The sequence below is a fragment of the Cervus elaphus genome, chromosome 32 (assembly GCF_910594005.1).
Source record: "Cervus elaphus chromosome 32, mCerEla1.1, whole genome shotgun sequence".
Taxonomy (NCBI): Eukaryota; Metazoa; Chordata; class Mammalia; order Artiodactyla; family Cervidae; genus Cervus; species Cervus elaphus.
Genome location: NC_057846.1, coordinates 46,837,988 through 46,982,166, shown reverse-complemented (window position 1 = coordinate 46,982,166; position 144,179 = coordinate 46,837,988). Strand labels below are relative to the sequence as shown.

The 144,179-nt window shown below is 42.3% G+C and overlaps 3 protein-coding genes across 6 annotated transcripts in view; 1 reads left to right on the top strand and 2 right to left on the bottom strand.

The window, feature by feature from the left end:
- Positions 1-19,342, bottom strand: part of TOP2B (DNA topoisomerase II beta) — a 61,193-nt gene extending 41,851 nt beyond the window's left edge. The window contains exons 1-4 of one of the 3 annotated variants that reach the window (XM_043893859.1): positions 19,102-19,342; positions 5,508-5,678; positions 4,477-4,567; positions 3,112-3,175 (exon numbers count right to left, since the gene is read on the bottom strand). In XM_043893859.1, coding sequence (XP_043749794.1) covers positions 3,112-3,175; positions 4,477-4,567; positions 5,508-5,678; positions 19,102-19,161 — 386 coding nt within the window. In that variant the 5' untranslated portion in view covers positions 19,162-19,342. The remainder of the gene's footprint in view (positions 1-3,111; positions 3,176-4,476; positions 4,568-5,507; positions 5,679-19,101) is intronic. The other 2 variants (XM_043893856.1, XM_043893857.1) reach the window with 2 other exon arrangements.
- Positions 19,343-73,130: 53,788 nt separating this feature from the next.
- On the bottom strand, positions 73,131-128,395 carry NGLY1 (N-glycanase 1). 2 transcript variants are annotated; one of them, XM_043893538.1, is made up of 12 exons: positions 128,204-128,392; positions 120,289-120,403; positions 114,356-114,601; positions 99,551-99,716; positions 93,378-93,600; positions 90,192-90,313; positions 88,865-89,010; positions 87,003-87,113; positions 85,190-85,354; positions 80,442-80,627; positions 74,419-74,596; positions 73,131-74,048 (listed from the first exon to the last, which is right to left on the bottom strand). In XM_043893538.1, the coding sequence occupies exons 1-12, from the start codon at positions 128,341-128,343 to the stop codon at positions 73,873-73,875; spliced, it is 1,974 nt and encodes a 657-aa protein (XP_043749473.1). In that variant the 5' UTR covers positions 128,344-128,392; the 3' UTR covers positions 73,131-73,872. The 2 variants fall into 2 exon arrangements, with proteins under 2 accessions (XP_043749473.1, XP_043749474.1); XM_043893539.1 differs by lacking the exon at positions 74,419-74,596 and having other exon boundaries at positions 128,204-128,395.
- A 9,345-nt stretch (positions 128,396-137,740) lies between these two features.
- Positions 137,741-141,133, top strand: OXSM (3-oxoacyl-ACP synthase, mitochondrial). The gene is made up of 3 exons (XM_043893887.1): positions 137,741-137,810; positions 138,358-139,476; positions 140,695-141,133. Exons 2-3 carry the CDS (start codon positions 138,497-138,499, stop codon positions 141,095-141,097), a joined length of 1,383 nt encoding a protein of 460 aa, XP_043749822.1. The 5' UTR covers positions 137,741-137,810; positions 138,358-138,496; the 3' UTR covers positions 141,098-141,133.
- Positions 141,134-144,179: the final 3,046 nt, after the last annotated feature.

The following is a 144,179-nucleotide window of genomic DNA, read 5'->3' as shown; positions in this document are numbered from 1 at the left end:
CTAAGAACAGAACTAGCCACTCCCTTTAAATATATTCTTCATAACAATGATGGACTTACCACAGCTTTCATAACACTGTTTTTTGCTCCAGGACACAGCAGTAATTCCATGTTTTCTATGAAATCAAGATTAGCAGTCCTCTATTGCATGTTCAAGGCCCTTATGCATACCCCTACTTACAGTCAAACTGAACTACTATTCTCTAACATCCATCATATTTTCCTTTAAGTCAGTTTTATTACTTGTCCATATTCAGTCTCAATTCTTTATTTCTTCATCGGCTTTCCTTTGCCTGCAAAATTCTTTTCTTCTCTGTCTAGCTAAATTTTACCTTAACTTCAAGAATCAATTTACAACTTCTGTCCTCCCAGCCTAAAACAATGTTTTCCAACATTCCTTATATTAAAACTTGCCCCCCCCCAAAAAAAATCTAAATTATTTACTAGGGACCTCAGGACATAATCATCTTCCCTGGTGGCTCAGAGGTTAAAGCGTCTGCCTCCAATGCAGGAGACCCGGGTTCTATCCCTGGGTTGGGAAGATCTTCTAGAGAAGGAAATGGCAACCCACTCCAGTATTCTTGCCAGGAGAATCCCATGGACAGAGAAGCCTGCTAGGCTACAGTTCACAGGGGTCGCAAAGAGTTGGACACAATTGAGCAACTTCACTTTCACTTTTCAGGACATAATTAGGTTAGCTCATGTGTGGGTAAATGCTCTTAACAGAATATACAGCTAAATATTTAAGTATGTAACAGTTCAACTTAGCTACTGTACCTTACCTTGTGTGTCCCATATCCAGAGGTCAAGAGTGAAGCCTTGAAAACGAGGGCCCTGTATTGCATTATTTTTTTAAATATCGAAATAGTTCCTAGCTTGAGTTTAAAATGTGTAACTTATTAAATATCTTTTTTTTTAACACAAGACACTTCATGGAGTTTAAAACTAATAGAGAACAATTCTGAAGGAAATAAAGAAAGATAATGGATGGAAAATTACAGATCTTAAACATCTCAGAATGACACTAAAGTCAATATATTCATGAAAAAATCTTTAAAATCTTTTCATCCTACTTAGTATATATAGTACTATAATTAAAATAAGGCACTTTGTAAATTCATCATCTTCACAGTTTCAAAAAAATAAGATGATACCTCATACATTTTTTTTCCCTCATACATTCTATAAGCCTATATGAGTATGAAACTGAAACTTTCTATCAAAGTCACCTCTCTATTAAAAAATTTCAGTTAAGCTAGAGAAATAATTAGAACTCTGGTTATTGTGCTTTTCACATTTGTTGGTTTTTAATCAAATTGATGCTAGCAAGTAAGCTGTTTCAATACTAACCATTACACTATACTATCTAATGGGTTTTAAACTCCCCTGTAAGAAGTTGCTTTAAATTCTCTAGCTTCTTAGAACTGCTGTCCAAATTCTACACAGCATCCCTTGCTGACCTATTCCTCTATCTTTTACAACGATGGCTTTGTACTTAAATTTTATCTCCACATCACAGAGTACTATTGAAAGAGTAATAATAATAAGAGCTAAGCTAGACAGTGCATTCTCTACATTTGATCCATTAACTATTAAAATTTAACCTTTCTTTTACACAGAGTTCATGAACACACATGCACAAAGAAAAATAAAATCTGCTATACACAGATGTTTAAAAAGAATGAAAAACAGAAAGAGCAGTAATAAAGACACTAGTTACATAGAATTACTTTGTCCAGAATCTGGAATAAAGTAAAGCTTGTCACTATGAGCCACTATTTGGTCTACAAAACTATTTTATAGCTCACTTCTTAATCACTTTGCTATAATGGGATTCTATGTAAGCTGTTTTTTAACTGCACATTGCTGGATCAATGTGGCCAAGATAATTAAGATAAAAGAATCAAATAATTGTAACCAGGTTCATCAGGAATGTAGTTTTAAGAAGGCCTTCTTCCTTAGTTTTCAGTCAGTTCTGATTTTTTAAAAAGCATGAAGATATTAAACATTCAACCTCTATTACTCTGTACTACTCTCCTAAAACATAATCATTTTTAACTGAATAAATTTCCTAACTATGGAAGAAAAGAAATCTTGACAGCTAAAATTTCCTTAAAACTATCTTAAATGTCTGCATAAGTTGTAACTTTTAAGTGTCCATCATACCATACCACTTACTTTTAAGTATGCATCTTACCATTTAAATTCTCAGTATAGTGTATTCATTATAGAAATGATGCAAGTAAAAAAATAAGAAAGGAAGACAAAGAAAATCAAGAACTTCAATAGTATAGTTATGTAGTAATATTTTCATATAAGATATAGTCAACTTCATTGTATAACCAAATATAAATTATATTTTTATTATATCATTTATCTTAACTATGCCCTCTGAAATTAGATTATTGACAATACAGTTGTAACTGAATTATTAAACTTTCATGTTAAGGAAAAAAATCTTAAAATCATGCTAACCTACTAATGAAATTACAAGGGATAAATATAATGTAGTATCTTACAAAAGGCATACTGGTGAAAATAGCATAAATGTAAAAACTATATTTCAAACTTAGAACTTTATTATTTTCACACCCCCCTCAGTCCTCCAAAAAAAAGAAATCACCATAGTGATTACCTGAACACCCGGTACCTATTCTACACTACCAGCAGTTCTCAGTCTACAAATGATGTTATAAATAACGGAAAAGCCTAAATGCTGGTTATGAAAGAATAAATTTAATCCATAATGTAACTGGAATAATACTAATGATAGTGCACCTGGCCTTGAGTACCAAAGCAAAAGGAAGAAACACCCAGTGATTATTCCGGCAGCTAAAACAGCGTCCACAGCACCAGAGAGGGAGAAAAATGGTCTCCGAGAGCTCCCATAAGAAAAGTACCTTGGAGGAAAAGACTCAACGACAGAGGAAACTAAGAGGACAGCATTCTGGCTAAAAGAGGTAAGAATAACAGGGTCTCAAGCAATAGGAAACTAACTGTATGAATTATTCATTTGAGACATGTTCGTAAGCTGGGACTACCTGAATAAAACAGCTTAGCATAAAAAATTAAACTTGAAAAAAAAAAAAAATTAAACTTGAAATATACTTACGGATCAATAGAAACTTTAATACAGGTCATGTTCTTATCCCTCTGTTTATTATCAGCTGCATTAACTACAAAAATACTTTGGTGAGTAATATATAAAAAGTTAGACAGACATACATGACATAAACAAACATGGCTGCAAGTGCGTCACTACTTAATGTAAGTATTTACATATGGTGATAGTCAAAGAAAATAATTACTGGTAACTTCTATTACAAAACCTTACTTTCCAAATAATATTTTTAAATTTTTTTATGTCACACTAAATTACTATTATGTCTTCTACAAAACAAGGTGTGGGGTAGGTGGGGGGATGATTTTGTGATATATGAAAACAAACATCTGCAGTTTACAATCCCCTATTCAGGCCTAAAAGTTAAAAATTGGGTTTAATTATATTTTATCTTGGTAACAACTACTTTCTCTTGATCGCCTTCAATAAACTACTGATTTTATAGATAGAATGAGCTGAAACCAGTTGGTTTTGAATTAGAAAGGCACTCTTTAGCATCCACAGAAATCAAAATGCTAAATCCTATGAACTACAACTGATAATATTTGCATACATTAACCATGGCTTCAGTAAAATTTGAACACTGAGCTAGGTGTAAAACTGAACTTCAATCACAGAAGGCATATGTTCCTGATAAACACTGTATAACCTAAAAGTAAAACTGGCATAGTTGTGAGATGAGCAAAAAGTACAAAACTTACAAAACTAAGTAACCAGTTTTACTCTCCTTTCTTTTTCCCAAAGACGGAAAGAAGCTTCAAGAGACCCACACAACCCTGGCAGGAAACCCAGTGGCACTAATGCATCTGTGTGGCTAAAAACATTCCCAAAGTCTTGAGTACTCCCCAGGAGTCAATTACACATCAACACTTTATTGTGACTGAATTAACTGCGTGATTTGGAAAGCAGAGGTATTTGAAACAAGGGTTGTTAAACCTGGTTACCAACAGAAATACCTAATGTGTTGGTTAGAAACACAATTTTATGCATCTCACCCAAAACTAACTGAATCTGCAAAGATCAGGCCCTGGAATCTATCTTTAACATGCCCTCCCTGGCAACTGGGATGCAATCAACCCCAAGACAACTGCACTCACAGGACCACACACTAATCTTGGGGTTACTGACCAAATACAATACACGCATTTTACAGATGAACAAACCAAAACACAAAGATATAATGTCCAGAAATATGAACATATTACAGCATGTAACAGATTTTCTGAAGAATATTTATACTCAACATAACAACCTGAGATATACCTCTAAAATTTATAAGTTTGGCTTTACATATACAGGAACATTATAAATGATATCAATAGAAACAAATGTATTAAATCTTAAACAAGTACTCACCCAAAATTTCATCAAAGATCTTGTATAAACCCGGCACAAAGGTAACCTCTCTGCAATTCATGCCTGCATCTTCATCATATACCCACATGAGCTGCATTGAGAGAAAAATTCAAAAGAATTTATGGAGTATAGTTTTACAAAACATAAACCCGTATTTGTCATTTACACTGTAAATACTTAGGTCTTCAAAGTAGAAAAACGTATTACTTCATCACAAGTAACCTTACTGAATCCATATTCAATTTAAATAGCCCATAAATTGAGAAATTGTTTTATATCAAGTCTGTATTCTACTCATAAAAATCAGCTTTAATGTAAAGCACCAAAAATTGTTAATAACTATTTAAATATGGAACTGGCCAGTAAGTTCATTCAGGTTTTTCCCCAAGATGTTATGAAACCTAAATGAACTTTTTGGCCAACCTGATAAAACAGGGAAAAAACCAAATCATATTTACTTTACACTTTGCTTCACGTGTTATATTTTCCAATAAATAAACAGCATAGAGTAAAATAACATGAATGCAGCATAATGTTAGAGTCAAAGACACCTAGTTATGAATCCCAGCTCTCACTAGTTGAGGGATCTGAACAAGTCACTTAAAAAAAAAAAAAAATTTAAACTTCAGTGTCTTCATTTATAGAATGGAAAAAACAGTGCCTGCTCCCCAAAATTGCTAGAATCAAATAAGACTTTAAGTGTAAGCCAAGTAAGTATTAAACAATAGTCAATGTGTACATATAAATTCTATAATTTAAAATAAACCACGGCCAGAACTTAAGAACTTTTAAGAAGTTCATAAAGCACCATTTTACTATACACTTCCCTATACTCTATACTTCTCAGTTTTTATCTCCTAGTTTTATAATCCCTAGTAGGAAATGAAGACATTTCTGCCTCTTAGATCGCTCTCCCTACTTTGCGTTATTACCAGACACATGAAATTATGTATTCACAAACCATATAATCACAAAAATGTTATTCAGTAGATACAGATATACATCTAATTTCAGTAAAATTTAATAACTACCTGTGTCAATGGCTCCACTGACCCAATGTACGTGTCAGGACGAAGGAGAATGTGTTCGAGCTGTGTCTTTTTCTGGTACACTCTCTCGACAGACAGTTTCTTTGAAGAATCATTTCTGTGTACGATTTCTGACTCTTCCTTTTTTGCAGCATTGTTCTGATCAAAAAGAGTCTAAAATTAACCAAAAAATCAAATTTAAATAACCTATCAAAGGGTAAACTAAAATGTATATGGACACATGACATTATTTTGTTGTTAAAGAGAAAATCTATCTTTCAGGCTCATTTTTATTAAGTTTTATTAAAAAAAATCAACCCTGAATATTCGTTAGAAGGTCTGATGGTGAAGCTCTAATACTTAGCCATCTGATCAAAGAGTCGACTCACTAGAAAAGACGCTGATGCTGGGAAAGATTGAGAGCCAGAGGAGAACGGGGTGACAAAGAATGAGATGGTTGGATAGAATCACTGACTCAATGGACATGAGTTTGAGCAAACTCTGGGAGATAGTGAAGGACAGGGAAACCTGGTACGCTGCAGTCCATGGTGTTGCCAAGAGTCAGACATAACTTAGCAACTAAACAACAAAAAACACAGGTCTATTTACTGACAGTTTAGTTCTTTTTGTAATATAGTGTGAAACTGCAGTTTTGACTGAACCCAGAAAGTAGGTCAACACAGACACCAGAACTGCTAGAACAGCCAACAACTATTCAATCAAGAAATAAATATTTCCCAATTCTATAAGATACCAGATTAATGTTTTAAGTCCTCAAAACTTTCCCTGGGAAGAAGGACTTCCCTGGTGGTCCAGTGGTTAAGAATTCACTTGCCAATGTAGGGGACACGGGTTCAATCCCTGGTCCAGGAAGATCCCACATCCCGCAGAGCAACTAATTCCAGTGCTCCACAAGAGAAGCCACTGCAGTGCGAAGCCCGTGCACTGCACCTAGAGAGCAGCAGGGGCTCTCTGCAACTAAAGGAAGCCTGCGCACATCAGGCGAGACCCAGCGCCGCCAGAAGTTAGGTAATTTTTAAACACTTTCCACAGAATGTCCATTCTTATCAGGTTATAGGTGGGCAAGGACTGAACCTGGCTGACTGCAGGGGTCCCAAAAGCTCCCAGATACAAGTTCCCCGCCATTAAGCTACTGAAGACTACAGTAAAGAGGGGGCAGAAATAGTAACCTATGTAGTTAGTGTACGTATACTCTTCTTTGCCAATTCCATGGAGGCAGAAGTTGTAATTCTAATTCTTAACAGCAGATAAGGATTCCAAACAAAAATTTTTGCAGGCTGCAGATTTCCCTGTTTTTTAAATAGCAGCAAGGAAAACATCTTTCTACTTCTGGAACTCCCTAATGCTGACAAATTAGATATCTCACTAACAGAGAGTTATTATGATGGCCTATCCTTTTTTTGAGTCCCAAAGTAACTCAAACATAAGACACAATGAGATATTTTCATAGGTCTTTGAATTTTGGTAGAAATGAAATAGAAGACAAACAATGGGAGATGGAGAGATTTTGTGCATTTCAACAAGCAAGCAACACACCACTTCAATTTGAGACTTAAACATATCCATACCATCATCTTTAAAGTTATTATTTTTAAAAAGCATGCCAAATGTACATTTAAAAATCAAAATACATGACCTCTGAGTAGACTAAACCTGAGCAAGCTTTTAACAAACAAAACCTATGGAAATCCAAGTATCAATTATAATCTTCCAATGCCATAAATTTTACATAAAATTAAAGAGATTTTCTTACATATTCTTTGATTTATATGGTTACCCATTAACGCTGCTCAGAGTCAATTAAAAATAGCTTTGGACATAAGAAAAATAATTATTTCATAAAGTCTTCATATTCTGTTTCTATCAAGTTAGTTGGATGATGAACTAGGAGGCCAGAAAAATGAACTATATTTTTTAAATGTCAGTCTCCAAATTTCTAATGATGTTCCTCACTTTTTGAGATAATTCACAGAAATTAACTTAACAATAAAAACATAACTGATTTTTAATGGGTCCTCAATAGTTAGAAAAAATATAATTACTAAGATCACATTCTTTAAGTGCTTAAGAATAATAAATACCATGCATTCAAAGGTGGATAACAGTAACCTCTTACCATTAACTTAGAACTGTATGCAATTTTGGCATAAAGTTATATGGAACTTATAATAACCATGCAAGTAAAGGCTTTCCTATCTCAGGTTACTCATCCAAAACAAATCCCACCACAAAGAAAACATTTGTAAGATTATAGACTCTCACAAAGGCCCACGGTTACCTAATCTGGGCTCTGCATTTGGCCCTGATAACACTGAGATACAGCCCAGAGGGTCACAAAGAGTCAGACATGACTGAAGCAACTTAGCATGCATGCATACATGCAAAGTGGCACACAGGTATGGAAAACAGGGTGAAAACCTACCTCACTCCTCCTCCCAAGTGGGTACATGAGAATAGGGAATGTTTGGTTTGCACCTACTAGATCCCTATCAATTTCAAAAAGTTGTCATTTTTGCTAGAATAAACTCTCAAAAGCCAGAGACTATGCAAAAAGCAGTCAGCTTTGTCAGATTACTATTCGTAATTTTCTGGAGGAATAATACATAAATATCAAAAAATAAGTGTGATGATATACTTAAAGCATTTTATGCCAAAATATTTCTTCCTAAGTATCATACGACACATGTTGAGGAAAGGAAAAAAGGTATCATTCTATCTAAAGTAGTGAAAAGCATTAAAGAATAAACATTATCTACAGAATATCACAATAAAACAGATGGCTTGTAGATACTTCAAATCAATTCACAATGAAGATTTTAAATAATTTCAAAACTTCATGTAAAGCTTTAAACCTGACTATTTCATTGAGTAAACACTTTTAATTGCCTATACCAAAAAATAGGTATATTATAAATTTCTCTTACTATAACTTTTATATGAAATTGTACATAATCAAGTATGTTTAAATCAGTAGCTTATTAAAACTATACTGTTTAGGGTTTCCTTGATGGCTCAGTGGTAGAGAATCCGCCTGCCAGTGCAGGGTTTGACCCCTGGTCTGGGAAGCTCCCACATGCCATGGAATACAACCAAGCCTGCGAGCCACAACTCCTGAGCCCTTATGCCCTAGAGGTTGCGCTCAGCAATAAGAGAAGCTACCACAATGAGAAGCTCGCACACACCACAACTAGAGAAAATCCTGCACAGCCATAAATAGTTTTTAAAGAAAACTATAGTGTTCAGAGAATAAAGTTATAAAAGCATATTTAAAAAAATGTGAGTCCATTTTCATCAGAAAAAAAATCACACACAATATATACATGTCTAGAGAAATTATGAAATATACCCAACAGAATAGCCAGAAAAATTACAAGTGAGTAGTAGAAATGCTTTTCATTTTCTCTTCTGATAGACATTCTCTAATGTTCTACAGTGAACATATATTAAAGCGTTTTAAAAGCTTATTAATTTATGTATATGAAAACATAATTAAGCTAGAGTAACACTGAAGTAACACTGTTTCCTAGAGGCACTGTTTGTCCTCCTTACTACTTCTGCAGCCCCCACTTTCTCACTAGAATCTAGGTAAAAAGGTAAGAGAAACCAGAACAAACAGGCCAAGGGGTCCTGGCAGGGGGCTCCTGGCAGAAGTCCATACCGCGGGTGGACGTATCTATACCTTCCTACCCTCAACAAGCGGCAGCCTGCACTGCTCACCGACTCCAGGCAGTAAACCCAGGAGGCTCTCCCCTGAGAAGTCTATCAGCTTTTCTGAAAGATGCCTGGATTAACGATCTCTAGCAGCTCCTGTATGTTATTAGAAAGTTGCCCCCTAAATATTGTCCAAGCCACTAAAAATCAAAATCTGGGGGGAAAGGAAGAAAGGGTAACTCTACACCCTTCAATGGGATGACCTCATCCCTTGAACCAACAGATGTAAATACAACATCCTTAGCCTGAGAACAGAGAAAGTAAATGAAAAAAGTTCACTGATCACTTTCCCCACAGTAACTATAACCATTATCTCAAGCTCTTAAAGAGAAAGTCACTCTGAATAGAAATTCAGTTTAAACACTGTTGTTGATAATATTCAGAAAAAAGATTAAGAAATTAGCTTCAACAGAAATAGTCCAGCAAACTCACGTCTGCATGTTTATAAAAAGCACTCTCAATCCCTCACATGAAAGGAGAATGATACACAGTCGATACCTCTGCATGCAGAGACGCTTCATGCATGCGTCCCACTCTCTGTGACCCCGTGGACTGTAGCCTGCCAGGCTCCTCTGTCCAGGGGATTCTCCAGGCAAGAGTACTGGAGTGGGTTTCCATGCCCTCCTCCAAGGGGATCTTTCAGACCCAGGGATCAAACATCTCTTACATCTCCTGCATTGGCAGGCAGATTCTTTACCACTGTGCCACGTGGGAAGCCCCTTCAATACCTATAGGCTAAGAGAATTATGCTTATTTTCAACATTGAAAACAAGGGGTCTTCTGATTAAAAAATGATTCAACTTTTTCTTATCCTGTATGCTCACAGTATTTGTACTATGTAAAAGTATTATTTGTTTTATAATATGTTGTACTGTAGTAACTGCACTAAGTATTTCATGTTGAATACAAATTAACGGTATGCCCTCAAAAATAATCAACTACCAAGAGCATTCTGAATAAATTTTCATTACGGTTTGATAAAATTGAAATCTTAGGAGTTAAGTTTATCTGTAATTTATTTTATTGTCTTTGTGTGGACAAGTCAAACTATTTATAGCAGTAAATAATGGAATCTAAGCACTCAGGGCAACATTTTCACTCCCACATATAACTAAAGACAATGAAAATGCAAACTAAACCCATGTTAAAACATTCTCCATATATCTACAATTTTGATTTGTGATTAATCATTTGTGATTTATACATATGATGATATATGACTTTTTCTAAAGTTCAAAAGCTGACTGCCATGTTAGACAATGCACTAATGCACTGAGAATTCTTAAATTATAACAAAAATGTCAAAATATATTAAAATCTATTTTAAAATATTAATCTATTTTATAGCGTTTTTGCCATAATGCTAACTTCTAATAAAAGAATATAGATTTAATAATAGTCAAAGATGCAACCTTTATCAAGAACATTTCTCAAGTACTAGAAAAGAAAAAATTTCAATAAAACAAACTCCTAATTTCAGAAAGTATGTACGAAGATCATTCTGTAAAAAGAAAGATTCTTCCATTTACAGAGTGGTCACCTGATGCACAGCAATTTGGGGCAATCACTCAATTTGTTTTTCTGTGGGAGAAAGAACTGCTGCCAAAGAGGGGAAAGGAGATGGTTTGCCAGTTGGTGCAAAAAAAGGAACTGAGCCACTCCTTCACACAACAGGCAGAGAAATCTCACCATCACCAAGCCAACAGGAGGTGGACCAGCAAAAGCTTAGCAACAAGCCTCTTCTATCTTCTACAAAGACTCCCTCTGAGTCCACGGTACAATTTCATAATATTGCCTTCTCTTCTCTCCCTCAAGGCTGCCATGCTTTGATATTCATTTTATCACCCATATAATCCTCATCCATATAACCAGGGCCATGCTATCTACCCACCATTAATAAAAACAAAAATCACAATGTGTCTCCAGATATGCCCTCCCAAACCAAGGGACAGGAGAGAAGTTAGAAGATGAGGGATACTTTAATATCATAAGAAATGCTTAAATGTCCACAGTGAAAATAAAAAATACTTTCTCTAAAAAGAATCCAAATCAAAAAGAAGTAAAATTGTCACTAATTGAAGACAAAATGATATTATGTAGAGAAAACCCTAAAGACTCCACCATACAATTATTAGAACGAACGAACGAACAAATTTAGGAAAGCTGCCGGATACAAAATCAAAAATCCACTGTGTTTCTGTAAACTAACAGTGAACTGTCAAAAACCGAGAAAACAATTCCATTTATAATGGCAACAACAAAAATTAAAATACCAGGAAAAAATATACAATATAATATATAACATATTATATATATATATGCTCTATGTAGGAGTGTGGAGTCTTAACCACTGGATGGCCAGGGAAGTCCATACCCAGGAATAAATTTATACAAGAAGGTAAAAGACCTCAATATTGAAAACTATAAGACACTGATTAAAGAAGTTGAAGACAAAAATAAATGGCAAGAAATTCTATGTTCATGGATAAGAAGAATTAATATTGCTAAAATGTCCAATTTCCCAAGGCAATCTTGCAGATTCAATGTAATTCGTATCAGCATTTCAACACTTTTCACAGAAATAGAATAAATAATCTTAAAATGTATATGGAACCACAAAACTGAACTGCCCAAGCAATCTTGAAAAAGAACAAAGCTGGAGCATCACACTCCCAAATTTAAAACTTTATTATAGGGACTTCTTGGGGCTTCTCTAGTGGCTCAGTTGGTAAAGAATCTGCCTGCAATGCAGGAGACCTGGGTTCGATCCCTGGGTCGGGAAGATCCCCTGGAGAAGGAAATGGAAACCCACTCCAGTATTCTTGCCTGGAGAATCCCATGGCCAGAGGAGCCGGGCAGGCTACAGTCCATGGGGTTGCAAAGAGTCGGACACGGCTGAGCGACTAACTTTCACTTTTCCCTGGCAGTCCAGTGGTTATGACTGCACTGCCGATGCAGGAGAACTAAGATCCCACATATGCCACGGCGCAGGCAAAAAAGGAAACAAAAACTAACTATATCACTATTTACAAAGTAATACAGTAATCAAAACAGTATGGTAATAGCATTAAAAAGAAAAAGACATACGGATCAGTGGAACAGAACAGACCCCAGAAATAAACCCATGCCTGCTGCTGCTGCTAAGTCACGTCAGTCGTGTCCGACTCTGTGCGACCCCATAGACGGCAGCCCACCAGGCTCCCATCCCTGGGATTCTCCAGGCAAGAACACAGGAGTGGGTTGCCATTTCCTTCTCCAGTGCCTGAAAGTGAGAAGTGAAAGTGAAGTCGCTCACTCGTGTCCGACTGTTAGCGACCCCATGGACTGTAGCCCACCAGGTTCCTCCGTCCATGGGATTTCCTAGGCAAGAGTACTGGAGTGGGGCGCCACTGCCTTCTCCAAACCCATGCCTATATGGTCAATTACTTTACGACAAAGTTGGCAGGAATACACACTGGAAAAAGGACAATCTCTCCAATAAGTGGTGTTGAGGGGCTTCCCTGGTGGCTCAGTGGTAAGGAATCTGCCTGCCAGTGCAGGAGACAAGGGTTTGATCCCTGACCTGGGAAGATCCCACAGGCCACAGAGCAAGCCAGCCCGTGAGCCACAACTCTGAGCCTGCGCTCCAGAGCCTGGGAGCCACAACTACTGCAGCCCGAGGCACCCCGGGGCCCAGGCTCCACACAAGAGAGGCCGCCACAGGAGAAGCCACACACAGCAACGCGAGAGGAGGCCCTGCTCACAGCAACGAAGACCCAGTGCAGCCAAAAATAAAATTACAAATAAGTGGTGTTGAGAAAAAAAAAAGGACAACCACATGCAAAAAATTAAACTGGACCCCTATCTTACACCATACAGAAAACTAACACAAGATGATTAAAGACTTGAACGTAAGACCTGAAACCATAAAAGTCCTAGAGGAAAACCAGGAGTACACGCTGTGACATCAGTCTTGGCAATGGTTTTCTTACTTGACCCCCAAAGCAAAAATAAACATGCAAGACTACAACAAACTACAAAGCTCCACACAGCAAAGGAAAGCCATCGAACTTGAAAGGCACACTACCAAGTGGGAGAAAATATCTGTAAACCACATACCTGATAAAGAGTTAATATTCAAAATATATGAAGAATTCATACAACTCAAGGGCAAAAGATAGATTCATTAAAAACTGGGCAGCGGATATAAATAGACATTTTTCCAAAGACGACAAACGGCCAACAGGTATGTGAAAGGTGTTCAACATCTCTAATCTCAGGAAAATGCAAATCAAAACCACAGTGAGATACCACTTCACACCTGTCAGAATGGTTAATATTGAAATAACAAGTATTGGCAGAATGTGGAGAAAAGGACCCCTGTGTACATTCATGTACATTCTGTACACTGGTGTAGTCACTATCTAAAATAATGTGAAAGTCCCTGAGAAAATTTAAAATAGAATTATCATGTGATCCAGCAACTCCACTCCCGGGTATTTACATGAGGAAAATGAAAACACTAATTTGAAAGGCTATATGAACGCCCAGGTTCACTGCAGCATTGTTTACAAAAGCTAAGACAAGGAAGCAACATAAATGTCCATCAATGAATGAATGGATAAAGAAAATGTGGTATTTCTATACAGTGGAATATTATTCAGTCATAAAGAGAATGAAATCTTGCCATTTGGAACAACATGGGTAGATTTAAAGAGGATTCACATTTAGTGAAATAAGTCAGAGAGAGAAAGACAAAAACACTGTACGATCTTATTTATATTTGGAATCTAAAGCAAAACAAAAAGCAATCTATCTATTTATTCATAGATACAGAGAACAAATTAATGGTTGTCAGAGTTGAGGGCGGGGAGGGGAATAGGTGAAGGTGGTCAAAAAGTACAAACTTCCAGTTATAAAGTAACTAAGTCCTGGGATGTAATGTACAGAAAGGCAACTATAGTTAACAGTACCATGTTGTATAGTTAATGCTTCTGTGTTGTTAAGAGTAGGTTTTTAAAATTTCATCACAAGGAAAAAAATATGTAACTATGTATGGTGATATTAACTAGACTTATTGTGGTGATCATTTTGCAATACAAAAATCTTCTGACTCAAAAATGAAAATATTAATCACTGGATATTTTTAAATATAAAGAAGGGGGATACCAGTGTCTGTGTGTGCACACGTGTGCACACACATGGACACTCATCTAAGAGTTTACTGTGTGCAAAGCATTGTGGGAATTAAATGAATACTCTCAAGCCTCATAAAAGTTCCAGGAAGTAGACACTACTACTACTGATTCCCTTTTTACAGCAAGGAAACTGAGGTTTGAAGAATTTAAGCTAACAAAGTTAGTATGGAAAAGCTGAGTTATGAAACCAGGTGATATGATTTTGTAGCCCACATTCTTAAAAGGCATCATGCTTACAATGCTATTCAAAATACATATACCTTGAAAAGGAAGTGTACTCCCTAGTCTTTCATGTGAAAGTAAAAGAAAGGTTATTAGAAAGAGGTATACACATATTCCTCAGGAGGCTTTTCTCCTTTTACCTTGTGATATCACCATATCAAAGACAAACTGCTTTGGTTGTAACTTTTTAAGCAGGGGAGTGTGTAAAGGATGGTTAAGAACAAAGTGAAAGTGAAGTGAAAGTCGCTCAGTCGCCTCAGACTCTTTGCGACCCCATGGACTGTATAGTCCATGGAATTCTCTAGCCCCGAATACTGGAGTGGGTAAGCCTTTCCCTTCTCCAGGGTATCTTCCCAACCCAGGGATCAAACCCAGGTCTCCCGCATTGCGGGCAGATTCTTTCTTTATCAGCTGAGCCACCAGGGAAACCCAAGAACACCTGAATGGGTAGCCTATCCCTTCTCCAGCAGATCTTCCTGACCCAGGAATTGAACCAGGGTCTCCTGCATTGCAGACAGATTCTTTACCAACTGAGCTACCAGGAAGCCCACAGGGCTGGTTTAAACCCCACCTTTGCCTTAGCCATGTAATTCACACTTTGTTACCTAATTTGTAAACTCCTGTTTCCATCCCTGGAAATGGCTATAATTTTACTGATCTCCCCTCTTTTTTAAAACTGGGTCCTATTTATACTAAGATTTTTAAAAATACAGAAGAGGTTTTTTTTTATTTTTAACATACTTAGTAAAATGCAACTGTTGCTACCAGTATTTAATGTATCTGAAACTATTGGTGGACACACTTCTATTCAGAAAAGTTAGAACACTCTATAAAAACTGTTTCTAAATACTGCAATTAGTTACTTGAGAATGTATCTAAAGAACATTGAACCTAATCACTTGTCCTAAGAGCAGAAGACTTTTCAGGAAGTCAGTATGTCAACTATATAATTGGTTAACTAAGTTAACCAATAATAACTAAGTTTGGACTAAGTATCCAGCTTATTGCTAAAAACTATAAAGGATACATGGTCTCTAACTTTAAGAGCTGATAATCTAATTGTTAAAACAAAAGTATCACACCGTGAAAGTTACATTTAAAAGAACATTTATGTTTTATGATCCATAAGGGTAAGAAAACTTTGGTGAGACTCTGAGCTAGCCTTGAAGTGTTATTTAGACTGGTAAAAGGAAGAGGAAAAGGCAGCCCTGTTGGAAGACAAGAACCCAAAGTGACAGAAACAAGTGTGATGCCCAGGGGACATGTGAAGAGGGAACTCTAACTATGAGGAAGATGTGGAATCAATGTCAATTGGAACATAGTTTATAAAAAAAATTGACTTGAAAGTCTGGTTGAGGAGTTTAGACTTATAAAAATAAGCCACTAAAGCAAAAATTTTAATACAAATATTTAAACAGCATTTATATACACAGTCAAGTTTCCTAAACTAGAAATATTCATGGTCAAAAAATTTTATATCTCATTCAATTTTACTTTTAAAGAACTCCATAGTTAATGGTAATTTTATACTTCAGAAACTTACATTTTAGAAATACTGAAATATTTACAAATAAAGTGGATTTGCTTTGCTTCAAATAATGAGAAAGGGAAGGGTGAGTGACCTTGAGCTGATGACCACTGAAGCTTGATGATAGTGTCTCTGCATCATTCTGACCATCATAATTGTATAGGCCTAATATTTTCTATTATAATGTTTTTTTTAATTTACCAAATTAGAGTAGGACTGGGAAAAGGTGAATATTAATAAAGAGATTAACTATATTCTAATATTTCCATACATTTATTTTTACAACCACTTAAACATGATAAAAGACTGACTGAATGAAATAGATTATTAGTCTACAAATCAAACTTTACAAACTAAAACTTAATTCAAGAAATTCTGTTTGCTTCAGAGAAGCCTTCACAGCTGTTGTCAATTTTTATTCAAAATAGTTATACTATAGTACTTGTATTTTTCACTTTTTAATTTAAAAAAAACTTAAGATACTGCAAATCAAGCATAAACCCAGTGCACTATTAAAAGAAGTTAATAATTTTAAACCACTGTGCTTTGTGGTTTCAGACACTGAAATGTAAACTTTTGAGAAGTGACAACATTAACACTACCTGGTGGCACACATGCCAACACTTGGCCATTACCACACCCCCAGCTCCCTAAAAAGAAGGAAAATATCAGGGACTAATTCCATTTTTATTTCTTCCCATTACCCACAAAGAGGTAGCAATATAACATGTTTCAATAAAGCAAGCAAAATTAACTGTCTTCAGAAATAGATGACCTCCGCAACAAATCCCTAACCCTCGCAAAGGAATAAAATTCTTTCACTCTGGCTCAAAAATATTCTGTGTGAAAACAACTTTACCCTTCTTAATGTATGCTTCTTGAGCTTCACTGACAAAGGCAAACATTTATTAAGCCCAGCAATGTGCTACATATATTGTCTCATTTAATTATCAATGCAATCTTACTTTACAGATGAAGAAATAGGTTTAGAAAGATTAGGCCCCTTTCGCAAAGTCGCAGTGACTGTTAGAGACAGGATCCAAATCTACCTCAATCTGACAAAGTCCATGCTCACAACCACTTCCCTATATTGCCCCCAATAAAATTAAACTATGGCCTATGGTCGATGATGTGTATTACAGACATAAAGATGCCCACAAAACCCAACTTAAATTTAAAGCAAGCATCAAATCTTAAAGTGAACTTATGGAGTGATTACCTTTTTAATAAAGTTCTAATTCAACAGGAGGATATAATTTATAAAGAGTAAGTGATTTTTACTTTAATTTTACTCTATTTCCCTTAATAGTTTTTATAATGAGAAAATATTTAATCAGTAAGTCAATTATAGTTTCAAATGAATTTTTCTGATTTTGAATGATATCCTCTAAGTTTCATCAAACTTTTCATATGGATGAAAATTTTCTATTGAGCGTGAAAGAAAAAGTAGTCATTTAATCATCTACAAAATTAACTAACAGTAAACAAACTACTGCTTTTAACTATTAAAGCTAACCAATTCAATCTTGGAGCAAAATATTTACCATTACAGAGAATCAGCTGTTCTCAGAGGAAACACTGATCAGGCCTCCACAGTTCCAAACAGTGAATGAGAACCATCTGGCTAACCTAGAAGTGTTGTTATTTTCGAAAGTTGTTTGATTTTAGTAAGAAGGGTAAAAGGCCCCCAACCCCCATGTTCACAGGGACGGCTAACTTATTATCAACACTTTCTCCTTCCTGGCTCTAGTCTATTCATGCATACTATACATTACTGAAGTAACATACAAAATTCGGAGAGATCCAGCGATGACAGTCTGCACCTTGGCATGCAAACATAAATATGTAGTTTCCTGTTATCAGTAACATCCTTTATGACAAGGAATGCTTGTCAATATAACAGAACTGCTATTCAACTCACCTAACCCTTACCCAAACAAGCAAACAAAATATACGAAAAACTTTCTTTAAAAAAAAAAAAAGCCAATACGAGTTTCCTTAGGTGTTTTAAAAAACGGAAGGTCCATCGAAAAAGTCCCTGGGAAAAAGTAACGCTTTTTACTTTTCTCCTGGATACACAGCCAGTTGGCTGAGCTGGGCAGTGTGTATAGGAAGTGACCCTGGTCTGAACTCGGTGCTGAGCAAGTGAAATGCGGGTGAATTATCGATCCGCCGTGGGAATCGGATCCCTCTAAGGTCTTCCCTCTACTACTTTGCCAGCAAGAACTGAGCGCCGCCGCAAGCCTTCAACTCCAGGTCGAACCACTCGGGTCACCTCTCCAACACTCCCCGCGCAGCCCCCACCCCGTCTGGCCTGCGATGCTGACACAGGTAAGCGCTTCTTTCAATAATCCCGCTGTGACAGATGGACGCCCTACAGTGTAACATTCACTGCTGCGGACGGCATCCCGAATGCGCTTTCCACCCGGCGAGCCTCTCGGGACCGAAGGGTACTCCCCAGAGCCGAGTGCCCCGGCCAAACCCGTTCTCCTCCGAGAGGAGGGCGTCAGACGCGGTACAGCGTTTACAACACAGACACACGCGCGGGCGCGCGCGCACACACTCGCGGCCGGGCGCCTCTCCGGAGGCTCTCAGGACACGGACACACACGCACCACTGCCACCCCCGGCCCCCAGGCCCCCAGCCCCGGGGAGGAGCAGAGACGGGGCTCCAGGCGCTGCTGACGGACGGCTAGTCGCCCCAAGTTTCAGGTGCGCGTTGCGCGCTCGAACCTCCACCGAGGCAGAGAAGAAAGAAAGCGGCGGACAGGGGTTCGGCTGGCAGCCGCCCCGACGGGGCGCGCTCCGGGGGGCCGGGTTTCCCTGTCCTCCCACCCTCCTCCCGCCGGGCGGGGACCCTCCTCCCCGCCACCCCCGGCGCCGCGGGCGGGGAACAATACCGCGGCCCGGACCCCCGCCCGCCCCGCCGCCCCACTCACCACCCAGGTCAGCGCCCCGTGGCCGCCGGCTCCCGCGCCGCCGCCGCCCGCCTTGGCCATGGCGCGCCTCCTCCGCTCCGGGCCCGAGACCGCCGCTCCGCCGCCCGCCGGCCACCCGGCCGCCCGCTCCGCTCCGCACCGACCGCGCGCCCGCCGCGCTCCTAGCGGCGCCGCCCCCCGCGCCCCATCGCCAAGCCCGGGGCGGATGCCCGGCCGAGCCCGCTGAGGAGGCCGCGCCGCCCGCCGCCCTCAAACTCGAGGCGCGCGGCCGCGGCGCCCGGGCCTAGCGCGGCCCTGAGGCGGCGGCGCCGGAGCAGGAAGCGCCGAAGCCGGCGGTGGGCGGCGGCGCGGCCTCCTCCCCGCCGGGCCGAGGGCCCGAGTGCGGGCGGCGAGCGCGGCCGGCAGTCGGGCGTCCGGACGCGGCGGCAGCGCCGGGGACGCGACGGCGCTCTGTCTCTTCTCAGGCTCCGCGGAGGCCGCCCCTCGGGGAGCTGGAGCGAGGTTGCTGCTGAAGCCGAAGCTGCGTGTGTCGGCCGCGTCGCAGCCCGACTTCCTCACAGCCCCTCGCCGAGACGGACAATAAGCGGAGCCGCCGCGGCCGCGGTCGCCTCCCTCCAGTCCGGCATAACACCGCACACACACTCGCACCCAGGGAGGGCTGGGGAAGGCCGGCGGGGAGAGGGCGGGCGAGCAGCCTGCCCCGCTGTCACTCACGCCGCGGCGCCCAATCGGGGCCCTGTCGCCAAGCCTCTCGGCCTATCCCAAAATTCCAAGCCCCCCCGGAGGGGCGGGACCCGAGGGGGGGGAAACGTCATTGCGGGTAGCAACCGAAGGGAAGACTTGGGGTTTTTGTTATGTGTGTGTGTGTGGTGTCTCTGAGGGGTTTTTCCGTTTGAAGGCTGCGCAGGGGCTGCTGTCAGGGGTCACCTGAGGGCGGCGGAGGATAAGGGTTGACTTGGCCTCGGCTCGGTTTTGAATCCTCCAAGCTTGCCGTTTCCGCCAGACCAGCGGGCGAAGCGGGGTGCTCCTCGGCCCGGGACCGCGGGCGGGGGCCGGAAGAAGCCGGGGGCGTCCCGAAGGGAAAGTATTTTTAAAGAGCGGTTGTGACCGCGGGCGGGACGTTGCAGAGCGCTGGTGCGAGGAGGGGCCCCGAGGCCCCGGTGAGCGCCGCCGTGAGAGGAGCCTCGGCTCAGACCTGCCCCTCCTCCATCTCTCTCTCTCTCTCTCTCCCCCCCCTCCCCTCACCCCTAAAGGGGCCCGGTCCGTTTGGAGAAAAAACCCGCTCTGAAGGAACTTAGATGATAAAGGGGCGCGCCGAGAACGTTCCAGGGAAAGAGGCCGGGCGGCGTGAGGGTTCGCCTCGTCGGTGACCTTCCCTCTCCTCCAAACAATGAGAGCATGTCTGTCACTTCTGAGCCTCTTCTGTGCACAGCCATGCCTCCTCCTGTCTTTTAAGAGGGAGCACGCTAACCTTTTCAATGTCCCAGCGCACGACCGAGGGACCGTGTCACTGACCTTAAAGCTTTCTAAGAAAATCACCCACACATAGCTTGCACCTCAGCCTGGCCGACGAAAATGGCTTGACTTTTTCGGTTCTGCTCTTGGGGAGAAATCCATGCCACCCTGTGCCAGGCTGTGCCACGGGTTCAAGATAAACCCCGGGCCTTGGTTTCAAGTCGTTTATAACCTGGCTCCTGAGACAAGCTAAAAGGGAGCTAACCATCAACCAACATGAGTACTTGAGGGCGCGACGTGCCACCAAGTAGCCAGGACAAGAGAGCTTTTTGAAAGGGTGAAAACCTTATTGCTGCCTGTGGAAATGGTGTGTTTTCTGAACTTCCAACTGTGTGTTTCCCCTCGAGGGGAAACAAAAATGTCTCGGGTCACAGCTTTCAACTGACTTCAGAATCTAAAGAGGTGGAGAACTCTGAAAGGTGGAAATAATTTAAACATAGTTGTTGTTAATTAGCTCTCTAGCGACCATGTAATTTTGGCATATCTGGGACTTTAGTCCAGAACAGTGAAGCCTTTCTTTACCTTGAACTTGAGGTGCCAGCTTGTAAATCAGACCAGGGTCTAGTCTGGGCTGAACCTGATCAGCTAAGTATCCCTGCTTGTTATTTTACCTTCATGGACCTCTCTGCTTGCACCTCCTTAAATTGAGGATTTTTGCTCTGTATTTACTGTGTTTTTACTTCTTCAAAATACACATATATTCTACAGGTTTGAAAAGGGGTAAATAATTAAGGGCTCTGAGGTTTTTTAATAAAGATATATGCATTAAATAGAAGCCAAGCTATAAAATTTATACTCATATCTTTTTCTTAAATGTCAGTTTTCAAAGCTCTTCAATCTCAAATTTTCAAATGAATAAAATCATATATTCAAAAGCCAGATGGGTTAATGGAAATTCATGTTCATCTTTTCACTTGCTTCGTATGCGAGGCACTAAAGCCTTTAGGCTTCTAAGCATGAAGACCCTCTAGTAAATGTAGCTTGACCTTCTAGTAAATGTAGCAAGATTATTCTCTTGAAAATACTGACTTACCTAAAAGAATCACAAATAAAGGAGCTGTTGAATAGAAATGCAAATCAACAGTTTAAAGCAGAGCTTCACAATAAATGGGGAAAAGTAACTAGATCACAAGCTTCTCAGCTCCTGAAGGCACAATGACCTGTTTAACCTCAGACAGCCAACAACATGTATTTATGATAAAAGTGATTGTATTGAACTTCAGTGCAGCATTCCCTTCTGGGACTTTGTCAAATAACTTCCATTTACTGAGTAATCATAGCAATAATTGACATATTAAAAAGTTTCTATGAGAGATCATAGGCAAAACATTATCTGACATAAATTGTACCAATGTTTTCTTAGGTCAGACTCCCAAGGCAATAGACATGAAAATAAGCAAATGAGACCCAATCAAACTTACAAGCTTTTGCACAGCAAAGGAAACCATAAAAACAAAACAAAACAAAAACAAGAATAAAACCAAAGAGACAACCTACAAAATGGAAGAAAATATTTGCAAACAAAGCAACTGACAAGGGCTTCATTTCCAAAATGTAAAAACTGCTCAAATTCCTCAACAACAACAAAAAACTCAATCTAAAAATGGATAGAAGACCTTAGTAGACACTTCTGCAAAGAAGAAATAAAACTAGCCAATAAGCACATGAAAAAATGCTCAACATTGCTAATTATTAGAAAAGTGCAAATCAAAGCTACAATGAGCTACCACTTCACACAGGTCAGAATGGCCGTCATTAAAAACTCTACAAATAACAAATGCTGGAGAGGATGTGGAGAAAAGGAAATCCTCTTACATTGTTGGTGGGAATGTAAATTGGTACAACCACTAGAGAGAACAGTATGGCGCTTCCTTAAAAAACTAAAAATAGAATGACCATATGACTTAGCAATCCTACTCTTGGGCATGTGAAAGTCTGACTCTTTGTGACCCCATGGACTATACAGTCCATGGAATTCTCTAGGCCAGAATACTGGAGTGGTACACCTTTCCCTTCTCCAGGGGACTGTCCCAACCCAGGGATTAAACCCAGGTCTTCAGCATTGCAGGCAGATTCTTTACCAGCTGAGCCACAGAGGAAGCCCACTCATGGACATATATCCAGACAAAACTAATTCAAAAAGATACATGCATCCCTAATGTTCAAGCAGCACTATTTACAGTAGCCAAGACATGGAAACAACCAAAATGTCCATTGACAAAGGAATGGATAAAGACGTGGTGAAAAAAATGAAAGTCCTAGTTGCTCAGTTGTGTCCTTCTGTTTGTGACACCATGGACTGTGGTCACAGAACCCACCAGGCTCCTCTGTCCATGGAATTCTCCAGGGAAGAATACGGGAGTGGGCTGCCATTTCATTCTCCAGGGCATCTTCCCCATCCAGAGATCGAACCTGGGTCTCCTGCATTGCCTGCAAATTCTTTACCATGTGAGCCACCAAAGGTGTGGTACACATATACAATGGAATATCACCGGCCATAAAAAAGAATGAAATAATGCATGCACAGCAACACTGACGGTCCTTGTCATATTGAGTGAAATAAGTCAGACCGAGAAAGAGAAATATATCATTTATACGTGGAATCTAAAATATGACACAAATGAGCTTATCTATGAAACAGAAACAGACTCACAGAGAACAAGCTTGTGGTTGCCAAGGGGGAGGGGGTTGGGGAAGTGATGGAATGGGATTAGCAGACATAAGCTGTTACATATAGAATGGATAAACAAGGTCCTACTGTATAGCACTGGGAACCATATCTAGTATCCTATGTTAAACCATAATGGAAAAGAATATTAAAAAGAATGTATATATGTATATCACTGCTATAGAGCAGAAATTAACACAACATTGTAAATCAACCACACTTCAATTTAAAAAGTTTCTATGTCCAGCTTTGTCTCATTTGTAATACTACTTTTTATTCATGTGTTTATTAAAGACTTACTTTCCACCTCATACCTAGTAAGATGAAATGAAAAATTGTACAAATCAAAGTCAGTACCAGTAACTGTCAAAATAAAGTCCTTTATTTAATCAAGCTTTCTGAGTAGCTTCCGTAATCTAACTACTTTAAAATTTTTAGTCTTAGATCTTATGTTTCCCTATTATAGCAATAAAAAAATTAGTGCCTATTATATGTTAGGTACTCAGGACCTTGTAATACAAAAAGGTTATGAGGATGTAGTCTTGGCCTTGAGTTTACACCTTTTGTAATATATTGACAGTTTTGAGATCAATTTCAAAGAAACAATTTATGTGCATTCATTTGCTAGTCAATAGACAGTTTACCTGATGTGTCACACCTTTCATTGTGCTTATACACAACAGGTTTGTTCGTCAATAAATAAAATAGTTTTACTCAGAAGAGAGTAACTCAAAAAAAAAAAAAAGAAGAGAGTAACTCAAAACTATACTTCTAGATACATCGCAAAATGTCAATAATAGAGTTTCCACTCAAACCATATCTTGTTCCAACGCTGAGGTCCAGCTGGGAGGTGAGGGGAGAGGTGCTCATCTTGCACTCAGTTACATTTAAATAAGTTAATATTTGAATTCAAAATTCTGTGTCTGCAACGTTACCTCTCCCTTCCTCTCATCATATTAGCTTTTATAAACCAATAACATATACAAGAACTGGACAAAAAAGATCTTCACGACCCAGATGATCACGATGGGGTGCTCACTCACCTGGAGCCAGACATCCTGGAATGTGAAGTCAAGTGGGCCTTAGGAAGCATCACTATGAACAAAGCTAGTGGGGGTGATGGAATTCCAGCTGAGCTATTTCAAATCCTGAAAGATGCTGCTGGGAAAGTGCTCCACTCAATATGTCAGCAAATTTGGAAAACTGAGCAGTGGCCACAGGACTGGAAAAGGTCAGTTTTCATTCCAATCCCAAAGAAAGGTAATCCCAAAGAATGCTCAAACTACTGCACAATTGCACTCATCTCACACGCTAGTAAAGTAATGCTCAAAATTCTCCAAGCCAGGCTTCAGCAATATGTGAACTGTGAGCTTCCAGATGTTCAAGCTGGTTTTAGAAAAGGCAGAGGAACCAGAGATCAAATTGCAAACATCCACTGGATCATTGAAAAAGCAAGAGAGTTCCAGAAAAACATCTATTTCTGCTTTATTGACTATCCCAAAGCCTTTGACTGTGTGGATCACAATAAACTGTGGAAAATTCTTCAAGAGATGGGAATACCAGACCACCTAACCTGACTCTTAAGAAACCTGTATGCAGGTCAGGAAGCAACAGTTACAACTGGACATGGAACAACACACTGGTTCCAAATAGGAAAAGGGGCACATCAAGGCTGTATATTGTCACCCTGCTTATTTAACTTATATGCAGAGTACATCATGAGAAACACTGGGCTGGATGAAGTGCAAGCTGGAATCAAGATTGCTGGGAGAAATATCAATAACCTTAGATATGCAGATGACACCACCCTTATGGCAGAAAGTGAAGATAAACTAAAAAGCCTCTCAATGAAAGTGAAAGAGTAGAGTGAAAAAGTTGGCTTAAAGCTCAACATTCAGAAAACTAAGATCATGGCATCCGGTCCCATCACTTCTTGGCAAATAGATGAGGAAACAGTGGCTGACTTTATTTGTTTGGGCTCCAAAATCACTGCAGATGGTGATTGCAGCCATGAAATTAAAAGACACTTACTCCTTGGAAGGAAAGTTATGACCAACCTAGACAGCATATTAAAAAGCAGAGACATTGCATCAGGTGGCCAAAGTAAAGAGCTAACTCATTTGAAAAGATGCTGAAGCCGGGAAAGATTGAGGGTGGGAGGAGAAGGGGATGACAGAAGATGATTTGGTTGGATGGCATCACTGACTCACTGGACATGGGTTTGGGTGGACTCCGGGAGTTGGTGATGAATAGGGAGTTCATGGGGTCACAAAGAGTCAGACACGACTGAGCATCTGAACTGAACATATACAAAGTTGCTGGGCAAAGACTAAGAAAAATTCAGTAAACTCAATAAAGGGTTTTCCAGATAATGACTATTGTTTTCAACGTAATTTGTTATATCTCTTGAGAAGTATATGCTCATGTTAAGGAAGAAAGCTACCGTCAATGTAGCTATTTGTGTTTTAGCATTTCTATCCTAAATATTGTAAAATTATTAATTCTGAGACTTTAATTGCTCCAAGTATTTCCTAAGCATATTTTTATTTTTAAAAAGATACTTAGGCACCAAAGATAACAGGTGTTTATTGATGGTGGAAGACATTAATGACCACCACATTCCTGAGTATTACCACCATTGCAAAGTCAGATAAAGGCTAACGGTCTTCGATTTCTACCTATAATATTTCTGGGAGGTTCATTTTGTCTGACCTTTTGCTTTGAAGAAGTTTATTTTGATTGGTTTTGGCCAAACCAAGCTTTGCTGATCCTCTGGCAATAGATGTCTTTAATTACTTGTACAGACAGACTGGACATTTTCACTTATTTTAGATGGTATAGACCAGACCTCTTAACTACTCTAAATGGTATAATATGAAAAATATAATTCGCATGTGATTAGCATATCATGTAAAAGGCTGTACTTGGGCTTTGAAAGGGAATAACATTAGGTTCAGGCTTTCAAAACAGCATTTTGTTCTCAGCAAACCCCGTCTTCGTTGTTGTTCAGTTGCTAAGTCATGTCCAACTATTTTGCAACCCCATAGACTGTAGCCTACCAGGTTCCTCTGTCCATAGTGTTTCCCAGGCAAGAATACTGGAATGAGTTACCATTTCCTTCTCTGGGGGATCTTCCCAACCCAGGGATTGAACCCACATCTCCTGCTTGGCAGGCGGTTTCTTTACCATTGAGCCACCACAGAAGCCCAAACTCTGTCTTGGAGAAGGCATCATTCACCTGACCTTCACCCGCAGAACATGATGTGATCCTAGCATGTGTATCACTATGTTGTATTGACACTAGAAATCTCTGCAGAATCAAATTCAGTGACTTAGTAAGGTTCTAAGATTCAGATCTAAAGAAATAAGATAGCAGTGGCTTTCCTGAATCAACTATTTGCATTTCAGAAGAGCTAGGAACTCTAAAGCTGGAGTTGTCAAGTTCTAAAGTATATTTTTTAATGTATAGGATATATTTTAAAATATTCTATAGTATTTTTTTTTTAATGTAATGGAGGTAGTGCGGGCAGCCAGGGGTCAGGGAATGTGAGAAACTTCTACACCAGAAGAATCTAAGATGGAAAATTGTCAAAAGTTAGAGGGGTTTCAGAACAGAAACAATGGAACAGAACAATGAAGATACCCATAGGTTACCTAAGGGAATAATTAAAAGTCAGAACTTTGAAAACTTTCCACCTTTTAGTGTACCAGTTAACAAAAAGCAACTGTTTCCTATTTCTAAAACAATTAAGCCCAGATTAACCCAGATATCTTATGTAACTGATACTTTTGTCTAATATCTTTCTTCTTCTCTTTGAGAGTGCTATTTGAATGTGGAAAAATCCCAAAGCAAACCCAAGAATGCTAACTCTTTAAGGAATATATTTCTGGGTTAAACGTTGTTTGGGAAAACTGAAAGACCAGTCTGATCAGTAAATGGTACACTACACAGAGCTACCCAATCCTAGAAAGCCTGGCACATGGTAGGTATTCAATAAACAACTTCTCAAAGAATGAATTTGAGGCATATCAAAAAGTTCCTCAAAGCAAAACATCTCACCCACCTTACAATGATGCTGACACTTGGCCTGGATCCTTAAGTCTTGTTTCTTTAAGTGTTCTTGGTTGAATACCAGAGAGGAGAAAGTTGCTTACACTTTATCAGTTAGGGGGCCTGGGTTCCATCCCTGGTCAGGGAACTAGACCCCACATGGAGCAACTCTGAATTCACAGGATGCAACTAGGGATCTCACATGCCACAATGGAAACAGGATTCCAGGAGCCACAGCTCAGACCCAGTGCAGCCAAATAAACAAAAATGTTTTCTAAAAATACTGATTAAAGCATTGCTCTTCTTTAGGAATGAAAAACGGGATGGTATGAAGAGGGAAAGAAATGAGATTGTGGAACCAGAAAAAAGAACTGGGGGTGGGGGCAGAAGACCCACCGAAGCTGAGTGGAGAAAGTGAGTATGTTCTGCCTTTGGACGGTCAGCTATAGCCCAGCCAATGCTCATGATTCATTTTATGAAGAAGGAAGACCCCATCTATCAAGAACCCTGTTATCTGTTTAGGACAGTACTGGGCAGGCACTTTCACACATATTTGTTAACTTTCAACAACCCTAAGAGAATTATTAGCATTCCTATTTCACAGTCGAGGAAATTAAATGTCATAGAAAGTCACAGAGCTGAATAAATGATGGAACTGAAATTCAGACCCAAGTCTCTCTTGATCCAAACCACACTCTTTGGTCACACTGCCAAGTTGGCTAACATACTTGGCAATAGAGCCTATTTGGCAATGCGTTAGGAAGCTGGCAATACTGGTGAATAAACCTGGCCCTTGGTAAAACCCTTCAGTTGTTACATTTTATTGTTGAACTGTGGTGACAAGCATCTACAATTTGTGTGACTGATGAGCACTTCTTTTGCAAACTAGCCTGATTCTGCTTTATCCCACCTTGTTACAAAGTAAGTCGGTTTTGGCATCAGTCCAAAGAATCAAAGAACACCTGAGATCTTGGACCTGTGAGTCCTGGGACATCTCTCCATCTACATGATTTTAAACCTTATCACAGAAATCCAGTCTTGTAATCATAGAAGACTCTCAAATAGTTAACTTTCAGATGTAGAGAGGGAAAATATAGAAGTGCCAAGGGACTGGACTCGGATTCACAGTCTGGAGAACTTCAAATTCATTTAGTGAAAGATACTTTAAGGAACATTAAAAATTCTCAAGAGTGTTCAGTCATCCAGGGAAGACTTGTTTATGGACACTCCATCTATGATAAGGATAAATTACAAAAAGGCAAACAGGATTTCCCTGGTGGTCCAGTGGATAAGAACCCACCTGCCAATGCAGGGGAGACAAGTTTGATCCCTGGTCCAGTAAGATTCCACATGCCTTGGAGCAACTAAGCTCATGAGCCACAAGTACTGAGACCGAGTATTGCAACTACGAAAGCCTGCGTGCCTTGAGCTCCACAACGAGAAGCCACCGCCGTGGGCAGCCAGTGCACCATAAACTAGAGAGCAGACCCCACCCCAACTGGGGGAGCCCATGCATGGCAGTGAAGACCCAGCTCAACCAAAAACTATTAAAAAAAAAAAAAGCAAATAGTTCTTATGTATTACATTTTTTTTTCATCTCCCATTCCAGCACTTTGCAAGTGTTTGTCATAAACTAGCTCCTTGAGTCATTCGTGGATATTTTGGAAACTGTAAACCCCAGCCATGCACACTGCCGTGTGGTACCCATGCATGCGAGATTCGTCAGATACATGAGCCCCTTAGGTCTCTGAGCAACCCTGCTGGGAACAAAGGCAAGCTTATTTAGCCTTGAAGCTATTTACAGAGACTCCTAGTAACATTGTTGAATTTTTGTTTCAATGAAAATATTTTCGGAAATGCAGTTACTTTTTATATTATTTCTGTTATTGTAACATGTTCATTTTACAAGTTTAGAAAGTATAAAGTATTAAAGCAAATGACAAAATGACCCCACAATTCCATCACTATTAACAGTTAGGTGACAATCATTCATTCCTTTTGTGAATACTCAGAAACATACTTTCATACTTTTTTTTTTTTTAAAGGGGACAACAATAAGTGCTAGTGAGTTCTTTAAAACTTAAAAAGGAGTTCCATCCCATCAGATGGGCTAACATTAAAATATCAACTGTTGGTGAGGATATGGAACAACAAAAAGTCTCATATATTGTAAGTAGTGTATAGCTTAGCAAAACTGCTTTGGAAAAGTTGACTACCCAACTGTATCTACCAAAGCTAAACATTATATGGAATATGAATAATGGAAAATTCTACTCCTAGTTATATACAGATAGAAATGCATACACACACAAGAATGTACAAAGCAATACTATCTGTAGTAGCCCTGAACCAGATACAACCAATGGTATACTGGATCTATCATACGTGCGCATGATGGAAAACAGTCCAGAAATAATAATGATCACTGCTTCACCCACCAGAAATGTGTCACAAATGGATATTAAGCTAAAGAAGCCAAACAAAGAACACATACTGTTTGATTCCCTTTATATAAAAATTAGCAACAGGCAACACTAACCTGTGATGTTAGAAGTCAGGATGTGGTCGCCTATAGGAGGATTCTGGGTGCTGATAATTTCTATTTTTTGAACTAGAAGGTGAGTACATGATTATGTTCATTTTGAAAGTTCATCCCAGTGTGCACATTTTAATTTTATACTTTGCTAAAGGAAGTTTAATTAAAAAGTTTACTTTAGGGAATTCCCTGGCTGCCCAGTGGTTAGGACTTGGCACCTTCACAGCCAAGGGCTTGGTTCAGTTTCTGGTTGAGGAACTAAAATCCTGCAAGCTGCACCACAAAAAAATAAATAAAATTTACAAATACTGTATCACCAACACTTGATAGAAATAAGGATGAGAGTATATGGGAAAGACAGGTTCACTGATTTAGAAGATTTGTATCCTGAGCATGAGTACCCTTACCAATTTATTTCATGTTTTCCTTTATTATGTGTGCCTCAAAAATGATGTAAGGTTGAACAGTTCTTTCAGTAAGCACAAAAGGAAATTTCTGTGATAAAAAAAATGAATTTGCTGCCACATGTAAAGCTCTGGAAAATCAATAATGAAATCTTTTAATTACCATATTCACTTCTTAAACTCCCTCAATTTTCAAGAAATATAGAATTGTCCTAATAAACAATAATTTTAACTGTTATTGGCTTACTATATATTGGCACTGTACTAACATTTTACTTTCATTATCTACTTTAATTCTTGCAGGAACAGTATGAGTTAGGAATTTTCCAAATTATAAAGGTAGTAGCTTCTAGCTATAAAAATCTAGTAAAAAGTGTGTCCAGTAAGAAATACAGACACTCCTTAACATGTCATTCCCCAATAGATATCAGTGATTAACACATTGGTATTTGTCCTTCCAGCTCTTTCGTATGTATGTGGAAACGTGTGTGCATAGAACAGAGGCAGTGATTAAGAGATCATAGTATAAATAAATACATCCCTTTGGGTGGCTTTACTTGCTTGGTGACCCCTGGAAATCCTTCTGTGTCTGTCTGTGCATAGACCTCTTGGGTTTTTTAAATAGCTACAGAGATTATTTAACCATTCACTGTAAGCAGGCACTCAACCAGGAGCACTACAGACTTTTTGGATTGGGTAATTTTTTTTTTTTTTTACTGAATCACAAAGCATATGGGATCTTAGTTCCCTGAAATTTGCTCAGTCGTGTCCGACTCTTTGCGACCCCATGGACTATACAGTCCATGGAATTCTCCAGGCCAGAATACTGGAGTGGGTAGCCTTTCCCTTCTCCAGGGGATCTTCCCAACCCAGGGATCAAACCCAGGTCTCCCTCATTGCAGGCGGATTCTTTACCAGCCAAGCCACCAGGGAAGCCCCTTAGTTCCCTGCAACAGGGCTCAAACCCGCACCCCCTGCATTGGAAGCATGGAGTCTTAACCACTGGACCACCAGGGAAGTCCCTGGAGTGGATGATTCTTTACAGATCCGTCCTGCCCCCCATCTTCTGAGCCAGTCCACACCATCTGGGGGTATTTCTCCCAGGGTCACTCTCACTTCCCTAGATGACCCCATGCCCCAGGGCTGCTCTCACCTTTTGAGCCAGACTGCATTCTGTCTACGGAATGTGTACCTCTCTAAATAAACCCACCTCTCTTCCCTATCACTTTTGTTTTTCACTGAATTCTTTCTGGGATGAGACACAAGGCACCTGAGCTGCATTAAGGCCTGAGACCAGGTGTGTGATTTTAGTTAAAAAGACAGAGGGTTCAAGTCCGACCTGAGCCATGCAGTTTCAGCTCCACCCTAGAAACAGCCTTCTGACGCTGGTTTCACAACGAGCTCCCTCCCAGCACTGCCTCACTTTGGATGTGACTCCCCATACTCTGGCGTGGGCAGAGGGGCCCAGAGCGGGGATGGCAGGTGGGTAAGAAAGGCATGGATTTCAACAGTCCTTCTATACCCGAGCCAGAACCCATGGGGTCTTCCTGGGACAGACCCCCTCCCCTCTGTCCTCTGCTGCAGCTCCTCCCTGAAGAAGCTGGATAACAGTATCCGATGCCCATTCCTGAGTTGTTTTACAGATGCTCAAACTCCCACCAGGTGGAAGATGTTTAATTACTTGATGACCACAAGCACAGAGCCCCCAGGTCTCCTACAGCCCGAGGATTGATGATGTTCACCCCTGTGACACCCTGCAACCCCCTTTCCCTCATCTGGTCTTTAAACCCCCATCCCTTTTTCTAACTTTTTATTTTATACTGGAGTATAGCCTATTAAGTGCCTCCCCTGCCCCCTGCCTCCAGTTCAGATGGTAAAGAGTCCACCTGCATCACAGGAGACCTGGGTTTGATCTCTGAATTGGGAAGATCCCCTGGAGGAGGGCATGGCAACCCACTCCAGTATTCTCGCCTGGAGGAGCCCCATCGGCAGAGGAGCCTGGTGGGCTACAGCCCACGGGGTCGCAAAGAGTCGGACACAACTGCGCAACAGCACAGCCTATACACTATGTTGTAATAGTTTTAGGTGCACAGCAAAGGGATTCAGCCATACATGTGCGTGTATCCATTCTTCCCAACTTCTCGCCCATACAGGCTGCCATCCATTGTATTAAGTCACTGAGATACAGCAAGGTTAAGTAGAAGAGTCAAGGTCATAGAGCTGCTAAGTAAAAACCCTTCCCTGAAACCCACGGGTGAGTTTGGGCTTTTTGAACACCAGCTGTCCCAGATTACTTGTATGGCCAGCAAACAAATACTACACTTTCCTTCACCAGTAAATAAAAACATAAAAATAAACAAAAAACAAAGACCTGTCCCATGCATCGTGGAATGTTTACCAGCATTCCCAGCCTCCACCCACTGGAAGCCAGTAACAAACCACCTCTCCCCCACCCACCCACTCACCCACATCATGACAAAACAAACAAAATGTCTCCAGACATATTGTCTGCTGGGAGACAAAACTCCTTCCCTCCCACCACCAGTGAGAACCTCTGGTATAGGATATTCACGTTGTTATTTTCAACGATGTGAAAGGGATTCACCAAACAACTTGGTGGGATTTATTATAAACTACCTTTTACAGGATGGAAAAACCAAGGCTAGGAAGGTTGGTTGCCTGAAGTCCCACTGCTCTAAGTAGTAAAGGGGTGATAGGAACCCAGTCTATTCCTGTCACCAGAGTTTGTGGTTTTAATCTTCAGCTCTACTGTAAGTTGACTATCCAGAGGTTGTTTTAGAAGCCACTCTAAAGGAGATTGTCTGAACAGTATCACTAACTGTTGAGAGTAAAATAAATGTAAAAGCAGTCTTAGTTCTCACAAACATCTTTCAGTTTTTTCAAACAAAACCAGGAGTCAAAATTCTTCCAGCTTTCTAAAAGGTGCCCGTAGCAGAACAAGTCATCGGCAATAAACATTTAAACAGGAAACCTCATGAATTTTATAAAGAGCTGAGGTTAGTATCACCACAGTTAATATATCCAACGATGATGAAGTGCCCTGAAAGCTAAGCAAGTTTATGCTGGCAGCAGATCCAAGGTCAGGGTCCCAGACCTGTCCTCATGCAGTGAGTGCAGACACATATAAAGCTCCTACCTCACAGAGCAGCAAACCGCTAGTCCCCAGAGCTGGGCCGACATCTCAGAACCCCGAGCAACTGAAAACAAGGCGGATCAAGCAACAGAGGGAGAGCGAGACAAATTCAGAATTAATCTGTTAATTAACAGCTGTTCATGTTGACTGAGTATTGCAGTCAGCTGTTCTTTCCTTCCATTCCACAAATACTTAAGCCCCTCCTAGGTGTCAGATGGGGCACCAGGTGCTACAGATACAGGAGTAAACCAGAGCATGAAGCATGCCTTGAGTTAAGCATGGGAAAGACGTTCGATAACTAGTTGCTTAAATAACCAATCAGTGGTGAACATAGCCAGGTAGGGGGATGGGAGAGGCTGCCTTAAAAACATGTTGACCCTTCTCAGTATTATAAAACAGCCTAAATGGGGGAAGAATTTGAGAAAGAATCGGTACATGCGTAACTGAATCACTTTGCTGTATGCCCGAAATACAACACTGCCAATCAACTATACTCCAATACAAAATAAACAGTTTAAAAAACATGCTGAGCTCTGAGAATGGACTATGAATGAACACTCAAGACCGGCCAGGGCCCAAGTGGACCCGTACTGATGCTGGCTCATGGGACAGCTGAGGAAATGGGAGAAGATAAACAGCACCAGGATTAGACAAAGCCAGGAACATGGGGTCACATCATGGATTTTACTCTCTGCTCCGATACAGTCCAAGGTGGGAGGGAATCAATGGAGGTTTTGTAAGCAGTGGAGTCTCATGATTACATTTGGAGTTTTCTAAGTCTTTTTTTGTTCAAATATTATTACATTTATCTTACTCTTACAGAAAAGGAAATCAGAGCCCAAATCTCATCTCTAAGATTAGGCTCACCTGCCTACTATAACATATTCTATCCCCCCTAGAAAAATAAGATAGAGCGGGTCAGGATTGTTGTTTTCCTCTTTTTAACAAGTAATGGCTCCTTCACAGCAGTGACCTTAAAATTTCCCCCTTACTGGGGATTTTTGGACCTCTGGCAAAACAATGAACCAAGCCCTCGAAAGCTTAACAGACAATATGCTGCTATTGATTCTCTTCTGTTTTTTTTACTTTTCATACCTGTAAAATGAAAATATTCCTTCTGATGAATTACTTGATGGAAGAATAATACGATGAACAAATATTGATTGCTATTAGAGTTCTAAGAACAAAAAAATCCTCAGTGATTCTAAGTCCAGGCAAGCACCAGGTATGAGATGTCATTTTAAAATCTGCCCTCCTAAACACACTATCTGGAAAGCCAATGCTTTCTTATTTTACTGGTGATCAAGTAGTCTCCACAGCATCTGAGCTGACCCTTTCCAGAGAGTCAAAAATCAAATTCTTAAAAAAGTAAATACAAAACTACCATCTGATCCAGCAATCCCACTCCTGGGCTCGTATCTGTGCTAAGTCACTTCAGTCATGTCCAACTCTTTGTGACCCCACAGACTAGCCTGGCAGACTCCTCTGTCCATGGGATTTTCCAGGCAAGAACACTGGAGTAGGCTGCCAATTCCTCCTCCAGGGGATCTTCCCAGGAATATGAACCCACCTTTCATGTCTCCTGCACTGGCAGGCGGGTTCTTTACCACTAGCACCACCTGGGAAGCCTGGTCATATATCAGGACAAAATTATATATCAAAAAAGACACACGTACCTTAATGTCCATTGTGACATTATTTGCAATAGCCAAGACATGGAAGCAACCTAGATGTCAGATTGTCACCTGACAACCACAGGATGACCGCTTCACTTCATAATACAGAGGAGTAAAAACCTGAAACGTTTTGCCCATTACCCTGGTGATACATTTCTCTCAGGAACTTATCACACATTTCTTGCTCTTTAATTACGTTATCTCTCATCTTCACTTGGTCATGTTACATCTCGTTTGTTCAATGAGCTGCAGGAACTAACCGTGAAGAATGTTTTTCACAGCTGTTTTTAATTCCCTGGCCTCAATGTTACAGGTTTTGTTGGTTAAATCATTTTGTTGCAAAGTATAATTTCTCGGGGTGCCTGGTTTCTTCATCTGTAAAATGCAAAGAATTTGGATTTGATACTCCTTCTGAGTATTTCCATCCTTTCTTTTAGTCCTCCCATTATTCAAATGTAAGAGTAATTTGAGAAATAGGACCAGTGAGTTGCATTTACCCCTTCATAGTTTTACAGAATCTTTTTTTCTGTAACTTGATACCAAACGTTGCATACTTTGTCCACACTGTTGGTTTTTGAAAAAATGAATACAACCAGGCTTCTTTCAGCAGCATTGGATGAGAGCATCCATTGTTTGCCAGTAGAGCTCAAAAATCAAATATTCTAGTTAAACAGCAGAGGGACATGTGACTAGATCCATTTTGTGCTTGGTTTTGGTAATGTCAAAGATGAGTTATGCCAGCAAATGCTGGAGAGGGCATGTGTGGACAAAAGGGAACCCTCCTACACGGTTGGTGGGACTGTAAATTGGTACAATCACTATGGAGGACAGTACAGAGGTTTGTTAAAAAAACTAAATCAAGAGCCACTGTATGACCCCACTCCTGGGCGTGTATCTGGACAAAACTATAATTTGAAAAGGTACATGCACCTTAATGTTCACTGCAGCACTATTTATAAAAGCCAAGACAAGGGAGCAACCTAAGTGACCATCCACAGAGAAACAGATACAGAAGATATGATACACACACCACCCATCATGGATCACAGCCTTGTCGTGCTGAAGGGGCTTGCATAACTCAATGAAGCTGTGAGCCATGCCGTGAAGGGCTACCCAAGACGGATGGGTCATAGTGGAGAATGCTGACAAAACATGGTCCACAGGAGGAAGGAATGGCAAATCACACCAGTATTCCTGCCTCAAGAACCCAGGAACAGTGTGATAAGGCAGAGATGACACTGGAAGATGAGCCCTCCCCCCGCCCAGGTCGGAAGGTGTCCAATATGCAGAGGGCACTTACTAACAGCTCCAGAAAGGATGAAGCAGCTGGGCCTAAGTAGAAATGATGACCAGTTGTGGGTGTGTCTGGTGGTGAAAGTCAAGTCTAATGCAGTCAAGAACAATATTGCATAGGAACCTGGAATGTTAGGTCCATGAAGCAAGGTAAATTGGACATGGTCAAGCAGGAGACCATGAAGACCTAGAAGGCCTCCTAAAACTAACACCAGAAAAAAGATGTTCTGTTCATCATTGGGGATTGCAATGCTGAAGTAGGAAGTCAAGAGATACCTGGAGTAGCAGTCAAGTTTGGCTTTGGAAAACAAAATGAAGCAGGGCAAAGGCTAACTGAATTTTGTCAAGAGAATGCACTGGTCATAGTAAATACCCTTTTCCAACAACACAAGAGACAACTTTACACATAGACATCACCAAATGGCCAATACCAAAATCATATTGATTACATTCTTTGCAGCCAAAGATGGAGAAGCTCTATATAGTCAGCAAAATAAATAAATAAATACAGACCTGGAGCTGACTGTGGCTCAGATCATCAGCTTCTCATTGCAAAATTTAGGCTTAAACTAAAGAAAGTGGCAAAAACCACTAGGCCTGCCAGGCATGACTTAAATCAAATCCCCTATGAATATGAAGTGGAGGTAACAAATAGATTCGAGGGACTAGAACTTGTAAACAGTGTGCCTGAAGAACTATGGACAGAGGTCCGTAATATTGTACAAGAGGCAGCAAACAAAACCATCCCAAAGGGAAAAAAAAGAGCAAGAAGTCAAAGTGGGTTATCTGAGGAGGCCTTACAAACAGCTGAAGAAAGAAGAGAAGCAAAAAGCAAGGGAGAGAGGGAAAGGTATATCCAACTAAATGCAGATTTCCAAAGAACGGCCTGGAGAGACGAGAAGGCCTTCTAAAACGAACAGTGTATAAGACTAGAAGAAAACAACAGAAGGGAAAGACTGGAGCTCTCTTCAGGAAAACTGGAGATATCAAGGGAACATTTTGCCCAAAGATGGGCACAATAAAGGACATAAACAGGAGAGACCTAGTAGATGCTGAAGAGAGCAAGGAGAGCTGGAAAGAACTGCACAAAAAAGATCTAAATGAACCAGATGATGATGGTGTGCTCAGCCAGCCAGAGCCAGACATTCTGGAGAGTGAAGTCAAGTGGGCCTGAGGAAGCACTGCTGTTAATAAAGCTAGTGGATTCTATGAAATTCCAGTAGAACTACTCAAATCCCTAAAGGATGATGCCGTCAAGGTGTTGCATTGACTATGTCAGCAAATCTGGAAGAGCCAGCAGTGGCCACAGGACTGGAAAGAGTCAATCCCCATCCCAATTCCCAAGAAGGGGAGTACTAAAGAATGTGCTAACCATTGGACAATTGCACTCACCTCTCATGCTAGTAAGGTCATGTTTAAAATCTTGCATGCTAGGCTTCAGCATTATGCAAACCAAGAACTTCCGATGTACAAGCTGGGTTTAGAAAAGGAAGAGGAACTAGAGATCAAATTGCCAGCATTCACTGGCTCATACAGAAAGCTAAGGAATTTCAGAAAAACATCTACCTCTGTTTCATCGACTACCTCAAAGCCTTTGATTTTGTGGATCATAAACTGTGGAAAGCTCTTAAAGAGATGGGAATACCAGACCATCTTAACTGTTTCCTCAGAAACTTGTATGTGGGTCAAGAAGTGACCATTAAGAACCCTGTATGGAACAACTGATTGGTTCAAGATTGAGAAAGAAGTACGACAGGGCTGTCTGCTGTCACCCTGTTTGTTTAATCTATACACTGAGCACATCATGAGAATTGCTGGGCTGGGTGAGTTACAAGCAGGAGAAACATCGACAACCTCAGATAAGCAGATGATACCACTCTAAAAGTGAAGAGGAGCTTCGCTTTTTGATGAGGGTGAAGGAGGAGAGTGAAAGAGCCAGCTTAAAACTAAATATTAAAAAAAAAAATTAAGATCATGCTATCTGACCCCATTACTCCATGGCAAATAGAGGGGGGAAGTACTGACAGATTTCCCTCTTCTTGTCTCTAAAGTCACTGCAGATGGTGACTGCAGCCATGAAATCAGAAGACATTTGCTTCTTGGCAAGAAAGCTATGACAAACCTAGACAGTGCATTGAAAAGCAGACAAAGGTCCAACAAACCATGCCAACAAAGGTCAGTATAGTCAAGGTTATGGCCTTTCCAGTGGTCATGTATGGTTGGGAGAGCTGGACCATAAAGAAGGCAGAGAGCCGAAGAATTGATGCCTTTGTACTGTGGTGCTGGAGAAGACTCCTGAGAGTTCCTTGGGCTGCAAGGAGATCAAACTAGTCAACCTTAAGGAAATCAACTCTGAATATTCAGTGACGCTAAAGCTGAAACTCCAGTATTTTGGTCATCTGATGCAAACAACTGACTCATTGAAAAAGTCCCTGATCCTGGGAAAGACTGAAAGCAGAAGGAGAAGAGGGCATCAGAGGATGACATGGTTGGATGGCATCACCGATGCAATGGACATGAACTCGGGCAAACTTCGGGAGATGGTGAGGGACAGAGAAGCCTGGTGTTCTGCAGTCCATGGGGTCACAAAGAGTCAAACATGACTGGGCAACTGAACAGCAAACAGGAGATGGCAAGAGTGAACATCAACATCTTAGGAATCAGTGAACTAAAATGGATGGGAATGGGAAAATTTAATTCAGATGACCATTATATCTACTACTGTGGGCAAGAATCCTTTAGAAGAAATGGAGTAGCCCTCATCATCAACAAAAGAGTTTGAGATGCAGTCTCAAAAACAGAATGATTGCTGTTCATTTCCAAGGCAAATCATTCAGCATCACAACAATCCAAGTCTATGCTACAACTGCTAATGCTGAATAAGCTGAAGTTGAACATTTCTATGAAGACCTACAAGACCGTCTAGAACTAACACACACACACACTTCTTTTTCATCATAGGGGATTGGAATGCAAAAGTAGGAAGTCAAGAGATACCCAAAACAACAGTCAAGTTTGGCCTTGGAGTACAAAACGAAGCAAGGCAAAGGCTAACAGCATTCTTCCAAGAGAATGCACTGGTCACAGCAAACACGGTTTTCCAACAGCACAAGAGACTGACTTTATACGTGGACATCACCAAATGGTCAATACTAAAATCACAGTGGTCATATTCTTTGCAGCCAAAGATGGAGAAGCTCTATACAGTCATCAAAAATAAGACCTGGAGCTGACTATGGCTCAGCTCATCAGCTCTTTATTGCAAAATTCAGGCTTAAATTGAAGAAAGTAGAGAAAAGCACTAGTCCATTCAGGTATGACCTAAATCAAATTCCTTATGGTTATACAGTGGAGCTGACAAATAGATTCAAGGGATTAGATCTGGTAGACAGTGCCTTAAGAACTATGGATGGAGTTTCATGACATTGTACAGGAAACAGTGACCAAAATCATCCCAAAGGAAAAGAAATGCAAGAAGGCAAAGTGGTTGTCTGAGGAGTCTTTACACAGCTGAGGAAAGAAGAGAAGCAAAAAGCAGTGGAGAAAGGGAAAGACATACCTAACTGAATGCAGAGTTCCAAAAAATAGAAAGGAGAGATAAGAAAGCCTTCTTCAATGAATAGTGCAAAGAAGTAGAGGAAAAAAATAGAATGGGAAAGACTAGAAATGACATCATAAAAACTGGAGATACCAAGGGAATATTTCATGCAAGGATGGGCACAATAAAGAACAGAAATGGTGAGGACCTAACAGAAACAGAAGAGATTAAGAAGAGGTGGCACGATTACACAAAACTATACAAAAAAGCTTCAGGTCTCTGAACTCTAAACTCCAACCCTCCATCATGGCTCAGACAGTAAAGCGTCTGCCTACAATGTGGGAGACCCGGGTTTGGTCCCTGGATTGGGAAGATCCCCTGGAGAAGGAATTGGCAACCCACTCCAGTATTCTTGCCTAGAAAATCCCATGAACAGAGGAGCCTGGTAGGCTACAGTCCATAGGGTTGCAAAGAGTCAGACACGACTGAGCGACTTCACTCACTTATACAAAAAAGGTCTTAATGACTCAGATAACCACAATGGTGATCACTCACCTAGAGCCTAACATCTTGGAGTCTGAAGTCAAGTGGGCCTTAGGTAGCATTACTATAAACAAAGGTAGTGGAGGTGATGAATTCCAGCTAAGCTATTTAAAATCCTAAAAGATGATGCTATGAAGTGCCACACTCAAAATGTCAGCAAATTTGGAAAACTCAGCAGTGACCACAGGACTGGCAAAGGACAGTTTTCTTTCCAATGCCACAGAACGTACAAACTATCATCCAGTTGTGCTCATTTCACATGCTAGCAACGTAAGGATCAAAATCCTTCAAGCCAGGCTTCAGCTATAGGTTCTCAGTGAATCGAGACCTTCCAGATGTACAAGCTGGATGTAGAAAAGGCAGAGGAACCAGAAATCAAATTGCCAACATTCATTGGATCATAGAAAAAACAAGGGAATTCCAGAAAAACATTTACTTCTGCTTCACTGACTACCCTAAAGCCTTTGACTGTGTGGATCATGACAAACTGTGGATAATTCTTAAAGAGATGGGAATACCAGACCACTTAACCTGTCTGAGAAACCTGTATGCAGGTCAGGAAGCAACAGGTAGAACCAGACATGGAATAACTGACAGTTTAAGGAGTATATCATATCAAGGCTGCATATTGTCACCCTGCTTATTTAACGTATATGCAGAGTACATCATGAGAAATGCTGGGCTGGATGACCCACCAGCTGGAATCAAGATTGGCAGGAGAAATAACAACCTCAGATATGAAGATGATACCACTCTAATGACAGAAAATGAAGAGGAACTAAAGAGCCTCTTGATGAAGGTGAAAGAGGAGAGTGAAAAAGCTGGCTTAAAACTCAACATTCAGAAAACTAAGATCATGGCATCTGGTCCTATCACTTCATGGCAAATAGATGGGAAAAAAATAGAAACAGTGACAGGTTTTATTTTCTTGGGCTCCAAAATCACCTTGGATGTTGACAGCAGTCATGAAATTGGAAGATCCTTGCTCCTTGGAAGGAAAGCTATGAAAAACCTAGACAGCACATTAAAAAGCAAAGACATCACTTTGCTGACAAAGGTCTGTATAGTCAAAGCTATGGTTTTTCCAGTAGTCATGTATGGATGTGAGAGTTGGACCTTAAAGAAGGCTGAGCACCCAATTCCAGAAAAATATATGACCCAAACAAAAAATGGGCCAAAGAACTAAACAGACATTTCTCCAAAGACGACATACAGATGGCTAACAAACACATGAAAAGATGCTCAACATCACTCATTATCAGAGAAATGCAAATCAAAACCACAATGAGGTACCATTACACGCCAGTCAGGATGGGTGCTATCCAAAAGTCTACAAGCAATAAATGCTGGAGAGGGTGTGGAGAAAAGGGAACCTTCTTACACTGTTGGTGGGAATGCAAACTAGTACAGTCGCTATGGAGAACAGTGTGGAGATTTCTTAAAAAGCTGGAAATAGAACTGCCATATGACCCAGCAATCCCACTTCTGGGCATACACACCGAGGAAACCAGATCTGAAAGAGACACGTGCACCCCAATGTTCATCGCAGCACTGTTTATAATAGCCAGGACATGGAAGCAACCTAGATGTCCATCAGCAGACGAATGGATAAGGAAGCTGTGGTACATACACACCATGGGATATTACTCAGCCATTAAAAAGAATACATTTGAATCAGTTCTAATGAGATGGATGAAACTGGAGCCCATTTTACAGAGTGAAGTAAGCCAGAAAGATAAAGACCAATAATAAATACCCAAAAGTGGTGCCTTCCTTCTCCAGAAAGTTAACTGGTGATTCAGAGCCCAGTAACAGAGGTATAATGGAATTAGTCATCAGGCTAACATAATAAAACCAGAAGCATCAGGAAAGGGTCATCTGTTCAACAGAATTCCATACTTTCTCACTGCCCTCCATGACAAAGTTGCAAAATTTAACTGGAAACAGTGCTTTTCGGTCCATATTTAGAGAAGACAGAAAAACTGCCGAATATCACTGGTACAGGTCACTTGACTAGATGATACTTTACATGATATTGTTTGAATGTTTGTGTTCCCCCCAAACATCATACTAAAATCCTAATGCCCAATGTGATGGTATTAGGAGATGGGGCCTTGAGGAAGTTTTTAGCCCAAAGGCCTACCCTCAGAGATTAACGCCCTTATTTAAAAAAAGGCCTGACAAACATGAATACAGTACAGCCTTGCCTTTGAAGAAATCACAAACCAGGGGAGAACAATCTGTAACACTAATTATAATGTTAAAATTATATATTTATTAATAGAAGAAAATATACAAGTTTTCTTGTACCATCCATTGGTGCAGTATATTAGGCACTTGAAATTATGGAAGAAAACAGTAAGTACAAGGAAAATGAGATTGAGTAGTTATTTCCAAGGTGACTTGATGCTGCTCAGAAATGAGCTAGATGCTAGGGGAAATGAAGAAAGCAGGGAGGGGGAGGGCAACGGGAAGCCTGACACAGAGGTCTCCCTGGCCCTTTAGACCACTCGAAGACTCAGTAATCCCAAAGAGGGTCAGCTAGACGCTAAGTTGGCAGTCCCATCATACTGGACTTACCAGCTTACAGAATTAAGAGACCAATTTTGTTTGTTTGTAAGTCACCCAGTCTCTGGCATTTTGTTACAGCAGCTCAGACAGACTAAGACATTACTTTTCCAGAAAGTTGGTTTTGTCAGGACAGACATATATCAGAGAGGAGGAGGGAATGAATTGGAGGGAAAGAAGATGGGAAAAAATGTTGGTGGAACCCTTCGGGTAAGTTGCCTGGTTCAAAGCTGGCCTGCAGGGCTTCCCTGGTGGCTCAGGGTGGAGAATCTGCCTGCCGATGCAGGAGGCACGGGTTCAATCCCTGATGCAGGAAGATCCCACATGCTGCAGAGCAACTAAGCCCGTGTGCGCGCCACACTGCTGAGCCTGTGCTCTCGAGCCCACGAGCTGCAACTCCGGAGTCCACGCGCCCGAGAGCCCGTGCTCCACACAACAAGAGGCCACCGCAGTGAGAAGCCCGCACACCAACAAAGGCCCAGCACAGCCAAAATAAAGAAAGAAAATTTACAGGCAAGGACGGTAACAAAGCTGGCCTGCAGCCAGCTTGGAGTGTAGTTCAGGTCGATGGAGTGCTTGGGTCCACTCTCTTGAAGCAAGGCCGTCAACTTGTTCCAGGAATTCAGTCCCCAGTGTTCCTTCAAATCAGACACAAATCTGAAGGGTACAGGTAAAGCATACGCAAAATGGAATATAAACATATATAGCCTTACATTAGAGAACAAAGCCATTTTACATTTGAGTTATGTATGTACTATACTATGCATTTTGTAAAGCGATATAGCTCTTAAGACCATTTTTTAAATGATAAAACTGAGATTCAGTTTTACATATGTTCACTATCACTCAGGTAACACACACAGAGCTAAGATTCTGAAACGAGCATGTCCAACTCCCAGGCCCCGTTGTCTTTACTCCTTACCTTCCTGAACTCAAAACTGTGTATGCTTATTCATCTAATAGCTCTCCAAAGCTTACTCATCTAATAGTTCCCCAAGACCCCTTTCTCCAGTCTTGAATACCCTATCCTTATCATTATACAGGATTATGAACATTTATGATACTTAATCCAAGGGGGAAACAATTCAACAAAAGACAGTATATTACTGGGCAAATTTAAATATCACTTTCAAAAAGAACTATTTTCGCTGGCACTAGCAGTACATTTTATAATATTATGACCAACCATGACAACGTCTACTCTAGGCAAAATTATGAAATAGCATAACTTTGTTTTTCAAGACACTGGCCACATAAATTATTGTCTCATCGCATCCTAAGAAGGGTCTGAAAATCATTCAGGATTAAGTACTTCAAAATAGACAAAAGACTTTGCTTCCTTAGGATTTAAAACTTCTGCCTGATTTCTCAGATTATTCTATATGTTCACAGGGATCATGAAACTTTCAGACAGGAAACATCTTCAAGACTGCTTGACATGGAATACTTTTTCTCTACATAGAGTCTCAAGCAATCTGTCTTAGGAAACGCTAGCTCACAGAAGACCAGCCACGTTTTCCCTGCAATAGCTGAATTTTCCTCTATGTGTCCCTAATGAGTAAGAACTATAATGAACGAGCCAACAATGAACTTAACAATTCCATTTACAATAGCATCAAAAATAAAATATTTTGGAATAAATTTAACCAAAGAAGTACCAAATATACTCTGAACACTACAAGACATTGTCAAAAGAAATCAAATAAGATCTAAATAAATGGAAACTCATCTCATATTCAAGGATTAAAAGACAATAGTTTAAAATGACAATAATTCACAAATTGATCTACAGTTTAATGCAATCCTTAGCAGAATCCCAGCTGGCTTCTTTGTAGAAACTGACAAGCTGATCCTAAAATTCATATAAAACTGAAAGGACTTAAAACAGCTAAAATGATCTTGAAATAGAAGAACAAAGTTGGAAGACCCCCAAATTCCCAACTTAAAAACTTATTACAAAAGCAACGCTCATCAAGATAACGTGGAACTAGCGTAAGGATAAACATATTGGTCAGTGGGATACAGTTGAAAATCCAGACATAAATCCTGTCAGTTGATTTTTCAATAAGGGTACCAAGATCATTTAATAGGGAAAGAGTAGCCTTGTCAACAAATGGTGCCGAAACACTGGATAACCACATGCAAAAGACTGGAGGTGGACCCTTACTTTACACCATGTACAAAAATTAAATAGTGGATCAAAGAGCTACATGCAGAGTCAAAACTATCAACTATTAGAGAAAAACATAAGGGTAAATATTCACAGCCTTGAATTTGGAATGAATTCTGAAACACCAAAAGCTTGAGCATTAACAAAAAAAGATGAATTAGACTTCATCAAAATTAACAACTCTTGTGCAACAAGATACTATCAAGACAGTGAAAAGACAAGCCACAGAAGAGGAAAAAAAATTTGCAAATCAGATCTGATAAGGGACTTGTTGCCAGAAGAACTTTTATGATTTCAATAAAAAAGCTGATTTTAAGGAGGGCAAAAAAATTTTCTGGATTGACATTTTTCTGAAGACTAGACAAACGGCCAATAAGCACATGAAAAGATACTCATTATCAGTCATTAGGGAAAGGCAAACCAAAACCACAGTACCACTTCACATCCAGGAAGATGACTGTGAAAGCCAGAATACAGATGACCGTGCTGGCAGAATACTGAGAAATCGGAATCCTCATACTCAGCTATAGGAACATAAAATGGTGCAGTCACTTTTTGGAAAACCATCTGACAGTTTCTCAATATTTAAACAGAATTACCATTTGACTTTGCAATTCCACTCCTAATCATATACCCAATAGAACTGAAAATGTACATCCACACAAAAACTTGCATATGAATGTTCACAGCGGCAGTTTATAATATGCAAAAGGTGGAAACTATGTCCATCAATTGATAAATGAATAATCAAGTTATATCTAGAATTGGAATTTGACCATGAAAGGAATGAACTACTAATACATGCTGCAACACGGAGAAACTCTTAAAATATTACGCTAAGTAAAAGAAGCCAGTCACAAAAGTTCACATATTCTGTGACTCCCCTTAAATGAAATATCCAGAAGGATACTGTAATAGAAAGTTGATTAGTGATTAGCTGGGGAAAGAGAGATGGAAGGGCAGGTGGGTGACAGCTAAAGGAGCATCACGTTTCTTTCTGAAGTTCCCAATGAAGATGAAAATGTTCCACAATTGATTATGGCAAAGGTTGCAAACTCTGAGTCACTTTTTATGTACTGAAATGAGTTTCACGATCCATGACTGTGTGTGTCCTTAGTTGCTCAGCCACATCTGACTCTTTGCTACCCCATGGACTATAGCCTGCCAGTCTCTTCTGTTTGTGGGATTGTCCAGGCAAGAATACTGGAGTGGGTTGCCCTGCCCTTCTCCAGGGGATCTTCCTAACCCAGGGATCAAACCCAGGTGTCCCACATTGCAGGTGGATTCTTTACAGTCTGAGCCGCCAGGGAAGCCCGATGGTATATGACTATATCTCAAGAAAGCTTTTCCCCCCAAATAATCTATAGCACATATACTCAAGATGTGGTTAGCGGAACTGTGCTTTCCATGAACTGTCTTTGGTTAGTCCATGAAGAGTCGAGCGTACACCAAAATATGAGATTGTAGCAAGACTTTCCTCATAAGGAAAGTGTGCATTGATTATACAGCGTGAGTTTATCTCCTGAACAGGCTCCTTTGAGTAGCTCTGATCTACAGCCCCTCACACTTGAAACAGAATAATGATCTCCAGTGTCTTGGGTGATTACATCCCCTGAGACTTAAGTGAGGAGGGGTAGTGATTCTGTGAGCGGGGCTACCCTTAAGTTTCTGAACTGGGAGGTGGATCACGAGGGCCATGGAGGGGGGAAGAGACCCTTGAGGGAGGGGCCAGAGTGGGAGCAGGGATGGGGTATGGAAGGGTCAGCAAAGGGGGAAATGGGGACAGAAATGGAAAGATACTGTGAGAGGGAAAGCGGAACAAGAACCCCGGAGCTAAGGCAGCAGCAGTTAACACTTACCCAAGTTTAGCACCTTGAAGAAGCACAGGGAGACCTTAAAGATGCTGGCATCAACCTGCTACCCCTCATCCTGCTTGGGACACAAGACGACTGAGAGTCGGGAATCTATACCACAAGCACCCCAGAGATTTCCAGCCATGTTGAAACAGTGAACCAGAGGAAGAAGCCGAAAATAAATGCATGTGGCAGCATAGGAATAATCTCTGGGATTTTGTGGCACCTGTAGTAGTCACAAGAGGACCTTGAAGAAGCCAAGTCTTCTTTTTCCCCTTACAAGAGAAACCTGTGTTTAAACATTTTGCAGTATCAGCTTTTTGAGTTATTCTTACTCTAATTAAAAATCAGGGCTTTAAACAAATTTCTAATTCAAACATTAAAAGTAGAAGGTAGCAATAAAAGATGTTAGGATGTAATAATAAAATCCAGTAAAAGCTATAGCTTAAATGATTTTTAGCTTCTCTCGCTTTCAAGTTTTAGAGGTGTACTTCATCAATAATGTGTTACAATTAAAACCATTTCAGTTAAGTTAAAATTGGCTTAGAGTGGGGGGCGGGGGAAGCTACCAGTTAGGGCTCAAGTGTAAAAGCAGCTACAAACATAGGGAGCCTAGACCTTAAATAATCAGCCAATCTACAAGTACTGATTGAACACCAACCACATAAGCATCATTGAACAGCACTAGGGAAAAGAAAACAAATGTAAAACATCGTCCTTGGCTCCAAGGATACAAAAAAATATGGAGACAAGGTATTTAATAATAAATGAGAATCCTTTCTTCATTCAACAAACATTCACCAAGTACCTATTGGGATAAAGATTGGTGAGTAAGAGAATAGTTATTTTGTATATTGCTCTTTATGCTTTTGTGTGTGCTTGAAAGTTTATGATACACGATTTTAAAGGAGTAATTAAAAATGGTCAGTTTTAGTTTGGTTGGTAACAACTGCTAATATTGGTTTCAGGTTTTGAAAAAGACCTAGCAATCAAGGCAGAGTTAGGATTAATACTAATTGGAAATCACACCTTCAAATTGATCCTAAAGCAGAAAAATCTGGTAACTGCTTTTTGTTTTGAATTACTTGGACTTGGCTCAGATGGTAAAGAATACGCCTGCAACGTGGGAGACCTGGGCTCAATCCCTGAACTGGGAAGATCCCCTGGAGGAGGGCATGGCAACCCATTCCAATATTCTGCCTGGAGAATCCCCATGGACAGAGGAACCTGGTGGGCTACAGTCCATGGGTCACAAAGAGTTGGACATGGCTGAGCGACTAAGCAAGCACCTTTCCTTTCAAGGTGCCTTTAGTACAAGTTCTTAATTTTTTTCATCCTGGTACTTAATTAACCATACTGCCTGGTGTTGCTTGTAAGACACCTACACACACATGTGTATCTTAGTCTCTGATTAGAGATGAGGGGAGGGGCCCTACTTTAGCTTCTGTATTACCATCATGCACTACCAAGTCCTAATAACTGTTAATAATGAATCCTCCAAATATAAGAGATCTTGATATAAAATAGTATAACTGGGAATGTAAATCTGTGCTGCCACTATGGAAAACAGTATGGAGGTCCCTCAGAAAAGTAAAAGGAGAGTTGCCCTAATGTTCCAGCAATCCCACTTCTGGGCATATCACTGGGGAAAAAAAGTATCATTAGAAAAGACACATGTACAAAAGTCACGACATGAAAGCAACCTAAGTGTCTGTGGACAGAGGGATGGATGAAGGAGATGTGGTACATATATGTATAATGAAATATTACTCAGCCACAAAAAGAACAAAATAATGCCATGTGCAGCAACATGGACAGCCCTGGAGATGTTCACACTAAGTGAAGGCAGTCAGAGAAAGACAAACACCACATGATATCACTTTTACGTGGAATCTAAAATATGACAGAAATGAACCTATCACAGACTTGTGACTGCCAGAGGGAGGCAGGGGAGGGAGGGGAGGGCTGGGAGGTTAGGATTAGCAGATGCAAATTATTCTAGAGAATGGATCGACAGCAAGGTCCTATTGTGTAACACTGGGAACAAAGTTCAGTCTCCTGGGCTAAATCATAACAGAAAATATAGAAAAGAACATATATATGTGTTTAACTAAGTCACTTTGCTGCACAGCAGAAATTTGAAACATTGTAAATCAGCTGTATATCAATAAAAAATAATTTAAAATACAGTATAATTGGACACTGTAATTCTTAAGACTATGGGCTGGCCACATACTTCAGTGTTTTACCAGAGTTGTGTTTCTAGGCATGTGGGTGATGCCCTATTCCAAAGAAAAATAACTGTGAAATAATGTAAAGATGATGCTAACAGATTTTCCTGATAAAGAATGATTACAGTCATGGATCATTTAAGTCCATGTGCTTGCCCAGAAGAAAAGTATTTCAATACTTGTTTTTTTTGTTTGTTTTTATTGTTGGCCTCCCCAGGGCTTGCAGCGTCTTAGCTCCCAAACCAGAGATAGAAACCGGCTACCTCAGAGACAGCCCCGAGTCCCACCCACTGGATGGCCAGGGAATTCCCTCGGCATGTTGACCAGCCAAGCCCACTGTGCCATGCAGGGCTGTATGCCTGTTAGCTCAGTTCAGCTCAGTCGTGTCCGCCTCTGCGACCCCAGGAACCGCAGCACACCAGGCCTCCCTGTCCATCACCAACTCCCGGAGTTTACCCAAACCCATGTCCACTGAGTCGGTGATGCCATCCAACTATCTCATCCTCTGTCGTCCGCTTCTCCTCCTGCCCTCAATCTTTCCCAGCATCAGGGTATACATGTTAATCCCAAAGTAAAATCTCGGCCCAGTCGACATTTAAAATCCGGAACGAGGATAACAGGAAAAAGAAGAGACGTTTAATTACGTAGAAATTACGTAAAGAGGGTAAGAACGTTAATGCCCTTGGCTAACTCGTATGTGCTTAGAAGGCACTGTAGACGGCTGGCATTTTTCCTTCCCCGTTTCGCGTGTACCGGCCCCGGGGAGATGCACTTACACCCCGGCGCCCAGGACCCGGTCCGGTCCAGCGAGCACAGGTCCGCTGCGCACTCACCTCGGATTCTGGCTCCGCGGCGCTCACCGTTCAGGCACCTCCTTCCATGGTGTTCGCATCCTTCTCCAGCGTCTCCAGGCCGAAGCGCGTCGCCTCGGCCTGGCCTTCCAGCCGCCTCAGCCTCCCTTCCCCTGCCCTTCTGTCGGAGCCCACATGGCGACCCTCAGGCCCCCGCGCCCCACGCTCTGACGCAGGACGGGCCGCTGGATGCGGGCGAAGAACATCGCCAATACCTTCCACGGGAGGCCCGCCGCCTCGGCCTCACGCAGATCTCCTGGGCCTGCAGACCTCAGGCTCGATGAGTCCGAATTCACAGCTTTTAGCAAGATCCCCAGGTGATCTCCCTGCCCCGGGAAATTGGCGGCCAAACACGAAACACCGGGGCTGCTCCGAGACTCGCGGTCTTGGCTCGTTGCGGCAGTGAATGCACTCAACGTGGAACGATCCAGAGAAGACTAGCCTGTCCCCCGCCGCCGGGGCAAGGATGACACCCAGATTGCTGACGTGTTCTGTATAAAATAAATAAGTTTTTTTTTTTTTTTTTTAAAAAAGAAGAAGAAAAGAAACGTGATCTCCAGTCCTAGGTGGCCTTGACCACTGCTGGGCACCCATGTCACCCCTTCCCCAAAGCTGACCTTCTGTTTGGAATCCATCCCCGACGTCTGGCCTCTCGCCAGCCAGAGAGCGTCCCTTCTGCCTTGATTTGGTGGTGATGCGGCTGCTGGGGGCCGAAGGCGCCGGTCCTTCGCCGCCGCCCCGGCCCAGGTCCCGTCAGGGCCGGCTCTCCTCTGCCCCTGCCCGCCCCCTGTGCCAGCCGCAGAGCGCGCGGCTTCCCCTCGGGGCCTCATCTGTGCCCCCGAGTCTGCATCCACCTCCCGGTCTCGCTCCATCAGCAGACACCTTTCACCTCCCGTCTCACTGAAGGCTGCTGTTCCTGCCTCAGCTCAGTCCTCCACCACCGGCTTCTCTGGTCTCAGGCTCGCCTCGGCCCTCAGCTCGCCGCCGCCCGGCTTCGCCCTTCCGGGCACGAGGGAGCCCGGTCCAAGGACCCAGCCTCACCCGCAGCGCCGGCCGGTCTGTCCTGCACCCAGGGCTCCCCTGCCGGCGGCCGCCGGGCTCCCCTCGCGCAGCCGGGTGGTTTTGCCCTCAGTCACTACCCCTGCTGAGCCCCCTTCGCGAGTCTGTTCCATCACCCGCGCCTCAGGGCTGGTGTCCCCGAGACGCAGGCCTGGCTCTGGCCTCCTCTGACTCCTCACTCCCTGACGGCGCCCCAACCACCCACCCCAACTCCCAAATGCCAAAGACTCCCCGTCTGTCCCCCAGGCCTCCCCCTGGAACCTGCAGTGTTCAGTTGCTTGTGTCTGGCTCCTCTTTGATGGAACTGAGACACCTCTATGTCTGCAAGTCTCAGACACATTGCTTTTCTTCATTCAGTAATGGTTTGTTGGGCGAGGGGCGGGGGAGGGGGAAATTGGGGGGGTTGGGATTGACATTTACACACTGCTATATATAAAAGAGGTAACTGATGAGGACTTACTGCGGAGCCCAGGGAGCTCTCCTCAATACTCTGCAATGTGGTTGCTTACTCACTAAGCCGTTTCCGACTCTTCTGTGGCCCCATGGACTGTAGCCTGCCAGGCTCCTCTTCCATGGGGTTCTCCAGGCAAGAACACTGGAGTGGGTTGCCATTTCCTTCTCCAGGGGATCTTTCTGTCGCAGGGATCAAACCTGAGTCTCCTGCAACAGCAAGTGAATTCGTATTCTTATGACTGAACCACCAGGGGAGACTATGCTATAATGACCTACATGGGAAAAGAATCTAGAAAAGAGTGGATATATGTATATGTATAACTGATTCTTGTTTCTAAACACCTGAAGCTAGCACAACATTATAAATCAACTATACTCCAATAAAAGTTAAGAAACAAAAGGAAAAAGATGGTTTATTGAGCATCTGCTGCTGCTGCTAAGTCACTTTAGTCATGTCCGACTCTGTGCAAACCCATGGACGGCAGCCCATCAGGCTTCCCCGTCCCTGGGATTCTCCAGGCAAGAACATTGGAGTGGGTTGCCATTTCCTTCTCCAATGCAGGAAAGTGAAAAGTGAAAGTGAAGCATCTACCATGGGCCAATTCTGGGTGCTGATGATACCGCAATAGTTAGGTATCCCCTCCCCCTGCATCTGATGTTCACCTGAGGAGGACGGATTGTCAACCTTAGGTGGTGGCAGGGGCATGAGAGGGCTTCCCAGGAGGCGCTAGTGGTAAAGACTCTGCCTGCCAATGCAGGAGACATAAGAGACGCAGGTTCAATCCCTGGGTTGGGAAGATCCCCTGGAGGAGGGCATGGCCACCCACTCCAGTCTTCTTGCCTGGAGAACCCCATGGAGAGAGGAGCCTGGGGGGCTGCAGTCCGTGGATGGGGTCTCACAGAGTTGGATACAACTGAAGCGACTTCGCACACATAACATGCAGGGGCTTTAGAACCAGAAAGGCAGGTAAGGGAAAGAAAGGGGCCCTGAGCCAAGGAAGTGGGAGCAGGAGTGCCCTTGACTTTGGGGAGGTCAGGGAAGGTCCCACCGATGAGCCGGCATTTGAGTAGAAGCCTAAATAAAGCGAGGCCGAGAGTGCTGGGAGGACAGAGGCAGACTGCGGGAAGGCGGAGGTTCCCCGCGGCCCGGAACCAGGCCGGGGCGAGCTGGAGAAGCGGCTCGGCCGGAGCGCGGGTCCTGCAGGCTGAGGGGGCGCCGCAGGCCCACCCCGGGCGGTGGAGCCGCCGGAGTCTCCGGCGCCAGTGGCCTGCTCTGACTTGACGGGCCTCCAGCCCAGCCACCCTCCCCCGCTGCCCCACGGCCCGTTCCCCTTCTCGGTGGAAGGCCCTTCCCTCGTCCTGACTCTGACACACCCCTCCGCTCCTTAGGGTTCATAGACCCCCCAGGATACAACGCTCCAGTTTCACATACACCATTATTCTGAGTAAGGGGGCCTGGCAACTAGGAGCTCGCAGCCAATAATCCTGAAGTTATTAACTTAAAATTAAGTTTTCACATCCAACAAGTAATAAAAGTACTTCAAATCAAAGCATCGCTCTTAAAAACAAAACTACAGCGTGAATCACCCATAGGTGTGCATATACCCCCTCTGACAGAAAACGACAAAATTCTGTAAAGCAATTATCCTTCAATTAAAAAATAAATTAAAAATAAAAAAAACAACACCCACCTCCCCAAACTACAGGAATTCGTAAAATCAGAATCACGAGGTCTTAAAGATATGGTCTGTCTGTGCTGTAGAAACATATTTATCCCAAGCATGACTTTCCTGAGTGTTTCACTAGAGATCCAAGATGACTTTACATGGAATACAGGAATCATTATTTAACAGCAGAGGAAACTGAAGCCGGGAAAACAGTCACCTGGTTCAGATCACACGGCTCAGAGGCACTCAAGCTCCCTCCTGGCTCCTTGTTCTTTCTACTTGAACAAATCCCTGCAGAGCAGCCAAACCTCAACATGGGCACCTTAATTTTTTGACCATTTTTGTTGGTTGAAGAAGTAAAACCCAAATCATCATGTTCTTTTTCAGAAAGCCAAGGGGGCCAGGCTGTCAACGGCTCCTGGAACCTTCCCCACAACTCAATCCTTCCCAACAGCTCAGCCCTGCGGGTAAGATTTAATCACTCCTAATCCCGTAGTTCTTTCCTGGCCAAAAAGTGTTGGAACTGTTAGTCGATCAGTCGTGTCCGACTCTGTGACGCTGTGGACTGTAGCCCACCAGGGTCCTCTGTCCATTGCATTCTCCAGGCAAGAATACTGGAGTGGGTTGCCAACCCAGGGATCTTCCCAACGCAGGGATCAAACCCATATTTGCATTGCACGCAGATTTTTTTTACCGTCTGAGCCACCAGGGAAGCTGAGGCGTATGATTTTTTCCTATGCAATGTGACATTGGCTTTATATTGATCCCAAAGGAAATCTACAGCCTTCTTTGTAGCCCCTTTCAAAAGTTATACGTTGAGATAATGCTCTAAATGCAAATTCCTCCCACGGAAGGAGGGGTGGGCAGTGCACAGACATTTAGAAGGAACGCAGATTCCCCAGGGAAACTGGTTATTCAAGAAATCTTTACAATCTTGCGGTGCATGTAAAGACAATAGCACAACCTGTCTTTATTTATCTAAGGAGCTCTTCATGTTCAATGCCCATATCTGGCATCATTGCTGACACCATGAATGAATGAACGTGTCCCATCCTGAAGTCTTGACCTTCTGCACAGAGCTACTGAGATCACCAGGTTACTGAAGAGCAAAGCAGACAGAGCCCGCCTTCTGATGCACTAGGCTCTGATTAGCTCTGGATGAGAAGGGCCTCGAGGCAAAAGACGCCAGGTTCTTGGCTTTTGATTTCTTCTCGCCCCCCGCCCCCGCCCCCCCCCCCCCCCCCCCCCCCCCCCGCCCCAAGGACCTTAAGGTCTTGACAGTCATCAAAGGAGTTGGAGATTTAAGAGAGATATAGGTGAACTCTACCTGGGACATCTAAGTGAGTCTTCGCACTAAATGGGAGGAGATGGGGCTGGAAGTCAGGACAGAGGTCTGGCCTGCAGGCCCAGCTCTGCGGCATGCCGGCACAGGTTTGCTGGGTGCAGCCGGGCAGCACGGGCCCAGGCCGAGTGTGCCAGGCCAGACGAGGCTGCAGAGCAGGCCGCCCGCCTGACTCGCCACACGCAGGGGTGCGGGGGGCACTGGACCACCGAGTGATGAGGGTAGCAGAGTGAGTGAGGCAGGAACCGAAATGCCGCAGCCCAGAGGCTCGGCCAGGCGGGAAGGAAAGCAATGCCTGGAGCAGCTGAGGGGCCTGGACAAAAGGAAGACGTCCAAGGACTTAGCCTCAATCCCGTCCCTTAACATCCTTCCCCAAACTTGCCATTTCATGGGCCAAGGCTCTAACCTCTGCTGTTTCAGTTCCTTTCATATCATGTCTTGCACAAAACCTAGGAGTTGCAAGACACACATTTCTGGCAGCAGAAACAAGCAGGGACCCCACCCCCCTCTCCCATAAACTTGACATTCTTTTTCCAGCTGCATGCCAGACCAACAGTAAGCACACTATATGACTCCCCTAGGACAAGCAGGAATGTGAAAATAGAACAGGGCTGAAATCTATTAAGATTCATATCCATAGAAGTTTTATGAAGCTAACAAAGGACTTGAGAAAAGGAAAAAAAAAAAACAAAAACGAAAACTAATTGTAGCACAACCCCCAGTCTGTAAATGGCTTAGAGGTTGAATCAAAGTGCTTTGAGTTAATTAGAATTTCCTCTTTGGGCAAGAGAACACAGTTTCACAAAGCTAATAGCTGTTTAGATATTGGAAGAGAAACCTAGCAATATATTATGCTTTGGAGGAAAGTAATAAAACCCACTCATGAAATGAATCTTGAAAACCTCAATACCTCAATTTATTTCATCAGAGGCTCTCTTCTTAAAATGTTGTGAACACTGCAGGAGAGAGAAAAGAACGTGAAGCTGTACATCTGCTCTTGAAACCTGAACATCCGTTCGAATGTGTCTGTGTTTGTTTTGGCCTCGCCCTATAGCTCTCCAAAACTGGGATGAGAGTTTTTCTTGCCTGTGTGTTTTTAAGTTTGAAACACTTGTAGATCAACTAAACTTCAATTTAAAAAGATGTTTAAAAAGAAAAAAAGTTAAAAAGCCTTTTTAAAGAGAACAATAGAATGTTACTGAATTGTAGAAAGTTAGACAGTTTAACTTCTGGTGCTTCAAGAGGTACCCAACTGACAGTTTGTTAGTTGTCAACTAGTATGTAGTCAACAACACAAATACTCAAATCTGCATGATGCTGACTCTCTGGAATTCCCAGCACCTCTCTGCCTTGTAACAAGAAATCGCTCCTGTTTTCTGAGACCTTCCAGGATACCTGAGTGCTGGTTAAAGGGAGTGCAAAGCTCCGAATGTTTGTGCCCCACCCCCAGATTAATTTGTTGAAACCTTAATGTCTGATGTGATGGTTTCAGTGGGCAGGGCTGTTGGGAGATGCTTCAGCCTCCAGGGTGGAGCACTTATAGCAGGGATTAGGGACTCCTGAAAGAGGCTCCAGAGAGCTCCCCGTGAGGACACCACCCGATGCCTGCAGCCCAGAAAAGGGGCCCTCTCCTGGCCCAGCTGCACCGACTTCCAGCCTCCAGGGCTGTGAGCAATAACTTGTTTACAAGCCACCCGCTTCATGGTACTGATGTTTTGTTATAGAGGCAAATGGACAAAGACGGGGAGGGAGCCCTACTTGTTCCAAAGGGACAGTTGCGATCTTGGAGAAGGAGGCTTAGAGGGTGTGTGGTGTGGGGGGAGGGGCTGGGGAGGAGGCCTTGTGGCCATATGCCCACTGTTGGCACACACTCCGCACGTGTTTCCGTAACTAGAATGGACTAACTCTAGTTTCCACTTTGCTGTTAACCCATTGTGTGACTTCAGGCAGGTGATTCTGCTCGACCTTCAGTTTCTGCATCTGTGAAGTGGGGCTGACCCCTGAGGGAGCCCCCAAGGACACGCTGATGAACTCGGAAGCTCTGGAGACATGAAAAGAGGAGTAAAAGTTGTCTCTGTTTTGCTTTTTCTCAAATACTGGCAGGTGCCTGGCTTTCAGGTCAAGAACACTGCCAGTATTTCCAGTGGCTTTCCTTTAATCAACAAGCTCCTTTAGCTTGTAAAACCACAAGCTTCTTCCCCCAAAGGCTAATTCCCTCATGAGATTTTTTTAAAAGTTGGTCTGAAACAGCTTTGTATCTTGGAATTGAACCTTAATTTAAGAAGAAAATCTTGTTCACTTTGGTTTTAAAATTAGATGGGATTTCTAGGCTGATCCACAAAATCTCATTTTAATGCATAGCAGAAGTAACTACCTTCCTACTATTAATTCTAAGTTCTGACAACTGCTACTGCTAATCTATTACTGTAGTAATTGAAAACTTACCATGCGTCTGCCTACAATGAGGGAGACACGGGTTCAATCCCTGGGTTGGGAAGATCTGGAGAAGGAAATGGCAACCCACTCCAGTATTCTTGCCTGGAAAATCCCATGGACGGGTGGAACCTGGTAGGCTATAGTCCATGGGGTCGCAAAGAGTTGGACACGACTGAGTGACTTCACTTTCTTTCACTTTATGTCTCAAGTGTTATGCTTTGCATTTTACATATATTCCCCTTAAGCTTTATAACAACTCAGGGAGAGATAGCGTTCTTCCCACACACATGTAAAACGAGTCTCTGAAAGGTTAAGGGACTTTATCCAGCTAAGAAATAATAGACCAAATTTTAACCAGGTTTGGCTTTTTTTCCACAAGTCCTTGGCATTTCCACTATAACTGATTGTTCAAATCAGACTTATGGAACACAAGCCAACAGTAAACTAAAATCTGTGTTTTTGAATATCAGAAGCATTAATTCATTAAAAAAAAAAAAAAAAAACAAACACTTGCATTTTCCCCAAAAGTCTCTATAAAATATGCCTCAAATTGCCACACTTAAGCCTTGTCATTATATGGTACAGACTGAATCAAATCTACAATATATACTCATTTGACATTTCCTAATTCAAATAACAAAACCTTCATAATACTAAATTGATGTTCAAAAAGCCCTCAGAAACCCGCCCCCGCCCGCTGTGCGCGCGCTGGCCGGGCAGCATGGCGGCGGCGGCGGGCGCCAAAAAAAAAAAAAAAAAAGAAAAAAAAAAAAAAAAAGCCCTCAGAAGGAAACAGTGCTCCCACATAAAAATAATCCTTTGATTTTTATTTATTTTTAATCCTTTGATTTTTAAAATAATGCTCAGCATCAGACATACAAAGGAAGTGCCTGCATTTTTCACCTTTTTTTGTCATATATTCCTGCTGATTTCCACTTCAGCTGGGACTGACTCGTAGGTCGTCGTTGGGTCTTTTCAGACCCTGCTACAAGTGTTGTCTTGGGCTGAAGAGTAAGTAATTTCTAGTATTATCACACTGGCTGCAGGCAAGATTGTCAAGAAGTTTTGGCTTGGAGCCCTCTGCACATAGAATCACTCTCTGAAGTTGCAGTCTACACAACAGCAATTTATAGTAGCAACCTCATTGCAGCACATTGAGAGAAATGTTAAATTTAGCTTATTGGCAAGAATAGCCTACCACAGCTGAAGAGCCATACAGGTTTTAAATAACTTTGAAACATAAGAGAACTTCCCACATTTCTTCTCAGTCTGCTTGGAACACGGGCAACTTGACCCCCAGCACACAATTAGGAAGTGTAGAGTGCAGTCAGGGGAGCTAAAAGAACTTCCAGCTATGACCCAGAGAAATATGCAGATTGCAGTCAGTCATTCAGGAGCTAATTATCCACATTCATCCAAAGCCGCCAGAGGAGACCTAGCGAATCTACCTTGTTTGCCTTATTTTCAGTCACTTATCAGCAAGTTGTGGAGTTTCAGGAGTACCTATAAAAATTAAGCCCAGAGAGCAAAGCAAACTCTCCTATCAGCTGATACTTTGGGCTCTAAGACATAGCTCTGCTAAAGAACTGAGATAAATGAGAAGAGATGATATACCAGAATCACCCCCGGAACAGTTTTAACCAACTCATTGGTTTTGTTCAATCTGTGAATTTGGGTTACATGTATCATTTTGGGCTCTGTGATTTATCTGAAGTTCTTAGAAACCTGGTTGAAAGTTATGATGTCACAACTTTTACAAATCCAAGATGGGGGAATGCAGAAGAAGAGAAAGCACTTGCAACGCAAATGGAAACACTGAACACTTCATGTAAAACTTCTTTTTGATGTAAAATCATTCAACTCCACTTGGTCAATGAATTTAGGTAATTTATAAACACTTACGCAGAAGCCGAAACCCCTAATGCTATAATTCTGTTTAGAGATGGTCTTATTCATGAGCAGCTCACAGAAGATTGGCAGGTTGGCTGGATCTAAAAATAAAAGAATGGGAAGAAGGGTTGTGCGCACATAGAGATGGAGAAAATAATGAAGCTGATTTGCAAGTGAGGATTATGAAAATCAGTGTCTTCAACTTAAGACACACATTGTGAATGATGCAAGTTTTCGTGATGTGAAAGTTAGACTGTGACTTCAAATTACTCCACAAGATAGACATGTCCTTAAAACTTTCATCTCCTTAGTTTATTTCACTATCAGCAGTTGTTTTTACAATGCCTCACTTAATAGTTGTAAGTAAAATAAACCTAAAAGAAGTGCAGTTCCACAGTTACGAGTTCAAGTTTAGTGAATCACATGTTTAAGCTAAAACAAAACTGAAACCTCACATTCACCAATCATCGAGTTCCTGCAACAGTTCTTAACAATGTACTGTGTGCCAGGAATTAAATCTGTGGGGAATCAAGGGCTGACCCGATGGAATGAATAATTTAGAAAGATCACATATTGTGTTAGCAGCGATGTACAGAATATCTTAGAAAAGGGAGACCAGAGGCACAAAAACCAATGAGGAAGGGATGAGTGCCTGGGTCCTGGTGTGGGAAGACAAAGAAATGAGTGGGAGAAAGACATATTTTAAAGGAATAATCAACAAGGAAGACCTGAAAAGTTTCATGATAAAGTGGCATTATTGGTAGAAAAAGGAACCACCCAGGGATGAGGAGTTGGATTTGGGATTGGGACAGAATACCTTCAGTTTAAGATGATGGTGGCTCTAACTCAGGGGTCCCCAGCCCCTGGGTCATGGACGGGTACTGGTCTGTGGGCTGCACAGCAGGAGGCATGCAGTGGGCAGACCAGCAGAGCTTCATCTGTGCTTATAGCTGCTCCCCATTGCGGGTGTTCCTGCCTGAGCCCTGCCTCCTGTCAGAACAGGGGCAGCATTAGATTTTCATAGGAGTAGGAACCCACTGTGAGCTGCACATTATGACAAGTTATATAATTATTTTATTATACACCACCATGTAATAGTAATAAAGTGCACAATAAAAGTAACGTGTTTGAATCATCCTGAAACCATCCCCCTACCCCAGTTTACAGAAAACTTTTCTTCCATGAAATAGGTCCGTGGTGCGTAAAAAGCTGGGGACTGCTGCTCTAAATGATTGTTGGACTGACTTGATTAACTGAGAACCTGTAGTACGTGGAATTGCTTCCCAATTTATGCCTTTGTTAGTTTTGAAAGAAGCAATCTATGAGGCACACTTTTCCACATTTACCTTCCATTAATGGATGCAGGAAGGACTGATGTTGAAGCTGAAACTCCAAAACTTTGGCCACCTGATGTGAAGAGCTGACTCATTGGAAAAGACCCTGATGGTGGAAAGATTGAAGGTGAGAGGAGAAGGGAATGACAGAGGATGAGATGGTTGGATGGCATCACCAGCTCGATGGACATGGGTTTGGGTGGACTCCAGGAGGTGGTGATGGACAGGGAGGCCTGGTGTGCTGTGATTCATGGGGTCACAAAGAGTCGGACACGACTGAGCAACTGAACTGAACTGAATGAATGCAGGTCAGGGAGAACACCTGTTACAGAAAGCTGAGAGGTATCTTTGAAACCTTACTTTCTTCTACAATGAATACTGGCTCAGTTCAGTTGCTCAGTGGTGTCTGACTCTTTGCAACCCCATGGACTGCAACACGCCAGGCTTCCCTGTCCATCACCAACTCCCAGAGCTTGCTCAGACTCATGTCCATCAAGTCAGTGATGCCATCCAACCATCTCATCCTCTGTCATCCCCTTCTCTTCCTGCTTTCAATCTTTCCCATCATCAGGGGCTTTTCCAATGAGTCAGTTCTTCACATGAGGTGGCCAAGTATTGGAGTTTCAGCTTCAGCATCAGTCCTTCCAATGAATATTCAGGACTGATCTCCTTTAGGATGGACTGTTTGGATCTCCTTGCAGTCCAAGGGACTCTCAAGAGTCTCTCCAACACCACAGTTCAAAAGAATCAATTCTTCAGCGCTCAGCTTTCTTTATAGTCCAACTCTCACAGCCATATGTGACTACTGGAAAAACCATAGCTTTGACTAGACAGACCTTTGTTGGCAAATACTGTCTACATCTTGCCAATTGACAGTCAATAGAGTCAAACTTTGCCCCTGTGGGCAGCTTGTCAGGAGACTGGGGCTACGCCTCTCTTGCCTACTGCTAAGTTAGTCACAGGCTGCTGTTCTCTTTAAAGTAGATCACAGAAGCCAGTGTATTTAGCTCACTGTGGACCTTGGAATTCTAAGAATGGGCACATCCACGTCTATGCTTCGTTGCCCACAGCTCCAGGACCACCTGGCCTGTACTCAACCATCAGCCTCCATTTTATTTTATGGTGTTTGTTTTCTTTAAAGTTTTTATGGTCTTTTAAGGAATGTTTTTGATTTTAAATTAATTATTATTATTAAATTTCTTGGCTGTGCCACATGTCTCGTGGGATCTTAGTTTCCTGACGTGGGATTGAGCTCATGTCCTCGGCAGTGAAAGAGTTGATTTCTAACCACTGGACCACCAGGGAATCCCTCATCCTCTGTTTTAATCTCACATCCTCTTCAGAATGACTGGTGTCCTATAATGCCAACTGTATCACCCGCACATCGTGGAAGTCCTTTCCAGTTGTGAGCACGTTCAGTTCATCTTTATGTTACATGAGAATAAGCAAGGAAATTGCATTTTGTTTTTTAAGTACAGGATAAGGAAGTAGGAAACCAGATAGGGAAATGGTTTGCTTGATGTCCCATGTGTTTAGATAGTTAATAAATTTGAGATTTGAATTTAAAGAGCATATCTGTAGCAATGACACAAACCACAAAATCTGGCTGATTTAATTTATATTAGAGTAAATCAGAAAGGTCTTTATAAAACCCAGGCTGAAGTATTTTCTCCTCCAAAAGTATTAGTCCTGTGCAGAGGAGCCGAACAGGTTCTTGACACTATCCTGCCACCTCAGTTCCCACTATCACACGCCATGTAGAGGAGGGAGGGGGGAATTCAGTGCTTTGTGTTGGTCACGATGAATTGGTTCCATCACTAAGATGTTACTAAAAGTGTGGGAAATTAGACTGAATCTGCATCCTTTCAGGGCCTGTTCCAGGTATCTTGATCTTTAGGGGGAAATATTGGCTAAGAGCTGTCTTTTCTTTGTTATGTACCTCTTTCTCTTAAAAAACCCTGACAAGAATCAAAACCAAACAACAAACTAATCAGACCATTAAATCTAACAAGAGATTGGTGTGCTTCAAATGACAACGACTTTGCACCGTTGATTACTATGCAATCATAAAAATTAGTGAAAGGAGCTGCTTCGGTGGCTCAGCGGTAAAGACTCCTCCTGCTGATGCAGGAGACGCAGGTTCAATCTTTGGTCAGGGAAGATCCCACATGCTGTGGAGCAACTAAGCCCCTGTGCCACAGCTACTGAGCTTGTGTTTGCAACATCTGCAAGAAGAGAAGCCACCACCACGAGAATCCCGTGCACTGCAAATAGAGAGTAGCCCCCTCTTGCCCCAACCAGAGAAAAGCCTGCAATAAAATGATTATAAATTGAAAAACACCTTATGATTCACAAACATTTACATTAAAAAAAGGATGTATAGTGAAATTCTAATTTTGAAAAAAAAGATAACATGAACTTTACAATGTGTGTCCTTATGCGTGAAAAGACAAATATCAAAATCTAAAATGTGATCATCTCTGAGCAATGGGATCACAGGTGAGTTTTGCTTATCTGTATTTTAATTTTTTTTCTATAGGGAACATATAAGAAAAAGTTTTAAGAAAAAAATCCCCAATTTTAATTGCTTTCAATTAAATAATACTGCATTCTGCTACATTTCTGCAATATTACTCATTTTCTTGCTACATTTCTGAAAATAGGAACTGCGAATTTACAAAAGATTACAAACATGAAGCCAAATTATGAAGGAGAGGAGAAAGGTGTGTAAGTGGGAGTGGCCAAGGCCAAAATTTAGGAAGAAGACACAGCTTGGCCAGGCCTGGCTCTCTAGGGAGAGAGCAGACCAGTGACACTGGCTACTAGCATGCCCTGGGTCCTCGTATACCCAAGGGCTATGCCGATACTTTACATGTAATACCCCCAATTCTCACCACATTCTTGAGATGCTGGAATTGTCTCTATGTGCCACACAATAAAACAGACTTGGGAGGAACTTACTTAAACCTATATGACTATGTGATCAGGTGGCTGCACTGGGGCTGACAAGGTATTAGTGTTCAGTTCAGTTCAATCGCTCAGTCGTGTCCGATTCTTTGTGACCCCCATGGACCACAGCATGCCACGCCCCTCTGTCCATCACCAACTCCCGGAGTTGACTCAAACTTGTCTATCGAATTGGTGATATCATCCAGCCATCTCATCCTCTGTCGTCCCCTTCTCCTCTGGCCTTCAATCTTTCCCAGCATCAGGGTCTTTTCCAAGGAGTCAGTTCTTCATATCAGGTGGCCAAAGTATTGGAGTTTCAGCATCAGTCCTTCCAATGAATGTTCAGGACTGATCTCCTTTAGGATGGACTGTTTGGATCTCCTTGCAGTCCAAGGGACTCTCAAGAGTCTCTCCAACACCACAGTTCAAAAGCATCAATTCTTTGATGCTTGGCTTTCTTTATAGTTCAACTCTCACATCCATACATGACTACTGGAAAATAGTGAGACCAAAGCAAAGGTGCAGATTTGGTCCAAGTAAAGATGGAGAGATGCTGACAAGTGCTGTTGTGCTACAGTTTCCTCATCAACATGTACTCCTGTACCACTCAGCCAACGGCCGGTCCATCCACACATGGGGGCCGCGGTTAACATCACTCACACGATACATGGGGGAGTGAAGTCTTTTGTATGAAGAAAAAGTGTGTTGGGCTTATCCCAAGGACACACAGATGCAGGGGATGTTTGTGGCCAGCTCAAGGAATTGTGCAAAATCAGTTACTCACTGCTTACAGTCAGAGATGGTCATAGACAGTAGTGTGTCCTCTCTGTAACCATCACCTGTCAGATGCAGGTGAGGGGAGGCAGGACAGACAGACCCAACTGTCGGTCATTCTGTTTGGCGGCTGGGGAGGCAGCTTGGTTCATTACAGGCAAGTCACTCTTGGTGCATCAGACTCACTTTGTGTATTGGTAACATAATATTTTTTTGTTGAAATTTATCACTACTTAAAAATCTGTCTGCATATCCCTATCTAAAGGTGTGTGTGTATCTTGCTTAAAAGCTATCTCCCTATCCAAAATACAAATGCCACGTGGCCTGAGAGTGCTGTCTTGTTGCTATATTTCCCGTACCTGAAATAATTCCTGGTACAGACTAGGCTGGGTCTGAGGAGGGCAAATGGTGTGGCTGCCCAGAAAGGAACCTCTGTGGCTGGAGGTGGGGATCTCAGACGTTCCTGAGGTGTCAGCACAAAGTCCAACCTTGGGAGTCAGCTATGTCCAGACTGATCAGTGAGACTACAAGATGTGCGCCGTTCTATAACAGGGCTTCCCTGGCAGTCCAGTGGCAGACAGTCCACCTGGCAATGCAGGGCACATCAGTTTGATCCCTGATCTGGGAAGATCCCACAGGCTGCAGGGCAACTAAGCCCTGTCACCACAACTACTGAGCCTGTGCTCTAGAGCCTGGGAACTGCAACTGCTGAGCCCATGTCCTGCAACTATTGAAGTCTTCGAGTCCTCGAGCCCGTAGCTCCACAAGAGAGGCCACCGCAATGAGAAGCCCATGCACTGCAGTTAGAGCTGCCTTCACACTAGCAGCTGCAGCTAGAGAGAAGCCCACAGAGCAGCAAAGACCCAGCATGGCCAAAAATAAATAAACAAAAGGGGAATGGTGAAATTAGAAAGAGGACTAAAAATGCAGCTTGGGTAAAGGATCTTTTTGGTAAAAGAGAACTAAAAGATGGATAAGCATTGACCACCACAAAAAAAAAAAAAAAAAAGTTTTAGGATGTGGTATGTGTCACTAGCTGCCAAACCGTCCCAGTGATTATTTCAACCACAGATTTTAATTTACATAATAATAATTCCAGCACTGGTTGAACTGATTAGGGTAACAGAAAACCAATGTGGATTATGCTGATGGATCCAAACAGAAAAAGAACCAGAATGTGGGTTGAGAGAGAGAGTCCCTGGTGATGGAGAGGATGAGAAGATACCCATGTATGGAAACTAGTAAAGATACAGAAGAGCACAGAAGCAGACCTTCAATGAATCCACAGCACAGTGAGTGCAAACTGTGTATGTGTCCTGGGGCAAAACTGCTAAATATACTCTCAGAGCAGCAGTTCCCTGGAGAGGCTGGAACAACCCTCTTGGGGTTCCTTTCACTCTGGAGTTTATCTGCTTATTCTTTGCTGACTGACTCCACTCCTTCTGGGTGTTGGGGTAACAAGAAAGAACAGCACATAGTTCCTGGAATTAAGGGGCTGGCAGAACAGCAGAGAGGTGGAGGACACACTGCAGTGAGTCCAAAGTGAAACAGGATGCAAAGAAGTAGCCTCAGTTAATCTAGAACACCAGTTTTTTTTCTTTTTCTCTCTTTTCCCCCCTCTACCATTGGAGGTAAACTTGGTCTGCTCTAAGAATTGAGAGAACCAGAAAAAAAAATTCCTTTCCTATTAAATTTTTAAAAATGAACATAATGACACAAATGATAATGATGCTAGTACATAATAATGCAAGGGAAAGAACAAAAGAATCTCACAACAGTAAAATCTTGGTAAAAACAAGAATGAGACAGGTTAGCCATAGCTGAGGCTTCCAAACACTGGACACTGGGTAAGGAATTGCTAACTCGCTGTGTGGTCCTGGACCAACATTTCAGCCTCCCTGATCTTCAATTTCCTCATAAAAATGAGAGAATTAGGCTAGCACAGAAGTTATAAAATGTTTGTCCATTTAAGAATCATGGACTTTTTTGGCTTCCTTTTGTCAAAGATAAGGCATCCATAGGTGCATGGATTTATATTTTCTGTTTTTTTCCATTGACCTATATTCCTGTCTTTGTGCCAGAACAATATTATTTTGATGACTGTAGCTTAGTAGTATAGTCTGAAGTCAGGAAGGTTGATTTCTCCAATCTTTCTCACGATTGCTTTGGCTATTCGAGGTCTTTTGTGTTTCCATACACATTGTGAAATTATTTGTTCTAGTTCTGTGAAAGATACCATTGCTAGGGATTGCTTTGAATCTAAAGATCGTTTTGGGTAGTACACTCATTTTCACTATATTGATGCTTCCAATCCAAGAACATGGTATATTTCTCCATCTATTTGTGTCATCTTTTATTTCTTTCATCAGTGTTTTATAGTTTCCTATATATAGGTCTTTTGTTTCTTTGTGTAAATTTATTCCTAAGTTATTTTATTCTTTTCATTGCAATGGTGAATGGGATTGTTCCCTTAATTTCTCTTTCTGATTTTTCATTGTTAGTGTATAGGAATGCAAGGGACTTCTGTGTATTGATTTTATATCCTGAAACTTTACTATATTCATTGATTAGCTCTAGTAATTTTCTGGTGACATTTTTAGGGTTTTCTATGTAGAGGATCATGTAATCTGCAAACAGTGAGAATTTTACTTCTTCCTTTCCAATCTGGATTCCTTTTATTTCTTTTTCTTCTCTGATTGCTGTGGCTAGGACTTCCAAAACTATATTGAATATTAGTTGAGAGTGGGCACTCTTGTCTTATTTTTAATGGAAATAAAAGCAAAAATAAACAAATGGGACATAATTAAACTTAAAATCTTTTGCACAATGAAGGAAACTATAAGGTGAAAAGACAGCCTTCAGAATGGGAGAAAACAATAGCAAATGAAACAACTGACAAAGAATTAATCTCCAAAAATATACAAGCAGCTCATGTAACTCAATACCAGAATAATGAACAACCCAATCAAAAAGTGGACAAAGGACCTAAACAGACATTTCTTCAAAGACATACAGATGGCTAATAAACACATGAAAAGATGCTCAACATCACTCATTATTAGAGAAATGCAAATCAAAACCACAATGAGGTAGGTATCTATCATCTCACACCAGTCAGAATGGCCATCATCAAAAAGTCTACAAACAATAAATGCTGGAGAGGGTGTGGAGAAAAGGGAACACTTTTACACTGTTGGTGGGAATGCAAACCATTACAGCCATTTTGGAGAACAGTGTGGAGATTCCTTAAAAAACTGGGGATAGAACTCCCATACAACCCAGCAATCCCACTGCTGCACATACACCCCAAGGAAACCAGAATTGAAAGAGACATGTGTACCCCAATGTTTATTGCAGCACTGTTTACAGTAGCTAGGACATGAAAGCAACCTAGCTGTCCAATGGCAGATGAATGGATAAGGAAGATGTGGTACATATACACAATGGAATATTACTCAACTATGAAAAGGAACACATTTGAGTCCGTTCAAATGAGGTAGATGAAACTGGAGCCTATTATACAGAGTGAAGTAAGTCAGAAAGAGAAAGACAAATACTGTGTATTAATGCATATTAATATAGAAAGATGGTACCGACGATCCTACATGAAGGAGACACAGACGTAACGAACAGACTTTTGGACTCAGTGGGAGAAGACGAGGGTAGGATGATTTGAGAGAATAGCATTGAAACATGTATATTACCATATGTGAAATACATGACCAGTGCATGTTCAATGCATGAAACAGGGCACCCAAAGCTGGTGCTCTGGGACAATCCAGAGGGATGGGGTGAGGAGGGAGGTGGGAGGGGGTCCAGGATGGGGGACACATGTATACTGGTGGCTGATTCATATTGATGTGTGGCAAAAACCATCACAATATTGTAATTATCCTCCAGTTCAAATAAGTTCAATTAAAAAAAAAAGAATCAGGGACTTATTAATAAACCAAATTCTCTGGGCTTAACCCTAGGGTTTTGACTTACTATCTCCTGCACAAGGCCCAGGAATCTGCATTTAAGGGAACCCCTCAGATGGTGGAAGATACCCTCACTCTGGGGAACACAGCCTGAAAGATCCTGTGTTCTGTGTGAGGCGTCACCAGTGCAAAAGGGAAATAGCAGAAGTATTAACTATGCAACTAACTTGCCATTTCTTTTCTTCCTGTTTCCATTTATATGTTCCCATTGTAATACATCACAAACAGTTTAAATTAGGAATTATTTCATAAACAGTATAATTTAATCTGTATGTAATTCCTTCTTCAGTGAAATCAAAATTATATTTTCAGAAGACGAGGCTGAAAGGCAACACTGCATTCCCACTAAGAAAAATAATTAGCTTATATTCACAAAGCAAAAAGAAAAGTTTCCCTCAAATATTGCTTTATGAATTATGATGTGGAGAGTCTGAGAAATCTAATGTAGGCAACTTCCATTCTCTTACTGAGCACGTGTATTAAAAGTAGTGATGGTTTCCTGTTGGTTAGCAAGCACGCTGGTTAGCAAGTTGATGGCCTGTTGGTTAGCAAGCCATTCCTGTGGCTCCTGGGGGTGTAGGGCTAGGTGGGAGTGCCCCATGGACCAGCGGGAGGAGGGCGGGACAGGGCAGCACCTGTCCCAGCTGGCTGGCAGGTTAGAGAGCACAGCCACCTCTGGACACCTCAGCACAGACGCCCCTTCCCACCAGGCGTGGACAAGGAAAACTGGTACTCAGGTTTGCACCACCCCTTTGGGGCAACTCCTCTGCCACCCGGCATTTTCAGGATAATAGTGTTTTGTTAATGAAAAAAATACCTTAACTTCCCTCTAGTGGCAAAGATATGTGAATTGATTGTGCGACCGTTTGGTATGGACACTCCTCATCCTGAGAAACGATTTGCATCCAGTTGAAATTACTGTATACATTTCCTCAGCTGGCCTCTTTTTAATTCAACTATTTTGTGATTCATTTTACAAAGTTTCCCTGCCATCCTTCTCCCTTGGCATTTAATCTGTTTCAAATTTAAGTTTACGAGGACTACAAGAGCTTTGATGGTTCCATATTTATTAAGTGAAGATCAAAGGTCTTCTTTGCTTTTTTTTTTAGTTTTTACACATCTGCAAGGGATACCGTTACATTTCAGATGACAGTTTTTCTTTCCACCAAAGAATTTAGCATGAGAATGCCTTCAAGCATTTGTTTTTCTCTAAGCTCTCTAAACGTTCTCCGATTGTAAGCATACTGCCATCACACACGGAATTTCATTCAGTGTTATGTTTCAAGAACATCAGGAATTCAACACACTATTCTTTATTGCCACCAGATACAGCTTTGTTCCTGTTCTTCCTACAAAGCCCTTTTTCTAGTAAGACTGGCTTTAGGGCTCATAAAAGGGTGTACAGTCAAAGGTTGTTATCGTCCTAAATAGATCCTGTAGAGAAGAGGGCCCTTTGTTGTTTCTGTCTGGCCAAGGATCATCAACATATTTATTTAAAAGATGGATCACGGATGGAGACAGATATAAAGCAAGCAGAAGACTCCTGTCCCAATATATAAAGAACTAAGCATCAGTAAGAAAAGGACAAAGAATCCAATAGAAAAGGGGGCAAACTACCCAAACAGGCAACTGCAGAGCAGGGAGCTCAAACCATCAATAAATGTAAAAGGCGCTCCAGCCACCAGTCAGCAGAAAAACACAAAGTGAAGTGGCAGAAGACTGTCTCACACAGATCATAATGCCAAAAATCACAAAGTTTAGTTGGTGGGAATGGAAATCAGTGCAGTCATCATGGAGAACAATATGGAGGCCTCTTAAAAAACTAAAAAAATAGAACTACCAGATCATCTGACGATCTCATTCGCAGGCATATATTCAGACAAAATGATCATTCGAAAAGATACAGGCACCCAGCACAGACAAAAGATACACAGCAACACTGGGCACACAGCCAGGGTAGGGAAGCAACCTAAATGTCCATCGGCAGAGCAAGGGATGAAGAAGATGCACTACATACGCACGATGGAGTGTCAGTCACAGAAAAGAATGAAATGATGTCGTTTGCAGCAACAGAGATGCGGCCAGAGGTGAGCAAACCAAGTGAAGCAAATCAGAAACAGGAAGACAAATATATCATCTATCACCTCTAAGCGGAATATAAAAAATACAACAAACTAGTGAACAAAAACGGGGAAAGAAACAGACTCACAGATACAGAGGACAAACTAGTGGTTACCAGTGGAGAGAGAAGCAGGTGGGGGCAATACAGAGGAGGGGAATAAAAGAAGGGTCATTATGGGATTATATGAAATCGTTGTGTGACACTTGGGAAAATTTTAAAGTACTGTAAATGTAAAGAATCTTTCAATAAGAACAGTAAATTTAAAAAACTCTTAAAAAATTCAGAAAAAAAAAAATTCTAGGAAATTCCAAAAAAACAAAGCTTGAATTTGCCTCATACCAGAAATTATTTACATAGCATTTTTATATTGTATTAGGTGTTATAAGCAATCTAGAGATGGTTTAAAGTATACAGGAGGATGCGTGTAGGTTGTGTACAAATAGCATGGCATTTTATATAACAGAGCTGAGGAGTATCCTTGGGTTTTGGGATCTATAGACAGTCCTAGACCAAACCCCTATGGATACTGAGGGACAACTGTAAACACAGAACATTTAAAGAAGAAACCAAACTGGCTAATGAACAATTGGAATCTCATAGTAATCAAGGAAATGGAAGTTAAAACTAGGTATTTTTCACCCATCAGATTGGCAAAAAGAGCAACGCTGTTTTAATTAACTGGCCTACTTTGTGCTGCATTAAACAAATCACATAGACTGGGGGCTTCAACGACAAACACGTATCTCTCACAGAGCTGGAAGCTCTGAGATGGGGCTGAGTTCCTGCTGAAGGCCCTCCTCTCTTCCTGGTTTCCGGATGGCTTCTTTCGAGGTTCTCTCTCTTCTCCTAAGGGCAAGGGAACCCATTCATGAAGGTGCCACCTTTATGATCTAATTCTCTCCCAAAGGCCTCACCTCCTAACACCATCACACTTGGGGGTTAGGATTTCGACGCATGAATTTGGGGGAGGGTAGGAAAGGTTAAAGCGTTTGCCTGCAATGCGGGAGACCTGGGTTCGATCCCTGGGTCAGGAAGATCCCCTGGAGAAGGAAATGGCAACCCACTCCAGTATTCTTGCCTGGAGAATCCCACGGACGGAGGAGCCTGGTGGGCTACAGTCCATGGAGTCGCAAAGGGTCAGATATGACTAAGCGACTTCACTTTCTTTCTTTCACTTTACACAAACATTCAGTTCATGACAGCAACATCATGCTCTATAAACACACATTTTTAAAAAGCCACTCACTAGATCTGGTTTCTGTGCATTAGGAATTCAGTAGTGGTTCAGCTAGGCAGGTCCAACTGTGTGACTCCTTCTCATGAGGCTTCCCTGAAGTCTGGATGGGGCTGGAGGGAGTCCTGGGCTCCTCTCCACACCTGCTCGAGAGGCCTCCTGGCACAGCAATGATCTTCCTCCAGAACAAGCAGCCCAAGGGGCTTCCCTGGTGGCTCAGGCGGTAAAGAACCTGCCTGTAATTGGGCAGACCAGGGTTCAATCCCTGGGTCGGGGAGATCCCCTGGAGGAGGAGATGGCAACCCACTCCGGTATACTTGCCTGGAGAATCCCATGGACACAAGAGCCTGGCAGACAACAGTCCACAGGGTCCCAAACAGTCAGACACAACTGAGCGACTAACACACCGCCAGCACGGGCAATAATTTTCTGGGCCATTTCCTGTGAGCTGTCTCATACTGAAACGCCCATCAGCTGGAAGAAGTTAACTACAGGATGACCAGACTTGTAGCCATGATGTTGTGGTTCAGCCGCTCAGTCATGTCTGACTCTGCGATCCCACAGACTGCAGCACGCCAGGCTTTAGTCCATGACATAAGCTGTCACAGTTTTGAGAACCGGTCTCAGTGAAATGGGAACAAATCAACCCAGGAAGTGAAAAGTAATTGTACCTTAAACAACCAAGATGATGTTGCTCAGACCCACCAATGACCAATTTCCTGTTCTGCCCCTGCCTTCAATCTTTCCCAGCATCAGGGGCTTTTCCAAGGAGTCAGTTCTTCGTATTGGGTGGCCAAAGTATTGGAGTTTCAGCTTCAGCACCAGTACTTCCTGTGAATATTCAGGACTGATCTCCTTTAGGATGGACTAGTTGGATCTCCTTGCAGTCCAAGGGGACTCTCAAAGAGTCTCCTCCAACACAACAGTTCAAAAGCATCAATTCTTCAGCATTCAGCTTTCTTTATGGCCCAACTCTCACATCCACACATGCCTAATGGAAAAACCACAGCTTTGACTAGATGGACCTTTGCTGGCAAAGTGATGTCTCTGCTTTTTAACATATTGTCTAGGTTTGTCATAGCTTTTCTTTCAAGGAGCAAGCATCTTTATGAGACTGCTTGTCCCACTCGTTTTTCTCACGAGGAGTGTTGGTCCATTTACCACCCAAATGTTCACTGCGCTGAAACCAGACACTTCACAAGATAGGTGGGAGTCAAGTCTGCCCAGTTTTACCTATTTGGCCACTCCATGATCTGTGATTAACTTCAGAGTTTGAGAGTTCCAGAAAAATTTCTAATATTCAAGACATATTAATAAATTTAGAGGTACAAGCTATTTTTCTTTTAAATGTAAGTTTTTAGCAAGAAAGTGATCCTCAACAGAGTTTGACTATAATTAAAAACAAAATGTAATACCATTGTTTCAGAATTTCGGTAGGTATTTTATAATGCTTGTAAACACGTTACTGGGATACACTGGGTTTGAAAGTCTGAGAACGTACTTTTCTGGCCGGGAGAGCTGGGCAACCCCTCTGCAGACTGTCAACACAGGCCTCTGGGGGTTGGGGCTGCAGGGGTCATCTTTCTCACCACCCCCACACGGCTCCCCCACAGGGCTCTTGCACACAAACACTTCACACATGTTCACTAAGTTTAACTGGAGAAGTTACACCCAACACAGCATGAAAACTCTTGATACATTGTATGGATACATTGTATGGAATAATACAGTTACATAGTTTCAAAGTCAAGAAAAAACATTTTATTCAATGAGGTAGATAAAAATACTCAAAAATAAACTCAACAGTAAAGCATTCTCAGAAGTGTCCACATACCATGGATTTGTAATGTATCTTTGAATTTATGCAATGTTGTTTTCATAATTCTTGGCTATTCAAGTGGTTTTCAATGTTTAGCATACTTAAGATTTTTATTTAGCCAAAGTAACCACTAAAAAGATGTAACGCAAAATAATTTATTTCTTAAATGCCTACATATTTACAATCATAAAAATTTTCATGCATTATAACATGAGATACATGTTCACATTTATTAAAAATTTAAGATCTTAGGAAATCTATTTTAGCTACTTATGGAAAAATTAAAGGCTGATCAGAAACTGTCAAATTAGTATTATTAGCTGAAGATTTCACCATAATCCTGAACAGTATTTAGTCATGAATACCTTCACTTTACTTTTAAAGCCACAATTACAATTTTTAAGTTAAATTCTCATAGCGGGGCAGTAAGATTTCACTCCAAATCAGAGTCACATATGGAAAGGAGCTTTTAATTCGAGGTTTCATCATGGTCCATGGTATAAAGATATATTTTCATGAGGGTTACATGATGGATAGCCAACAGGGAAACGTGCTACCAGAGGAGAGCAGACCGCCAACTAAGCATGCACGGCACCAACAGACTACTTTAGAACAAGCTACGTCCTTGACTGTTGCCAGCTTCTCTGTAACGTTCAGGTTCTCAAAGGTCACTGAATTTTATAATTATCTCCAAACAATTTTCTTCATGGTCGTTTAAGCTTTGTCTAAACAGCTGGGTGTGTTGCCAAGCAACAACACCATCTCCTCTGCTTAATTCTGCTTCCAGGATAACTTCAGTGGCCCCAGAAAAATCGTGATAGGAGCGAAGAGTTTTATCTATTGGAGGAAAAAAAAATTAACACTTTGCTTTTGATAAGAACACAGAGAATGCATTTTATATAACTACCTTATAGGTAAAAATCAACTCTTAAAAAAATAAATACAAATTATTCTTTATGGAGGAAATATGTCCTCTGAAAAAGAAATGATTTTTCTCCTTCCATTTGTGCTTCACAATAAGAAACATAAGCCCTTTTATTATATGAGCTCAAACTACAGGTTTTAACTGAAACTTTTTTTTTTTTACTGTAATAGTATGAATGACTCCAGGGTAAGAAAAACCCTTAACTACATTTCAAATAAGTACAACTACTCCCCAGAGCATTAAGCACACCCTTCGTGATTAGCTCCCCAGGCAGACGCTTACCGCCCGTCAGTGCCACTTGTGCAGTGTCAGATCTCAGCTTCCACTGCACTGCTCCAGTCTCAAAGGTCTGACTACTTGTCCGAACGGAAATACTATCTACTTTTAGGCCAGCTGACCCACATTCAAACTTCCAGGAAATGTAAGCATAAGATGATCCTTCCTTGCGGGCTAAATACACCTGTAAAGAGGGAGGGATAAAAGGGGCTGTCAGAAATAATCAACCAGCGTAAGAGCACAGATCATCAAGAGTCTGTCACGTGTGCTATGAACAACTGGTTATTAAAAACCTCATTTTTCCCCACTGCATGATGAATCTGGATGAAAATGAAGAGTCCTCTTAAATGCAATTATTCCTTAATTTATCTTCTTTTCTAAGCCCGGCTTTTCAGATAAGCTTTCCTAGAATGAGATGGGCCACACCCTATAAACCAAGAAATACCTCGGTCACTGCTAAAGTAATGGTCTGGTTAAAAAGGTCATGTCCATGCTCCTCTCGTGCCTCTCTGAACAGGACACTCCCCGGGCCTCCACCATCAGCGCCCTGACTAACATCCCAGTGGAGGCATCCAGGGTCACCGAAGCCTCCAGTCTATCTGCTCTCACAGGTTCATCTACACTCTGCAAATGTTGGTACGAAAACGGATGTCCACTCACCCTGAGAATCTCTTTCATCATTTATGCCCAGTGTCCAAATTCCCCACACAAAAATCTAGACATTATAAGTCTTGGAGGAAAAAAAAACCAAAAACCTCTTTCTTTAATTATATGGCACTTGTCAATATGGTCATGACTTTTTTCTCATTTTTCTGCAACTGCCTAATTAACACTTTTATTTATTTATTTTTTATTTTATTTTTTATTAGTTGGAGGCTAATTACTTCACAACATTTCAGTGGGTTTTGTCATACATTGACATGAATTAGCCATGGAGTTACATGTATTCCCCATCCCGATCCCCCCTCCCACCTCCCTCTCCACCCGATTCCTCTGGGTCTTCCCAGTGCACCAGGCCCGAGTACTTGTCTCATGCATCCCACCTGGGCTGGTGATCTGTTTCACTATAGATAATATACATGCTGTTCTTTCGAAACATCCCACCCTCACCTTGTCCCACAGAGTTCAAAAGTCTGTTCTGTACTTCTGTGTCTCTTTTTCTGTTTTGCATATAGGGTTATCATTACCATCTTTCTAAATTCCCTATATATGTGTTAGTATGCTGTAATTAACGCTTTTAAAATGCCACTTCCTTCATATCACTTGCCTGGTCTAGAACTCACAGCAAGTGCCTGCCTCTCACATTATAGTCAAACTCTTGGCTTTCATGCCAGAATTTCATCCAGAATTTCATCCCGCCTTGAACTGCCAACACTCTGTGACCCAACTATAACTATTTCATTTCAGATTTACTTGTATTAGGTAACTTAACCAAATCATAAACTCTCTGGGGCATAGGTTCTGGATTTACAGAGTTTAATAAACAGTATTTATTTGTACCAGAAACCTGCACAAACATGCACTCTTTCAGAAACATCTAATCTACTTCTCAGGGGCAAACAGCTGGAAGTACCACAAGAAACACAGCTGCCATCTAAGTCCGTACTATTCCAGTTTTCAGTCATCAAGTAAGAAGTCAATCACTGCCAGCACGTTATCAATAATTCATTCTATTTGGCAACCTATAGTTTTCTTCCAGGTTAAATTTGTCAGCTAATTTGAGTTTTCAGAATCAGCGAGCTGGCGATGATAAAATCATTAAACAATCAGTCTCCAAGGAAAACCACGTAACCTCCTGAGACCAGAAACGCACACCGGCCTACCGCTGTTCTGCACGGCAGACCTGGGCGTGGGCGCTGCCGCCTGCCCGACTCCAGGACCTTGGCCTGCGGGTGGCCACCGCATCCCCTCTGCAGCTGTCTGCAGGGGGAACTGGGCTCAGGGCTGCACCTGTGCTCCTGGGGGCCAGACGTTCACCTCTGCTGAACAACCGGGCCCCTATGGGTTATCCATGACTTAACTACTCCTCCAAAACAGAGGTTAGTAAATGGGGTCATCTGAAAAAAATGAGCCAAACAGAGGGGTTACTAGAAGGTGGTGGAAAGAAATGAAAAGACTGGGGGAAAGTGATCTTACTTCTGTGTGTCTTCTACGTCCTGTGTGTTTTCAGAGCTCAGTAGCTTCAAATGCCCCCCATAAAAGTGTAGGCATATAAAACAGGATAGGCTGAAGTCAGGTTAACCTCAAATTTCAAGTTGCCCCCAAGACTGCCTTCATTGTATCAGGTGGGTCTGGGCCAGAACTGTTTTAACTGTCACAAAAGGTTTCTGATAGCTATTGAACCTGTCTGAGAATTGCTTTTTCTAAGACTCACATTTTTCAGTTCTAAAGGCATCAGTTTTTAATGACTCTAAAAAGTTAAAGGGTAAGATGGAATTCATCACTGAACTCTTAAATGCTTAAATAAATCAACTATATTAAATAACACACTGTGAGCAAATAAAAGTTCCCTTAGGTTAAAGGAAGAGCAAATGGAGATAAAACAGGTCCTATTTCTATTGAAAATTCATGTCATCTTTTTTGCACAATATATTCTATCTGTAGCATTTTAGCCAACTTATTTAACTCAGCATTTTTAGAGGTGGTAGGATGTTACTATATACAGTATACTCAGTTTGGTAATTTGAAACCAAAAACAACAGGATTTATATAAACCTCCAATTGTGGTCCAGTCTATGTGTAAAACCAACAGAACTAGTAATTATAATTTATTTAGAAGAAAAAAACACTTTATAACCTCTTAGTCAACTATTTGCTCTAAAGGGGGAAAAAAAGCACTTTTGTAACTGCTGCCTGTTTCAGACTCCTGTCTGTGTGCTGGCCTTTTAAACTCACAGGTGAGGCCCCTGGCCCCGCTCCAGCACCTGTGAGGACAGAAGCACACGACCGCCTGCGAAGAGGGGCGAGATCGACGGCGTGGGGTCAAGCCGTGCTGCTCACGAGGCACCCTGACGGAACCAGTGACGGAAAGCCGTGACCACTGCTTTCAAGACCGAGAACAATATGCATGCCAGCTTCCTCCCGCATCTCCCGTTCTTGTGAAGACCTTCACATGATGATTTTCTGATGACTACACGCCAGGCTGGTCAGCCCGCCGCTCCGGCTTCCTGGAGGTCTGGTGTGTACTGCTCTTGTTGGGAGTGGTTCTCTAGCATGCTTTTAAAAATCAGCATTCTGCTGAGGCTGCTGAATGAGCTCTAATTGAGTTCACCGTGCAGTCAGTCATGCCTGCATCTCCAGCAGAGCAGCTGTATTTCAAGTCTTCCTCCAATGCTAGAACATTGCCCTTGCTCAGCAATCTTAATCCTGGTTATTCCGTTTTCTCGCTGAGGTCCGTCATGAACACTGTCAGTTCCCACTGTCTAGTCCACGCTTCCCGTGCTTCCACGCGCAGCCTCTGGATGGCCAGTGTGACGATGGGCTTCCCTCGCCTGAACGCCTGCGTGGTTTCCTACTGCATGACTGCAAGGCCACCGAAGCCCCTGGGGCCTGACCCGCTCACCCCTGCAGCCTCACTTCCCCACATTCCCGACGCCTCCCTCTTCTCTGAACCTGCCACCTGTCTCTCAGGTTGGTGCGTGCACTGCATACAGCTTCTCACGCCACACTCTTGAGAGGCTCCTCGTCCGCCGCCTCCAAGGCCGGCGCAGACCCCCCTTCCCCTGCCAGGCCCTCCGGGACCCGGCGGCTCCGCCGTCTCACACAGTGCTTCCCTCACTCGTCTCGGCAGCCGCTCCCCGTGTCTTCTTCTGGCACAAGCAGACCCTCGCTGCAGGTCTGCCTCGAAATTCACCACTAATCCTAAATGCTGAGCAGTGTCCGATTCTGAATGACTGCATCAATTCCTGGCATCATGTCCTGCATCAAAAAGTGCTAACATGACTCTAGTGGCAAAGAGAATAAAGCTGTTCAAAAATACAGAGCATCTAAGAACAGTTAAAAAGTGCCCTTAAAAAGTGAACTCTTCAGTAAACTCTAGCTTTTTATGCTCCTTTCAAATCCAGACATCGCTGAACGGTATACTTGTAAGCAGTAAAATTCAGCGAGTCTCTGTGCTCCCGGGAGAGGGTAAGGTCTTTTCTCAACACCCACAGACGGGCTGCTGTGCCCTGCCGCGGCCCCGCGAGGAGACTGCGAGGGAGGGTGTGGGGGAGACGGGTCCTGCGTCTGGTGCAGTCAGAGTCCCCAACGGGGAACCTGGGACAGAGCGAAAACACTGGTGCAGGTGGAAAACCCATGCTTTTAATGGCAACATATTCCCTCTGAGTTACGTTTCTACAAGTACAGTTACAATTCTAGCGTTTTTCATTTAGAACTGGAAATGTATTCATTCAGCTTAAAAAAAAAAAAAAAAAACAGGGCCCCTTATAAAAGCATATGAAGGCATACATTTAAGTAGGCGTGTCTGCATGTAATGGCCTTCACATCTCATTTACCTTACTCAGAAGCTTTCTCACACAACACACCCGCCCGGGCTGTGAGATCGACTCAGAGGTCTAGAAGCACCTGCCACTCCTGTCTAACCACACCTCTCCTTTCAGCACCGGGCTCCACGGAGCGCTCTCTGCCCAGCTCCCGCAACCAGGGCGTGTCTCCCTCCGGGAGTTTCCATGCCAGTATGCTCATGTCCACACGGACACAGCAGGCCCTTGGCCCTCACGTGCAGGTGGACGACTGCAGGTCAGGACCAAGAGCCTGCCGCAGACCACCTCTGCTCCCCGCACAGCGGTTCCTCCGGCACGCTGGGCTCGCGGTGGGAGCCAGCACAGACAAGCCCTTGGTAAGAGCCACGTCTGTCCCTTCCTGCTTTCTGTTCAGAGCAATCCCGCAACTGAGGAGCATCTTCTAGGAGTCCATCCTTGCTCATCAACTAGACAATTACAGATACACACGTCTGGAAACTTTACATCTTGTTTTCTCTCTCATGTCCTTCTCTAACTAAAGAAGTAAATTCCTACATCTACAATCTGAGTAAGCCTATAAATCATTTTTAGCTTATTACAAAAAGATGGTCCAAATGCGCACCAAGACAAGTTTAGGAGACAAACTTGTGGGGAAAAAGAGAAGGAAGCAGGGACCTTATCGGTGTGCGCCCTGTGCACGCTGGGCAACGCCTAGCCTTACAAGGATAAGCACGGTGCAGATGCTCAGCAACACCAGCAGCTGCTCATCCGTGACTCTCCCGCTACATCCACTCGAGTGTCTCACAAGCGCACAGCTTCGCACCCCCGACTTGGCAAGTTAAAGAGGCCCGTAAGCTCGTTCACTCCCATGAAGTCTGTCAGTAACAGGGTCGGATCTAGCGAGGGCATGTGAGTAGCTCTGCATTTATTTTTGGTGAGTTTTTCTAAGGGAGAGGGTAGTTTAAAAGCAAAGCCTCAAAAAAAAAAAAAAAAAGCAAAGCCTCTTATTTATTACAGACAACATTTGAAAACAATGTACAAGCTGGTGTAATGAACTACCATGGTCCCAGCATCTGTTCCTCCCGTTATTTTAGAGGAAACAGAGAAGAAATAAACCAATCTTGCTGCTCAACCAGCCACAATCCGTTGAGATGGAAGCATGTTGAATGGTTAGCTCTTGGGACGCTGAACTAAATGTTATGGTATCTAGTAGCTTGCTTTTTTAGCAGGCAATCAATACATATCCACAAAGGAAATGGGTAAGAATATACTCCATATATTCATGCAAAAACTAGTTACATGGTTGCTCATACACTTGATTTTTTTCCATGAAAGAATTAAATTCGGCCTCTTTGATGAAAACGGGTACATTCCTGATACAAACACACAAATTTCTAATGGACTTTTCATTAAACACTGGTGGCAGGATCTTCTTTTACAAGTTTAAGGATAACTAAGCGTAATTCTCATATCAGTTTGTACATTAAGACCAGGTGAAAAATGAAGCCAATCTCTATTTGTTTAAAGAATGACTAAGATTTTAAACAGTTTCATGCATTACATTACCATGTTCCAGTCTGTTTCAACTTTTCTGAATATGGATTCCATTCTCCATACACCATTCTCCCATCCAGAAATGGTTTGGTTATTACTTGAAACTCGGACATAATAATTTTTTACAATATTATAGCAAAGGTGGAGCTGTTTAGAAATCTTCTCATTTTCAGAGGGGATGAACAGGGTTTCTTTACTCTTGGAAAAAAAAGAAGAATTAGTTTTTCAACATAATAGAAGACAGGTGCACAAAGAGGTACTGCTGTGGAGAGGGGTTAAGCCATCCCTTCAAGAGGAAAGTGTAGTGGCGCCGTTGGGAAATTTGGAAATTCTCTTACAGGTTAAACATCATCAGTGTGGCGCTGACATAGCAATAGACATTACTAAGAAGAAAACAAGAAACATAAACTGCAGCTGTGACTTACACTTTGGGGACTGTGCGTCAACATGAATTCACTCCCACCACCGTCACCACCTTTTAAGTGGACACAGCCGTCGTCTCCTACAGCTGAGTCCTAGCTTTCAACTCCACCTCTCCACACAGATCACGACGACTGTTAAGGACGTCAACTGGCACACGTCACTTACCTGCCAAACTCGCTGCACCGACCTCCTGCCAGAGACCCTAAGCCCCTACAAAGGTGGCCAGCACCGCACACGGCTCCACCTCCTCGACCTCTCCTGCCAGACCCCAGGCTCCCCTTCCCTGCTGCCGCCACGCCCCCCACCGTTTCCCTCCTTCTTTAGCTCCTTACAAAGCCAGCTCCTTTCTGCCTCAGAGCCCTGACACGTGCATCTGGAAGGCTGTGCTTGCTACTCTCCAGCTACGTGACTCTTTCTCCTGCTCCAGGCCACAGCCGAAAGTCATTTCATCAGTGTCCTTTCCTGATGCTAGAAGTGAGGACAGGATAGCTGGAAATGATTGTCTGCACGGGTGAAATTACTACAAAATCTCATGTTTTACCTTAAAATTGCAAGCAATTTTGCATTCTCTTACAAAATAAATTGTTTCTTTTAATGTAAAATAGTCGCCTAAATCCCTCAAGTCACTGAGTGCATTTACCCTGCGTCTGCACGGCACCGACACCACGTCCCGTCCCCCCACACAGGAGCAGAGGCGCCTGCGGGTCAGCTCAGTCCTTCTCGGGGGTGGGGGTGGGGGTGGGGAGGCGCCCCAGCACTGCAGCCTGTGTGGCGGCCTCTCTGGTCTCACCCTCAAGAGGCCAGTGGGACCACCCATCCCAGTTCTGACACCAGAAATGTCCCCAGACACCGCCAAATGTCTCCTGGAAGGCAACATCACACACTGCTGAGAGCCACTGCTCTAGTCTGTATCAATGTCTTGCTTTAACGAATCATTTACTAATGAATTATGACAGTAGGTAATGCTTTTTTTTTTTTGGTTAAACACTGGGTACCAGGTATTAACCAACGTGAAAACTTCAAATGTACAAGAATTAGTAAGTAGAATATAAAATATCTTAGAAACAGAAAGTATTTACAAATGTATAAATAAGAAGATAATTCCCTAGAACCTGTAATTATTATTGCCACAAGGATAATGTAAAAAACAAAATCAGTTTATTATTTTTAGAAGGTGATTTTCTAAATATGAATTAGTATACTAGCAGGTAACAATACTTTCCCATTCTTCTCTTCTTTATCAAAGACATTTCACTATCAAAGATTATTTCAGAGTACTGCCATAAACCAGATGGAACTAAAATTTTTAAGTATCATTATCTACTATTTTACCAAAGGATAATTAATTACAAAGGGAAAAGAAAAATATGTATGTTACTGAATATATCATTTATAACATTAATATTTCATTAATGCTTTAAAATTTAAGGTTAAGACAAAACTCTTTCTGTTTCCTTCTTTGTCCTGCTGATTTTAAGATATATAGTTCCCTAATTTTTAGGACTGACTTTTAAAATAAACATCTATTTCAAAGCAGAAAAATGACTTTTAAAATTCACAGCTCTAAAATGATCTCCGTAATTGAGAAATTTAAACATTTTTCAAAAGGGAAAACAATCTGGGCATATAGCCCAATTCCTGTTTTTAAAGTTTAATTAACTTATATGCCATGCAAGAGGAAGCACACTCATCCATGAAAAGAAAAAAGAAATGAAGACCTAAATACCCACATTTTAAACTGAACACAGCTGTGAATGACACTGGCTCTGCTCACACTGGCTTCATTTAGATTTCTGCTTGTAATGTGCACTGCATCAGCGGTGACTGGAGTTATCTGCTGAATTCAGATCGTTATTCTATGGCGGAACCACCACTGCTAACTGCCTGCTAAATATGATGAGATAAACTTAAAAGTAAACAATGTTGACTAGGGATAATTCACCACTCTTCCTTTATTAGAGAAATGAGGTGTAATAATGGCAAATGTGGAAAAAGTAGATATAAAACTTTGTTTGGTTATTTTCCTTTCAAGCATTTTTCATGACTTATCTTCTTAGGCGTTTATAATAAATGCTTTCTAGTGAGTCAACTTTAAGCTCCCTAAGGGCAAAGAACTTTCTTAATGTCCATTACAGAGCACAATGCCTTCAGCAAGCCTCTAACTCTAGGAATTAATATTCCCATTGTTCATCACTTAATTTTGAGAGATTAACTGATAATATTTTCAGAAAGTCTGACTATGTAATAGTACTCACACTAACAACAATTTCTAGCCAAAACTAGATGTGGTCAAGAATGTAATAAGAAATGAACACTTTCACTAGCAGAATGGCCCAGATTTCTATTACGTTCCCCACTGTACTTTAAAAAGTTTTCACAGCACTGAACAGGACTTCACAAAAGATGATATCTGAAAGTTTAAAGACAGACATTCAATGTCATTATCCAGCATCAAAATGCAAATTTTAAAACGGGGGAAAAATATATATGTAAAACTGAATCACTCTGTTGTAAACCTGAAACGAACACAACACTGTAAATCAACTGAACTTCGATAAAAAATACATTATAAAAATCAAACGACAGGGCTTCCCTTGTGGTCCAGTGGTTAGAACCCACCTTGCAATGCAGGGGACACTGGCTCCCTCCTGGGTCTGGGAAGACCCCACACGCTGCGGGACAGTATGCCCGTGCGCCCCAGTGCCGGTGCCCCGCAGCAAGAGAAGCCTCAACAGCGAGGAGGCCGCTCGGCACAGCCAGAGAGCAGCCCCTGCTCGGCACAGCGACGAGGAGCACAGGCAGAAACAGGTAACATTACTGGGCAGAGTGTGAAGTGGTTTGGAAGCAGCCGGTCCTCACACTCTGACCCGGCTCTTCTGCCGCAGGTGTGCACCCACCTGAGCGTGCACAACGCTCACTGAAGACACGTCTGCATGCGTTCACAGCAGCAACACTTAAAACTGCAGGGTGGCTGACTGACAACCCTGCGCTGATTTCAGCTGTATGGCAAAGTGGTTCAGTTACACACATACAGGGCTTCCGAGGCGGCTCAGTGGGCGAACAATCTGTCTATGATGCAGGAGACGCAGAAGATGTGGGTTGATCCCTGGGTGGGGAAGACCCCCTGGAGGAGGGCATGGCAGCCCACTCCAGCGTCCTGCCTGGGAAATCCCATGGACAGAGGAGCCTGGTGGACCCCAGTCCCTGGGTCACAGAGAGTCAGCCACGACTGAAGCCACTGAGCCCAGCACATACACAAACACAAACGGTACCTGTTTCCAGAGGATCTCCCTGTAGATTATCACGGGACACTGCAAGCTCTGTGCTGCGTGCTTGTTTTATAACGGGCAGTGTGCGCCTCCCAGTCTCCTAACTCACCCCCCACCCCTCTCCCCTCTGACCACTCATTCGGCGGTTTTCTGTGTCTGCAAAGTATGCTTCTATTTTGTAAACAGATTCATTTGTACTATTTTTCAGATACCACATATAAGTGACATCATATAATATCTGACTTTGACTTACTTAGTATGACAGTCTGTACATCCATCCATTGTTGCTGCAAATGGCACTATTTCATTATTTTTTAATGGCCGAATACTATTCCATTGTATAACAACACAACTTCTTTATCCATTCATCTGTTGATGGATACTCACGCTGCTTCCATATCTTGGGTATTATTGTCAACAGCACAGTAGCACAATTTTAAACCAAAATTGAGAAACAACCTAAATACCCTATAGTGATGTGGATAAATTATAGAATATCCACACAGTGGGATATTATACATTAATGACAATAAATGTACTATAAATATGCAGCAACAACTATGAATCTCACTAAATAATGTTAAGAGAAAGAAACTGTCCACAAAAGAGTGCATCCTGTATGATTCCATTTACATAAAGCAGAATAACAGGCAAAACTAGTCAGTGATATTAGATACCAGGATAAAGGTCACACTTAGAGGTGAAAGGTGGTGACTGGTCGTCTATTTCTCATTCTGGTTAATGCTTATGTGTTTAACACTTTGTGAAAATCTGTTAAGCTGTGCACTTATAATTCATGCATTTTCATGTACTTCAGTAAAAGTTATAACTGCACTAGAAATTTACATAAAGTAACAATAAAAAGTCCCATTTTAACTGCTTTGCTAACTCCTGTGTGCAATTATACTATGTCAATCCACTATTGGCTCTCTTCAAATGTTTACACTTTGTAACAATTATTCTGCAAAGTTCTTGAAAGGTAGTGGTCAGTGGGTTTGCTGCATGAAAAGCACACAGGACAGGAAGTGGGAAAGTGAGGTCGTCATCGGGTTGCAATGAAGCAAATACCTCTGGACCTGCTTCACCTCGGGCGACTCTCCAGGCCAAGGACCCAGACGTCCTTCCTCCAAGTTCTCCAGGCTTAGGGCTTTTGGGAGATATAAATTCAACAAGTTCCACAATGATCCTCTGAAGAAGTTCTTTCCTTCTGTTTTCTGACAAAGATACTTGCCTCTGTAATTCAGGTTTAAAAACAAAAAAGTCACTAAAGATTAAAAGAATGTAGGGGTCCATCTGTAAGCATGACTATAATTAACACATTTATATTTTAACAACGTCCAACTAACCAACTTTATTTTCATACATACAATTATTTGGAAAATAAAAACGACACTGTGGAAAGTTAAGATGATTTTGTAACTTTCATGCTGAGAAATCATTTAGCACCCATATCCAGTTTTCCACACCCTTTGCATATGTGTGCATGTGTGTGTGCTCAGTCACGTCTGACTCTTTGTGACCTCATAGACTGGAGCGCACCAGGATCTTCCGTCCAAGGCATTTCCTAGGCAAGAACACTAGAGCGAGTTGCCATTTCCTGCTCCAGGGCATCTTTCTGATTCAGGGATTGAACCCATGGTCTCTTGCATCTCCTGCACTGGCAAGTGGATTCTTTACCACTGCGCCACCTGGGAAGCCCTTCCATGTCCTCTATTGGCCCAGATTTTAAACAGAGGCAGAAGTTTCTGTTTCTGAGTAAGACCAGCTGTCCTGCTGAGAAGATGAGGAAAGCAGGGGACCACACACACACATTACACCTGTTTGAATGCAACAAAAAGCTACCATGGTCGCCCAAGAGAAGAAGCAAACAGGCAAACTGAACTCCCTGCCAGGCACCTGCCGCCTACCAAGCGGCACGGGGAGCCACGCTCCCAGAGGCGGGTGGGCTGAGACGCCGGGCACGGACACAGCAGCGCCGTCAGCGCTGGGAGCCGGCCCCCGAGTCCAGGCCCTCTCTGGGCTCCAGCAAACACTCCAGGGATTCAGCTGAGGCACTCAGAAAGGCTGCATAGTAGGGGCATGGCAGAAGTCCAAGTAGGAGGAGACCCACCGTGGATCTCAACCACTGTAAGGTGATCTGCCTGTTCTAACTGCCTGCCAGGTGCAAACTTAGTTGTTTTTCAAATCATGAAAAATACTAATAATACACAAACATATAGTAAAAAAAATTTCAGTACACAAAAGGAGTATAAAATCAAAGCAGAAACTTCCCTCTTGGACCCCTAGTTCTCCTCACAAATAAGCATAGTTAACAATTTCCTGTGCCTTCTTTCAGAAATTTCTCCATGTAGATACACGTAAGGATAATCGCACGTAATAATATTCAAGTGACACTTAGAAAAATAAGGCGCTATATATATATATATATATATATATTTTTTTTAAACAGGAGGATTGGTAAAGACTTTTACTTATTTGGTTGCCCCTGGCAGCATGTGGGATCTCAGCTCCCTGACCAGGGAACATGGGCATTGAGGCCATGCCCTCTGCATTAGCAGAGTCTTCAACCACTGGACCTCCAGGGACATCCAAGGCAAAATATTTTTTATGTCAAGTATTACATATATTGAATTGAATTTTTTTCCCCCACTTTCAGATGTGACAATTTAAGGCAAAAAAACCCCAAAACAAACAAAAAAACACCCACCCACAATATTTAAAATGAGTCCTCAAAAGTTTAATGAAAAAAGACATTTAACATATTTAAATATTTTTGTTTGCATACTACTTAAAGAACTGCAATGGGTTAAAAAATGGCTATTCTTGATTATATAAAAAATTTCAAATGTCCTCTCAAAAATGACAAACACCCATCACATACCTGCTTATTAAGTCCATTAATAGTTTCTCTAAGTAATTCCTCTTTAATTTCAGTTCTTCTAGAGATTACCTCTTCATGTTTACAAGAATATCGCCAAGTGACATCAACCACCTTGAATTACAAGACACAAATATTTAACAAGATTACAACCATCAACATTAATTTGCTAAACACCTAGAATGCATGTAATTCTTAAAATTTTTAAATGCTAATCTTTTCATTAAAATTTTTGAATCTGTAGAAAAAATCAAACATGCTTTTTACTCATATTCTAACTGGTACACATCCAAGGAAGATTGATTAGGAGGTAAAATTTTCCCAACAATTAGCTATCAGAATTTATCTACAAAGCTGATCTCATAAATTCAAAAAATAAAATTCCATTTTATTGTACTGAATTATCTAAATGATAAATATAAACATTATAGAACTGTTTCTTGGCAAAGGTGCAAATATAATTCAGTACACAAGAAAATTTTTTTCAACAAATGGTGCTATAACAATTCATTATCCATATGCAAAATAATGAATTTCAATTCACACCTTGGACTATACATAAAAGTTAACCCAAAATGGATCACAGACGCAAATGTAAAACTAAAAGCATAAAACTTCCAGAAGAAAACTTAGGAGAAAATCCTTGTGGCTTGGGACAGGCAAACATCTCTTACATGTAACATCAAAAAGCAAGATCCACAAAAGGACAAATCGATAAACTGAACTTTTTCGATTTCTTCTCTTCAAAAATCATTAATAGAATTAAAAAGACAAGACAAACACAGAGAAAATCTCTGCAAAGCTCTTATTTGAAAAAGGACTTGTATTCAGAATATATGAAGAACTCTCAAAACCCAAGAATAAGAAAATGAACCACCCAATTAAAAAAAAAAAAAAATGGGTAAAGAGGAGAAATGGATGACAAACAAGTCCATAAAAAGCTGCTCAGTATTCATCCTTGAGGAAATGCAAATGAAGTCACTGCACATCTATTAAAAGGGACAAGAAAAAGTCAGACCATACTGCCAGCAAGAGTATGGAGAAATTGGGAATCCTCACATAGTGCTGGTGAGAATATAAAGATGGCACCACTCCTTTGGAAAATAGTTGAGCTAACTTCTTAAAAAGTTAGTCATGACAACCCACTCCAGTGTTCTTGCCTGGAGAATCCCATGGGTAGAGGAGCCTGGCAGGCTATAGACCGTGGGGTCACAAGGAGTTGGACACGACTGAGCACCTTTCACTTTCACCATGTGATTTAGTCATTCCTCTTGTAGGCATTTACCAAAGAGAAAAGAAAGCTATGCTCATTCAAAGACTTGTGCCTTTATGTTGTCATATAAAGACAATAGCGGCTGCACTGGAAATAGTAAAAAACTGGAAAAAACACAAATGTCCATCAACAGGCAAATGGATAAACAAAGCATGGTACATTCATACAGTGGAACACTGCTCAGCAATGAAAAGGATAAACTATTGATACATGAGAACACACAGAGGAATCTCAAGATAGTTACCATGAGTAAGATAAAAGCACCCCCCCATCAAAAAGAGTAAATATGATTCCACTTATACACAACTCCAGAGATGCAGATTCATCGATGGTCTCACAAAGCAGCTGTGGGGGCCTGCAGGGAGAGCGGCCAGGATGAGGGAAGATGAAGCAACAGGGACACTGCAAGGATGGCGGGTGTGTTCACGACTCCACCGCAAAGGCATCTCAGGGGCGTGGACGCAGGGCAACGCTTATTAAATTGTAACTTCAAATATATGCTGATTAGTCTATGTCAATTATACCTTCAAAAGCTGTCAAAAGAGCAAAGTAATTTTACTCTTAGGACGCAATTCTTCCCCCCATGTCCTACCTCGTCCTTGGAGAACGCAATGATGTAGGAGAGCTTCTTGCCCCAGCCGACCTCGTAGAGCAGGGGCTTGTCACAGACGTCCTCGCATGAGTCGCAGTGCAGCCAGCGCTGCTGAGATGGCGAGTACACCTCCGTCCAGACATGGTCTACACACGTGACGGGCAGGCGAGAGGCAGCAGGGCAGGAAACAAAAGCTCAGTGTATAAAACCAGAAGGACCTTCGGTAACTGTACACACCCAAGAGGAGAACCACACAGCATCAAGCAACTCTGAACTTAATGAGTGAGCCTGACCATTCTGTGGCATACAAGACTCTAGAATGGTTGTTCTAATTTCTCCCTGGAATCTTGGAAAATGTCTTGGAAACTACTTCAGTAGAGTCAGTGTTAGGTTTGGTTAGAAATAATGTGAGCTATAACTCTAAAAGGGGCAAACAAGCTAAACAACAGCATCAAAAACATGGACCTGAGACTTCCTGGTGGATCAGTGGTTAGGACTCCATGCTCCCACTGCAGGGGGCATGGGTTCAATCCCTGGTCAGAGGACTAGGGTCCTGCATTCTGGGTGGTACAGTCAATAAATAAATATTAACAAATGATCAATAAAATTTCCACTAAGCAACAATACATCATCCTTTAAAAAAAAAGTACACATAGCAATCGAGCAGCCCATGGTACTTGGAAATTATGGTGCCCATGAGTATTGAAATGTAAAACTTAAAAAATTAAAATAGCAAAAAACAAAAACCATGGGGCTAATACACACAGTTTGCTAATGTGAAGGAGTTAACTCCACTTTGGAACTGTAGACCAGCAGAGATCTAACAGTGGATGTCTGGTTATTCATGGTCTCTATTTGATTGTGGGGAAAAAAAAAAAAAAACAAGTAACTATTGAGTGAAGCTTTCATTTTACCCTAAGAAAACAACAGAAACAAACAAGTGAAAAAAGTCTAAGAACATGTAAGTGACACAAGTTATAAGTAAATAAATATAAATCTCAATGGCTTTTATTATATTTTTATTGTCTACTGAGTTAAAATTACTAAATCTTTTATACTAATCTCTCCAAAAATAAAGAATTTCTACAGAACATTATTGCACATGTTCCTATCCAAAGAGAAATAGCATGACTAAAAATGGCATGGTGTCCTCCAAATTGTTAAAGAATATTTATGATGCAAAGTAATAGCCATAAAAGAAAAAAAAGATCCTGTGCTCCCCATAAAAAAACCTGTTATCTTACAGAAGGCAAACGGAGCCTCAGACTGACAAGGCAGGGGAGTGTGCACCCCAGCCTCAGCGCCCTCCCACCTCCACGCCCCGCACCTGTGTAATCCCAGACGTAGCGGGCTTCAAAGCCCAGGGCGCGGCAGCACAGCGTGAAGCAGTTGGCCCACTCCCCACACCGCCCACTTCTCGTCTCCAGAAGCTTCTCGGGATTATTATACCTGGTTCAAAGTAGCAACAACAAAAAGTGCCGGTTCATTATCAATACCAAGAATTCTAAAGAATTTATATTGAAAGAAAGTGTTTGTTAGTCCCTCAGTCATGGCCAACTCTCTGTGACCCTATGGACTGTAGCCCACCAGGCTCCTCTGTCCATGGGATTCTCCAGGCAAGAATACTGGAGTGGGTAGCCATTTCCTCCTCCAGGGGATTTTCCATACCCAGGGACTGAACTGGAGTTTCCTGAATTGCTGGCAGATTCTTTACTGTCTGAATCACCAGGGAAGCCACCTTTGTGCTAAACAGTAATATTTCTTAACTTCATATTCTTAAAGAACGATTACAGAGTCTAGAATGTGTGAGGCACTGTGCTAGAATCCTGGGTGAAAGTGACTAAACACTGGTACACAGCCTTCAGGAGCTTATGGTCCTGAGAGAGAAAAGGACAGAACACAGATAATTTTAGTACATGGCAGGACATGACACAAGCTACACAACAGGTCAGAATCGGTGTTACAGGACAGGGTTCAGGCAGGAGAGACTACATCTGAACTGGGCCCTGCAGGACAGGCAGAGATTCTCTGCAGAATCTGCTTTAAGCATGACTGTTTGCCTAACAGGTGGTGTAATTATCTCACTGTACTTAAACAACTTTAACAAACTGCTCAATAAAGATTTGAAAGCTTAGCTGAACTCAATTTTATTAATACTTAAAACACTATTTTCCCTTCTAATGATCATTTGGATTATACTTTTATTCTTCCAATTCACTTGAAGGTGCTTGCTAATTTGGAAGTGGTTTTTTGAAATGTATTTGCCACACTCTTTAAAAAGTTACTCCAGGGACTTCCCTGATGGTCCAGTGGTCAGGGCGGGGTGCTTTCACTGCTGGGGCCCAAGTTTAATCTTTGGTCAGGGAACTAAGACCCTGCAAGCCGCACAGTGCGCACAAAAACAAAAAAAGTTACTCCAGTTCTAACATTACCACAAAGCTGAAGAACATCCAATTTTGCATATTATGTTTGAGAAGGAATTTGGGGCTAATAAAGCTACATAGGAAAAGCGCTCAGCTGAGCAGAAATGCTGGCCATGAGCTCGGGTGGGAAGGACACAGCTTCACAAGTGCACTGGCTCAGCAGTGACGAGCTTGTCTTCAATCAAGCAGATGCTCTGGCTTGCGCTAAGTGAAATGAATTTATAATTTAGGTAATGTAGTTACTGAAACACGTGGTCTCTTTACATGAGGAAGTAACAGCAGCAAATCAGGGCGTCCTGTGCCTCCATGCCTCAACATTGCTTGTGTCAAGGTGAAAGGCCACAGGCTCTAATGAGTAGTGTCCATCCTCCCAATCCTACACAGAGAACAGCCAAGACGAGCGCATGATTCGACGGGAAAAGGACAACAAGGTACAAATACAATACCTTTGTATCCCCAAGCCTCTGCCCCCACCCCATGCACTGTCAGTCCATACCCACAGCCTAGAGTTTATGAGGACAATTTACCTATAATCATATATACTTTTATCTTCAGATCTTTGCAAGTACCTGTGCACATATATGCTGAATGAAGAAACAACTGTTAATTATAGATAATTATTGGATACTGGATTCTGTTTATCTTGGACTCCGTATATCACAGGACTGATTCTCCCTTAAGATAGAACTGAGTACTGAGGCCCCTAAAACCAGGTGCTTCAAAAACTTGCTCAAAAAAAAGAAAAACTTGCTATCTTTTCTTACCTGATGACACAACCAAATTTTATAAGTATTGTCAATTAAGAATATCTAATAAGAGACTTGTATATTAAAGGATGGAAAAAGTTAACAGAAAAGTTCCAATTCCTTTAGTTTAAAATTAAGAGATATGAGGGTAGGTTAGAGTGGCAGGGGAGGCACCAAACTTCTTTATTAAAAATAAAATATGATGCGATACAACAGCACTGTGTACAGACCCCACACTGCATCATGCCCCCAGGACTACTTTATTTCTGGACGTTATACTTGGTTCCCTTCATGCCCTTCCCACCAGGAAACCACCCATATTTTTTCTCTATATCTATTAGTTTGGCTTTGTGTGTCTATTTGCTCTGGTCTTACACTCCACACACAGGTGAAATCATATAGTACATGTTTTTCTCTGTGTGACTTATTTCCTTGGCATAGCACCCACAAGGTCCATCATACTGTTGCAAATGGCAAGATTTTATTCTTTTCTTATGATTGAGTAGAACTGCATTGTGTATATATAACACCACATCTTCTTTAGCCATTCACCCACCAACTGCTAAAAATCTTAAAAGATCTCATAACAAAGAAACATTTTAACTGTATAACAACCGAAAGCAATTAGTTTTACTTTGATCATTTCACAATGTATACAGATATCAAATCGTTATGCTGTACACTGAAAATAATGTAATGTTGTATGCCAAGCATGCTTCAATGAATAATATCACGACAATAAACATAAAAAAAGAAAAATTAGTTTCAAAAAATTATATAAAACATGACAGTCTTTAACTATACTTTCACCTTCCATATTACCATCTGATGATTTAAGTGCAGCACTGTATTTACCATCACAAGGATTAGTTTTATTCTAATCTTTTAGCATTATTTTTTATGTGCTATCAGTATTATTATTAATGTTATCAGAAAGTTAAAATTTATGTATTAAAAGAAGAAAAACTCACAATTTATAGCATTAAATTGCTAGGACAATACTCAACATGTTGTCAACAAGCTCTTCCTATAAAAAGCAAGACAGCAAATACTCTAGACTGTGCAGGCCATACGGTCTCTGCAGCCAGTGCTCAACTCTGCCACTGTAACATGAAAACACTTACAGACCACGATAACAAAGCAGCACGGACGCGCTCCAGTAAAACTTCATGCACAAAAACAGGATGTGCGCCGGACTGAGCCTGTCAGCCCAGCTAGCCGACCCCTGTTCTGGAGGAATATACTTCTAATAACAGAAGTGAAGATTAGAAGTTGGTTTAATAAAATGCTCTTCTAACCATCCCATGAGGGACTGCTCTGCCTTCGCCGTCAGCGGACGCTCACCGTGGGAATCGGTTGCTGAGCTGGCACGCATCACAGTAGTGGTCTTCTACTCTGCTGGCACCCCACTTCAGCTCATCCTCACTGGGGAGTAATGACTCGCCTCTGGACTTAGTCTGGCCACCACACTTGCTGCACACAATGTCGTTCACCCAGTGAAAAAATTCTTCCTTAAACCAGTGTAAAAGCTCCAGCAAAAGAAAATCCTCTTCACTTACATTAGTACCTGAAAAGTTAGAACAGAACTGAGTAAGACCTAAAGCAGAAAAAAACTAAAAACACCCACATACATTTTGTTCTCAAATATGAAGCTGAAATAAATGAAAACAGAAGACTACCTAAAAGGTCTTCACGAGAGGATGCAGACAGAGTTGTGAGTGCACTGTGAGGCAGGCACACAATGGCACAGTCCACGGCACACTCACAGCCGTCGGGCTTGAGTACTGTGTCCTCTGACCGACACCATACTCAGCACGGCCAGCTCTCAGGGGTCGTCACGCAAGTGGAAAGTAAGAAAGTAAGTCTGACTCTGGGGACACAATTTTTCCCAGAAGCCCACTGTGTTCCCCTGTTGCCTAGCAAAGTAATAAAGCTTTCCTTTCCTACTTTACCACCCCCCAAAACAGAAGTGTGATTTTGAAAAACATTTTTAAATGACTGCATTAAACCTGTTATCAGACATAAACACAATACAAAACAATCACAAAATTATAGGCAGAAATCACAGAATTCTGAACATATTAAAAATCATCCTATTAGCTTTTCTATTAGTGCTTCAATTGTACAATGTAATTCATCTGAGAACACTTACCACAAAACACATAAAAGCACAACCATGTTTACAATATTTATAACAACCCTTGCAAGTAAACATGATATATCATATTATATCCACTGTATCAAATAAAAGGGTCTCTAACCACATTCAAGACAGTGTTATCTCTGGGAAGAAGAAAAGGAGAGAGGAAAAGAATCTGGGAGACACGGATGGGTCTCTCATTCCTGTCTTTAATGTTTTACTATTAAATAGTTAAAAAACACATATATGAAGGAAATATACAGCATAATATTAAGATCTAATAAAATCTGATGCTGGGCACAGGTATTGAATCTATTATACTCTATTATACTCTAAAATACTTTTTGTATTTATATTTTATATATCTCAAAATTATTAAAAAAAAAAAAAACTACAGAGATTAATTAATTAAAAAGCCAAAACATATTATGTTCTTGAGTGGGAAAACAATATTCTCAAGTTGTTAATTCTCTACAAATCAACCTGTACTTTAATGAAATCCCAAGTGACACTAGAAAATAATTTTTCATAAAATTTCACAGGCCAACTGCAAAAAACTCACATGAAAGAAGAAATGCACAGAACAGTCAACTTTTAAGATAAATTTGTCTATAGTACTTCAAGGCACATTAAAAAACTCTAAATAAAATATTGTGATATTGGTAAAGAACAGACAGAAGAATGAAATAAAAGAAAGAGTCCTGAAAGACAGATTTCTAAGTGATGCACAGTATTTAATAAAGTTAGCCTTTAAAGCAATTCTAAGAGGAGGGACTGTTCGACAAATCGTATTGGGAGAAGCAGCTGTCCAGATACCAGATTCCTCCTTCATTCCTTCTAACACATATATATATAAACACCATACAGCGGGAATATTATAAAAGTAGAAGTTTATGTTTACATCTTTGGGGGAGAAAACAAAACACCAACTGTAAAAATAATTTTCTAATTAAAATTTATAACTTTTGAATTTCAAAAGGTACAGTAAATGAAATTAAAGAATACTGAGAGCAAAATGTAATGCATCTAACAAAGTATCCAGAATATATAAAGAATGTCTATAAGTCAGTAAGAATATTCACAAAATCATTAGAAAAATCAGCAAAGTCCATAAGAAAGTTCAGTAATTTCATTAAGCGCAAACACACACTCCCAGACACTTCTGTTACAAGCTGTAAGACAGTCTGTTTGCCAGGGACCCTGGCAGAAGCATCACATGCCCGTGATACTTTTACATCCATCCCAGGGAAACATTCCTCAGGTAGGCAGGCCTGCTGTATAAGGATTTTCCCCTGCAGAAGCCCTCAGAACAGAGGAAAACCCCTCTCAGTGTCCGTCAGCGCAACACTGGGACACAGTGTAAGTGACAATGCACGCACGCTGAGAGTACTAGGGGAAGGGCAGCTGACCTCCAAGCCATGTTAGGAAAACACCGTGGGGCTGAATACATAAGGGATGACCCAGTTTATGTAAACTCTGCAACATAAGCTGTTTATTCTTATATATAACTACTTATGGATGTAAATAAACAGAAAAAGATATGAAAAGAAACACATGATAACCACTCTTAAGTGTGGAGTTAAGAGGGTAGACTGACTGGCAAGAAGAGCTTAGCCTTTCCTGTACACATGAAAACTTCTCAACAGAGAGATATTGGTGAATGTTCATTTCTAAAAATGAACTTTTGGAAAAACAGCACTGCCATTCTGCTTCTCCATTGAGCCCCTACAGCAAAGTGATCTTTTTAAAAACACAAGGCGGCTCATGTCATTTGAAACTCTCCAATGATTTTCCATCTCATTCAGAATACAACCCAAAGTCTCTTATTTTTGCAGCTGGCCCATGTGGAGGCTGAAAATGGCCCCCCAAAGACATATACATTCTAACCCCTGAGGGGGACTGAACGCAGACCCCTCATCTTTCAAAGCCTGCCCATACTGACTGCAGTTCAGAACGAGGCGGTCCTCTTGCACATTTTCCTTCCATATCCCTGACGCCATGTCTGACCCCCTGCAAACACCCCAGCAACACACACCCATTGCTTCCCTTGCAGTCGCAGCCCCTGCGTGCCTTCTTACCTCTTAGGGAAATTCTATTACTGCTGTGCTTGAACTCTTCTCTCCGTGTACTCTCTTGATTCTCTTTATCTTACAAGTGACTGCTGGACTGATTTTCCTGAAGGGCACCCTGTCTTCCCCTTGCTTATGCTTCAGTGCCTAACCCTCTGACTTAAGTCATCAAGAACATCTGACTTTCCTGAGAAGTCATCTTATTTCTTCCTGCCTAGTGAACAGGTTATTTAACACTTCTGCTATAAGTTCAATCATACGAACACCATAGCATTAGCCTTCTAAGATGCGTTCATCCTTCAAATTTCCTTGGTCCTTATTCTCTACTTTAAAACCTCATTTACAAGTCCTTTGTTTCATTTTACCTCTAACTCTTTTTTGAAAGATTAAAAATATAAACTCAGTGTGCTCTGCTCTGCCTAAAATTCAGTGTCAAACAAAACATGGTCTTGGCCTGCCTCACGTGTCTCCGCCGACCTGACACAAGCAGACGGCGCCGTGCACCCTTCCCCATGATGCCTGCCGCCGCTGCCCCACGCACACGGCTCCCTGCACCTGCAGGAAAGTTCCTCATCCCTGCCTTCACGTGTCCTCTGGCATCTCAGGCTGTAAATCCAACGTATCTTTCATAAACTTAAAAAAACAAAAGCCCAGTTTCTTCTGATTTTCACAATACCAATGTACATTACCTGCTGCGTTCCTTCTGCCCTACTCACATTAAAGCTCTAGAGTTCCCTGACTCGAGGCCCCTCCGGCCTTCCTGTCTCACTGTGGGGATGTCCCAGGCTCCTGCACACGAGCCCCTACAACACCGAGACCTAGCCCTAAGTCTGTAGGATGCTCCTCCCCTACGCCTCGCCATCCACAGGACCCCAGTACAGCAACAGGGCACGATTATATGACGCCATCTGCAGGAGGGAGATGAGCTCAGGAGTCCTCCTCAGGGAGGCTCGGAGGGCTTGGAGACCACAGAGAGGCCCCAGGAACACCAGAGGAACTTGAAGGCCCCGACACTCACACCAAGCGTTAAACAGTGTAGTTAAACGTGCCCAATTCAGAGTTAAGTGGACACATAAGCCTTCCACAAAAGGCCTCTTCACTTCAGTTCCCATTACCCAACACATTATATTCAACTTTTAACAAAAAATTACAAAGCAGGCTAAAATACAAGAAAAAAGTCTGAAGAGATAAAACAAGCATCAGGACCACTTACATACAGCACAGATTTTGAAATTAGGGAATTTAAAATAACTATGATTAACATGCTCAGGGCTCTAATGAGAAAGGGAGACAACATGTAAGAACAAATGCACAATGTAAGCAGAGGGATGGGAAGAAATCAAAAACTCTGTTACAGAGATAATGCCTTCCATGGGCTCATCAACAGACTGGACACAGCCGAGGAGAGCATCACTGAGCCTGAAGGCAGGTCACCAGAAACTGAAAGTCAAAGAGAAAGAGAATGAAAACAAACGAACAAAACACCCAGAACATGCAATTATGGTGGGGGGCGGGGGGCGGTTCATAATGGCCTAGCACATCAAACAAAGGTGGAAACAGCTGATAAATAAGAGTATAACAGGACACCCTATTTTGGAGTATCAGAAGGAAAACAGACAGAAAGGAGCAGAAGAGACATTTGAAGTAACAATAGCCGAGCATCTTCCAAAATTAATGAGACACCAAAACACAGATCTGGGATGCTCAGAAAACACCAAGTAGGATAAATACCAAAAAACAATATCCAGGTCTGTCATACTGAAACGGAAGAAAATGAACAGGGAGAGGATCCTGCATGAAGCTGGGGTGGGGTTGGAGATGGCCCTGAGTACAGCGACAGAAATTACAGCAGACTTATCATCATACACAAGCAGGCAACCAAAGAGAATCGAGTGTCACTGACAGAAAGGAAAAAACCCCACCAACCTAGAGTTCTACATCCCCGTGATATTAACCTTCAACAGTGAAGGAGAAATAAAGACTTTCCCAGGTAGAGAAAAACTGAGGGGCTTCTCCACCAGAATACCTGCCCTGAAGGAAACAGTAGAAGAGGTTGTTCTTCAGAAAGAAGAAAACTCAGGCCTGCATACTGCAAGAGTGTCCAAAGAATGAATGAATGAAGGTAACATAAAATCTGTCATTTTTCTCACTCTTAGTCTACTGGGTGACTAGTGTCTAGTTCAGTGAAATGAAGGACGGTAGGGTCTCAAGGGATGGGAAGGAAGAATTGAGACATTCTGTTAAAACCTACCTGCACTATACAGGAAGCTGTATAATGCTTGTGGAGGTAAGGGAGAGACGAGTTAGAAACTCAGAATTAACATACACACACCACTAGATATAAAATAGATAAGCAAAGACCTACTGTACAGCACACAGAACTCTACCCAATACTCTATAATAATATAAATAGGAAAATAATCTAACAGAGTGGACATATTGCATTACACACAACTGAACCCCCTTGCTGGATATCTGAAAGTAACCACAACATTATAAATCAACTCTGCTTCAATGTAAAATAACAGTTTTTTAAACTGGAAAAACAAAAACGGTTATTGCATACAAGATCAACCACCAAAAGAATATTACTGAACTCCCCTAGAAAATATAGGATTAGGAAATGAGTTCACAGAAAAAAACAACTGAATACAAATTCAAAGTAAAAATGCTGAAGTTGGAAAAATTTAACAACTAAAATCCTTAAGACTATTAATGAAAACAACAAAGTATTGGTTGATGAATGTGGCAGGCATTGTTCTGAGCCATTCACATGCACTATTATAGTTATTTCTGAGAATTATCATTCCTATTATCAAATGAAGAAACTGTAGCAGGGAGATGAAATTCCTTGCTCAGTGATTCAAGGTGAGAGGTGGAGCTGAATCCACACCCAGGTAGTCGGCTTCTACATGCATATGCTGTATCAGTAACTGCCAGTTAAAGGGAGTCAGTGGTCAAATCACATGAATTCATTCTGAATAAGCTTTTTCTCAGATTCACATTAAAATTCACTAATAATGCCATCACATATTTTATGGACTGAAGTTCCGGTGATATTATATCTTAAAAAAAAATCACATGCCAATGATTAAACTAAAAATACATTATTTGAGTTAAAAAATTTTAACAGATGTGTGCACAAGGTATATGCAATAAAAAATTATACTACTGTTGTACTTCTTAAAAATCCAAATAGAACTGGGTTACATATTTACAATGTATACAGTAAAGGGCACCATTTCAGCATTTTTGTTGATTTAGTAATGATGCATATTTAGCAATGAATGATTCTGTAAAGCCATTACCTTTATCCAATTTTCTGGCTCTAGACAACTTTTCTTGTGATCTCCTTTTCAGTTCTTGGACTGGAATACAAGCCAGTGCTTTCTCCTGGAGAGCAAGGTTCTCATAGACCAGTACATGCTGAATGTTGGACTGAAGAACTTTTAGAATGACTGAACTGTCAGCAACCTAATAGAAAGAAAACAATGAAATTAGCTTTTCTTCGTATGCTATAAAAATAATATAATAAAAAATACTGGCTCTATGAGTTCATAGATAAAGGAATGTACAGATTCACTGAAATATAATAATTATAATGAAAACCTTTACAAAATTAGTACTAGGAGATAGTCACATCTGTATCACAGTCTAAGATAAGGCTATATTTTCATCTGAATAGATGTTACTGAGGATATATTTAAACAGGGATATGTTGAACCCTTGAGCACAGCTTGGACCAAGACAGCACTCTGAGCAGCGCTTCTGACAGCTCTTTCCACTTTAAGTCCTGATAAATGTCTTTTTTTTTCTTTTCCTTATACAGCATTAGCTAAGGAGGACTGATCTCAAGGGATCAGAAATTTTGAGAAATTCCTGAAAGAAGAAAGGCAGGTACAAACAGACAAAAGGAACAAACAATGGCAATATGCCGTCTAGAGAAAGTGGTTATAAAACTAAACAAAGTTCTCAAAATAATCCCGAGGAGGGAGGGGCCAGAGGCTTCACAAAGCAGGAAGGCGTCTTGGAGTAAGTGTTAAGCAGGCTGCCAGGCTCTGCAGCGGGAACAGCTGGACACTGTGGTCACTCCTTCTCCACAAAAAAGGCGTGTCTCTGGGCTGTGAGGGTGGACGTCTAGATTGATAAAAGGAAAGAGGCGTCCCAGCTCAGAAGCCGTGCTGGTCTGGCACAGCCCACCTGGTGGCACGTCCTGCCCTCTCCCGTAGTCGTCAGAGCCGGACGCAGCGCTCACCAACAGGCTAGCAGGGACTCTCAGGTCCCTGAGAGCCCATGACCACCAGCGCTGCTGAGACGGTGCACCGGCGTCAACGGCAGAAGGAGCCCTGCAGCAAATGCAGAAGAGACCCAAAGACGCCTGCCTTCAGAAGTTCAAGAGCATACTCGAGTCACAGAAAGACACCCACAGATCTTGGAAACTAAAAATTTAAACACTGAAATGAAGAAGAAAACACAGATGGTGTGTCAAACAGCAAAACAAACACAGTTAAGTGATCAAACAATTACAAGACTGAGATGAGGCGTTTTCTGACAATACGGTACAAAAGGACAAAGACACTAAGGATGAACTCAGAACTTCCCAAATCCAGCTAACGGGAAATATCTAGAAACTAGAGTAGAAAATAATGGAAGAGAAACACTTATCAAAGAAATAATGGGAAATTTCTGAGGGTTAAAGAAAGAGCCAGTGTGAACAGGAGAAAAAAAAACACAAAACAAAGACTAAACTAATAGTGACATTTTATAACAACAGTAAAGGTAAAAACAAAATACTAAAAGCCTTCAGTGATATCAGACATCTCACTGGAAACAGTGAAGCAAAATCTCTGAAATACTGAGGGAATATGAGAACATACAATGCATACCCAGGTAAACTAATTACAAAGAAGAGCAAAACAACACATTTTCTGATCTCTAACAATGCAGAATATACATCACTCCCAAATCCTATTTTAAAAAATTATTACAAAAGTTACTGACTCCCCAAAACATAATAGAACCAAAGTAAATAAATAGAACACCACAGAGTAGAACCCAAGATAAAAAGAAACAGAAGCGAGTTAAATAAAAACTAAGAAGCTGGTAAAACTTAAGTTCTGTTTGTTAAAAATAATTAAAAAGCAAAATCACATAAGAAAGGTGGCAGGGACAGGAGCAGATGCTAGAAAAATATAAAGTAAATATTTGCATTAAAAATTTTAAGACAATAATTAAAAGAGGATATTTAACTTTCTAACTTTTGGAGGGAAAATAATGGAATAAAACTTGATCCATTTAAACAATAGAAAGAAATAGAAGAAAAAAGAAAAAACAAGGGCATAACACAAAATGTCTGAAATAAGTTCAAACATATTAGAATCATCGTAAATAGGAATGGATTAAATGTGTATAGAAAAAGGCAGAAATAGACTAAAAAAACACCAAATACTGACTATAATGTCAGTATACGAATGCTGGGCATGTGTGCACAAAACAGATAATCACCCTATGGTCTAAGGGGGAAAGACACTGAACAAATAATGATAGAATCTTCACATTAAGTCAACAAAATTTGTGTGTTCGTGTGTAAATGATTAGATGATAGAAAAATAATGGAGGCCAAGCCAGACAAGGGCATTATCCTCACAGGATAATGAGCCTATGAACATAGAAACAAATATTGCTACAACAATGCCAATTTACTCAGATATTTAAGGAGTCTTTATGATCCGTTAGATACAGGGGATATAACAACTAGTTTATTCATATTTAGGGGAAGAGCTATAAAGCAAACATACAGGACAGTGTAACTGCCTGGCAGGGGCTCTAATGAGACTTCCCTGGAGAAGTGATCCTGTAATAAAATATGAAGGATGAGAAGAAGCTGGTGACCAGGGAAGGGAGAAGACCACCATTCCTGTGAAGAGGGAATAACGTGTAGGTAGGTGGCTAGGGAGCATGCAAAGAGGGGGATCAGACAGAAAGTCAGGGTATCTGGAGCGCAGAGCACCAAGCAGGAAGCTGAGGTGGGCGACAGCCAGGTTTTCCCTGTCTCTTCCTGCTGTATGGAGAGCTATCTGAGACCTAAGCAGCAAGGGAGCACAATGGCCAGCTTCATGTTCTCCGAGCTTCCGGCTGAGGTGGGGAGAAAGCAGGTCTCAGGAGACCCACAGGGAACCACTGCTGAGCTCTGAGGGAGACAGGCTTGAACCAGGAGCGGGCAGAGGTGGTGGAAAAGTGAATGGATTCACAATCACGGAGGAAGCAGAATCAACAGGTCCCACTGACTGAACCGTGCAGTCAAGGGGAACGACCCACAGAGCAACTGGGTCAATGGTCGAACCACTTACAAGAGGAGAAAAAAGCCAGGAAATGGTCAGTTGTGCTTAAAGCTACGAATGGTCAGGTAAAAATGAACCCAAAAAGTCTGCTAAATTTAGGGGCATGGAGATCAGTGATGATCTCAGTAGTAAGTTCTGCAACAGTGTTAATAAGGAAAACAAAGTGTAGGAGACCCAGTGGTTCAAGTGCTGTCCCATCACGGGCCAGGAGCTGTACAAAGTGGTCTGCTGGGATACAGACAGAAAATATTACAACTGCTATTTATATTACCTGTGCCCCCAAGTAAAACCAAGTCATCATAACACTGAGCATGTGGCTCAGTGGCTGCCCCTCCGCAGCTACAGAAGCAGCCCCACGGGAACAAGGCCGCACGGAGTCGGGGGGACCCAGTGGCACACCCACTCCTCCTTCAAGCTTCTGCAGGCCACATGTGCCCGGTTCAATGGCTTTGCAGGTTATATTATGTAGTTTTTACTAAACTGACCCTCAACCTCACTTAAAAAAGATTTCAAAGACCTCTAAGCAATAAGGCTAATACTTACAATGTAATAACGTGTGGAGTGTGTACAAGAAGAAATGGTAGGGCTAATGTGTCTTTTTTTTTTCGGTATGAGCCCCTTCAACAGCCAAATTTTAATGTGAAAAAAGAACACAATCTGCTGAGATCTGATAAAGTGAGCCTCCCAAATTCAAAATTATCAAAAGAGCATTTAAAACATAGACTTAGGTCTACATTCACTGAATGATAGTGCTAAATCATTTTTTTAAATTAAAAATATTACTTATTTCCTACCTCCTCTTTTGTTGCTCAATTGCTAAGCTGTGCCCAGCCCTGAGACCCCATGGACTGCAGCCCGCCCGGCTCCCCTGTCCTCCGCCATCTCCCAGAGTTTGCTCAGATTCCCGCCCGTTGAGCCTGTGGTGCTATCTAACCCTCCCATCCTCGCTGCCTCTGTACACCGCTTTACCATGCACCCAGCACAGTGGCACGCTAATGTAAGTATACAACTTATAAACAAATAAATACATATCAAGAGGACACGCTCAGAAATATTTTGCTGATGGGGCACATAAAGTGTGGAAACCTGCCAGACAAAACTATGAGGAGTAAGGACAGGGGTGGATACTGGGGACTCCCTGTGAAACTTGCAGTGAAGAGGAAATGAGAAATAAAAGAAGGCAGGATCTAGCGATATTTGTGTGCTGACTTGTGTCTAAGAGCTTACAGGAAATGTTTGTAACCACTGACCTGTCTGTGAAGAAGGCAGATTTCCAAGTTCCCTCTCTTCTGGTTTAGCCAGTCTAGGGTGTGCCCAGGAATCTGCAAACCCAGGCTATTCTAACACCAATGGTCCAAACTTAGATGAAAACTGGCCTAAGGCAAGGATTCAAAACCACTGAGAAGAATCTCCAAGAAAAGGGGCAGGTCACGACTGCACAGCCCCACCTGTGACCCCACAGAAAGCAGAGGAGAGGAAAACAGGCACAGAGGAGGGGCTGGCCTTCAGCAGCGGCAGACTCACTCACTCCACCAAAGACGAAAGAAGAGCTGGGGCAGACCTGGGGCGGGAAACCCAGGGCACTCACAGCAACAAAGAGTGCGTCTTACCAGAACTGATCCAGAGCAAACGGAACATGCCCATTTTTATTTTATTTATTTTTCATTGGAGAATAATTGCTTTCCATTACCATTTGAAAGAATTCCTATAAAAATGAGACCTTTATGGTTATATTATTTTTCTTTTTCACAAGCAGAGTTTCATTTGCTGGGAAGGTTAAAACTCAGCCAAAGAATTTTTATTTTCAATTTAGTATTTTTCGCTCTGGAAATTACCCCCTTCACTGTGGTATTTAATGGCACGCAAACGATCTTGAACAATAAAGGTTATTTTCTTGCCTTATTTCTTTGGCACAATGCCAAAAAAACTAAGTCATAAAAATAGAAGTTTGCTGATGGCAATTATAGCAGCTGGGTAACCATGTACATAAGGCAATAGTTTACTGCTTAACAGTTAAAGTTATTTGGAGTACAAATGGGAGTTTAAAATATGAAATCTGTTTTAGATTAAAAAGATTTTTTTCCTTCACTAATCACACTTGGATTTCAATTATTTGGTTTCTGATGAGAGACCTTTAAGACTCTATAAGAAAACAAGTACGATGTGTATTTCTGTCAAACCACATGATAAAGGCAGAGGAAGCCGGATCAGTAACTTTACTTTTTCAGTAAAGGACAGGCTTCCCAAGCCCATTAGTCCTCTTTCTGCTTTTTTACAACCCTCTGCTTCCATGGCTTTTACATGTAGAATCTGCTTTTTTAAAAAAATATAGTAGTTCTGTTTAATACATTTTTAATGATATCTAAAATCAATTTGCAACTTAAAGAGAAAGTGCTTACAAAAACCACTTTATTCTATATTTAACATTAATGAATGTTTCAAAAAAAATTTCAGGAAATACTGAATGGTATAAATAACAAGAAATCATTAAAATTTCACTACTCAAAAAATCAGACTGTGTACAGTTTTCCAGAACTTTTAAAAATAAACATATTTATGTATGAGCATTTTTAACAAGAAAAACAGAAATAGTCACCTATACATAACATACATTGTTTAATTTTGGAATTCTTTGCCTTTTTTCCTACATAGTAATAATCCTCACATCAAAATATACCACATCATCATTTTTAATGGACATGAAGAATGTCAATTTAAAGATTTGTCGTAATTTCAACTGCCTATTGAAAGGGATGTAGATGTAGTTTACTCTTAAGAATGGTTAATAATAAATTGAACAGTTAAATCCTCTGTCCAAATAGGAAACAGGAGCATAGATTTCTTCTCTTAAAAAGACTGCATATAGATCCAGACTAAGAAGTTGTCTTACGAGATTCAATTAGCTTAAAAATCAACTAACTGGGACTCCCTTGGTGGTCCAGAGGCTACGAGTTCACCTGGCAATGCGGGGGAAGCCAGTTCAGGTCTTGGTTCAGGAAGATTCCACATGCTGCGAGGCGACCCCAACAAGAGAAGCCACCACAACGCAAAGCTTGCACACCGCAACACGAAGCTCGCACACCACAACGAAGAGCGGCCCCTGCTTACCATCAGCAGAGAAAGAATGTGCGCAGCAACAAAGACCCAGTGCAGGCAAAAATAAATAAAATTTTTTAAAAAAGGAAACATTAGTCTTAAAAAAAAAAAATCAACCAACTCAGGCACACAGCCAGGGGAAGAAGCCAGCAGGTCAGCCAGGAGGCTGCGCTTCCCTGTGGGCTCCCACTGTCTCAGGTATGCATTCCAAGCTTTTGCAAGTCTGACTTAACTCTAACCTCCTCAAGGTGCAACAAATCCAACTCTGATGTGGATATTAGAGAAGGGTTTTGAATAATAAACAGAATTGGTGTCAATTTAAAAATATAAACAGGAGAGGACAAAAGGTGGCAGAGAAAGACGTGGGCTCAGTCCCTCTCACAAAAACACCCAAATCACAACTGCTAAACAGCCATCGATAAAGCAAACTGGAACCTACAAAAAAAGATATTCTACTTCCAGAAACAAAGAAAATGCCAAAATGAGATGGTAGGAGGGACGCTTTCACAATATAATCAAATCCCATATTCCCGGGGGGGGGGGCACCCACAAACGGGAAAATAATTAGATTGCAGAGGTTCTCCCTCTGAGCCCCATGTCATGCTCCTCAGCCTACGGGCGTGGCCTTGGGAGGAGCAGCCCTCAGAGCATCTGGCTTTGAAGGTTAGCAGGGCTTGAGTGCAGGAGCGCCTCAGGGCTGGGGGGCACACAAGGTCTCATGTGCACTGGGACCTGGGGCAAAGCAGTGACTCTACAGGAGCTTTGGCCAGACCTACCTGCTGGTTTAGGAAGGTCTCCTAGGGAGGTGGGGGTCGACTATGGCTCACTGTGGAGGCAAGGACACCGGTGGCGGAGGTACTGGGGAATATTCATCTGACGTGAGCTCTCCTAAAGGCAGCCATTACGACACCGAAACCTGGCCTCACTCAACAGGCTGCAGGCTCCCCTGCTGGGGCCACAAGCCACAGCCACCAGGGCAGGAACACAACCCCATCCATCAGCAGACAGGCTGCCTAAAGTCATCCTGACCCCACAGTTGCCTCTAAGTAAACATAACCCTAGACACAAGCTTTGTCCACCAGAAGGCAAAGACCTAGCTCCACTCACCAGTGGGCAGTCACCAGTCCATCCCACCAAGAAGGCTGCACAAGCCCCTGGACCAAACTCACCCACCAGAAACAAGAATTACAATCCTGCAACTTGAGGAACAGAGACCACAAATAAACAAAGTTAGACAAAATGAGATGGCACAGAAATATATTCCAGAGGAAGAAACAAGATAAAACCCCAGAACAACAACTAAGTGAGGCAGAGATAGACAATCTGCCTCAAAAACAATTCAGAGTAACGATAGTTAAGATGATCCAAGGTCTCAGAAAAGAATGAAGGCACAGATCAAGAAATTATAAGACATGTTTATCAATGACCTAGAAGAACAAACAAGTGGTGAACAACATGCTAACTGAAATGAAAAATACATTGGAAGGAATCAATAGCAGAATAACTGAGGCAGAAGAATGAATAAGTGAGCTGGAAGACAGAATGGGGGAAATCATTGCCACAGAGGAAAGTAAAAAAAAAGGAATGAAAGAAAGTGAGGACAGTCTAAGAGACCCCTGGGACATTAAACGTACCAACATACTCACCACAGGGACCCAAGAAGAAGAGAAAGGACCTGAGAAAATGTGTGAAGGGATAATAGTTGAAAACATCCCTAACATGGGAAAGGAAACAGTCACCTAGCCCAAGGAGCTCAGAGAGTCCTGGGCAGGATAAAGCTGAGGAACATGCTGGACATAGTCACGTAACTTACAAAAATTAAAAAGCAACCAGGGAAAAGCAACAAATAGCATACAAAAGAACCCCCATAAGGTTATCAGCTGATTTCTCAGGAGAAACTCCACAGGCCAAAGGGGAGAGGCACACTGTATTTAAAGTGATAAAGGGAAGAACCTACAGCCGAGAAGACTACTCAGCAAGGCTCTTGTTCAGATTTGAAGGAGAAACCACAAGTTTTACAAACAAGCAAAAGCTAAGAGAATTCAGCATCACCAGATTAGCTTTGCCACAAACGCTAAAGGAACTTCTCTAAGCAAAAAAGAGAAGGCCACAACTAGAAACAAGAAAATGATCAGTGAAAAACCTCACCAGTGCAAACATACAGTCAAGACAGGAAATCACCCCCTTGCTCCCACCACACACACATACATGATACTGAAACTAGCAATTGTGAGAGGAGGAGAGCACAAACACATCTGAAATTCAAAGATGAGCAACTTACAACAATCTTGTTCATATATATAGAATGCTATATCAAAACCTCACGGTAACTGCAAACTGAAAATACATGACAGACACACACAACAAAGAATAAATAACCCAACACAACACTAAAGGTTAGTCATCAAATCACAACAGAACATTAAGAGGAAAAGAAGGAAAAAAGCCTACAAAAACAAATGGAGGACAATTAACAAAATGGCAGTAAGAATATACTATCAATAATTAGCTTAAATGCAAATGGACTACATGCTTTAATGAAAAGACAAAGAATGGCTGAATGGATAAAAAAACAAGATCTGGCATATACGCTGTCTACAAGAAACCCACCTTAGATATAGGGACACAGATAGACTGAAAGTCAGAGGATGGAAAAAGGTATTCCATGCGAATGGAAATCAAAAGATAACTGAGGCAGCAGTATTCATATCAGACAAAATAGACTTTAAAATAAAGATTGTTAAAGAGATAAAGAAGGACAGCATATAAAAATCAACAGATCAAAGAAGAAGACAGAACAATTGTAAATATATATGCACCCAACACAGGAGCACCTCATTATATAAGGCAAATGCTTACAGCCATGAAAGGAGAAACTGACAGCAACACAGTAACAGTGGGGGACTCTGAACACCCCAGCTTCATCAATCAACAGATCATCCAGACAGAAAATCAACAAGGAAACTCGGATCTTAAATGACACATTCAACCAGACTTAATTGATGTTTATAGAGCATTCCATCTGAAAGCAGCAGAATACACATTCTTTTCAAGTGCACATAAAACATTCTCCAGGACAAAGCACATGCTGGGCCACAAAGTGAATCTCAGTAAATTTAAGAAAACTGAAATCATAACAAGCATCTTTTCTGATCACAATGCCATGAGATTAGAAATAAACAAGAAAAACACTGTAAATAATACAAACATGTGGAGAGTAAGCAATATGCTACTAAAAAGCCAATGGGTTACTGAAGAAATCAAAGAGGAAATTAAAAAATACTTAAAGACAAATGAAAACAAAAGCATGATGATCCAAAACCTATGGGATGCAGCAAAAGCAGTTCTAAGAGGGAACTTTATAGCAATATAATCTTACTCAGGGTACAAGAAAAATCTCAAACATCTTAAGCTTACACCTAAAGCAACTAGAAGAACAAACAAAACTCAAAGTTACTAGAAGGAAACAAAACATAAAGATTAGAGCAGAAATAAATGAAATAGAAACAAACAATAGGAAAGACCAATGGTTCTTTGAAAAGATAAACAAAATTTATAAACCTTTATCCAGACTCATCAAGGAAAAAGGGAAAGGGCTCAAATCAAAAAATCAGAAATGAAAAACAAGTTACAACAGATACCATTGAAATACAAAGGATCATAAGAGACTACTATATGCAAATAAAATGGACAACCTGGAATAAATGAACAGATCCTTTAAAAGGTACAATGTCCCAAGACTGAACTAGGAAGAGACAGAAAATATTAACAGACCAATCACAAGTACTGAAACTGTGATTAAAAAACTCCCAACAAAAGTTCAGGACCAGATGGCTTCACAGGAGAATTCTACCAAACATTTAGAGAAGAATTAACACCTACACTTCTAAAACTATTCCAAAACACTGCAGAGGAAGGAATACTTCCAAACGCTTTCTATAAGGCCACCATCACTCTGATTACCAAAGCCAAAGATCACTTACACACACACACACACACACACACAAGGCCAACATCACTGATGAACAAACACAGATGCAAAAATCATCAAAATACTAGCAATCTGAACTCAACAACACATTAAAAGGATTATACAACATGATCAAGTGGGATTATCCCAGGGATGCAAAGACTTTTCAATATCTGGAAATTAATCAGGATGATACACCATGACAACAAACTTAAGAATAAAAACCATATGATCATCTCAAGAGATGCAGAAAAAGCTTTTGACAAGATTCAACATTTAAGATAAAAAACTCCAGAAAGTGGGTGTACAGGGAACATGTCTCAACATAAAAAAGGCCATGTATGACAAACCTACAGCTAACATCATACTCAACGGTGAAAATCTGAAAGCATTTCCTCTAAGATCAGGAACAAGCCAAGGTGTCTACTCTTGCCACTGTTGCTCAATAAAGTTTTGGAAGTCCTAGCCACAGCAATCAGAGGAGAAAAAGAAATAAAAGAAATCCAAGTTGGAAAAGTAGGAGGAAAACTTCGACAGGAAAAGTCACTGTCGGCAGACGAAATACTACTACACACAGAAAAATCCTAAAGATGGTACCAGAAAATTACCAGATTTCATCAATGAGTTTGGTAAAGTTGCAGGATACAAAATTGATACATAGAAGAAAAATGGAGCTGGAGGAATCAGGTCCCTGATTTCTGACTATACTACAAAGTGACACTAATCAAGATAGTATGGTACTGGCACAAAAACAGAAATATAGACCAATGGAACAGGAGAGAAAGCTCAGAAACAAATCCACAGTATAAAATACAAAAAAGCAAAGACAGTCACTTCAATAAGCAGTGCTGAGAAAAATGGAGAGCTACATATAAAAGAATAAAACAACATTTTGTAACACCGTTCACAAAAATAAACTCAAAATGGATTAAAGACCTCAATGTAAGAGTGATGCTACAGAACTCTTAAGAGGAAAACATAGGCAGAACATCCTTTAACATAAACTGTAGCAAATATCTTTTTGGATCCACATACTAATGAAAATTTTAAAAAATAAACAAATGAGACCTAATTAAACTTAAAAGCTCTTGCACAGAAAAGGAAACCATAAGCAAAGTGAAAAGAGAACATTTACTGAATGGGAGAATATACCTGTAAAGGAAAAACCCAATAAAAGATTAATCTCCAAAATACAAAATATACAAACACCTCGTGTAGCTCAAAAAACAAACAAAAAACCACACACAACCCAATTAAAAAATAGGCACAAGATCTAAGTAGACATTTCTTCAAAGAAAACATACGGATATCCAGACAGCACATGAAAACATGCTTAACAATGCCAATTATTAGAGAAATACAAGTCAAAACTACAATGAGGTATCACCTCACACTGGTCAGAATGGCCATCATCAAAGTCGATAAAGAACAAACGTGGAGAAAAGGGAACCCTCCTGCCCTGTCTGTGGGCACGTAAGCTGGTACAAACACTATGCAGAACAGCATGAGTGAGTGAGCGATGGTCTCTCAGTCGTGTCTGGCTCTTTGCAACCCCATGGACTGCACCCCACCAGGCTTTGTCCATGGACTTCTCCAGAGAAGAATACTGGGGTGGGTTGCCATGTCCTCCTCCAGGAGAATGGCACAGAGATTCTTTAAAATGCTAAAAACAGAACTACTGTAAGATCCAGCAATCTTGCTCTTGGGTATACATCTGAAGAAAACCATAGTTCAAAAAGATGCAAACACCCCAGTGTTCACTGCAGCACTATTTACAATAGCCAAGATATGGAAGCAACCAAAATGTCCATTAATGGAGGAATGGATAAAGAACATGCCACGCAACTGTCCATGGGATTTCCCAGGCAAGAAAAATGGAGCCGGTTACCATTTCCTACTCCAAGAGGTCTTCCTGACCCAGGGATCAAACCTAAGTCTCCTCCACTCGCAAGTGGATTCTTCACCACTGAGCCATCAGGGGAGTCCAAAAAAGACATTACAAGTATCAGTGAGAACACTGACAACTTAGAACCTTCACACTCTGCTGGTTAGAATGTAAAACGGTGTAATAGCTCTGGAAAACAGCTTACACTTTCTTAAAATATTAACATAAAAGTTGGGATATAATTCAGTGGCTTCACTTCTAGGAGTCTACACAAGAGAAGTGAAAACATATGTCCACACGAAGCCTGGTCTGTGGACATTCACAGCAGTACTGCTACTAACAAGGCAAACAGGGCAAACCCAAATGCTCTCCAGAGAATACTATTCAGCAATAAACAGGAACAAAATACTGATACAGCCTGCAATATGGATCAACCTCAAACACAAACTAAAAGAAGCCTGAGGCAGAATACACAGTGCATAATTCCATTTACATAAAATATCCAGAAAAAGCAGCAAAATAAGTTTCTAACTAAACTACTGATATTGAGCACCAATATATTCCAGTATTTTACATCTTACAACATCAGCGACCATCATCTTGCCTTAAATTTCAGAATTTTTACTTGATACAGTTTCAACCAGAGAAATATTATATTAGTTAAGAAGCTCATCAGTGCCTAGCACATGTCTAGTTTATATGCAGTTAAATGCTTTGTCGATCTCTCTCCTGCTGTTTGACTTGGTCCATTTTAATTCAGTTAATATCCACACTCAAAATGAGAAAGGCAGGAGAACGTAACTACCAAATTCTGTAGTACAGCCAGTAACAGTGATAGAGCTTAAGTAACAAGACACTTTAAAAAACAGTCTTTCACCAATCCATAGAACTAGGAGTTGGCTATAAAAACAAGACTCATTCTAGGGCTTTTCTGGTAGCTCAGCGGTAAAGAATCTGCCTGCCAATGCCAGAGACACGGGTTTGATCCCTGGTCTGGGAAGAGCCTGCGTGCCACAACTACTGAAGCCCGTGCGCCCGAGAGCTCGTGCCCCACGCGAGAAGCCACCGTGGCGCGCGGCCCCTGCCCCACGGCTAGAGAGCGGCCGCACAGCGACAAAGGCCCAGCACGGCCAAAACTACACAGAAAATCATATACATATGAAAGGTTCAATCTAATTTCTCCCAACTCCCTTAAGAAACAGGAAAAGATACTATATCCCAGGAACTAGAGAAATAAGAATAAATATACAACAGCCTTCTAAGAGCATATGTGTTTGAAGTTTATTGCTTCTAAACTCTGCATTTGTTCTGACAACAGAATGACATTTTGTTTTCAGTGTAGTATCCATACGCTTTCGGGCAATTAGCAGAATTCTAAAGACCTCAAACTACAACTGAATTTTGAGGTTAAGAATTTTAAATAAGGAAAGAGGTTAAAGAAGGTTCAGAAAATCTGTAAAATTTGTAAAAAAAGAAATTCTAACTAGTCCAGCAAACAGCTGTTTTGTAAAATAAAATATCTCCCTGCATTTTATGTTTTTCCCTAAGACTGGTCAATACTGTGCATTTTAAACTGTAATACGGAGATTCAACAAAAGATAAAGTGGGGAATCTTAAAAGATATATTTCACACTTTAATTAGAAAATTCATAAGAAAAGGTGCTAAAAACCAAGAAAAAGTTAAGCATGCTTCTATACCTGTATCAACCTTAACTGCAAAACTGATGAAGACCCCAGTTACCCCAAGTGTAACAAATGACATGCTTTAATCCTGTATGTGACTCCTGTTTAAGGTATATTAACATATACACCTAGAAGTAGGGAACTCATAAGTAAAGAGACACTTATTTGGTTATGTTTTCAACACTGTCACTGAGAAGATGTGCAATCAAAGAAAAACTGGAAATCAGTGTTCTAAGGACTGGACTGACTCGGATTACTATTCTGTCCCACTAGAGACAGGTGGTCCCTCTGTTCTGTTACTTATGATAACTCTGTACTAAATGAAGCAGCTCAGATACTTCATACAAAGAATTACTGTTACCAAGAGCAAATCCTTAAGCCCTTCACAGTTGACTAAGCTTTCACACATGCCATATCATCTGACTCCCACAACCACTTAATATCATTACTAGTTGATTCAATACTAAACCGCTTCTTGGAAGCATTCCTCAACAAAGTTATGTTTATTATTATAAATAAGTATTAGCTGTGAAGCTAATGAGAGGGGAAAATATTATAAAGACTTAAAGGTTAACCTAAGTCAACTGAGGTACAAAAGAATATGCTTTAGAAGAGTTAATCTTCTTGAAAAAAAAAAAAAGCTGGGAAACCACTCATCAGGAATTATATAAAAAGGACTGTCTCTATCCTGTCTCTTCCTCTGTTGGCCCCTACCACCTTTATCCTTTATTTTTTAGAGACAAACTTAGGACACTCCTAGCCCACACTAAGGGATGACTCATCACCTGGCTACTAGGAAAATGAGGTTAAAGGCTCTGGAATTATCCAGCCGGAGAAAAACAGATTTAACAACTGACTCTATATGTAAGGTTCCGTTGTATTGAGGAAAGCAACAAGGTGTTTTATAAAATTAAAACAGGACATGAGTTTACGTTTGCTACTGATAAAAGTACTACAGAAAAACCATTACAATTTTTCTGACAGTGAAAATTTATGAGTAAAATGCTTAAGGACCTTTATTTAAAAGGATTTTTGTAAGCAGGATAATTTCCTATTAAATGAAGTCATCTAAGCAAAGCTTCTGCTGTTTCAACACTTTGAAAGGAACAAGTCAAGGAAGGCTTAGCTCTAACGTTACCATTGGAGCCAATCGGGGTCTGGATGCCTGCCCTTCACTGTTCCCTGGAGGCTGGGTCACCCCGTCAGGGTGTGAAGAAGGTGCTGTAGGAAGCTGAGAGCTGGCTGCAAGGTGCTGAGATAATTCTGTTTTGTGGCTCTTCTCTGATCCATCCAATCTGCTACTTCTCTCTATGGCAATCAGGTCACGGATTTTCTGCAGCTGCTCCACTGAAGCTTTTTTAGGAAAGATAAGATGTGTTTCTCCCTGGAATTTAAAAAATTAGGGAAATATATATGAAATGGAGCCAACACTATAGAACACATCATACTTTAAGAATCATTCTCTTTGTACCATTACGGCACTTTTAAAAAAAATTACAGGAAAAGGTATACCAGAAAATTAAGAAAATCTGTCTCCTTTTTAGCATCAGATGTTTAGCCTATCTTATTGGTTCAAAAGACCTTTAAAAATATTCTATCTCTTAGGAATACTGTAATAAGTCAGAAAGCCTCCTAAGGACTGCAAAAAAAGCACATTCCTATCTTCTCTGTAATAGGATATGATACAACCATTCTCCATGAAATTTCCTACAAGATCACTGGTCACATAAAATGAATAAGTTATATAACAACCTTTGAATCTTCTCAAGTCTTTAAGAATAGCTGCATGATTAGAAGTCTATGGGGTCCACTAATTCTTCCAAAGTAACAAAAATTATACCCTGACGGTCATTTCAAAACTACAGATTGCTATTTAGTAATACTAAGGTGATCCAAACAAACAAACAATAAAAATCCAATTCTTTTAAGAAGTAATTCATTTTATGAATTCACATAATACAGAGTGCTCTAAGGTACAATAAACATTACAAAAAAGCTCACAATGTAAAACAGTCAGCAAATTACAAAACAAAAAGTAAAATGAAAATATATTCAATCAAGGTTTTAGGTGTCGAGAACCAAGAGCATTAAAAACCAAGAGCATTCTACCAACTGCAAATAGGAGAAAACAGGTGTAACATGCAGCAGACCAATCTGCAGATCATGAGCATTTAAACTAAACTCCACAATTGAGAATGACTGTATTTCCCTGCTGATGACAGATCTACAGGAATCACCTGACCAAGACCTTAGTCAATAATGACATGAAAGATCAACTCCAAGTGAATCCTTTTTGAAAAAGCTGGGACAGGCCAGCGATCTCCATGTATTACCCAAAATAGCCGTTAAGAAAGATCACTATCATTTATTGCACTTACAACATGTTTCTAGGTATTGTGCACACATTATCTAAAGAATTCTTATAGCCACCTTGAAAGGTAGGTACTAGGTTTAGCCCCGCTTTTCATATGAAAATATGAAGGCTCAGAGAAGTTAAATAACCTGTTTGATGTTCTGAATAACCGTCAGTGAAAGGATTCACACAACTGTAATTGCTATGTTGTAACCACCTCTGAGACTGAACAGATCAAATCCCACAAGCCTGTACAAATAGGTGGAAGGGTAGAGCCAAGTATTACGACAGTTGCGATGATTACGCACACGATGATTGGCACAAACTGGAACACACTAATCTTCCAACATGAGAAAGGAACCACCTCCTATCTATGACAACGTCTGGAAAGAGAAACCAGATGCCTGGTTTAAAACCAAACAAGGCAGCCTCTAATCTTGCACAGTGTGCAGGGCAACACAGAGGAAAGATGACACCATGGACAGGCAAAGGGGAGCCCCACAGGCAGCGGTCTGCCTGGGCCACAGCTCAGAGAGGCCCCCCTAATACGGTGGGGGGTGCCATCCCTTCCATCTTCTCAGGACCAGTCCTGAAAGAATGTGTGATTATCAACCAAGTGTCTGTACCAAAAAGTTTAATCAACATCACTGCATTTTCGTAAAAGGACAAAACTACAGGCTTAATGCATGAGATCAAACATTTTAAGAAACCAACCAGGATTTCAGTATTTGACAAAATCTGTGTTTCTCAACACATTCTTGCTGAGACGATTCTCACTGGTGGGTGTGAGTCAACCCTGTCCCTGGCCCAATAAATGCTGGTGACATCTTCCAGTCATCCAGACAACCTAAACTATGATGCCCACTCCTCCCTGGGGGTGGGTACGGCTCCTGGTGAGAACCACTCCATTAAGCTGGCCTGATGGGTCACCCACCCTGTGAATCACTGTCTTTCTACACCCCCTCCTCAGAATTTTCATAAAAAAGAATAGTCTCAGAGTCGAGTGAGTCCAAAGCTGTCAGGATTTTAATGAACAACTGAAAATTTCAGGCTAGGTCTTGAATTCCCACTGCATCTCAAAGCCTACCAAGTTTCTTTCTGGAGGCAAAGTTCAGTTTCAGTTCTATTGGCTAACACTGATAAAACATTTACTTCTACAGGTCCTAAAGTGTGAAATCCAAAGCCAGCCAGAAACTCTAAATATAAATTAGTCTGAAAACAGGATAGTCTTATCTGAGATTGTGATTCCGTTTGTGTCTAATACTACTCCAAGTCTCAACCTGGCTTGTCACCTGGTACTGGTATAACCAACCCACAACAAGTCCGCCTGGGGTGGAGGGGTTGTGTGCGGTATGGGATTTCACTGCTAAAACCAGCACATTCCCAGGCAACTGCAACAGCTGGCCACCTCTCCTGGAACTCAAATATCTGCTGAATGAAAGATAAATCTGATTCCACTGAATTTTTAACAATAAAATTTAACAATAAAAAACTAGTAGTCTCCAGTTGTCATTTACTTACAGTGAAAGTCGCTCAGTTGTGTCCGACTCTGTGACCCCATGGACTATACAGTCCTTGGGATTCTCTAGGCAGGAATACTGGAGTGAGTAGCCTTTCCCTTCTCCAGGGAATCCTCCCAATCCAAGGATTGAACCCAGGTCTCCCACATCCCAGGCAGATTCTTTTTTTTTCTAAATTAATTTACTTTTATTGAAGGATAAATGCTTTACAGAATTTTGCTGTTTTCTATGAAGCCTCAACATGAATCAGCTATAGGTATACATATATCTCCTCCCTTTTGCATTTCTTTCCCATCTCCCTCCCTAGCCCACCCCTCTAGGTTGATACAGACCCCTGTTTGAGTTTCCTGAGCCATACAGCAAATTCCTGTTGGCTCTCTATTTTACATATGGTAATGTAAGTTTCCATATTACTCTTTCCATACATCTCACCCTCTCCTCCCCTCTCCCCATGTCTAAGTCTATTCTCTATGTTTATTTCTCCACTGCTGCCCTGTAAATAAATGTTTACCATTTTTCTAGATTCCATATATATGCATTACAATATTTATGATTTATATATATTTATATCACATAATTTGATTATATGATAAACAATATTTATCTTTCTCTTTCTGACTTACTTCACTCTGTGTAATAGGTTCTAGGTTCATCCACCTCATTAGAATTGACTCAAATGCACTCCTTTTTATGGCTGAGTAATATTCCATTGTGTGTATGTACCACAAACTCTTTATCCATTCATCTGTAGATGGACATCTAGGTTGCTTCCATGTTCTAGCTATTGTAAATAGTGCTGCAATGAACAATGGAATACTTGTGTTTCTTTCAATTTTGGTTTCCTCAGGGTGTATGCCTAGGAGTGGGATTGCTGGGTCAAATGGTGGTTTTATTCCTGCTTTTTAAGGAGTCTCCATACTGTCTTCCATAGTGGCTGTATCAATTCACATTCCCACCAACAGTGTAAGAGGGTTCCCTTTTCTCCACATCCTCTTCAGCATTTATTGTTTGTAGACTTTTTGATGAAGGCCATTCTGACTGTTGTGAGATATCATCTCATTGTAGTTTTTGATTTGCATTTCTCTAATAATGAGAGATGTTGAGCATCTTTTCATGTGTTTGTTAGCCATCTGGATGTCTTCTTTGGAGAAATGTCTGAGTCTTTTCCCCACTTTTTGATTGGGTTGTTTTTCTGGTATTGAGTTGTATGAGCTGCTTGTATATTTTGGAAATTAATCCTTTGTCCGCAGGCAGATTCTTTATCAGCTGAGCCACCAAGAAAGTCCATGCATACTGGAGTGGGTAGCCTATCCCTTCTCCAGGGGATCTTCCCAACCCAGGAATCATTTACTTAATTTTCCTATCATTTAACTCAAAAATTTGCATTTCCTTGAACAAAATTAGCAATTTTCTCAATCTTCCCTGTCTATAGTTTTAACTTCTTTATGCTCAGATGCCTGTGAGCAGCTACCAGCGGATGACACAATAATTGACACTATCCTGCCCTCTCCTTTGCAATCATCACAGTTTTCTTCCCTCTCTCCCTGATACCTCTACTTGAATATTTAACAGTGTACCAGTTATAATTATCCAAAAGACAGCTAGTAGTTTTTCCTCCTCTGACACCTGCTACCCTCCAGGACTTTTCTGTCTCAATGAATGGAACTCCTATCCACATAGTTGCTCAAACCAAAACCTAGATGTCACCCTGACTTCTTCCTTCCCCTCATACTCCACACCTAATTCATCAGCAAGTCCCACAGACTCTGCTTCAAAAAGAAATCCAGGATTTCCCTCATCCCCACTGCTGTTGGTCTTTAATCCAACAAATATTCACTGAGTGCCTATGTGTGCTGGTCCTTCCCCAGGAGCCAGAGCACAGGAAACACAGACAGAAAGCCCACCATCACAGAATTTACACAAACCACTGCCATTTCTCAGAGAGACGAAAACAATAAGCTTTCTAAGTGGCCTCCAGGCTTATCCCTCACCCTCATGCAAAACATTCAGAATATTCTCTCTACAATGGCTACAGCAATCTTTAAAAATATTCTTCCCTGCTTAAAACCTTTCACTGGCTTCCCATCCCACACTGGCTTCCCATCCCACTTGTCACCAAGTTGTCTTTACCACAGTTCCCCAAACTCCACGCCCACACCTCTGCCTGCCTCTGTGGCTACTTTCTGTGCCAAAGCTACACCTGCTAGAAGTCCTCTGCAGGGCGAATCTCTGTGACTGAAAAGCCCTCACTTGAGAGTGTCAGGGACCTCAACCGCTTCTCCTCCCTCAGGTCCCAGCTCAAATATGATTTCCCGGGCCTCCCCGACCACTCTTCCTTACATGGCTGCTCCCAAATACAGCGGCTTACAATGTCTTTTCAAGCCTTACCACATCTATGCTTTCACATCTGTCTGTCTGCCTTATTGGAATGCAAGCTCCACGTGAGACGGGATCTGTTACCTCTTCACCACTGGATTCCTAAGGCCTGAAGCAGATGGGGGGAGGGAAGCAGAGAGGTAGGGAGGCAAGTGCACCCAAGGCCACAGCCTTGCCAGCTCTAATTGCTACTGATCACTCAGTCTCTAGAACCAGCTTTGATATCTTTCAGTACTCCATAAACTAGAAATGGCTAAGCATAGACATACACACAGAAAACTCATCATCTAGACAGCTACTTTCCTGTGTCATAAAATTAAACTATGCCACAGACTCCACAAGATGGAAACACCAAACTTTTTGTGTGACCTAAAAATAAAAACAAACACAAAACACTGAGAGTCTTGTCTCCCGTCACAGAGGAGAACCCTTACGTGTGGCAGCTAAACTCGACTTTTCTGTTTTTACCCTTTTCATTTCTTCCTGTAGACAGGGGTTGGAGGCCATTCTTCTGTGCTCACATAGCAGATTTTGGCTCAAAGTCTAAGAAGAGTCACAATTTAGTCCCTGGGTTGTACGTCTGACCTCCCTAAAGGACTGAGATGGTAAGAATTCTCCCCATGGGAGAGCAATTATATTTTACTGTGATTTTAAAGTATATTTACTGTGATTTTTCAATGTCCAATAAGTGAAGAAATAACTAGTTCCATAGCTTTCCCGAACAAATCAATTAAAAAATATTATCTTGTTTAGAAATCACTGATCAACATTACAATGAATGCTCTGTACAGAAACTGCAGAGAAAGCCACGAACACACTTACCTCTTCAAATCCCATTTCAAATAAACATTCAACAGCTCCTCTGACAGGCAAGAGTCGAGTAGAAAAAGTTGTGTTTCCAATCCGGATAGATCTGTATTTTTCATCATTAGGGTTTCTGATTTAAAAAAAAAAAAAGTCTGATTATATATAACAATTTATAATTTTCACCATGTTTTTACATTTTTTCTACGTTTTACACTGGCTATATTCCCTCAAGGCAGTAGAGATTCCGACTCTACAGACAGCCGCTATGGAAGGACACCCTGATCTGGTGATTCTTCCCTCAGGGCACACTTCGCACACCATCACTGTTCACCTTCACAGCTGATCATATTAATGCTGCCAGGAGGGAAATACATGCAACTTTCTATTTCTGTGCTGTTAAAATTAAAGACTTTGATGAGTTTTTCAGCTGCTAAGAAGAAAAACTCAAAAAAAAAAAAAAAAAAAAAAAGAAGAAAAACTCATGCAAGCTCCAGACAGGGGAAGAAAGTTTTGCCTGTTTTGTTCTGATGGATCTCAATCATCAAGAGTAACACCTGACATGTAGATGATGTTAATAATTTAGTTTATTAAAAATTAATAAATGCTTGTGAAATGAATACAAGAAACTAAGAAGTTACATAAAAATGAACCAAAGTTCCTCAAATACTACTTCTGACAAACACGAACCTAGTTATAACTTAACAGTCATTTGATTTTTCTTCCTTCCCTAGGCCAATGGTTTTTACTACAAGTCTTGTTTCAGCTCAAGATATATTTTTGTCAACAATAAGTATGGTAATAATATAAAATGAAGATTTGAATTTCTTTTACAATGATTAAGATTTTGAATATTACACATGGGATGAGACCAGCACATGAAACATCTTTGAGATTTTTAATAATCTTGATAAACCAGAAAGATTGTTAGGAAAAAAAAAATAAAAGGTTAAAGACAATCATGGAATTATACTCAAAAAAGGCCTTCTGAACATAATTCAGGATAAGTAGGTTTCATATCTGACAGTGACACCTTTAAAAATGGTGAAACTTAAAGTGTTAGTCACTCAGTCATGTCCAACTCTATGTGATCGCATGGGTTGTATCCTCTGTCCATGGAATTCTTCAGACAAGAATACTGGGTTGCCATTCCCTTCTCCAGGGGATATTCCTGACCCAGGGATCAAATCCAGGTCCCCTGCACTGCATGCAGACTCTTAACCGTCTTGCGCCGCCAGGGAAGTCCAGTGATAGTGGCTTCCGTCAGCACAACATTAAGGTTTCTGTGGCTGCGTAAGGTGTCCACAGAGGAAGTCCTGAGGCCATCAGTCTGGGGTCTGGAATGGCAAGGTGGCCAAATGCTAGCAGATAACCAGTCACCTTAGTCCTAAACTTAACATGTTCTCTAGATACTGTGATATAAAAACAAAACCAAAATAGGTATTTTAATTGTGGAAGTTTCAACAAATTTCACATTTGTTTTCCATCAAGCAGCTCCTGTTGCCAAACTGTCATAAACACTACATGAAACTTTTTTTAAAACCTCTTTTCTTTAATTTTAAAAACTACACAAGTTTATTACAAAATATTCAGAGACAAAAGCTCTAAAATAGTGTTAAAGTGTCCAGATTGGTGCTAATCTACTCTTTGCTATTCATCCATGAGGAATACAGAAATTGAGAGCATTCAGTTATTATTACAGTAACTTGACATTGCCATGCAATTTTCATTGTAATTTACAAAAGTTATAGGTCTACAAAGGATTGGAAATTAAAAACAAAAGCACTATTCTTCATTGCAGGTCATCTGAAAATGACAGATAACTGTCATTTTCTGTCATAAAATGACAGAAACACAAGGAGAGACAAGTGCCTTACTATTTTATTCTGTGTATTAGATCAGTTTCTAAGTCTTGGCAATACTGACCTTTGGCCTTTGTTGTGGGAGCTGCCTGGGCACAGCAAAACGTTTAGCCTCCCGGGCTTCTCTGCTACACTAGGTCACAAGCATGCCACTCTTCCTTACAATGTAAACATTAAACGACAGCATAACCGCACCTTTATCAAAGCTGGTTACAGATAAATGAGGCATCTTTTCATGATTCTCAACACCTCCCACAGGGTGATAAACAAAGCAGTACCACCAGGATGGTACATTCCACTGGTGCAAAAGTGCCAGAGCTCTTAATCTACTTTTTCCCAACAGTTCCCAGATTTCTACATAATCAAAGTCTTTTACTGCGCTTAATTTTCTAATTTTTCTTCCCCTTTCCACTAGTGTTTAAAAATTCTTATAAAACTTACATGAGCCATTCTGATACAGCTTATTATTTTGATGTGTTTCAAAGTAACTGTCGATGCAGCATCTTTGATATGGGCTTTGTACAGTTTAGATTGTCCTCTCTAGCATCTAGGCAATTTCCTATCTTTGTACACTATCTATGAACCTCATATATTATTCATCTGTTTTTCTCATTCAACACATATTGCAAACAAAAAAAAGGCAATAATGTCCAGTTACCCAAATATCTTCCTCTTTTAAAATGTGTTGAGCAGACCGGCCAGAGTCGTGAGTATAGACTGATGTGAAAATCAACCTCTGAAGCCCTCAAAGGCTTAGAGAATTTGGCTCCAGGACCTTCAGGTCTCAAATCCATCAACTCCCATTTCCTGCCTTTGGAAAAGCGCCACACACACAGAGGGACACACACACACACGCCTAGACATCTAGCTTCGCAGTTTAAGCCTTGTGCAGTCACTCTCCTTGACCTCTTTACTACTCTCCTTACCCGGCGGAATCTAAAGCAGCCCTAAGGATCACCTGCAGTTTTGTCTGATCTTCCGTTAATTCTCTACAGATTTTTCTCAAATTTTTTGTGCTATAACTCTTTGATGTTTTTCTTCCTATCTCTGCTGACCACTAATTATTTCCATGACTTCCAGTATTTATCTTGCTGATTAGCAATTGTTTTGTACCTTAGCTTGAGGTTTCTTCTGGTTGCTGGATGATGCTGTTGAAGAGATGAGGCTTGAAAGGGCAGCAAAATTTCCTGAATCTTACTCAACCGTCACTCTGAACACATTTTGGTGTCTTGTGAGTTGTCTTACCCACAGGTATCACCAAATTGTTTCATCCATAGAAAAATTAGTCTTTGTATTTACAACTAATCCCTTCATGTATCACACAACCTTGTTGCAGCAATGGATCTTGCATAACTCAATGAAGCTGAGTCATGCCACGCAGGGGCACAGACAGGTCATAGTGGAAAGTTCTCACAAAACGTGGTCTGCTGTATGCAGTTCAAGAAGCAACAGTATTGGACATGGAACTAGTCCAGTGGACTAGTTCAAAATTGGGAAAGGAGTACATCAAGGCTGTATATTGTCACCCTGCTTATTTAATTTATATGCAGATAACTTCATCTGCATGTCGGGCTGGATGACTCACAAGCTGGAATCAAGATTGCTGGGAGAAGTATCAATAACTTCAGATCTGCAGATGACACCATTAATGGCAGAAAACAAAGAGAAACTAAAGAGCCTCTTGATGAGGGTGAAAGAGGAGAGTGAAAAAGCTGTCCTGAAATTCAACATTTAAAAAAAAAACTAATAAGATCATGGCATCTGGTCCCATCACTTCATGGAAGACAAAAGAAGAAAAAGTGGAAACAGAGACAGATTTTATTTTCTTGGGCTCCAAAATCACTGTGGACAGTGACTGCAGCCATTAAATTCAAAGATGTTTGCTCCTTGGAAGGAAAGCTATAACAAACCTAGCCAGTATATTAAAAAGCAGCGACATCTCTTTGACAATAAAGGTCCATACAGTCAAAGTTATGGTTTTTCCAGTAGTCACATATGGATGTTGGACCATAAAGAAGGCTGAGTGACAAAGAATAGATGCTTTCAAATTTTAGGGCTGGAGAAGACTCTTGAAAGTCCCTTGGACTGCAAGAAGATCAAACCAGTCAATCCTAAAGGATCATGAATATTCATCGGAAAGACTGATACTGAAGCTCCAATACTTTGGCCACCTGATGCAAAGAGCCTACTCATTGGAAAAGACCCTGATGCTGGGAAAGACTGAAGGCAGGAGAAGGGGGCGGCAGAGGATGAGATAGATGGTTAGATAGCATCACCAACTCAGTGGTCATGAATTTGAGCAAACTCTGGGAGATAATGGAGGCCAGAGGAGCCTGCTGACAATTTACAACTGAGTAGTAGGAAAAAGCCCTACTTTTCACCCTAAAAGTCATAATCAACTGTATTTCTAAGACTTTAACACATGTTAGCAAAAAGCCTCCCACTGAGTCACAGCTTTCCTTTCCTCAGAAAAGGAAAACTTAAATGTTTCTGCTTCAGAATTTCTGAAATGCTAGGAATTAAGTATATCTGAGCAATTTACTTGTCCTCTTCTTCTTTGGAATGCACAATCCCAAAAAGACTTCTCACAAGTGGAAACTTAGTACATGAGTGCATTCTATAATCTTGTATTTTTATCACTCATCACAGAAGTCATTTTGTAGGTCATTTGAAACACTATTTCTTAGTCCTTCTGAAAAACTGTTATTCTGAAGTACAAGTAAAATTTCAAAAACATCTCTCTGCCTTTAGAATCATCTGGGAACCATCTCTGGCTCTAACTTTACCATTCTCTGTAGCTGACAACATGGGAAACATGTGCACATAACCCAGCTTAACAGGAAAACCTGAATGAGAGAAACAAACAACATGTGTGCCATGTCCTTTATTTATTTCTTTCTTCTGCGACAGTTTTATAATTTAAGTATTGTTCTTTCCTGTTAACACATTGTTGACCAGGGGATTTTTGTAGAAACTAACACCGGTGGCCAACGATTTATGTAGTTGAGTACTGAAACACTCTGGTCAATAACATCTGGGTAACAGAAGATGTATTAATACATCTCTGGTCAATAAGTTGTTAAACATGAGGAAATTGATACCCAGAGTTTACATAAATCACCTATAATCACATTCCTAGAAAACGGCTGACAGGGACTTAAACCCACTCACTGGTTTGATTACAAACACTGTCCACCATACAGTTGCCAACAAACTCATCCATTCTCAATTAACTGCCTGGCTCAGTTTCTCCAGGTGTCAATGGTAACCCAGATGAGAAATCAGAAGTTATTTCAGGCGTTCCGTCTCCTCCCATTACCAGCTGTACCCCTGGCACTCAGTCATCAAGAATTGCCAGCCCCCGCCTACAACTGTCTCTCCATTCATCCAGTTACACACATGCTGACTGCAACAACTTCAGACGTGAAACCCATGCCTTCTTACATCATCATTCTACACGAATCTCTCATTATGCTCTGAGTCTAGAAACTACAAGTGCTTTCTGTTGCATATCACGTCAAATACATGTCATCTTATCAAACCTTTCTTCTCAAAACCACATCAGGTCCCTGCTATCTCCTCTCATATAAATATGTAAGCATTTAAACATCATCCTCGAATTGTCCTCCAGATATTATGCTATGGCTATTTTCTGTATCTGTGTCTTTCTCCGAGACATATTTTCTTTGAAGAAAGAAACCACTTTCCATTCTTAGCCCTTCCCAATCATACCCAGTGCAGTTCATAACCAGTAACTGTGTGCAGTTTGCAAAGGAAATTAGTGGGAAATAAAATGTTTTTTTAAAGAATGAATGAAGCAAATTTTCCAGGGAGCCCATGTGGAATGTTAGTAAAACTATTACAGATTCTTGAAAGGTGGATACTGAGGACAGTGGATTTTTATCAAGAAGTTAGTGAACTGAAAAAAATGGTTCTAACCCATGGTATATTGTGCATGCAAATTAGCATATACTTCATTCTATAATTTCACGAGCTTTATGACTTAGTTGGGGAACAGGATAAGCATAATCTGAAGCAGAAATTTAAAATTTAAACCAAATTATTATTTTCACCTGTGTGCAGTGACAAATATTGCTATTTAAAAACAAACTGCAAATGAAATTCTCCTTTTAGCATTCACCGTATAAAATATTATAAAATAACTACCCTGAGGTAGTTGCAAGGGATATCAAGACAACACCCTCCCTTATCTCTAAGGTTAAAGGATTTCCTAAAGCATCAAAACAAACAGAAAACTGGGGTCTCCTCTGTTCTCTAGCATATCTGTAGTGCAGAAAGGCTAAGGGCTCAGGAGGTCTGGGGCTTTTCTGTTAACAAGCAAGCTAGTAAATGGACTTGGAAGGGGAAGAAAACGTGGCTCCCCGCCACCAAGATCAAAGGAGTTTGAACTGTAAGACTATGAGAACAGGGAACTAATATTACTACTTAAGACAAACTAGAACAGATAGTTTTTCACACAATCTCCACCTATATGAGTTCAACTTCTAACTTCTTTTTATAGACAAACATTTTTTTAAGATAGAAAACATAAGCCACGGTAAAGACTGTAACATACATGAACAGTATGCCAAGTTTCTTCTATGAGTTTGGTAAACATTCATAGTGATAACTGTGATGCAAAAGGATTTCCTTCCTCACAACACCTTGATCTCAGCATCTGTGGTTTCACTGGGTTGAAAACAGAAGTGAATCCTCATTGTAAGGCCAACTCCCTGTTCCCAATAACGGGGTTTGAACAGCTGGGTGGCTCCCCAGGCGGGAGGTCCCTGCGGCGGATGGGCTCTGGAGAACTCTGCCTCGGGGTTCACTCAGGGCAGAATCCTCCGGCATTGGCCTTGAGCTCTTAAGAGCTGTTTGACCTCCTGGGGTAGGGAAATCGAGCCGAGAAGGTGTCACAGAGGAAGGAGACAGCCCCCACATAGGTCACAATCGTGCCGCTGTGCACACCGCACCCCTCGGAGCAGCTGGCTCAGGACAAGGGCTCCATGTGTTGTTCCTCCGCTTCACCTGTAAAGTCATCAAGGTGACCTGTATGAAGAGCTTCCCTGGTGGCTCAGCTGGTAAAGAAGCCACCAACGGATGAGGGAGACCCGGGTTCGATCCCTGGGTCGGGAAGATCCCCTGGAGAAGGGAACGGCTCCCCACTCCAGTATTCTGGCCTGGAGGATTCCATGGACTGGATAGTCCCGTGGGGTAGCAAGGAGTCGGACACGACTGACCGCCTTTCACTGAGCATTGAAACTGCCATGGCTTAAAACACTGCACTCGCAACTAACGTCTCCAAAATCAGGTCACGTGAAATCTAGAGCCTTGAAGCTGAGAGGGAATCTCCTTTTCAGACTTCATGCCAACACACTGCGCACCAGGGGTCGGGGCGGGCGGAGCCTTCACAGGCGCCTCTCTGCCCCCCACCTCAGGTGCCCTCTGCCCCCCACCTCAGGTCCCGTCTCCCGCCCCCACCTCAGGTGCCCTCTGCCCCCCACCTCAGGTCCCGTCTCCCGCCCCCACCTCAGGTCCCTCTGGGCACCACGTGGTGGGAGCTAAGAGACGAGGGAAGTCGTCCAAACTCCACTTCCCGACGCCCCCAAGCCGCGAGGTCCCTCGAAGGTCTGGGGGTGAACAAAGCGCCCCCAAACAGGGCTGCCCTCGCGGACACGACGGCGGCGTGAGGATGCCCGCAAGACGCCGACCGGAGAACGGCGCGCCCCTGACGAACTTCTCAGCCGCCTGTGGCAGCTGAAGGCGCCCGGCGGGGAAAACGCACGCGGGGGGCGTGAGACGCTTGTGGCCGCTTCTGTCCGGACTCGGAAGACGGTTCAACAGCCGGAGCCCCGGGCGCGTCTCCCCGTCCCCGCCCCGCGCGACGCCAGGGCTCAGGTCAGGACACCGCCTCCCCTCGGGCGGGGCTGGGCGGGCCGGGTCTCCATCCTGGGGGCCCGGGACCGGCGACCCTTCCCCCGCCCCCGGCACCACCGGCCGGGCGCCCCCCAAGCCCTGGCCGAGCGGGGGCCGCGCCCTGCCTGCTGTCCGCGTCCCCCCGCGGCCCGCACCTGAGGATGTTGTCCGCGTAAGTAAGCAGCAACCTGGAAGCCTCCAGGAACGTCTCCGGGGTGTTCTGGCAGAGCTCAGCCACGGCCGGGGACGCGGAGCCGGCGGAGCCGCCCAGCGCCGCCGCCGCCGCCGCCGCCATGCTCGAGCGCGGCTGAGCCCCGCCCCGTGCCGTCCGCTCCCGCCCCGCGCCGCGCGCGCTCTGAGCAGGCGCCCCGGCGCACGGCGCCCGCGGCCGGCCCGGAGGGCGGGGGAGGGGAGGGGCGGGGGGAGAAGGGCGGGGGAGAGGCGGGGAGAGAAGGGCGGGGGAGGGGAGGGGCGGGGGGAGAAGGGCGGGGGAGGGGCGGGGCTGGTCTTCAGGGGCGGGGCTGGTCTTCAGGTACGGGTCGTCTAGGCGGGGCTGGGGCCTTGTCCCCGCCTGCTGGGGTCTGTTTGGGAGCTTCGAGGTTTTGGGCCGAGAGAAACCTGGTGGTCAGGGCCCAAGGATCTTCGACCAGACGGGGATGGGGTCTTGATCGTCCAGAACAAGGGGCTTTGCCCAGGGGTGTTGGGCGTCCCCAGTGGCTCAGCTGTAAAGAATCCGCCTGCCATGCAGGAGAGGCGACTTCAATCCCTGGTCGGGAAGATCCCCTGGAGGAGGAAATGGCACCCCACTCCAGTATTCTTGCCTGGAGAACCCCATGGACAGAGGAGTCTGGCGGGCTACAGTCTATGGGGTCCTGCAGTCTATGGGGTTCTACAGTCTATGGGGCCGCAAAGAGTCGGACACGACTGAGTGACTTCGCAGCAACAGTAGCAGTCTGGTAGTGGTAGCTTCCAGTAAACGATGTCAGGTGTGTGATCTCTGAAGATTTAGCTTCGGGACCAGGGACCAGGTTTGATCACTCAAGAGCTTCTGTGTAACAGTTTCATTAAAGTATGAAAAGGGACAGAGAAGGTTTCTTATCAACCTGCCTAGGAATTGACTCAGTAGTCTGGGCCAGGGGTGGGGTGGAAGGGCTGGTACAGGGGGCCGCGGGCTTTGGCCAGGGCTAGTGGGTGCTGGCTGGTACATTGCGGAAACCTGGGTTCCTCTGTGTCCCAAGGCCAACCTCAATAGATCCAGCCAAGACAGTGGAGAAACTCCTTGTACTCCAACTGCCAGCTTTTTCCCAAATGAAAATATCTTACAGCTTCCTCCTCGCAGGTTGTCAGGCTTTCCTAAATAAATGGGGATGAAAGACCCCAGGAGGAAGGAGCAAGCAGTTTTCAAAACCAAAGGCCTGGCTATGAACTCTGCTGGGATTCCCCTCTATGGATTCCTTTTAGAACTAGATAAATGACTGAAAATCTCTTGCATCATTCCCAGCCCAGATAGTATGATGTTTCTGTAAAGAAGTGTTTTGAAACTGCAGGTTGCAGGTGGTGGACTCTATTGACCAAAATAAAACACAGACCCAATAGTGACAGAATAGGATAGAGGGGAAAGGAGAGACAGCAAGTTATGCATCCCATATAGTAAGGGTGTGTATCAATTTGTGACTTTGTTGTGCAGGTAGAGGCCATGATGAGTGTCCTCTATTCCTCTTAAAAGATGGATCCTAACCTTTTTAATCCATGCTCTGCCTCTCCATGCCTTTGAAAATGTGCTTTACCAATGCCTCCTTTCTTTGCAGAAATTCCTTTCCAAATCTCAACAAACATTGTTTCTTGATGATAGATTTTAAAGGTAAGTTTTTGTCTAAGTTTCTTTAGATATTCTTGATGCTTTATCTTCGGTTTGCTTTTCAAGCTTGAAATTTTCTTCCAGGACTCTGAGCAAGTCCCTGAGCTATACTACCCACTTCAGTTATCGTTCAATTGCCAGATGCATGTGAGATTTTGATAAATATGTAATATTTATATATTGATAAATATAATATTCTTGGACCAGGTTCCAAGAATGGTGTGTTTAACTGATAATTTGTTGTTAGCTGCTGTAACTAAAGATTCCCATGATTTAACATAAGAAATATCTTTCTTGTGCACACAGCAGTTTACCCTTGCAGTTCTCATTTGTCAGTTCCTCCGTGCAGTGATTCAGGGCCCCAGGCGCCTTTCATCCCACAGCATAGAGATCAACAAGCATTTTTTAAAAGGGCCATATGCATGCATGCTCCGTTGTTCAGTCGTGTCCGACTCTTTGCGACCCCATGAACTGAACCCTGCCAGGCTCCTCTGTCCATGGGATTTTCCAGGCAAGAATACTGGAGTGGGGTGCCATTTAGTAAATGTTTAAGGCTTTGTGGCCATAGGGTCTCTGTTTCAACTGTTTAACTCTCTGCCTCTGCAGCAGACAGTAGAGTTTGCTCTTAACACCCCTAACAGGGGGCGTTGGGGTGAACAGCATGCAGTGTTATGCTCCCTGGCAGTCAAATTCTGTGCATAACGTCCTCTGTATATATGTGAGGTTCCACTGTAGCTCGTAGATCGTATTGAGTGGTTTTGAATCTGAGGATTTAACCAAGAGCAGACCATGTAGCACTGTAGCATTTAATACTGAAAAAAATCCATGCATTAAGTGAACCCAGGCAGTTCAAACCCATGTTGTTCAAGGGTCAACTGTACTTTAGAAGGAATGGGTATGGTAAGGTTCCAAAGAAACTATTTACAAAAACAAGCAGCCTTCTGGATTTAGCTTGTGGTTTGTTAACTACTGCTATATGGCCTCAGAGACTTCTGCATTTACTTAGTGGCTGGGCACAAAGAAGGCATATCTGCTTCACGGGCCCAGAAATGACAAACAGCGTTTTCTTTACTGTATCGCTGGTGAAAAGGAAGCCCCAACTAGGTAAAAGTCGGCAGGGGTTGGGGAGGGTGGGAGGCTGGGAAATGTAGTCCTTAGCTGGACAGGGAGCACTCACAACTCTCAAGCAGGGAGGATGGGGGTGGGGGTTGGGATTGTGATTAGCTGTCTCCATCACAAACTGTATTCCCCTGGAGTTTCTTTTTCCATCAACTTATTTATTCTATAATAATCACATAAGGTTACCTATACTATCTAATAGTTAGAATTTTTTTTTAAGATCTAGAACACCTTTTTTTTTTCCCCCAAATAAAATCTTAAGAGAAAACCTAGTATATATAAAACACCAAAGTGGAGGCATTCTAGGATTGAAGCAGGAATGCATATGTGGTGTGAGGAGGAACAGAGTATTATCAACTCAGCTTTTCCCTTCACAGGTGTTGGCCTTGTGAGTGCTTCTGTGGGAAACATGCAATCACAGTGTGAAAACCAGTGCTACAAAATTAATGCTATTATTATATCATACAGTCCATAAAGTCATAAAAATTGTCATTTCAAGGGTAATTCACTGAGTTATTGTTTATTTTAATTCATCTGAAATTTTAATCCTTCCCAATTACTCTCTACTTTGAGTAACTAAAATCTCTCTAGGATACCATTTATGGAGCTATTAAGGAATCTATTATAATAAGGGATTTGACTCTTTCTTTTCCTTGTCTGCTTCTTCTACTTCCGTAAGTTGAAAATATTTTGATTTTTCAGTTTCCTGTAGAAAAATCGAAGATATTAAGCTACTCTTAATCTCTTTATACCCACCACTGCTTCAAACACATAAAAGGATATTCTAGTTTAAAGTAGGTTTGAACTTTCTGTTCTTTCACTTGATTTTTTTTTTTTTTTTGCTTCAGAATAATGAATTTCCTTTTAGGATTCCAGCTTTATTAAGAACACCATCTTTAGGTGACATATGACATATGGTGGCACCATTCTTAGATGAAATAAAGATACGACTCACTAAAATTTCCCTGGGACAGGTTTTGTCATAAAAAATGAAAAGGTTGACCTAAATGAAGACTACTGGCAAGGAGAGGGGTTGAAGCCTTTCAGGAGTATGTGATGATTCACTATTGTATGATCGTATTACGTATGTAACTGATTACTATTTATTGAGCACACACTCTGCAAAGCATCCTGAGATGAATGACATTAAAAAACATTTAATCTAGTAGGAAGGACTACGAAAAGAGTCACTGTGAAATAACCATTTGGTAAGAAATGTGCTAAGTGGTGTATGCATACGCGTATGTGTTTATTCATTCATTCTGTAATTCATTCACTCACCAAATAGTTATGCAGTGGCTACTAAAGGTGCTGTGCTGCACCCAAGCAGTGGCGATGAGCACGGGCCCGCTGTCTTCACAGGAGTCCCTGTGAGTCCGCTCACTGGTTGGACCAGCAGCAGCATCACCAGGGAATTCGTCAGGATGTTCTCAAGCCCCATCTTTTTTTTTTCATAATTTTACTTATTTTTGGCTATGCTGGGTCTTCACTGCTGCGCAGGCTTCTCTCTAGTTGTGGCAAGTGGGGGCTCCTCTCTCACTGCGTCGTGCAGGCTTCTCCTCGCAGGGGCTTTTCTTGTTGCAGAGCACGGCTCGAGGGTACTCGGGTCTCAGCAGTTGCGGCTCATGGGGCCTGGAGCACAAGCTCAGTAGCTGTGGCACACAGGCTGGGTTGCTCGGGGGCACACGGGATCTTCCCGGCACACGGGATCTGTCTCCTGCATTGGCAGTCGGATTCTTTACCACTGAGCCACCTGGGAAGCCCCCAAGCCCCATCTTTACAGGTGAGACCCAGCAACCTGCGCAGTAAGCCTTTCAGGTGCCCAGTAAAGTTTGAGAAGTATTCCAAACTAGAGGAAGGAAAATTCCACTGTCACTGAAGTTTCATGGAAGAGAATGAATTTGAACAGAACCCTTAAATTTGTAGGTTAATGGGGTGGGGAAGGGGCGAACATCCCTGCTGTGGAAGATCACCCCCCCCCCAACCCCGCGGGCCCCGACCCCCCCCCCCCCCCACTTAAGGACAGCATCCTAGCGATCTCTCCTCCTTTCCATTGCCCTAGTTCAGGCCCCACCAGTTTGCACTCTCTTCCCCACTGCCCTTCCCACACCCTCCAGCCCCCTGCACATACTGCAATGATGCTCTTTCTAAACCACCCCTCTGATCATGTTATTTTTCTGCTGAGAAGTCTTCTGTGGCTACCCCTTGCCCACATGTAACCGAGCAAGACCCCTATAAAACCTTCCCAGAATAGACCTCCCCCACCCATGTCCTCCACCTGCCTTTTGTCTGTAGAAAGACTTTAGTCAAAGGGAAACAGTCAAGACAAAACAATACTTTTGCCATTAAACAAAGTCAAGGACCTTTCATCCCTTTCTCAAGGACTATAGACAATATTCTGAGCCTTGGCCTGTGAGCTGTTTTGCAGATTCTGAAACCCCCATCAGGTGAAGTTAATTGCATGCTGCCCACAAGCAGGTAGACCACAGACCAGTTGGAACCAGAAGGTTGATGATGCTGACTCTGGATTACCTCACCACCAACCAATCAGAAGGACGTCCACAGCTGACCACGCCCTGCTCCTTGAACACCATGATTCCTCACTGCCCCGTCTAGGACAGGACACAGTCTTGAGGGCATTTGCCCGCTATGACCCCCTTTGCCTGGCAGAGCAATAAAGCTATTTTTGTTTTTACCCAGAATCTTGCCCCTGAGATTTAATCCAGCACTAGTGTACAGAGACCAAATTTCAGCAATTTAGCACACTCTCTACAGTCAAGTGATGTCACAAATTAGGCAAGAGATTTGAACATAAGTGGCTTTGTTCAAGACAAAAAGGAGTAGCAGGGATCCTGGGGTAGGGAATGAGAGAGTGTACCATTTCCTTCCTAGAGGAATTTAGATTCAATAAAAGAAGGTTGCAGTCCATAGGTTGCAACTGGGGCTGCCCACATACCATCTCTGACCTACAGGAGTAATCCAAAGTCTTCTGCACAAAACCCAAGACTTGTTCCCATCAGCCCATTCTTCACTCTCAGACATTCCCTGTTGCTTTGTCCCACACCTCAAATCCAGTGTTGGCCACACTGAACTACTACCAGCAGGATGTAGAAGATGCCAGGTCTCAGAAGTTTGTTCTGTTCTGCCTGGCAGGATGTCCTTTCCCACCAAGATTACTAGACATTTACTCACCTTCATGATGCAAGTTCAAAGGTCAACTTTTTGGAAGACTTTCCTGACTTTGGAAGGTAGTATTGACCCATAGTATTATATTGTCTCTTTCATATTATTATAATTGTTATATTCTTCTATTACAGCACCTGTTTCAGTACTTTGCATGTATTTGTCTTCACAGCTATTTCCTTCTACTAGACAATGAACTTCTTGAAAGCAAGAACCATACCCTATTCATTTTCATATGCCAGTTTCTGGCTCAGGTTAGGCAGAAATGTTGAAAAGAAAGTACAAGCAAAGATACAGAGATGAAAAAAGAGAAGCTGAAGTCCATCCAGAGGTGATAAGCTCAGTTTTGCTGGGTGTTGGTCTGCACCCCATAGGCCTGCAAACCCTGTACTTGCTCAGCTTCAAGACTGAAAAAAGGGCTCAGGATGAGTGACAGAGACATCGATGGTTTAATGGACGGAAGGATCTTACACGTGTGCCACAGATGGTGGGCAGGTGGGCAGGTCATGGCGGGGGTCTTTGCTTCCAGTGGGAGGGGACCCAGGTTGATATTCGGCTAGCTCATAGGTTACCAGGAGAAGTAAGCAGAGGGGCATATCTCATGGCCCCTTTGATAAACTGTCACGTTGGGTGGAGGGGGGGGGTGGTGGTTCTGATCTAAAGATTAGAACAATCACTAGCTGGGGCTGGCGCAAGTGTGTAGGAAGGTCAGTCATGTGAACAGATATAGGTGAAACAGACTCTAGTTGAGCAGAGCAAGAGAACAGTCATCTTGGGTGGGAATCTATTTTGACAGAGAATGGGAACTATACCTCGGAATACAGTTTTGAACCAAATCACAAAAATTTAAGTAAACCTATAGCTGAACAAGAGACTATGGTAAGTGGGGCCATTTTGAAGGTTTTTGGATAAAATACCAATGTATTTTGGCAAGGAATATGGTACTAAAGGGCTTCCCTGGTGGCTCAAATGGTAAAGAATCCACCTGCAATGCCGGAGACCTGGGGTTTGATCCCTGGGTTGGGAAGATCCCATGGAGTAGGGAATGGCAACCCACTCCAGTATTCCTGCCTGGAGAATCCCATGGACAGAGGAGCCTGGCGGGCTGCAGTCCCCGGGGTCACAGAGTCAGACGTGACTAAGTGACTGAGCACATGCACACACATGGCACTAAATCATACACAGCTATTAGAACATCGTAAAATTCCTCACCCCTTTCCAGACCAAAGATCAGAGGGAGAAATGAAAATGAAGTGACTTATCAGTGGCTTTACTTTTCTACAATATTTTAATCAACTTGTCACTTCTTATCCAAGATAATTTTGTGATGTACAAAAGAAAAAAGAACAGCGTGTTAAAACTGTTAACGTTGCATATGAGTTTGGCTTCATAAAATTTATTTTAGGTCTTTTCACACTGTGACTTGAAAACACTATATCAGTGAAGAGAGGAGACAGCAAATTTGGGTACTTCTCACTCGTTAAGTTTTAGTTGTATTTTATAACTACGTTTGCTTTAATTTCTCTTAAAGTAACTCTACTATCATTGAAAGAAGGTCGCACTAAGAAGTAATGGACCAGGCCTTGGATCAAGGATGACTCAAGCTCATATTAGGGAACAATTTTAGAAAAAGTGTATTTCCAGACACATTTAAATCCATTACTAACCAGGAAAAGCTAAGTTTCTCCCAAAGCCTCTAGAGCTGGGAAAGACGGCAAAGCACTCTACTTGGAAAATAATGCTTCAAGAGACATTGCCCAGAAAGAGACAAATACGCTGACAAGTTCAGATGCAGAGTATATAGTCAACCCTTTATATAAAGGAGAGAAAAGGACAGGGAATTCAGTTGCAGCCCAGTGGTTAGGGCCCCATGCTTTCATTGCTAAGGGATGAGGGTGCAGATTCAATCCCTAGTCAGAGAACTAAGATCATGCAAGCTGCCCAGCAGGACCAAAAACTAAAAAAGGAAAAAGGAAACCAAACTCATCTGGGACAGCACATGAGCTGTTAATTGTTCAGTCCCTAAGTCAGGTCTGTCCCTAAGTCAGGTCTGACTCTGCAACCCCATGGACCGCAACATGCCAGGCTCCTCTGTCCTTCACTATCTCCCAGAGTTTGCGCAAATGCATGTCCAAATGCATGTCCATTGAGTCGATGATTCCATCCAACCATCTCATCCCGTCTCCCCGCTTCTGCCTTCAATCTTTCCCAGCATCAGGGTCTTTTCCAATGAGTTCGCTCTTCCAATAAATATTACCTTGCTGACTTCTTGCATTTTAAACAATACGCTCATGTTACTTTTCCCTTGATAAATTCAGTCAGCTCTGAGCAAATAAGTTGCTGAATTTTTCGAAGACTTGGAAATAAATGTCTACATTTTTCTTTGTTCTATTCCTGTCTTCATTCTTGTCAGACACTGGGTGTGATATTTTGAGCACCACCCAAGATCTGAAAATAAATTTTAAAAGTAAACATAAGTTTATTATTAGAAAGGCTTATTTGTATACTGTAGACAAGACAGAAAACAAAACCAAGCGAAAATAAGGGTGGGAGGAAATTCCCTGGAGGTCCAGTGGGGCTCAGTGCTTCCACTGCGAGTGGCCCTGGGTTCCACCCCTGGAGGGGGAACTAAGATCCCTCAAGTCTCTGCACCGCTGCGGAAAAAAAGGTGTGTGTGGGAGGGACATCACTATTATTGTACATACTTTCCAGACAACACCCCCCCCCCAAAAAAAATCCCCTTTAAAAAGTAAAAACACAAGCTACGACTTGGATCTTCTAATAAAGTATCAATGGCTTTCCACATTAATAAATGCTTTTCACATTAATAAATAACTCCACGTTTAGCGACTCCATGGACTGTAGCCGTCCAGGCTCCTCGGCAAGAACACTGGAGTGGGTTGCCATTTCCTTCTCCAGGGATGGAACCCGTGTCTCCCGCACCGGCAAGCCATTCTTTACCACCGAGCCAACCGGGAAGCCCTACATTAATAGTCACACACAGAATTATTTTAAGTGGCTGCAGAGCATTTAGATATACCACAAAGCAGTCCATGGGGTCGCAAAGAGTCGGACAGGATGTAGCGACTGAACAACAACAAAACTCAACAGTCGACTTCCTGCTGCTGGGCATTTTATTTCGGCCTACTCTGCTACTACAAACAGGTGTGGGCGACCCAGACATCACTGGAAGGACTCAGGAACGTCTTTAACTCTTCCCTAGGAGTCCAGCAGAATCTGACGGTGCCCCTTTTCCCCACAACAGGAGACTATTTGGGCATTATTAGAAAAAAAATAAAAAATCCCCTCTTGACGGGCAAAATGCTCTCTCCTTGCATTTCGTGTGCGTTCCAGCTTATCTTGGAGCGGCCGACGTGGCCACAGGCCCCGAGCCGGGATCCGCCTCCAGGAAGGTCTGACCTCCGCCAAGGGGACGCGGGGGAAGGGCGCTCGGGCCGGCGGGCGCGCGCACCGGGGGGCGTGCACGCACACGCACGCGCTCTCGCGTTCGTGCGTGCGCGCCCTCGCGGACGTGCCTGTGCGCGTGCGCATCGCCCGTCGGGCGCCGGGAACTGCGGCTGCGCGGGCTGCACCAGGTGCAGGTAGTGGCCGCTCGCCCCTCTTTGGCTTTCGCGCTCCGGCGCCCCATCGGGTTGGGGGCGGGTGCGGAGAGCAGCGTGGAGGACCAGGGCCTACTGTCTGTTCCTCTCTCCACGCTCTCCTCGGGTGTCTGAGGCGGTGCTGGGAGTTGGCCACCGTCCCTTGTCCCCGGCCTCCCCTCGCCCTTGGCCTTCGCGGTCGCAGAAATCCTGATTCCCTGCTGAGGATCCAAAAAGTCCTCTCACCCCTACCTCGAACACTACGGCCCGAAATGTGTTTTACGCCGCTAACACCAGGAGCATTAAATGTAATACGGTCTTGGTCATCCTGCAAAAGAATGCTTTCCGCAGCCTGTATCAGGCCAGGAATGCCCGTGTGTTTTCCATAGTCAAGTTCTGTTTATGTGATTCGAATGAATCGTCGTTTCACTCTGTCTTCTAATATCTTAGGGTAATTGGAGTCTGAAAAGGGATGCGTCCAAACAGGTGGTTCGATGATAAGTATAAATTAAAATGACATAACGTTATTTTCCCTGCGTTCCCTTAACAGCTCACAACCGAGCGCCTGAAAACCACACCCTGGATGTTGTTTCCTAGACCTTTTAAGGTGTTTTAAACCACAGTGACCATACCTGCTGGGCTTGTTGTGGTCTGTTACAGGAAAGGTGCTGACCCTCTGAATCTCAACCATGCTGTCAGACGGCTTGCAAAGTTTCCTAAGGATTACCAAATGTCATCTGATACGTGCAGGATCATGCCAGCGATTAATAAATGAAAGGCGGTTCTTGGCAACCGCGCCAGCACCCGGATTGCGTCGGCGAGTCGTCGTCACCGGCATCGGTTTAGTGACCCCTCTTGGCGTTGGAACTCAGCTGGTGTGGGACCGCCTTGTCCGGGGAGAGAGTGGAATAGTCTCCCTGATTGGCGAGGAGTACCAGAGCATTCCGTGCAGCGTTGCCGCTTATGTGCCAAGAGGTTGTGATGAAGGGCAGTTCAACGAGCAAAACTTTGTGCCCAAGTCAGATACCAAGGCCATGTCGCCTCCCACGGTGATGGCCATCGCGGCCGCTGAGTTAGCCTTAAAAGATGCGGGCTGGCACCCTCAATCAGAAGCTGATCAGGCGGCTACAGGTGTCGCAATCGGCATGGGAATGGTTCCTCTGGAGGTGATTTCCGAAACCGCTTTGACGTTTCAGACCAAAGGTTACAGTAAAGTCAGCCCATTCTTCGTCCCTAAGATTCTGGTCAACATGGCAGCAGGCCAGGTCAGCATCCGCCATAAGCTCAAGGGCCCCAACCACGCGGTCTCCACGGCCTGCACCACCGGGGCTCACGCGGTGGGAGACTCGTTCAGGTTCGTAGCCCACGGAGATGCGGACGTGATGGTGGCCGGGGGAGCAGATGCTTGCATCAGCCCCCTGTCCCTCGCTGGGTTCGCCAGAGCTCGCGCTCTGAGCACAAACGCGGATCCGAAGTCCGCCTGTCGGCCGTTTCACCCCCAGAGGGACGGGTTTGTAATGGGAGAAGGCGCGGCCGTGCTGGTCCTGGAGGAACACGGGCATGCGCTCCGCAGAGGGGCCCGGGTCTACGCCGAGATCGTGGGCTACGGACTCTCCGGGGATGCCGGCCACATAACCGCCCCCGACCCTGGAGGAGAGGGTGCCTTCAGGTAAAGACTGCTCGTTTGTTCCCATTTCTTCAGATAAGACCGTTGGAGTCTCAACTTAGTGGAAATGGTCGTATCCGGCCTTGGTGTGCTGTCTCTGTTTTAGACTGAACAGTGTTTTCTTTGCCTTACCGTGTTTGAAAACGTTTGAATATCCTTTTGAGTTTTATTGAGTAGTTGCTGGTACTGGAAATGTCAAGCGTAGCAGCCAGCTGGATCAGGAGACTGTCGTATTTCGCTGAAACCCTTCATCACACTTCCGGTTATACTCTGAGCTACCTTTTAAGGAAATCGAGGCAGCCCGGAACTGAATAAGGAGGTGCTAATATCCATGAGATTTTCAGAGGTTTTCCCAGAGAAATGTTTTATTTATTTATTTATTTTGAAATATTTTACTTTTAAATTTGTCTGTTTGGAGGTTTGGCTTTGTACTTCATTCACTTAGAATTCTTATGGCCTGAATAAGAAGGTTTTGAAAGATATTTGAAGCATTAAAGTGATGGCACGGACTTTTTTTAGATTATTGGCAAATATGCAAAGCTTTACATTTAAATGTGAAAGAAAAAATTAAAACATAGTTATAAATCTTTTCTCCTTATTTTAACTCTGTATGCATTCTCCACTGATAAGAAATTCCCCAAAGAAAAATTATTCTGGGGTTGAGTCTACCTTACTTTTTCCTCTAGGAAATAAGGTCAGTTCAAATAAAATGGAAATATGTTTTATTAGAGATTATAAAATCCATAGGTTTATATGTTTATGTCACAGTGATGAATCAGTCCAGGGTACTGGGGGTGCCTTGGTATTCCCATGCAGAGGGCATTCTAGTGCACGTGGTAATCCAAGATGCTGTTCTGTTATGGGAACATAACGGGTTCTTTTTATCCAGTGTACCTGGATATTTCTGTAGCCATTATCTGTAGTCATACGGACAATGAGTGCGTGTTCAGTCACTCAGTCATGCTTGACTCTTTGTGACCCCATGGACTGTAGCCTGCCAGGCTCCTCTGTCCATGGGGATTCTCCAGGTAAGAATACTGGAGTGGGTTGCCATTCCCTTCTCCAGGGGATCTTCCCGACCCAGGGATTGAACCCATGTCTCCTGCGTTGGCAGGTGGGTTCTCTACCACTGAACCACTGGAGAAGCCCACAGATGCTGAATACCTTGTTAAAATGAAATGTCGTTCTGATGAGTCCAACTGCTTTTTTCTTATTTATTAGATGCATGGCCGCTGCTGTAAAAGATGCAGGCATCCAACCTGAGGAGGTAACCTACATCAACGCACACGCTACTTCCACGCCTCTGGGAGACGCTGCTGAAAACAAAGCTATCAAACAGCTTTTCAAAGACCACGCGCGCGCCCTTGCCGTCTCCTCCACCAAGGGGGCCACGGGGCACCTCCTGGGGGCTGCCGGGGCGGCCGAGGCCGCCTTTACCGCCCTGGCTTGTCATCATCGGAAACTGCCGCCTACTTTAAACCTGGACTGCACAGAGCCGCAGTTTGATCTCAATTACGTGCCACTCAAGGCACAGGAATGGAAAGCTGAGAAAAGACGAATTGCGCTCACTAATTCCTTTGGTTTCGGCGGTACTAATGCAACACTTTGTATTGCTGGCATGTAGGACAAATCACTTGTAATTAAATATTGATGTTTTTAACTGTTATAAACTGCATTGAGAAATAATACATTTATATAAATGCATATTTTTATATAACAATACCCAGGCACTGTTTATTCTTGTCCGGGTTTCTCAGCCTTGGCACCATGGATGTTTTGCGCAGGGTGCTTCTTTGTTGAGGAAAGAGGAGGCTGTCCTGTACATCCTACGATGCTTCACAGCATCCGAGTTCCCGCCCACTAGATTCCAGTGCCCCCTCCTTCCCCAGCGGTGACGACCAAAAATGTCTCTCAGTGCTGCCACCGGTTTCCTGGGAGGCTGGGGGCACAGACGTGAGATGTTAACGGGCTGTGTGTGTTACCCTCCTGCTGACCTTTGCCGTAGCACTTTATCTCCATAGCCCGAGTCTCCAGCCATGTTCTTTCATTGACCCTCAGTCATAATTCTCACTGGCACACAGTTCGCTCAGTTGAAGTTTATTAGGAGCCAGCTGTGGATGTGGTTTTGTGTACTGGCCACCAGGGATGAAGTGGTTCCCTAAAAGCAGCTGAGGCCTTAAGGGTGAACAGGTCTCAGCCAGGATAGGGGGACATAAGGAAGAACATTCCAGCCAGGAGGCATAGTGTGGAAAGACTGGGAAATTTAGAAAGAGCATCAGCACGGAATGTCAATACATGTAGCCTGAGAAGCAGGCAGGAGGGAAAGCCAGAAGGTCTGGTGGAAATCAGGTCACAAAGAACCTTAACTTTTAAAAATAATTTTGTTCTTTCATATATATTATGAATTATATATTATCATATATATTTTGTTCTTCTTTCATATATGCTATATATATATAATTTATTTATTTATTTGGCTGCACTGGGTCTTTGTTACAGCATGTGAGATCTTAGCTGCAGCATGTGGGATCTAGTGCCCTGAGCAGGGATTGAACCTGGGCCCCTTGCATTGGGAGCACAGTGTCTTAGCCACTGGACCACCAGGGAAGTCCCAGAACCTCATAAGCCTTATTAAGGCACTGGGAATAGTTGGAAACCATTGCATGTTTGGGGTGTTACAATGGTTCTGTAACCTGTCAAGTTGGCCAGGCTGAACTATGAATACATTTCCCAGAATTCGCTCTCCCGTATGTTTGGTCAGGGTTGGCCCCAAGAGATTCTTGTAGGCGATTCACAGGGTGCAGGGGAAGCAGCAATCATTTTGTCGCTCACATGGGTTGTGGCTTTGCTGGCTGACAACCTTGAGCTGAGGCGGTGGCTGAGCCTGAAAATTGAGGCATAATTTATGTGCAGTAAATTGCACCCATTTCAAGTATACAGTCAAATAAGTTTGATAAAAATAGTTCCACTTGTGGAACTGCCACCTCAGTCAGAATATAGGGCGTTTCCAGGAATTCCCTGGTGGTCCAGTGGTTAGGACTCCATGCTTCAGCTGCACAGGGCGTGGGTTCCATCCCTAGTTGGGGAAACAGGATTCTGCAAGCCATGCAGTGCAGCCAAAAACAATAAAAATAAATAAATAAATAGAATCCTGAAGATGTAAGATAAAAGAACACAGAGCATTTCCATCACTGTGACAATCTCCCCGTGCCCCTTTGCAGTCAGTCTCCCTACCTCCAGAAGAGCTGTCTGTCACTGTAGATAAGATTTGCCTTTTCTAGAATTTTATATAAATGGAGTCCTATAGAATGAATGCTCCTTGGCCCCTGTGCTGCACCCCTTGTACCAGGGGTCTACTCCCAGCTGGTTCAGGGGGCAGCTCCTTCCGGCTCCTGCGGACCTCCCTTTCTGCAGGAAAATTCAGAAGAGGACAGTCAGTGGGGTCAGCAGCAGCCCCTGGCCCTGCGTCTGTTTCCAGGCGTGCCCTGGTCAGGAGCCACCCTCTCCCTAAGCCACTGTTCTTTCTAAATTCCCTTCTCCCTCAGCCATTATGTTGGCAGGACTTGGCAGCTTGCCTGGTGACTCAAATCTTTACTCCTGGAAGCCAGCCCTTGGCAGTCCCACCACACACCCTTCTCAGACAGCAGTTGCTGCGGGGTCAGAGAGCCCTGGCATCAGGAGGCACCCAGGTGGACAGCCAGGATGGCGTCCACATCCCCCCATCCCACTGTGAAGAAGCACCGCCTCCCCTAGCTGGTCGGGGTCAAATCCCACGGCCAGTATGCTGACTTTCTGGTCCCTGGGGCACCGGGAGGCCAGAGTGTCCTGGCTCTAATAAGACACTGGCTGTGTGCCCTGGCCAGAGAGTGTGTCCCCTTTGGAGATCAGAGCTTTAACTCTGTGGAGCTCAGGGTGGCAAGAATGGAAAGCATGAAGTTCCTCACTGTGATTAGATCAGTGGGGCTGATGGTAAGTGGGTCACTCCTGTTCCCCATGCCCCTTTCTGTACCCAGGTGTTCTTACTGGGGACTTAGCCCCATACAGTATTCCTCATAGCTCAGTTGATAAAGAATCTGCCTGCAATGCGGGAGACTCAGGTTTGATTCCTGGGTCCGGAAGGTCCCCTGGAGAAGGAAACAGCAACACACTCCAGTATTGTTGCCTAGAGAATCCCATGGACAGAGGAGCCTGGTGAACTCTTTCCATGGGGTCCAGAAAGTCAGACTAAGTTAGCACCTAAAAGAGAGAGAGAGAGAGAGAGAGAGAAAGTCTTTGATTTAAGCAGATGCTGCATTCTGAGGATGGGTGCCACATCCCTTCAGGAGCTGCATCTAAGCTGGTGATTCAGGGTCCCTTTGGAAGGAAGTTCAGCCCTCTGGGAGGCCGGCTGCTTCTGCATGGCAGGGCGTGTCACACAACCCAGGGATCCCGTGTCCTTAGCCTCTGCCCACGGCCTGTCCTTGCTGCGAAGCAGGTCCCCTGCTTAGTGTCGGAGGAGGTCATCAGGAGGATGCGAGTCCCAGAGATGACCAGATTTCCTTGCCAATTGTGCTATAATGAACTCTCATCAGATCTTCATCCGTGGCCATTTTAAAGTCCTTCTGTCATTTACAGACATTCGTCATGGTCTGATGCTTTTGCAGTGTTCCTGTAAGAAGAATCTTGAAGCGTTCCTTCAAGGTTTGTGGAAAAGTGTAGCTTTCCAA

Coding starts and splice junctions, on each gene's coding strand:
- NGLY1 (XM_043893538.1), bottom strand. CDS start 128,343: ATGGCGGCGGCGGCGGCGGCGGCGCTGGGCGGCTCCGCCGGCTCCGCG. Junction 120,404..128,203: donor TACGCGGACAACATCCTCAG/GTGCGGGCCGCG, acceptor TTTTTAAATCAG/AAACCCTAATGATGAAAAAT. Junction 114,602..120,288: donor TTGAAATGGGATTTGAAGAG/GTAAGTGTGTTC, acceptor TTTAAATTCCAG/GGAGAAACACATCTTATCTT.
- OXSM (XM_043893887.1), top strand. CDS start 138,497: ATGCTGTCAGACGGCTTGCAAAGTTTCCTAAGGATTACCAAATGTCAT. Junction 139,477..140,694: donor GGAGGAGAGGGTGCCTTCAG/GTAAAGACTGCT, acceptor CTTATTTATTAG/ATGCATGGCCGCTGCTGTAA.